The sequence below is a fragment of the Microtus oregoni genome, unplaced genomic scaffold, assembly GCF_018167655.1.
Source record: "Microtus oregoni isolate MIOR12 unplaced genomic scaffold, Mior012 000002F_ref0000024, whole genome shotgun sequence".
Classification (NCBI taxonomy): Eukaryota; Metazoa; Chordata; class Mammalia; order Rodentia; family Cricetidae; genus Microtus; species Microtus oregoni.
This window is the reverse complement of record NW_024543061.1, coordinates 59,300,004-59,443,424: the sequence shown is the minus strand read 5'-3', so window position 1 is coordinate 59,443,424 and position 143,421 is coordinate 59,300,004. Positions and strand designations below refer to the sequence as shown.

Here is a 143,421-nt window from a genome sequence, read left to right as displayed (position 1 = left end):
CACAGACAGACAGACAGACAGACAGAGAGAGCGAAACCCTGTCTCAAACAAGGTGAAAGTCCAGGACTGACCGAATGTTGTCTTCTGACTTGCACACACACATTAGTCATATGATTCTCGCACATGCAAGCATACACACACACACACACACACACACACACACACACACACACAATCTTCTAATACCCAATAAAGTATTAAACTATACAAAGTGCCCAGATGCTTTCATAATTAAAATAATATACCAAAGCCAGGCAGCGGTGATGCAACCTTTTCCCCCCCAGCTTTAGTTTTTAATTGAACTGGGACTATAAAAAGACCACTTGCATTGTATGTTTGTTGAGAATACCAGAAACAAATATTTGGGAAGATTTATGAAATTTTATCTTGTTGGAAATGTGATATACCAAGAGGCCAATTTGCTATTTTTCTTGGTACATATTTTATGGATGATTTTTCCTATTCTTTAGATGTCTCATTTGTCCAGTGGTCTTCAGATTCCTTACCTAGATGCCTTTGTTTTCCTAAAAAGACAAAAACAAAATCTACTCCAACCCTAATTTTTGGGAGGTTCCCTTATCGTAAGTTACATCTGATCAAATGAAAAGCATTTGTCAGTTTTAAAGTTAGTTTAGATTGAATTGCCATGCTGTTTGATTAAACATTACTTCTTCTAATCAAGGGGTGTCTCTTGTTCAAATCTAATCTTTAGGTGATGCACACCTTTAATGCCAGCACTCAGGAGGCAGAGACAGGTGGATCACTATGAGTTCAAGGCCAGCCTGGTCTACAGAGATAGTTCCAGGACAGCTAGAGCTTTTGCACAGAGAAACCCTGCTTGAAAAACCAAGAAAGGAAGTGAAGGAAGGAAGGGAAGGAGGGAGGGAAGGAGTGGAGGAGAAAGGGAGGAAGAAAGGAAAGAAGGAAGGAAGGATATACAATGTTACAATGTTTTTCTGCATTACACAGAAAGTGGTCTCACGGATGGAGACAGTGTGGCTATAGTTCTCCAGTATCACATCCCTGTATGGGGACTGCTGGCTGTTTTTGGGTGAAGCCTAGTCACATCTTTAAATGATGTGAGTTTGTGGAATTTTTCTTCCATCTGAAATAGTTAACCTTGGGTGTTACAAAAAAAAAAGGCATGTGGGGCGAATCTTTACTGATTACTGCTTATGTCTCATCAAGATGATTTTAAAATATTTGTTTCATTTTCTGTTTTGTGAGAGAAAGACAATAATAACAGGAACATGTTGCCATAGTGCCAAGTTAAAAATCTATGGGGAAATGAGCAAGTCTCCTAATGTACTCTGGAGGTTCATTTCATCAAAATCATGTATTCGAGGACCTGATACGAAAACATGGGATAGAAAGTGCTACCTTGCAATGATAAAGTAGAGATCATACAACTTAAGCATACAAAGGATGAGCGATGTTGGTTATTTTGAGCTTCTCAGAAGCTTAAGACCAAAGCACAAGAAAAGACAAGGATATTCTAGGACATTCAAGAAATTAGTAGCAGAACAAACAGTAGAGGACATGAGGATATGGCCTGGTGCCATGATGGAGGAAGGTCATTGGTTAAAAAATAAAGAAACTGCTTGGCCCTGATAGGTTAGAAAATAGGTGGGTGGAGTAAACAGAACAGAATGCTGGGAGGAAGAGGAAGTGAGCTCAGACGCCATGCTCCCCTCTCCCGGGCAGACATGATGAAGCAAGCCACCAGGTCAGACATGCTGAATCTTTCCCAGTAAGATTGATGCTACACAGATTATTAGAGATGGGTTGATCAGGATATGAGAATTAGCCTGTAAGGGCTAGAGTTAGTGGGCCAAGCAGTGTTTAAATGAATACAGTTGTGTGTTGTTATTTTGGGGCATAAGCTAGCCAGGCGGCCAGGAGCCGGGCTGTGGGAAGAGGCCCGCAGCTCCTACAACAGTGCCAAAACAAGAAAAAAAAAACCACAAAACACAGGAAAAAAATTATAAAGTAATTTGGGGCCAACATTCTCCAAAGCACTGAATCTTTATCTAAGAGGACAAATGTCACATCTCTACCCTCGTCCAGCAAGGATAATGCATGACACACCGGAGCTCTTCTCACTGCAGTTTATTCCAGGACTTTATTCACTTTCTCTCTCTCTCCGGGCAAACCTCTCCCAGCCCTTAAGTTTGCATGGGCTGCCAATCCCGGATTGCCAGGTGGGCACTGCCCATAGGCCCATGCATATGCAAGCAGCTGATGATCATTGTGTGATAATAGGATAAGTCAGGTCTTAGGCATAATTAGGAGCTGATTATCAGATGTGGCTTCACGCAGCTCACTACAGACAAGGTTATTTATTTGTTTATTTTTTTGCTTATTTTTTTACTCTTTTTTTATTGAGAAAAGGAAAAAAAACAAGTTTCCGCCTCCTTCCAGCCTCCTATTTCCCTCCCCCTCCTCCCACCCTTCTCCCCCTCCCCCACTCCTCTCCCCCTCCCTCTCCAGTCCAAAGAGCAGTCAGGGTTCCCTGCCCTGTGGTAAGTCCTAGGTCCTCCCCCCTCCATCCATATCTAGGAAGGTGAACATCCAAACTGGCTAGGCTCCCACAAAGCCAGCACATTAAGTATGATCAAAACCCCATGCCATTGTCCTTGGCTTCTCATCAGCCCTCATTGTTCGCCATGTTCAGAGAGTCTGGTTTTATCCCATGCTTTTTCAGTCACAGTCCAGCTGGCCTTGGTGAGTTCCCAATAGATTAGCTCCACTGTCTCAGTGGGTGGGTGCACCCCTCGAGGTCCCGACTTCTTTGTTCATGTTCTCCCTCCTTCTGCTCCTCATTGGGACCTTGGGTGCTCAGTCCAGTGCTCCAGTGTGTGTTGCGGGACGTCCTCCCGTTCCTCCACCCTATAGCTGCTGAGATACCAGCCCATTGGGGCGTGGTCTCTCTCTCTTTAAAAAAGCGGCCACTTCCCTCTCCTCTCTCTCTTCACTTCCTGCTCTGCCAGCGACTAGACTCCCTTCCTGGTTGCACAGAGGGCTGACGGTGATCTGTAAGTTTTTTCCCCTTTAAATAAATACCACCCTATTAATCATAATTCCAAACTGGTGTGGCATTGTTTATGACTTACGCCTTCAGTTGGCACCCAACGTTTGGTGTTAGGACCTCTCCTTCCCCCGCTCGGCTGCCGGCCGCGAGTTCGGCTTGGCGCGAGCCTCCCTTCCTCAGCTGCCATGGCCGGTAGGCGGCCTTGTCGCCTGTGACTTGTGCGTGGAGCCAGCAGCTTAATATAAATCATCATGCACTGGCTTTTATTGCTGCAGTTCTTTATATTTTCTCTTTAGACATCTCAGATTGACTTCCAGTCCCCACGCACCCTATCGTCTGCCTCCCCACGTGGATTTAAACTCCACAGGCCTGCGTAGTCTCCGCCCGCATGGTTTGCTCTTTTCTGAGTCATTTTTAAATCTCCCTTGCAAGCACAGCTCTTAAGTGGCGCGAACCAGAGCACGCGGTTGCTGAAAGCTGCAACCCCTCAGGGTGACTCTGTCACGTGGAGGCATAAGCGGCTTCCAGGATGCTCTTCTCTACCCCTGGATTCTGGGTTTCTGGTTCCGTCTCTGGAATTGATTTAATTACATTTACTTTGTTGAGCAACTTACATTTTCCAGTTTTTAACAAATACTAGGCAGACTCTGAAACAGGACCCTGTTTGTGTCGCGACTTGGCAACAGCGCCACCTGCTGGATAACAGGTAATATGGCAGTTTTTGTTTCCAACGCAAATTTTACTGTTCTGGTTACCAATACAATGGGTTATATCATGCAAGGTTTATATGACTATGGGGATAATTTAATTTACTGGTTACTAGGTTTCAGTATTCTTTTGCATATTCTATCATTTAGAAAGAATATGGCACTCCTAAGAACCATACAATCTTTACTAGAAACTCATGCAGGTCAGGAGATTCAGGATTCAAAAGAGACAATAATAAAGACAATAATAAAAAGACTTGAAATGATTGGAGCTGGTGAACAGAGTAATAAGGCACAAGGACAGGATACAATGCCAACACCAGCTATTAGAACTGGCTTACCCAAGGTTTTAGCAGCATACCCTATACTTAATTCTGACAAAGCATCAACTTCTAAAGGCTCAAAGGGAGTCAGAGAAGCTAGATGGACGCCAATAGCAATAAATGATCTAAAAGAAATTAAGCAAGCTATTGCTAATTTTGGCTTGCACTCTGTATATGTAAAGGAAATGATAAGGACTTGGGCTTCTAATGCTAGAGCTACCCCCCATGATTTCCATCAGTTAGTGTCTGCAGTTTTAGATAATGGACTTTCCTTGATGTTTGGAATTTATTTCAGAGAAGAATCCAAACATATGGAACAGCAAGAAAGAACAAAAGGTTCTTTTTGTTCGAGGTTTCCCAAGATCAAATTCTTGGTGCAGGAGAATATGCTGATCCACAGGTCCAAGCTCTTTATGACAATGAAGTACTGTGTCTATGTCACCAAGCAGCTTTAAATGCTTGGAATAGGATACAAGATCCTATAGTAATAAGGGGCGGCGGGGCTGTATCCCCAGCACCCCGGCAGCCTGGCTAGCTTATGCTCTGAAATAACAACACACAAACTGTATTCATTTAAACGCTGCTTGGCCCATTCTCTTCTAGGCTAATTCTCACATATTAATTTAGCCCATTTCTAATCATCTGTGTGTAGCACCCCAAGGTGCGCTTACCAGGAAGATTCTAGCCTATGTCCATCCTGGGTCGGAGCTTCATCCCAGGAGTGGGGCATGGCGTCTCTCTCAGGCGTCTGCTCCTGAGAGGAGAGCTGTCGAGACTGAGCTCACTTCCTGTTCCTCCCAGCGTTCTGTTCTGTTTACTCCTCCCACCTATCTTCTAACCAATAAAATGGGCCAAGGCAGTTCCTTTATTAGCCAATGACCTTCCTCCATCATTTCCCCTTTTTCGGTTTAAACAAAAAAAAAAGGCTTTAACTTTAACATAGCAAAATTACATATAACGAAACAGTTATCAAGTAAAAGTTACAATAATCTTTATCATAACTAAGGAAAACTATAACTATAACTAACTATTCTTAACTCCATCAAAGACTCCAGAAAGATACAATACTACCTAAGCAAACAAGAAAAAAGCAACTTTTAAAACTCTAGAAATGACAGAGACATCTCGCTGCCTGGACAGTCACCCAAAGTTCCTCTGTACCGTTGGGGCATCCATCTTTAGCCTTCAGGCCCATGGTATCCAGCAGACATTTCCATAAAGCAGGAAAATTCAAAGTCAGTTCAGTCACTATCTGTTGTGTCCTGCAGAATGTCTCACAGACTCTTTCATGAATCAGGAACCCCAAAAGATCATCTCACCTTAGGCAAGTTCAGTAGTCCTCTCTCTGTGGGTTCTCTGTGTCCAGTTTATGCAATAGTCCAGGCAAGAGCAGTTTCTTGCCCAAATGGCTATCAAACTCCATAACGAGCCTCTTCGATGCCCATCTTCCTCTTGAAGTAGATTGGTGCTGCCAGGAGCAGAGTGTCTCATTGTCATGAAAAGTCCTCAGTTATTAAAACATTAAATGTCCTATTCTGTAATCTTTGAAAGACATGAAGAATGTCTATCTAAAATATATCTCTATATATCTAGAAAATCTAACTAACATGACTACAAGCTTTACTATTATCGATGATTATCCATTAACAACCTATATTTCTTAATTACACAGTACATATTTAAATGAGCCACACAATCACAATACCTTAATCAAAATCAGAAACACACACACACACACACACACACACACATATATATATATATATAACAAAATTGACCTTAAATCTCTATCAATAAAGTAAAATCTATACTAATGTAAATTATTCATATCTATATCATATCCCCCTTTAAATGTAAAAGGACGTTTATAAACTATATTTGGGAACATGGGCGCAGTTTTTTCTCTCCAAACTGCTTCCTGCTGAATGGGGGCGTCGTTAATTAGGTCTTTCATGGTATAACCTGTGTGCTAGTTTCATCTCAGTTGGCAGTTGAGCGAAGCAATTTTCTGAAGATGTTCACTGCAACCCTTCAGGAGAGCGTGGTCCATCATACCAAATCGGAATAGAAGAAATGAACAGCGTCTCATCCTCTGTGAAAACAAAATAAGAAACTCCTTTCCAAAGTATCATGTCCTTAGATCCAAATTTCAAAGTCAAGCCATCAAAATATCTATGTTGGATTAGTTCAGCAGCATTTATAAATAAATATCTTTTAGCAGCTGTTGGTCCTTCCTCAGCATTCAAACGATTCAAAGAGAGCATAATAGCATACAGTATCAAGATTCTCTGTGTATTTTCCATCTTTGTTCGTTTTATTTTAACCTCTATTTTGCTTATTTTTACTTTTAACTTTTTGCTTTTTGAGATAGGTTCTCTGTATCTTTGACCTGAAGTAACTCTGTAGACCAGGCTATCCTTGAACTCTCAAAGATCTGCCTGTCTCTGCCTCCCAGGCATTGGGATTAAAGGCGTGTGCTACCACACCTTGAAGTCACAGAGGTCTATCTCCCTCTGCCTACCAAGTGTTGGGATTAAAGGTGTGTACCACACACAACAACTCTCTTCCTTTTTTTTTGTTACTTTAAGAACTTTAAATTTTAGTCTGCATATATTTTTAACACACTTCAAACCATTTAGAAATTTTCTTTGTCTTTGAATCTCTCTTTACTGTATATCTCTCTTTTTCTGACCACACGAGCCTTTAAATTACTGAGCAATATGGGTAGGATTAAAGGCGTGGTTTTGCCAGCTAGATCCAGTCCATTCCTTAGCTTTCCAGCCTCGTGCCTGAGGTACCGGCTATAGGCATGTTTACTGCCACAATTCTATGGCATTTCAAGGTCCCTGCCAGCAAGCGAGCTACAACAGACAACACTCAAGTCCTCTCTTGGTAGCCAGCCCTTCTGCCTCAAATAGTCAGAGTTTGCCCTGGCAGGACAGCCCAGAAAGCTGGCATTTTAAAACGGCACAGCTTTTTTCCTGCTACGGCTGAAAACCGAAAAGCATGCGTTCAGCTTTTTGTCAACACTGTTTAAGTGTTTCGTGGCAGGATCTCTTAAAAGAGCTGCAAGCTTTGCAGCTAAAGCTGAGTCAGGAAGCCTCTCTTAGATGATAGTGCTTGCTTGCCTCTAGCAAGCAGAGCAGAACCGAGAAATTGCTGCTACCAAGAAACCAGGCACAATGCTTTCATTTTGTTCTAGAATTACTTCCCAAGCTGTCTCAGGCTTTATGTGGAAGCAGTTGTCCACGTGGGCGCCATTTGTAGTAATAAGGGTGGCGAGGCTGCGTCCCCAGCACCCCAGCCACCCGCACGGCTAGCTTATGCCTGAAATAACAACATACAAACTGTATTCATTTAATCACTGCTTGGCCCATTTCTATCTAGCCTCTTCTAGGCTAATTCTCACATATTAATTTAGCCCATTTCTAATCATCTGTGTTGCGCCCCTAGGCAGTTCCTTTATTAGCCAATGACCTTCCTCCATCAAGATCCAGCAAAAAGGGCTGAATCAGATACCAGAATTAGGCAGGGACAGAGAGAACCCTTTATTGATTTTTTGCAAAGATTAATTAAGGCTCTGGACATAGGGGTAACAGACCCAGAAGCTAGACGAATACTTCTTGAATCTCTAGCTTTTGAGAATGCAAACATAGAATGCAAAAAGATAATTGGGCCTTTAAAGTCTAGATCAGCACCTATGGATGAATGGATTCAGCATACGATGAATGTTGAGACGTTTAGCTATAACGATGAATCTTGGGTAGGAGAAGCGATTTCCACAGCAATGAGGAGACATCAAACTGCCAGGTGTTTTAATTGTGGTAAATTAGGACATCTGAAAAGGGATTGCAGGCACAGAATTTCTAGGAATGATATCTCCTCTGGGAATGACAAAAATAGGAGACCTAGGCCTTCAGGTATATGTAGGAGATGCAGTAAATGCCGACATTGGTCCAACAAATGCAGGTCAACAACAGACAAACAAGGCAACCCGATACCGTCGGGAAATTCCTTGAGGGGCCTCTCGCAGGACCCCAAGCCAACAGTGGCCCAGTCATTCCCAGTCACAGTGGAGAACATGCCTCACCAAGAAAATTAAAAGCTCCAGTTTCTGCTGTAAATAGTAATACTGGTCTAAATGATGAATTACGTGTGGAGGATGAGTCAAAAAACCCAGTAGGACAGAGTAAACGTATATTTTGGCAGACATCTATTAACGATCAAAGACCAAAGCTAAGAGTCTGTATAAATGACACTTTTATTGAAGGCTTATTAGACACAGGTGCGGATGTAAGTATCATTACCCCAGAATTTTGGCATCCAAATTGGCCTCTTTAAGAGGTAGATGTTCAGTTCCTGGGAATTGGAACCCTATCTCGTGTAAAACAAAGCACAAGATGGTTTGAATGCATAGGGCCCGAAGGACAAATAGGAAGACTAAGGCCATATATAGCCAATATTGCCATAAATTTATGGGGCCGTGACCTGCTACAGCAATGGAATACCCAGATTAACATTCCTGTAGTTCCAGGAACTCATAGTTCTGGGAAGGATATGATGAGGTATTATGGAAAAAGGTCACCAGCCATTCAGGCTGTACAAGAACATACAGCAAATACCAAACCTTTAGAGGTACCAACAGCCCTACCTTTAAAATGGCTAACTGAGAAGCCAATATGGATCAAACAGTGGCCTCTAGCTGAAGATAAACTACAGGCATTGGAACAGCTGGTGCAAGAGCAACTAGATGCTCACCATATTGAAGAATCAACCAGCCCTTGGAATTCTCCTGTGTTTGTTGTAAAAAGGAAATCTGGTAAATGGAGAATGGTGACAGATCTAAGAGCTGTCAACAAAGTAATTCAACCTATGGGCCCATTACAATCTGGAATTCCTTTGCCTTCTCTGTTACCAAAAGGATGGCCTCTTATAGTTATTGATTTGAAAGATTGTTTTTTCACTATACCATTACAAGAAAAGGATAGAGAAAAATTTGCCTTCACAGTGCCTACTTATAATAATTCTCAGCCTAATAGGAGATATCAATGGACTGTCCTCCCACATGGTATGCTCAATAGTCCTACATTGTGCCAATATTTTGTAAGTAAGCCATTGGAAATAATTCGTAAACAATTCCCCAAGTCCATAATTTATCATTACATGGATGACATCTTGTTATCTGATTCAAATAAAGATACTTTAGAAAGGATGTTTGAAGAAGTAAAGAAAGTCTTGCCTAGGTGGGGATTACAAATTGCCCCTGAAAAGATTCAAAGAGGAAATTCTATTAATTACCTAGGTTACAGAATAGGGTTAGAGAAAATTAAAACGCAAAAGGCACAAATTAGGAGAGACTGGTTAAAGACTCTTAATGACTTCCAAAGATTGTTAGGAGACATTTCCAGTCTACGACCAGCTGTTGGGATAACACCTGATCTAATAGTTCATTTAAACAAAACCTTAGATGGTGATAAAGATTTGAATAGTCCAAGAAAACTGACAACTCAAGCAGAAAAGGAACTGACAATGATTGAGGAAAAATTACAGGAAGCACATGTGGATAGGGTGAACCCAAATCTTAGCTGCATCCTAGTCATATTGCCTTCCAGAATTTCTCCTACAGGGATTCTAATGCAGAGGGAAGATATTATTTTATAGTGGATATTTATACCTAATAAACCAAGTAAAAAATTAAAAACTTATGTGGAAAAAGTCTCTGAATTAATTATAAAAGGTATGCTGAGACTTCGTCAACTAGCAGGTATAGACCTAGCAGAAATTATAGTGCCTTTTACTACTGAAGAAATAAAAAAGTTATGGGAAAACAATGAACCGTGGCAAAGAGCTTGTGCTAATTTTTTGAGAGAAATTAATAGCAACTATCCCAAAAGTTGTAGACTTAACTTCATAAAAAGAACTTCTTGGATTCTTCCTAGAATTGTACGTAATGCTCCAATAACTGGAGCCTGTACGTTCTATACTGATGCAAATAAATCAGGGAAAGCAGGTTACAAGTCAGATGAATTGAGTAAGGTGGAACAAAGCCCCTATAATCTGTCCAGAAGGCAGAATTATATGCCATTCTTATGGTGCTAAGGGATTTTAAAGAACCTCTTAATATAGTTACAGATTCACAATATGCAGAAAGAGTTATCTTGCATATTGAAACCGCTGAATTTATACCAGATGACACAGAGTTGACTTCATTGTTTATCCAGGTACAAGACATAATCAGGAACAGGCTTTGTATGATGTCCATAACACACATCCGGTCCCATACAGGTCTGCCTGGTCCTCTAGCCCAAGGCAACGCTGAGATTGATCAATTATTGATTGGAAGTGTGTTGCAGGCCTCAGAATTTCATAAGAAGCATCATGTCAATAGTAAAGGCCTAAAGAAAGAATTTTCCATTACTTGGCAACAAGCTAAGGACATTATAAAGAGATGTCCTACTTGTTCTTTCTATAATCAAACACCATTGCCTGCATGGAGTAACCCAAAGGGTACTAAGAGAAATGAAATCTGGCAGATGGATGTGTTCCACTTTATGAAATTTGGTAAATTAAAATATGTACACCATACCATAGACACGTATTCAGGTTTTCAATGGGCTACTGCCCTGAGCTCAGAAAAGGCTGATTCAGTAATCACACATTTATTGGAAGTTATGGCCATCATGGGTATACCTGCACAAATAAAGACAGATAATGGTCCAGCATATGTATCTAAGAAAATGAAACGCTTTTTTTGATTATTATAATATAAAACACATTACAGGTATACCAAATAATCCTACAGGTCAGGCAGTTATAGAAAGATTAAATTGTACTATAAAGGATATGCTGAACAAACAGAAAGGGACCGAAAATACCCCCAGAAATAGATTACATAATGCTTTATTAACCTTGAATTTTCTTAACGCTAATGAGAAAGGAACGACAGCAGTAGAAATACATTGGATAATGGAAAAGTCTGCTGAACTAAATCAACCGATTTATTTCAAAGATGTGCTGACCTCTCAGTGGAAGCCAGGAGATGTGCTACGTTGGGGAAGAGGTTTTGCTCTTGTTTCCACAGGAGAAGAAAAATTGTGGATACCATCAAAATTAATAAAGTTTCGATTTGAAGAGGAGAAACCTCTTGGAAAGGAGAAATGACAACTCATCCACAATGATGATATTCATGCAGGTGGTAAGAAAAACATATAGAATGGGGGCAGGGTTCTGTTCTTATCTCCACAGGAAAACACTCATCTTTGAAAAATTCAAGGGACCCTGGATGTTTGGATACTGACAGATGGAAAAATACCTGCCCAATAGGAAATATCAAGAAAACTGAATGGGTTGTATAAGTAAAACATATTAAACCATATTTCTAAATTTATAAAGCTGGTTTTGAAGTTGGACTCTGGCTCAGTCCCTCTCCAATTCCAAGCCTGTTAGTAAGAGAAAAACCCAGAGTTTCTGGAGTTTCTGTCTCATGTCAAGAGCCATGATATGGGACAGAAAGAAATATGAGTTTAGAAAACATCTTTGCTTCTCTTCATATCTATCATTCTTTTCATTGAATATATCTATCATGCCTTTCAGTGAATATGTATATATATGTCTATATGATTAATGTTTAAGTTTTTCACAATGAACAATGAGTTTTTCCTGAAGTGACATTTGAAGTTTCCAGGAAGAAGATGGGGCCCCATAACAACAACTCCACCTGGTTGATATGACGTCATGATACTGATAGCGCTACTACAAGACCTGCTTTAGGTACCAGCTGCACAAGACAGTTCCAACTTGGTTAGCTGAAATGGTGCACATCTTATACAACATTTTGGCCAGACCTGCACAAAATACTCAGAGAGTATTTGCAATTTTAAAAGACATTGATCTTGAAATTTAACCATCATTTTACTTTCACAGGATCCCCCAGAAAGAACGTCGCCCCCATGACAGCTGGAAGTAATTCTAGAGGACGATGTCCCCTCTCCCAGTAAAGTTTGCCCTTGGGTTTAGGGACATCATTTAGGGGTTGATTATAATTAGTATATGATTGAGGGTTGGGGGAGGAATTTTATAAGCTCAGGGATCATTTTGAAAAAAAAAAGAGGGATGATGGGATAATAGACTTGTAATTGTGAGTTACTGTTTTTAGACAAATATATTGGTATAGATTCTTGTATATTGATACAAAGTTAAGTTATATTGACTATTGTATGCATGCATGTTTCTTTCTACCTCTGTTTAAAACATTTTTTATGTATTGACATATATTGTATTGATATATACATTGTATATATTTACCATATTGCAGTGTACATTTCTACCTCTGATTAAGATACTTATATAATATTTGTGTATTGATATATATTTACCTACTGCAATGTATAACTGTACATTGTTTATATTTGGAGGTCATTGTCCTCATTTGTTTCACAGTTGTTTATTGTCTTAGTCTTTAAGTTAGATAGATATTGAGAATTATATAGACTAATAGTCATCTAAGTTTGTCATTTATAATTAGACTAATCAGGTTCTTTAGATATATAGAGATTATACTCAGTATAGATAGATAATCTTCAACTTCTTCAAAGAGCTGTAGAAAATGGCCTTTAATCTAACTCAGAGTTTTGTGGTAGTGAGACACAATTGCTCCTGGCAACACCGCTCTATTCCCGAGAGAATGTTGAGCACCAAAGAGACTCCACCTGGAGCCTTTCTTTTTGGCAGAACTGGCCTTGGGGCAAAGAAATGCCCATACCTTAACCACTGACAAAGATACAGAGCGTGCATCAATGGATAAAACAGGGCTGTCATATCCTGCCAAGACAGGGTAAGATAGTTTTGAAAAGTTGCTTGCCTTTGAAAATAGTATGTCAGTTATGTTAGGCCTTAGCCAAAGTTGGTCGCTTCAACGCTGCTAACGTGACTTTGGGTGATTGCCCAGGTAGCTAGTTGTCTCTGTGATTTGTTGCATGTTTTGGAAGTTGTTTTACTGAACTTCCTAATTACCCAGGTAACATTATTTCCCTTCTCAGATCTTTGATGGGGTTGAAGACTATATAAATGTAGTTACTTTCTCTCATGACTTGGCCAAGTTATTTATTATACAAGACCTAAGCTAGTTAGAATAGGATATTTGTACTTATTGTATATAATTTCATAGTAGGTTTAGAACTCTCTTATTTAAACAAAAGGGGGAGGTGTTGCGGGAGGTCCTCCCATTCCTCCAGCCTATAGCTGCTGAGATAACAGCCCATTGGGGCGTGGTCTCTCTCTTTAAAAAGCGGCCACTTCCCTCTCCTCTCTCTCTTCACTTCCTGCTCCGCCGGCGACTAGACTCCCTGGTTGTACAGAGGGCTGACGGTGATCTGTAAGTTTTTTTCCCCTTTAAATAAATACCACCCTATTAATCATAATTCCAAACTGGTGTGACATTGTTTATGACTTACGTCTTCAAGTGTGGGTCTCTGTCTCTATCTCCATCCATCACCAGATGAATGTTCTATGGTGATATGCAAGATATTCGTCAGTATTGTCATAGGATAGGGTCATTTCAGGTTCCCTATCCTCAGCTGCCCAAGGAACTAACTGGGGACATCGCCTTGGGCTCCTGGGAGCCACTCTAGCTTCAAGTCTCTTGCCAACCCTAAGGTGGCTCCCTTAACTAAGAATTCTTAAGCAGTGAGTTTTACTTCATCACTTGTCTTTCCTAACTCTAGCCATTTAAAGTCAGAGTAGCCATTAAGGTGTCACAGACCATAACATGTTAGTTTATTTTTTAATATATTTTTTATTTTATGTGTATGAATGTTTTGTCACAGGTATGTCTGTGCACCATGTGCTTGCAGTGCTCTCAGAGGCCAGAAGAGGGCAGAAGATTCTCCGGGGCTGGAATTACACAGTTGTTAACCACTATGTGGGTGCTTTGAACTGAACTTGGGTCTTTAGCAAGAACAGGTGCTCTTAAACATTGAGCCATCTCTCCAACCCAAGGGTTGGTTTCTAAATGTGTGTGGAAGGCCTCAACAAATCACTGGGGCAGGCTCCAAGAAGTCAGTGTTTGCTTGTTAAAATGGAGAACTTTGGGTTTTACTTTTTTTTTTTTAAACTCTACATTGGGCATATGTGTAACTGTCCTGAAGCTATTCTAAGAGAGACACTTGTGTCCCCTCCCTTAGGCTATCAGAATATCTACAGAATAAGCCCTAATGAGTTAGATTTTTTCCAGGGGAAGGACAAGGCTGGGTCCTTGATGCCAACCAAGGGAAAACATCATCACACAGTATTCACGATTTATATGACCCACTGGGAGCCCCGGCCAGGAGCAGAGACGATGCAGGTTCAGCACGCAGGACCACATATGGACTAGGGCTACTTGGCTGTGCATACTTCTTCAACTTATCTAAACTAACCTTAAGTCGGTACCCTGAAAATGGACCTTAGGGTGGCTGACGCTGGTCCTCTCTGCCTCTTCCCAATGTGGCCACAGTGAATGACATTCTCTTCTTTGCTTTCTTCCTGTTACTTGTAAAGACAACACACACACACACACACACACACACACACAAACTAAAAGGGTTGAAAATAAAAAGCATATCCCACTGTCCAACAGGCAGGTTCTGACTGATGGGCTCCTGACCCAGTAGCCTGTTTTAACAGTAACAATTAGGGCCTAACTGGTAATGGCTCTGGCATCTCACCCCAAATGGTTGGTTTCAAGGGGACAGGTTGCAGACTGAAATTCACTCCTCTGTTACTTAGTTTTCCTCTTGACTTCATTCAAATACATCCCACACACCAGCCTTGCAGGCAAAGTAGGTGACTTAAGAACAACCCTATTTCCTCTTAGGGGTGCCATTTACTCCCCTAAGAAGCACACTGCATTTTTGTGTATGGTGTCTATTCTTTATTAAAACTCTTCTATCAATTCTGGCTGGTAAAACTATGAGCGAAAGTCCTGTACCTTTCACTGAGTCTTCTGCAATGCTAATTAACCCACTAGGACTTCAATGATTATGGAGAACTTGGCATGCTGCCAATCCAAAGCCAAGATATTATGGACCACTTTTAGTGACTGCACACATGTAGCCCTGACAGACAGGATTTCTCTATGCAGCCCCAGCAGGCCTGGCACTTGCTATGTAGAATTGCTCTGTAAGTTTGAGGCTAGCCTGCCTCAAATGTGCATGCATTAAAGGTGCTGGCATAAACGTCATGTGCTATCTTGCCCCTGCAACTTTTGCCCTCTTAATACCCATTGTTTGCCCTCTTCTGTGTGTAAGCTAACATCTCTGTGGCCATTGGGTACATTGTATGGAGTTTACAGACATCCAGTCCCCACCAACAAAAGGGCTATGTGTGTCATCAGATAGGATTTGAGGCTTATAGCCAAGATTTCCCACTTGATGCTAACCCACCTAATGCTTTCACTAAGGTATTTAAGTATCCTGACTTAGACTTCTTTTGTTCCAGTATAAAGGCTTTGAGATGGACTAGAGAGATGGATCCGAGGTTAAGAGCACTGGGTGCTCTTCCAGAGGACCAGAGTTCAGTTCTCAGCACCACTTTATGGCTCACAACTGATCATAATTCTCTCTCGGTCGGGGGATCAGATGTCCCCCTTCTAGCCTCATCATACATGGCACACATGGTACACAAACACATACATGCAGGCAAAACACCCATATACATAAAATAAAATAGCTCCATGAAGCTACTTCCACATTGGAACATGAAGTTTGGGGTACCCTAAATCTGTGCTCCAGGACCAGTATCACTAAATTTGGTTCCAAAGTAATCTTTTTCTTATCCCCTTTGAGGCAAGAGCAGTGTTTCTGTGTCAATTACCCCGAATCTTGCAGGCTGTTTGTTCTCACAGTACCATTGTCTCCTTTTGATTGTTTTGTTGAGACAGGGTTGCTCTGTGTAGCCCTGGCTGTCCTGGACTCGCTCTGGAGACCACACTGGCCTCGAACTAAGACATACACCTTTCTACGCTGGGAGTAAGGGCCCATTGCCACCTGGCAGCACCATCTTCTCTTAAGTTGGCCCTTTGAGGACTAGTGGGTGAGCCTGGCTTCTTAGGGCTGCTAGGGCTCAGCCTTTGCTCCTAAAAGCTCCGACACCATACAAATGTATAATACATACATTTTATGAGTAGCAATTGTAATTTTCTTATGAAAGATTTAATATTTCCATATTTCTAAAGTTAAGTACATTGCAAACTGAAGTTATCAGTTATCAACAAGTTGTTTTATATATTTAGTATGTCTGTAGTGAGATGGTAATAATGACATCTGTATCAGTTGGATAAGGCTTTAAAATTCTTAGGGAAGTAACGTGTAAGACACTTTACGTGGTGTCTGGACTTTGGTTTATATATACTACACACACACACACACACACACACACATTTAGTTTCTCACGTTTCGTGTTCTCATTTACATAGTTTTGAAAGCTACCAACTCTAGGATAAAACTGAGATCTCTGGGTGTACAGTCGCACTTGGTTTCAACTACCTACGCTACCCCCCAATACACACTGCACAGCCTCAGACTGCATCTGTCTTCCCTCCCAGGGTGTCAATTGCTAGCTCAATCATTCCATTAAAGACCAGGCCTGAGGGGAAGAGGGGCAGCATTCAGTGAGGCACTCAGCGCCAAATTTCATAATGTGATCCAATATGGAGTCGTCGCGGAGGCTGCTGGAAAGCGTAGTTCCCCCGCGAAGGGTCGTTCGGCGCATGGGCGGAGCCCTCGTCTGTCACCCGCGGAAATTTTGTCTTCTGCCTAGGGGGGTCTGGGGACCTGGGGCGGGGTGGTGGTAACAGCGCCGCGGCACCCCCGGCCTGGGGACCTCGGAGTGCGGCGGGCGCGGCGGGCGAGCACGGAGGCGGAGGAGCGGCGGGCGCGGCGGGCGCGGCGGGCAGGCGGGGCGCGGGGAGGGGCGGGCGGGGGAGCCGAGGGGAGGAGAGGGGAGGGGTGAAGAGGACAGCGGCGCCCGGGAGGCCCGCCTGAGCCGCAGCCCAAGTGACGTGGCGCCCACTCGCAGCTTCCTTGTCCGCCCGCCACGTCAGCGTCCGCCCGCTTCTCAGCCACCCCCGAACGTCTGCAGCGGAGACCGCGGGACTCCCTGACACCGCTGTCACCGAGGTGAGACTCGCCCGGGGCGCACGGAGCAGGGCAGTCGTGCCGAGTGCCGAGGAACAGCAGGGCGGGATGCTTCCCTGATTGCCCGCTCTGGGTTCTTTTATCTCGGCCTCCGGTGGCGGTCCCAGAGGAGGCTATTCCGTTTACCCAGGACCTGCGGGTGCCTTAATCCTCTATTGTTTTACTCTGTGGTTGCCGCCTGTTCCTGGCAGGCAGTCACGTCTGCAGTTGCTTTCTGCTCAGCGACTGAGAACGTAGCGATGAAGCATACTCAATCATATCTGGAGTCTTCTATTTCTAAAAATTCTTGAACCTCCTCTCGATCCCTTAGTGTGAAAGATTAATTGAGGCTCTCCCTACATCCCTCAACCCGCCTTTGTTAGACTGTTGAGCAGTTATTTGGAAGAACAGTCTTACTTTTAGAAACACCTTTCAATATTAAATTTCACTGAGAAGCTTAATGTCGTATTCGCTCTCAAAGAGAATAGAAATGAGATTGGGCGGGCTGGTGGTGGTGGTGGTGGGGTGTGTGTGTGAGTAATCTGCTCCTGTAGCTCCAGACTAGTTTGGAACTGTTGAGCCTCGCGCATCAGCTTTGGGAATGTGTGTGCCACCGCGTCTAGCAGAGACAAATTTTTTTCCTTAAAAGATGAAAATTGTAGTTCATTTATATTCTCAGTTATGAAGGCGATTTCCTAATGCGGATGATTGGCCTATTTGTATCTGATCTTATTACCTTACACTTACATATTAGGCATTTTGTAAGCACCCTGCTGGCTGGATTTGAGCACTTTGTTTCTTTAACTGTATCCACAATATGTATGCCTGTTTAGGGACTATGGTACTAAAACTGTTGTCCGTTTAATAACTTTTTTTGAAACAAGGTCTCACTATGTATTCCAAGCTGGTCTAGCTCTCAGTGTATAGCTTAAACTGGCCTTGTTCTTGCCAGCCCTCTGCCTCCACCTTTCCATGATGGGTTAAAGGTGTGCATCAGCACATCTGGCTTCAAATTGATATTTTGAGGGTTGATTTGTTTCTAAACTAGATTTGGGAGCCATGTCAAAGTTCATTGAGACTTGATTACAATTTCCCCCAGATTTAGGCTATCTGGGGGATAATCAATTACAGGGATCTAGACTAGTGTTCCTGTGTCAAGACTGACTCAAGGTTGCCGGAAAGGTTGTTCACAATTACCTAATTCCTCTCATTTTAAAGATAACAACTTTGAGCTGGGTGGTGGTGGTACACACCTTTAATCCCAGCACTTGGGGTGCAGAGGCAGGTGGATCTCTGTGAGCTCAAGGCCAGCCTGGTCTACAAAGCAAGTTCCAGGACAGCTAGGACTATTACACAGTGAAACCCTGTCTGGGGATGGGGATGGTGAGAGATAATAGCATTGAAACTGCCTTCCTATATTAGCAGCTAACCCTGCAACAGAACTAAAGACCAAATGTATCCTATGTAACTGAAAATGTATTATTTGTAAGATTCTTGAAGACGTGTTTTATTTTCTTTTTTGCTCAGAGAAAATGTAATTTAGGCAGAAGAAATGTCTCATGTTTGAAAGTTTTGAAATGACTTTCTAACCTGGGAGGGGTTGTAATATTAACAGAAAAAAATGTTGTCTCCAACATAAACACTTACAGTTCTCAGTGTGCATATGTTATAGCCCCTTTGAAATTAATCTGTTATTCGGTGTTTAAGTATTCACCAGACAGACAGTTGAAATGTTTAGATTCAGTAAAAGAAAAAAAATGTCTCAGACTCATCAAGATTGTGTTAGAATATCAATAGAGAGGTGAGTGTTACTTCATGGTCATCCTTCTGAACTGATCAAAAGGACAGCTTCTCTGTAGACAGTACTAAAACGTTGTATGTAAATTTCTCACAGGTGACCTGGAGCTGTGGCATATGGTTTCTTATGACTTCACTCTCCCAACTTTAAAGGGTAGAAACCCCTTCTAAAAACACAACCGAAAATGAACAAGTTCAAGGTGAGTAACTTAATTTGTTTAACTCTGTGTGTGCACACACATGTTCAGAGAGGTTTTTCCAAAGAGACTCTGAGGGGTTGGAGAATTGACTCAGTGGTTAAGAACAGCTGTTGCTCTTGCGGAGGACCCTGGTTTGATCCCCAGCACCCATGTGGTGTCTCAAAATCATTCGTAACTCCAGTCCTCGAGGATTCAGTGCCCTTCTGACCTCCACAGTCCTAGAGGATTCAGTGGCCTCTTCTGACCTCCACAGTCCTAGAGGATTCAGTGGCCTCTTCTGACCTCCACAGATGCACAGTCCTTCACATGATGCACAGTCATACATATATGCACGCAAAACACTCATACACATAAAATAATAAAATAAATCTTTAAAAAGTGAATCTCTGTATTAAATTAGGAAAGTATGACTGGTTTAAAATCTCCTTCAGGGTTGACTAAAACAGTAGCTATCAAAGTATGGTCTGCAGAGCCCAAGCGCCCTCAGCCTCTTTCAAGGGATCTGGTAATGTCAAAGGTCATATTATGAACGCTCAAATTGCATGTGTTCTAATAGTGGGAAGGCAATAAGAGACTGATGACTGTCCTGCATAATTGGAAAGAATGAGGGTGATGGAAGGGAGCAGTTGAGGAAAGAGTGCATCAGTCGAGAAGCAGAAGATGTGAGTTATGCTGACATATGAAAAGTAGTGTACCTTTTGGTATATATTATTATACAGTGTTTACATATTAAATGCATTGTGGTGGGAGAAAAGTTCTTTCTTATTTCCTTGCTGAAATTTCATCCCAGATACATTGTCCCTACAATACTTGTGCCACAGGAAGTCGGCATTCTGCTTTGAACGTAGAATTCTTTAGAGCAGTGGTTCCTCACCTTCCTAAGCCGTCACCCTTTAATCCAGCTCCTCGGGTTGTGCAGTCCCCCACCGTAAACTTACTTTCCTTACTACTTTATAGCTGCAATTCTGCTACTGTTATGAATCGTAATGTAAATATCTGTGTTTTCCAATGGTCTTAGGTGACCCCCATGATAGGATTGTTTGCCCCCGCCCCGAAGGGTCATGACCCACAGGTTGAGAACCACTGCTTTAAAGACATAAGGTGACTGACTGATCTATATTTAACTTTCAACATAGCATGAAAATTTAGACCTTGCAAAAATAGGACAGTGACACAGATTTATTAATTATCATTGGATTTTTGCAAAGAGCCAAGTAAAAGATTTCTACTTTCCTTAAGAATATCTTCAGTGGAACAGTAAAAACTTACTTTTGATATTAAAAGATAATGAGAACACACTTTCCTGATTCCTTTTCATACTTTACATTCACATTCATCCTTAATGCTACTGTAAAAATTGCTGATTTTGTTAACCCTTGACCATTAAGTGCACATCTTTGTAACATTGTGTGATGGAATGGGAGGTTCACATAACGCCTCTCTGCTAATCCTGAACTGTAGCGATTGGTGCCCTAGGGCAAGCACTTATTTGATTTTTATGCAAATATCTTGACAGTTTTTCATGGAATATCTTTTATATTTGAAAGAATTGGCAGAAAACTATAGTTATTGAGAATTAACAGAGTCTCACTGGCTCTGGCTTGACGGGAACTCACAGAGATCCTCCTGTTTCTGCCCTGGAAGTGCTAGGATTGAGGTGTGTACCACCACAAGACCAGTAACAAACTTTTTCTTAATCTTATGAAAGTCTGTCACTTCCAGGAAAACAACTGCTAGTATTTTTGTTTCTTTTTTGCTAATTTTAAAATTTGATTAATGTGTAAATTAGAATATTGGAAAATGTATGATCTCCATAATGAACTGAACGTGACAACTTCCTAAAGAATTTTCTGACTAGGTCACTTTTGTTGTTAACAAATATGATTTTAAAAATAAATGTAAAATTTATCAGTATTTGACTAACATTTCTGATTTACGTTCAGTGGTGGAGTCAAGCAATTTGAAAGCAAAGTAAAAAAACAGATCTTGTGTTTATTAGAGAATGCTGTTCTCAAATGTAATAATTGAGGAGACGCCTGAATTTAATAAGAGGGAGCTAATTGGAAATCAAGAATATCATTATAAAACCACAGCACTCAAGTCAGAAGGAATGAGAGACAGCTTATTCTGGAGCAAAATATGATTGGCTGTGGCTCAGGAACGTAGACTCCAGTTATCCCAAATACCATGTCCCAGGTTGATGACAAAAATGAAGTTTTTGTAATGACAGAAGAAAGTTATAAAATAAGGTGCCTTAAAATAATAAGCGAAAGCCTCAGGGTGTCAGGTTACAGTGAAGCCCCCAATACTATCTCATGACATCCTTGCACTGATGGAAGCTGGGGGTCTGTTTGTATGTTCCAAAAGGAGTTTTAACAAGGAGGGATGTCGGGTCAAACACAAAGGATGGAAATGAATGGCTGTTAAGAAGGCTGAAGATAGTCCAAGGTAATTTGGCTTTGGATTAGTATTGTCCTAGGGCTTCATATACGAGAGGACGCAGTCACTCAGCCAGTAGAATCTTTAGCACAGGTGCAGCCCCTTTTCTGGGCACTTTAGTTGATAGTTCTCCTTTGGTTAAGTAAGCATCACATTCTGTGCGTCCAGAGGACAAATGTTTGATGTCCCGTGATGGCAGAGAGACTGATTCCTAAGATCTGGTACAGGCAAGACTCAGTAGGCAGGGATGCCATCTTCAGGAGAGAGATCCAATTGGTAAAGTCATTACGGAAGCAACCACTGAATCAAATCTACTGGCCACCATGAGCTGGATCTGACCCCTCCCCCGTCTCTTACATAACATATGCTTTGACATAAAACAGGAATGTTATAGCTAAACTTAAAATGACCAAGAACACAGTGTGGCCTTGTTACATTACACACCCTTTAGCTGCACTCCCAGGGATCAGGCCACGCCCTCTTCTCGCTCCCTCTCTGGGACAGACTTGACACATGAATTCACAAAAGCCGTGACTGCACTTTGTGTAAGTTCAAACCAGAAAAAAAAAATCCCAGTACAAAGACAGGAAAATGGACTCAAAGTCCCACCCCTAACCAAGACCTATTTGCAGCTGAAGCCTGCTGGGAGAGGGAAATCCCTTTTCTCCAGTGGAGTATTGCTGAGTTGCTGTCATAGTTGGCCGGCACAAAGCTGAATCCATGGCAGGGTTTTTGTATGATTTTTTTCTTTTGTTTTGATTTTTTTTGTCAGGCTTGTTTTGTTTTTGTTTTGTTTTAATTTTCATTTGAGGAGAGAGAGAAAGAGAGAATATCAAGTTGGGTGGATGGGGAGGTAGGAAGGATCTAGAAGAAGTTAGAAGAGAGGAAACAATATAATCAAAATGTGTGAAATATTTTAATTTAAAAATTCAACACAAATGATAAACATTTTTAAATTATATTGAGAAACACTGCAAGCATTGTTTTAAGGTGTCATTCGAGTGTATAATGTGATCCTGGCTACAGAATGCCTCCATCTTTCTGTTTCCATCTCCACCATCCCATTCCCCTCCCTTACATTAGGCCCCTCTGTCCCTTCTGCAGTTTTATTTTTATTCTTGTGTCATGCATACATGTGTGACTTTGTGCATCTCTGTAATTTAGGGACCTTCAAGTGAGTGAAAACATGCTATAGCTGTCCCTCTGAGAATGGGACTCAGTTAATACGTTTATCTGCTGTTGCATCTATTTATCTGCCAAACGCGGTGGCTTCTTTATTCCTTAGGGCAGAAACTCCTTTGTGTGTATTTGCCACATTTTCTCTAGTCATTTTCCTCTTGTTGAACACAGGTTAGTTTTCTAATGTAGCCATTATGAATAGTGCCCTCAGAAAGGGAAAGGAGATTGCAGTGGGAATTGTTTTGTAATGTCTACTTCTCATTAATAAAATATAAAAATTTAAAATCTCAACTAGCTATACTATAGGTTTCATTAAATGCCCATTAAATCAAGAAACACGGGCCCTTTAAGATGTTCACATTATGAATGTTGTTGACATTTGATGCTGATTGTTACCGTGTAATTTGGTTAAGAAGAGTAAACCTGAATCTCTGGATATCCTTACAAGGGTAAATGGAGTTAAAGTTACTTTGAGATAGAAGTCTGGTGTCAGAGAGCTTGTCAACGCCTTTAATTTGTATCTTAACATTTCAAAAATATTTTTCAAAACTCTTTGATAATTTGATGCAATATTTTTTGATCAGGTTCACTCCTAGTCCTCAACTCCTCCCAGATCCACTTCCACCTACTGCCCACCCAACTTTGTGTCCACATTTAAAAAGAATACCATTAAGTCCAATATACGTTGATATATGTCGCCTTCCACTGGAGCCAGACTACCTATAAGGAGCCACATCTTTTAAAAAATGTTCTTCGGTGGTGGCGCACGCCTTTAATCCCAGTGCTCAGGAGGCAGAGGCAGATGGATCTCTGTGAGTCTGAAGCCAGCCTGGTCTACAGAGCTAGTTCCAGGACAGCCAGGGATACACAAAGAAACACCCTCTTGGCCCATCCCCAAAACAAAACAAAACTGTTCTTCCTCCCCCAGCAGCTATCAGTTGACTGTTACTCCTCAGCTAGGGGTGGGGCTTCACACCCATCCCCTCCCCAGGCTGGCATTTCATCTGGTGTGAGTTTGCACAGGTCTTGCACACGCTGTCACAACCACTGTGGATTCATTTGTGTCCCGACGTGTCTGGAGAACACCATTTAATTGTAGTTTTTATCCACTGCCTCTGGCACTGCAGTTTCTCCACTGGTCCCGGAGACTTGGGAGAAAGGGGCGCAATGACCTGTCCAGTTAGGTCGGAGCATGCTGTAGTCTCTTATTGTGGGTCTGTGTTAATCACCAGAAGAAGCTTCTCTGCTGGTGGACTGAGAGATTCCTTAATCTATGGGTGTAGTGATAAAAACCTAGTGGGTAGTTTATTACTATGTCCATTAGCAGAGTAATAGTTCTTCCCTAGTGCCTATGACCTAGCCGGCAACTGCTTTCGATTCTGTTAATGGTACCAGGTATGAGTTCTGCCTTGTGAAGCAGGCCTTAAAACTAGTTGGTTCTCCCATAGCATTTGTGATGCTATTGTACCAGTCAGCATATCTGCTAGGACAATCATTACTGGGGCTCAGTAAGATGACTGGTGATTTTTCATTGTACATAGAAACTTCCAGGACTATGACAGCTAGCCAGCAGGGATGCAGCTTCCGGGTTGGTAGCAACTTGATTCATCCATATCTTAGGACTCAAGTATATGCTACCTTCAGTAATAGAGTCCTACCATCAAGTTCTGTGGGTAACCAAGAGTTGTGGCAATAGCCTGTAATATTTGGGTTGTCTGTGAGACCCCACTGACCAAAAGCTCAATAATCCTGGTTCTAGGATTTTTATTTGATAGCCTATTGTATCTGGAAAAGGTATTGTACTTATTACAGAATGACTCCATTTAAACTCCTTGCATAGGGGCTGGAGAGATGGCTCAGAGGTTAAGAGCATTGCCTGCTCTTCCAAAGGTCCTGAGTTCAATTCCCAGTAACCACATGGTGGCTCACAACCATCTGTAATGGGGTCTGGTGCCCTCTTCTGGCCTGCAGGCATACACACAGACAGAATATTGTATACATAAAAAAATAAACTTAGAATCATCATTTAAAAAAAATAAACTCCTTGCATATATGATTTATATGCTTATTATTTAGGAAGCTTCTGTAGAGTTTTACATATTGCTTTTCAAAGGCATTTAGTGTAGGCTATCCCTCTCCATATGCGCCCCCTATGCTACCCTCCTCTTCCCCACCCAACTTAAGTCTTCCTGTTCCATTATTCCTCTTTCTCCCCTCATGCCACCTGTGTTCTGTTCCCCTTCTCTCGAACTACCACATGGCATCTTACTAATTTCCTGCGTTCTGTAGGAATTTGAGCACACATCTCAGGAGTCCAAGCTCACCTTCACATCATGAGAAAAAATGTGTGACATTGGTCTTTTTTGCTGTAGGATGTCTACTGAGAAAAAGGATAAGTCTATATTGGAGCCAACTCAAGAGAGAGTTTATATGTGCAGCAGGCAGCAGAGCTGAAGGGTAGGGCTACCGAAGCCTTTGGGAACCCGTGCGAGTCCATCGTGCATCCTAGATCCTGGACGTGGAGCTGAAGCATTCGGTGTTTTTCCTGCTAGGTTCCTGTCTTGTTCCATCTGCTTTCCTTGATACATTTCCTCCTTACATTTTGGATTTGTTTATTTACTTTATTGTATATGGGTGTTTTATCTACATGTATGTCTGCACAACAGAAGAGGGCATAGGATCCCATGGGACTCAAGTTATGGATTGTTGTGAGCTGTAATGTGGGTGCTGGGAATTGAACTCAGGACCTCTGGGAGAGCAGCCAGTGCCCTTAACCATCTCTCCAGCTCCTAGATTTACATTTTTTTGTTCTGCTCCATCTCTAGTTAATTTTTTTTTTTTTTTTTGGTTTTTCGAGACAGGGTTTCTCTGTGGTTTTGGAGCCTGTCCTGGAACTAGCTCTTGTAGACCAGGCTGGTCTCGAACTCACAGAGATCCGCCTGCCTCTGCCTCCCAAGTGCTGGGATTAAAGGCGTGCGCCACCACCGCCCGGCTTCTAGTTAATTTTTGTATAAAGTTTTAAATTATGGGTTGAGGTTATTTCTTACAGCAGCAATTGTCAGTTCCCCCACCCCACACACCCTCTTCCTAGTCTGTGATAACCTTTCTCCTATTACCATGTCTTCTTTCCCCCACTTAATGTAAGACTGAAACTTTGAAACAGCTAGAGGAAAACAAGAAACACTTCCAAATACTGGCAGGACTCCAGTAGCTCAGGAAAGAGTTTCAAAACTTGAGAAATGCATCACACTGAGCTAAAAATTTCTGCACAGCAAAGGGCAACGATTACCAGACTGAAGTCATGGCCTGCATAATGGGAGAAAATCTTCGTTGGCTGTTCATGTAACAAGGATTAATATATAGAATATATAAGGACCCAAAAACTTGAACACAAGTAAAATAAATAATTTAATAAATATACAAAATTTGCTTGCAAATGGAGAACTACAAATGGCTAGTATATATGTGAAAAAATGTTCAACATGTTTGGTCATTTGGGAAATGTAAATTCAATTTTTAGCAAGTTAATTCATGTTTTTTGAAAAAGGCTTTCAATATAACATAAACTGAGTTTGCCTCAAACTTATAGGTATTGGTCACCCTCACTTCCTGTATGCTGGAAAAACCACATACATTTTAGAATTAATTTGACAATTATAAAATGCCTTGTAAAAATTGAATTGGAATTGCGTTAAATATACTGATTGGTCTAAGATTGACACAGTAGTCTTCCGAGCTTTTTCTTCATTGTTATATGATTTTCTTTATATAGGCCACGCACATATTTAGTTGGATTAACACTTAAGTATCCAATGGTAGTATTCATAGAAATACATACTTAAACAATATTGACCTTAGTTAACTCAGTTATTAATCATAGAAACTATTTGGATGATTCTGTGATGTTGTCCACAGAAAAGAAAATTATCTACAAAGAGAAATAGTTGTATTTATCCTTCTGTAATCTTTATATTTTCTGTTACTTTCAGCACTGCTATGATTTCTGTCTCGGATGCTGCTGGACTAGGAATGCTGAGAGCAGACTTACTTGTTTGTCCCCCTGAAGGGGAAAGGTTTTAGTTATTCCTGAGTATCTCAGTAAGTGCAGGTCGTATAGAAACATCTTTGATCAAATTAAGGAAGTCCCCTCTGCTTCAGTTTGCTGTCACAATAACAAATACCCTGTTAGCTTAGAGGGAAAAATGGGTTGTTTTGGCTCGTGGCTTCAGAGGTGCTAGTCTGTGGTCAGTTGGCTCAGTTGTGTTTATTTGTGCCTGTGACAAACCACCACATCATGGTAGGAGTCATGGGGTAGCGGGGAGAAACTTCTTATAACTATGACTAAGGGACCAGGGCTCTACAGTGCTCTTCAGTGACACACACCCAGGGACCTGACGATGTCTGTCTAGGCTCTCTAAGGATTCTGTCAGCTTCCCAACAAGCCTCGAAACCTACGGACTTTCAAAGGACACTTATAAAGCAAACCTTGACACCACCACCTCCTAGTTTTTACAGTTTCTATTTTTCATGATGAACGTGTTTGTTTGTTTTGGAGACAGGGTTTCTCTGTGTAGTCCTAGCTGTCTTGGAACTCACTCTGTAGGCCAGGCTGGCCTGGAACTCACAGAGATCCACCTGCCTCTGCCTCCTGAGGGCAGGGATCTTCTGAGACGATGGTCCCGCTTCTCTTTTTGAGTTAGTAGTCACAGGTAATGCCTTACACGGACACTAGAGCGCTGAGTCAGAGTTGTGCTAAGATGCTGTCAGCTTTAAAGATTCTGTATTCAGGCTGCTCAGGTCTGATGCTGATCTTCTCTAGTGAATTCTATGTTGCTTGTTTTTAAATTTTTGAAACGTATATACAGTATTAGGTTTCATTTTTGTCATTTTCAAGCAAAAATTGTTAGGTTGATCCCACCACTCATTGTTCTCCCCATTCCCGATGACATCCTGCCTTGCACCCCTCCGTCCTACCTCATAGCTTCCTTTCTGCTCTCAGGGTGTGTGTCCTAAGTCTCCCTCTCTGAACACCTTCTCTCTCCCACTGAGGCTCTTTCCCAGTTTCCCAGCCTACACCCACAATCACACTCAATGTAAATGGATAAACACTGTAAGCTAATGTCTTAGCTTGTTTTCTGTTGCTGTGCTAAAAACACTGACACAAACAAATTCAAGGAGGAAAGGGTTTATTTGGTGTACATTTCCAAGACATAGTCTAGCACTGAGGGAAGTCAGCTCAGGAACTCAAGCAGGAACTTAGAGGCCGAAACTGAAGCAGAGGCCATAGGAGAACCCAACTTACTGGCTTGCTCTTCCTTCCTTGCTTGCTCAGTTTGCCTTCTTATACACCTAGGACCACCTTCCCAGGGATTTTTAGGAATACATAACTTACTTTTCTAACAGAAGAATAGACTTTTGAACCAATGCTTGAGCTATATTCTCATACTACATCATAATAAAATCAACTTTTATTGTGATTTGACCATGAATAAAATACATTCCTAGAAGCCAGGAAGATAGTTTAGTTAGTAAAGCGCTTGCCAGGTAGCTCTGAGGACTTGAATTTGATGCCTTGTACCCATGTAGAAAGCTGGGTGTGTTGATAATGTTTCTGTTGCTGTGATACAACACCATGACCAAAAGCAACCCGTGGAATAAAGAGTTTACTTGGGCTTATGGCTACAGAGGAACAAGAGTCCGTGATGGTTGGGAAGCGTGTAAGCAAACAGCATACATAGGCTGGAGCAGGATGCTGAGGGTTCCAGCCTCAAACACAAGCATGAAACAGAGCATGAACTGGAAGTAGGTGAAGCTATGTTTCCTTCAGGAGGACCACACCACTGTCACACCACCGAAACCTCCCCGAGCAGCGCCACCAGCTAGGAGCCACCTTCAGTGGCCCAAGTGAGAAGCCCTGTCTCACAGAAAACAAAAACCCAAAGTAAAACGAAAACAAGATGGACACACATGCACATGATCCTTGAAGCCTAACCCCAGTGATACACCTCCTCCAGCTAGGCCACACCTCCTAGACCTCCCAGATCAGGACCACCAACTGGGGACCAAGTGTTCAAAAGCCAGAGCCTATGGGGACATTCTCCTTCAAACTACTGCAGGGAGGATCATAGAGCAAGAGACACAGTCTCCGTCTCTGGCCCCCATGCTTGCACATACATGTGCACACGTACCCCTGCACACAAAAGCTGTATCATACTTCTTGGTTTCACTGTGTCTGCGATGCTGTGCGCACCGCCCACATCACTGTCGTGTTTCATGTGTCCCATTTGTTTAGTTTTCTCTGTAGCTGACTGATCTACTCCTATAACTACTGCACACTCTGTCTCACCAGTGGTTCCATTGTCTGCATGTGTATCTGCAAAGTGGGCGAGCATCACCAAAATGTCTAAGGTGCTCCACACGATGTAAAATGGAGGAATATCTGCTCACATTTTCCTCTTATGTAAATAAGCTTAAGTTTGAAAAGTGATGTAAGCCCTTTGATTCACCAAGTTGGACTTTGATAGAATTGTAGTTTGGTCTGTCATTGGTGTCCTGTCTATGGTGAGGGGATATCTGTGTTTCCCCCGGGAAAGTTCATGAACAGATGTAAATACATGTGACATGAGGTCTGTTACATTATGTGCAAAACATGCTTTGTTGGCTGTGTCCTCTTCCCTGACTTCTTAAGTGAATCGACTTGGTTCTACAGCCAGCTCTCACTCTGTGTGACTTCCATTTTCCTATAGTTGTTGTTCCTCATGCTTCATCTCATTGCCGCTTATGAACTCTTCCTTTCTGGTTTGTATTGGATGGTTTGACCACCTTATAAAATCTAACAGCTATTACACAGCAGATAGCTGTCACCATCTGAACACCTTGTGTCCTGAACATACGTCTGCTGTAGATCTGCTGCAATACGGACATTAGGGATCTATTATCTTTGCCTCTTGTCAAAAGAGATATTCCTTGACAAAATGTGTAATTGCTATCCAGGGTGACTATGAAGAGGCCACTCAGCGCTAGTTTAATACTCTAGTCTTTTCTTTATTTCTCTTGTCCTGGGGGTTGAACTCAGGGCCTCGCAAACGCTAAGCCAGTGCTCTGCTGTTGTCCTACCTCCCGACCTTGTGCCTTCCTCCCCAGTCACTTCAGACTGAACTGGAATTGTTGTTTCAGGGACCCGTGACGTTAAGGGACGTTACTGTGGAATTCACCAAGGCAGAATGGAAGTTACTGACCCCTGCTCAGAAGTCGCTTTACAAGAACGTGATGCTGGAGAACTATCGTCACCTGGTCTCTGTGGGTGAGAAAATTTCCTCATCTATAACTACAGTTGTTTCCATTTCCTCTCCCGTTGGCTGGACCACCTAAGTCTCTGTAAGTCAAGTGATACTTTGTTTCACGATTCATAGTTAATCTGTTTGGGAATATCCGAGAAAATATGTGTGTTTCTGCCACTTCATTTAGAGAAGAAATTTGTGGCCAGGCAGTGGTGGCATGCGCCTTTAATAGGCAGAGGCAGGCGGATCTCTGTGAGTTCGAGACCAGCCTGGTCTACAAGAGCTAGTTCCAGGACAGGAACCAAAAGCTACGGAGAAACCCTGTCTCGAAAATCCCCAACCCCGAAAGAGAGAGAGAGAGAGAGAGAGACAGAGAGAGACAGAGAGAGACAGAGAGACAGAGAGAAAGAGAGGGGGGAAGGAAAAGAAAGGAAGAAAGAATAACTGTGGGAAGCACAAGCAAGACCCTCACTGCTTGTCTGAAACTGTACCTCACTTCCAAGGAAACTATGTCATCTCCTTTCTCTTTAATAGGTTACCGTGTGATTAGGCCGAGTGTGATCTCCAAGTTGAGGAAAGGAAAAGAGCCGTGGGTATTAGAAAGAGAACTTCCAAATCGGAACCGTGCTGGTGCGTTTGAAAAAATTCATGTTGCATGTGACCCTTTGAAATATTTGTCAAGATTTCCTTTAGAAACAGTTTCTCAGGAATCTCCCTAAGTTCTCTATAGTTCTAGAAATGATTGAAGATACTGTCTACATATGTTTGAATCCCACAACATGCCAATGTTTCTTCACTCCATGGAAAGACCTGCAGCATGGTTTCATGGCCAGCTGCTGCCTGCCACTCAGGATCCTGCAGCCAGTTGTGTGGAAAGCAAAAGCCTAGAAAATAGCGATATTCCTCAGCACACGAGGAGATTGGTGTTCTGAGAAATTCACTTTATGTTTGGTCTCCAGATTGCTCTGGACACATGAAGAAATCTAATACAGCTCTGCAGTCTGCTGAGTACAGTGATGCCGCTCCACTTATATTTTCCTTTGTGGTTTCTGTTATCCCTGGTCGACCGCAATCTGGAGAGATTAAATGGGAAATTCCAGAAATCCACAATTCATAAAATTTAAGCCCCATGCCATTCTGAGCAGCATGGTGGGTAGTCTTGCTCTTAGTCACTAGCATAGATCTAGATGACCCCCCCCCCAGACCCTCTAGAATAACAAACAAGGAAAACTGTCACCAATGGTTTAGAGGGAAATTTCATTTGAGAGTGCTTTCATCTTGACATACTTGCCTGAGGACTAAGAATCAACCTTTGACCATAACAGTGTGCTAAAATCTTGATTCCTTTGTAGACAAACGAGGGAATGCCACTGACCCCAGAGCCAAACACCAGGAACATCAGGCTGGAAATGCAAGGCAAGTGCAAGAATTAATGTGTAGGGTAGAAGCTTTGTGAGGAAGAATAGTCTTGTTTGGAATGCTGGGAATGGGAGGGAGATTGTTGATTAATTAAATGTTATTAAACAGGCACTGGAGTGAATCCGAAAGATTATGACCCAAACAGGCATGCCTCCCTGAGGGGTGTGGTTTTGGATCAAGAGAGCCAAACTTCGTAGTTATCTTTTCCTTTTTCTGAACTATGCACTAAGGGTGGCTTACAGTAAGGTGTGGCCATTAGGAAACCCCGAGACTTCAGGAGAAGCCTCGTTCTGTACAGTGTTAAGTCGTGGTGTAGATCAGTGTTCACAGTGGAGAAGGCCGAGGAACCTGATGCACAGGATTAGTGAAGTCTTCATCAAAGTTATTCAGAGACGCACAGCACCGAGAAAGCTTTGAAAGTCCTATTAACGAACTGGGAACTTTCCCTCTAGGAAAGGAGAACTCAACCGACGGCGGAAAACCGCCACCCAGCAGGAAAGCTACGACTGCGGCGAATGCGGAAAGTCCTTCTGCCAGAAGTCTTCCCTCGCCGTGCACCAGGAGACACACACCAAGAAGTCCTCTAAGTGTGAGAAATGTGGGCAGTCTTTCTATACAAACGAAGAGCTCACGGTCCATCAGAAAGTTCACACCCGAGAGAAAACCTACGCGTGTAAAGAATGTAACAAAATCTTCTACCACCTATCATCCCTCACTCGACACCTGAGAATCCATGCAGGGGAGAAACCCTATGAATGTAGCCAGTGTGAGAAATCATTCTACCAGAAGCCACACCTCATGGAACATCAGAAAACACACACCGGGGAGAAACCCTTTGAGTGTAAGGAGTGTGGGAAGTTCTTCTATGTGAAGGCATACCTCCTGGTGCACCAAAAGACACACACAGGGGAGAAACCTTTTGAGTGTAAGGAGTGTGGGAAGTTCTTTTCCCAAAAGTCACACCTCACAGTCCATCAGAGGACCCACACAGGGGAGAAACCCTATAAATGTAAGGAGTGTGGGAAACTCTTCTCTAGGAATTCCCACCTCAAAACACACCAGAGAACGCACACAGGCGAGAAGCCCTACAAGTGTAAGGAATGTGGCAACTGCTTCTACCAGAAGTCAGCCCTCACGGTGCACCAGCGAACCCACACTGGGGAGAAGCCCTTTGAATGCAGTAAGTGTGGGAAAACCTTTTACTATAAGTCAGACCTCACCAAACACGAGAGGAAACACAGCGGGGAGAAGCCCTATGAGTGTACGGAGTGTGGCAAATCCTTCTCTGTAAACTCAGTCCTCAGACTGCACGAGAGGACTCACACGGGAGAGAAGCCCTATGAGTGTGACATATGTGGGAAGTCCTTTTCTCAGAAGTCACATTTTGTCATACACCAGAGGAAGCACACGGGGGAGAAGCCCTATGAGTGCCAGGAGTGTGGGGAAAACTTTATCCAGAGGTCACAACTCACCACACATCAGAAGACACATGCCAAGAAAGGGAAAACTTCCAAGTAGCCTGAGTTCCGGGTTCCTGCCATAGTTCATCCTTCTGATGTAATCCACACAGAAGGAGAACCGTCTAAGTAATGAGGAATGTTTATCTTTTCCATATAGAATTATCAGCACGTGTATAGAAGGAAATTCTGTGGTGTTATTAGGAAGACCTTTACAATACGGCCAATTTTTACAGACATCAGGTGACAGAAACTGTAAGACATGAGAGATAAAATGGGGCAGAAACCAAGTAAGTGAGTGTCCGGAAGTTCTGTCCTAGCATCAGGCACTACACATCCCAAGTACACAGTGAGGACCTCCCATGGGTGTCCGAGCCCTCAAGAGTCTCTCACACAGTTGCACTTAAAAGATCAAGGGGGATTAGTGTACAGATTGCAGCAGATATGGAAGCCTTAGCAGGAACACATCCATCACTGAGTGTTCGTTATACTAATACTTTGATCACAGCTAGGGAGGCATTTTCAGTATTTGAAATATTTCTAAGAAAAACGAAAAGAATTTATCCTGAAGGCAGCAGTCACACTGTGAATCATGTTGCCAGTTCCAAGACTGATTTTCCTTCCTAAAGAAACAAACAACAAAACCAGAAACCAATACCACACATATCAAACTAGAGAGCTAAAATAATCAGGAAACACCACTAAACAGAGACGTGTTTTTGATATGTAGAATGTAGGTGTGTATGTGGGTATCTACAAAACACATTTGTACGTGTGTAACCTGCCCGTGGGACTCATTGGTTATCATGCCTAAGCTCAGTGGCTAGAATGTGTGGGAACACTTGCACGTCAGCAGTGATCTCCACTGATAGTGTTGTTACTGTAACCTCGGTTGGTGTATGCTTTAAACACATCGTGTATCTTTTCATCTACTTCCCGGCACTTACAAATGGGTTCAGACATTGTTACTAAGTGGACCCTAAGAAGACACTAAAACAAACGCCTTTGTGATTTTTCCAGCTATATGGTGATCGGCTGAACTTGGGTTGGAGATGCAGCCGAAGCAGTCTGAGCTTATCTTACTGTAGATCTTGTGGAGCTGTGGTATCTGTGTTTGTATTTTGTATGAAAAATACCTCATTGTTTTTTCTTCTCTTTCTGGGTAGCGGAGGCAACATGGCCAGTGGCTAAAACTGAGATTCTAGGCTCCTACTACCTTGACCCAGACCCCAGCATGGCCATGCGATGCAACTTCACTGTGCCTCAGCTTCACTTCCTGTGAGAGCAACGGCAGTGGCACCCTAAAATTGCCTAGAGGTCGAAATAGGTTGGCATTTTAAAGCACTCAGAAAGTGTCTGTAAAACGTAAAAACTCGATATTCAGTAATATTGTCATTAATTTGTATATCCCGAACCATACATTGGAAGGTCGGCCACCCACCACCTATCTCCCACCTTGTTGCTGATAGTGCCTTGACTTGATTTGGCTGTGTGTCTACCCACGGTGGCTCAGGAGCAGATCCTGAGTAGGCAAGACCAGGGCTTGGTGAACTATGGTCCATCTGCCAGATCCACAGCCCAGCCTTATAGCCTCTAAGCTGAGATTACGTTTTTATTACACAATTATTGCAAGAATGAAATGTTTTGTGACACATGAAGGTGGCATGAAACAAAATACCAGTGTCTCTAGATGAAGCACTTTGAAAACACTAATCCAATCCCATTTGCTTACCCTCTGCCTGTGGCTGCCCTCACACTGCTGGCGGAGCTGAGTGATGGAGGCAGACCACATGGCTGATAGAGCCCAAGACATTGATGACTCAGCACTTTACCACACAGGTTCCTGTTACTCCGGGCTGCACACCCTGCAGCGGGTCCTGAGCCCACTCTTATAAGTGTTCTGTTTATTAAACATGATGCAGCAGTATATGGGTGGGTGACTTCTGTGTAGTGTATTTATTTCGTGCATTGTATTTATATGTGGAAAAAGCCTAGGCTTAGAAGTATTTTTCCCAAAGAAATGTGATTTTTTTTTTTACTTACTGAATTGTTACATTAAAACAATTTTCTGATGAAATGTAACAAATATATGAAATAAACATTGTGTCAATTAAATTGAACTAAATTTTCAATTGTTCTTTTCCCTTGACATTCATTTATTTTCTTCCAAGGCAATGGCTAGTTTTTCTAATATCATTTGTCATTTTCTAACTAGCTCATAAAACATGGTATCTATGTAATTTACTAGTATTTGTGTGTGTGTGTGTGTGTGTGTGTGTGTGTGTGTGTGAGAGAGAGAGAGAGAGAGAGAGAGAGAGAGAGATTCTTAGCCTAGTCAACTCAGCCTGCCACTGGCTGGATGAAGCCAGCCAAATGACAGACTCTAGCCAGTGCCAGGGCTTTTGTAAGAAATAGCTCAGTTTATGCACAAAGAAATAAGAAATGAATTTAAACTCTTAAGTTTTGAGTATGTAGAAGTGAAACATGAAGAAAACTGTAAATCACGTTATTGCTGGATGGCTAGTCTCTCGCTCTACAGGGGTGGTTCGGGGTATCTGTGGCCCCCAGGAGTTTGCCAGCATTTAAGCCATGGGTAGTCTCTTGCTTTACAAGGGTGGTCTGGGGTATCTTTGGCACTCAGGAGTTTGCCAGCATCTATGCCATGGCTGGTCTGGGGCTTTCCAGGGATGGTCTGGGATATCTGGCACTCACGAGTTTATTAGCATTTATGCCGTCGATTCTGATTTATAAGAAGAGCTTGCCCAAGTGTACCCTATGAATGAAAAGCAATATTGTTCAAGTTAGATTAACACCCCTGCATTTATCTAGATCCTGAAATTGTAGAGCAAAAATACCGTCCGCCAATGTCCAGAATTTTAAAGTAAATATCGGGAAGAGAAAATATTGGGAGTAGTCACTGGTAGGTTGCCATGTCCCAGGGGATGTCCCCATGCCCATCTGCACATGGGCAACACTAATTAGACTCAGCAGATCATTGTCTAAAGTAATTAAGAAGTTGGGAGGGAGATGTGCTGGAAGGAGGCAGAGAGAGTTGGAGGAAGGGAGTGGGGTTATATGATAAAGGTATGTTGTATACACGTATCAAATTTTCGAACAATAAAAATAAACCCGATGGTAGATTTTATCTAAAAGATTCAACATGTAGCAAGATCTTGTGGGAGGAGATGTGTCACTGAGGGTGGGCTTTGAGGTGTCAAAAGGCTGGCGCCATTCCCATTGTGTCTCCCTGCCTCCTACTTGTGGATCGGCTGTTCCTGTCACCACGCCTTTGCTCCTCATGGACTCTAACACCCTGGAATTGTATACCCAATTAAACCTTTTTCTTCTATAAAGAAAATGAAATGGCTCTGGTCATGGGGTTTTGTCACACTATTAGAAAACTAAGACAACCTGCCTCCTAAAAGCTTTCAAACGAGAGGTTGGAGAGATGGCTCAGTGTTCAAGAGCGCTTGCTGTTCTTCCAGAGAACCCGGATTCAGTTCCCTGAACCCACGTGGTGGATCACAACCATCTGTAACTCCAGTTCCAGAAGATCTAATGCCCTCTTGGGACCTCCACAGGCACCAGGAAGACACATTTTGCACATACATGCAGGCAAAACACATAAAATAAATCTAATTAAAAAATACAAACAAGTAGGGTATGATGTCTACATCATGACTCCCAGGACAGCCAGATCTACACAGTGAGATGTGGTTATAGCAAACAAACAAAAACAATCAATTTGAGCTCAATGGAATAGTGAAGTTCCCTGCCTCATCTGAATTTCTATTAAGATCTGTCCCCAATTTGCCCTCAACAACCAAAACTCATGGCCTGAATTTGGTACATTCAACCCTGCCATCTTGTGGGACCTCAACAACTTCCTCCAACGCAAAGGCAAGAGGTTAGAGGTTCTCTAGCTCCAGGCCTTGTTTGTCTGCACGCCTGTTCTTTCCCTTTCCTCCGTGTCGGCATACGCGGTCCCACTAGCTTGAACTCTTAAGCCTAATCTCCTGGACTGTTTCTCAGATCCTGATCTGGCAGACGAGCTCCCCGCTCTCAGACTTCACCTGCGGCTTCCTTTCTCTCTCTGTATCACACCCCCTCTTCCTTTAGCCCACTGAATCACTCGTCATTGGCCTCCAAACACCCCCTCTGAACCAGATCTCTTAACCCTGCCTTTCCTCCCTCACACTCCTGACCATTGAGTCTTCTCACCACTGCCTTCCTCCTCTCCCTCATCCTCTACCTCATCCCTCCTCCTCAGTCCCAAAGGCCACCCCAGAACCTCATCTCTCACCCCGGCCCTTGCCTGTACTCTCCTTTCGTGCACAGTGCCTTATACCACTAACAAGCGTGTCCATGACCTCCATCTTGTATGTGCACTGTTGGAACCATTCCAAAGCTCACTCTTTCCTTCACTACTAACCTCTTGGTTCCTAATGACCACACAAACTTTGCTTATATAACCTTGGCAAGCTTAGCTTTGCCTCCCAATCAACTGATCAGAATTACATACTCTGCTTATACCTTTCCAAAAGTCACATTTGATCAGACGTGAATACCCCTACCTTAATATAGCTCTCTGATCCAAAGTAAATTGTTAGGTTCCAGGCCTTACTCTCATCATAGGTATAAGAGTTAGGGGAGGGTCTTACAAATTCTATTTTTACTACCCAGAAACTACCTATAGAACTCACAACTAACTACACCAACTCACAGACTTTTGATAATACAGGAATATAAAATTAGCATGCAATAATTATAGTCTAGAGCTATTGGATCCTAGATTTACTGACCACAGCTCAAGTGGGAGGTATAACAAAGGAAAGACATGTTGTCTTATACCAACAAGTCTTCACAAATACAACAAAATCTCTAAAACATCAAACATGCCAGTGATTTTTTGAGAACAAGGAACAAAAAGAAGACTTGGTTCATGGGATTTGAAGCAAATGGCTGGCCATCTTGCCTGTTTACTTTCCTCTCAGGGACCACTCACACCCATCCATCCGTTTCTTCCACTTGGTTCCTGCATTTTTAACCTACGTGTCAAGTTTATTTCTTCTAGTGCTCAACAGTTCTAACTCCAGGTGATGCTTTGCAATTCTTTCAACCATCAAAAGCTCCAATTCTTTTAATACTTTTTGGACCAGGCAATACAGATCTTCTATAAACTCTACCCATAATGATGATTCTACATTTATGGTTTTCTATGAAGCACTTGCCATACCAAAAAAAAAAAAAAGATATTGGTAAGATCTGGTCAGCCACCACGCTAATCACACAGAAGGTACCAGAGAACAGACCTCTCACCAATTCTACAGGAGTAGGCTTGTTGCTGCCAGGGGCCAATGCATGTAGAAGGGTAGGACTGAGAGAGTAGACAGGGAATGGGTCCTTAACTGGGAATTTCCACAGTGGTTCAGGAAGTGTCCTTTAAAAGAAAAGAGGGGTCCCTCTCTGGATACACTGTGAATATTGAAATGATGTAAGTATGTTGTGTTAGTAGAAATTAACCTTATCCCAGCCAGACAGTTTGAACCAACACCAGCTACTTAGTCATGTTGAACTGAACTGCTTTCTTGCCTCCCATGGATTGCTACCTTGCTGGCTATGGTGGTTGCAACCTTCCTCCAATGAGGTTTGATTGACACAGGATGGGCAGGGTTTCCAGGGAATCTTGAATGAACCTTTGCTCACTGCACATCAATAAACATTTTTTTTGTTATTGTTGCTAAATATCTCATGATTCCCCAGTACTGTGTTATAACCCACACACAGATTTCTATCTTGGGTTAGTAAACACAGATTTCTTTATTTTTCTAAGATTTATGTATTTATTATGTATACAGTGTTCTGCTTGCCTGCATGCCTGCAGGCCAGAAAAGGACACCCGATCTCATTACAGATGGCTGTGAGCCACCACGTGGTTGCTGGGAATTGAACTCAGGACCTCTGGAAGAGCAGCCCATGCTCTTAATCTCTGAGCCATCTCTCCAGCCCGTAAATACATATTTCTTACCTCTGTCTGCTGAGACATTTAGGTAAACTTCTGCCTCAGAGCACTGAGCACAGTTAGAGAGATAAGATCTCAAAATCTCTAAGAATAGGTCTTTGAAAAATGCTTGGTTCTAGGCCTATGTGTAGTGTAAATTCAGGCTGAGTCTGTACCATCTTGTGGTATTGTAAAGTCAGGAAATGTTTCTTAAAAGTAATAGGGATATATTATATATCTAAGAGCTCCCAGTGTCCAGCATTCGAATACTGAGGGTCAGAATTAACATACTATTGTTGGATCATATTATGAAATAAAAAGTGTAAGAGGTAAAGACTCTGCCCTAAAACACCAAACAACAACATGAATGGATCCAAAATGAAGTATGGTATATTGTAAAAGTCAAATTCAGAAGCTAGCTGATTGCATTTATTTGGAATTCTGGGAAAGGTAGAGTGATAGTGCATAGAACAAACCAGCCTAAAGGGAGGAAGGGTAAGGAGGAAGGTAGAATAATAACTGAGAACTGAACAAATACACAAGTCCATACTAATGTAAGTGACATTGGGCACACAACGATGAGCCATGAAATATTTCTTCTCAAGCATCTCAAGGCTATGGAAGACAAGGCCAAGAAACCAATATAAACTGGCAGAGACTAAGAAGACTTGATGACCTACTTCAGGGACTTCTGCTACTCTGGATTTGTTCCTGGAGCAAGAAAAGGAAATCAGTGGAAAGAGGGGAAATTTGAGTAAACCCTATAGTTTAGTTTGTAACATTATTCCCATGTTATTTCTTATATTAAATATTTCTCAGAAGCATCATCTGCTAACATGAGTTCAATATGGGTGGAATCTACAATTGATGGAGGAAGGTCATTGGTTAAAAAATAAAGAAACTGCTTGGCTGGCCCTCATAGGTTAAAACATAGGTAGGCGGAGTAAACAGAACAGAATGCTGGGAGAAAGAAGCTGAGTCAGTGAGTCGCCATGATTCTCCCACTCCAGGCAGACTCAGGTTAAGATCATTCCTGGTAAGCCAGCTCGTGGGCTACACAGATTATTAGAAATGGGCTAGTCCAGGTGCGAGAGTTAGCCGAGAAAAGGTTGGAACTAATGGGCCAAGTGGTATTTAAAAGAATACAGTTTCCGTGTAATTATTTCGGGTAAAGTTAGCCGGGTGGCAGGAAGCAGCCTGCTGCTCCTACTACAACATACAATTATCTGTTACTTATTTCTTTTTTTTATTAATTATTTATTAAAGATTTCTGCCTCCTCCCCGCCACCGCCTCCCATTTCCCTCCCCCTCCCCCGGTCAAGTCCCCCTCCCTTGTCAGCCCAAAGAGCAATCAGGGTTCCCTGCCCTGTGGGAAGTCCAAGGACCACCCACCTCTATCCAGGTATAGTAAGGTGAGCATTCAAACTGCCTAGGCTCCCACAAAGCCAGTACGTGCAGTAGGATCAAAAACCTACAGAGCTAGTTCCAGGACAGGCTCCAAAGCCACAGAGAAACCCTGTCTCGAAAAAAAAAAAAACCAACCAAAAAAAAAAAAAAAAAAAAAAAACAACATTGCCATTGTTCTTGAGTTCTCAGTAGTCCTCATTGTCTGTTATGTTCAGCAAGTCCGCTTTTATCCCAGGCTTTTTCAGACCCGGGCCAGCTGGCCTTGGTGAGTTCCTGATAGAACATCCCCATTGTCTCAGTGTGTGGGTGCAACCCTCGCGGTCCTGAGTTCCTTGCTCGTGCTCTCTCTCCATCTGCTCCTGATTTGGACATTGAGATTTCAGTCCGGTGCTCCTATCCTGAGTAAGGTAAGCCAGACCCAAAAAGAGGAAAATGGGATGTTCTAACTCATATTTGGTTTCTAGCCATAAATAAAGAACATTGAGCCTATAATTCGTGATCCTAGAGAAGCTAAATAAGAAGGTGAACACAAAGAAAAACATATAGGCATCCTCCTAAATATTAAGCTTCATCAGGCGGTGAAAGGAGACTGAGACAGAGACCCACATTGGAGTACTTATTTCTTAAGATTTGAATTTCCTGTAGCCCAGGAGGGCTTTGACCTGGCTCTGTAGCAGAAAATGACATAACTCTTGATCTTGCTGGGGATTGGAAGCCTATCCTTTTTGTGTTATTTGGTACAAACTGGTTGCTTGTCTCTCTCCTTGTTCCAGAAATACTCACGTGGATACTAGATGTTCTTTCAGTTTAGATTATTTTCCAGGATTAGTTAAATTTGTTTCACGTGCATAAGTTAATTTTTTGATTTAATTAAAATTTTACCTGATTCCCCCATTCCCTCTCCTGTAGCATGACTAATAAAAACCCAGAGACAGGCATTGGGGTTCAAGCTGAAGATCAAAAGTACAAAGCAGCCAAGCCACTAGAGAGCTCTTACCCTCTATCCAGGCTCAGACAAAGGGGAGATCCTGTCCTCATTGTGACTGCAGACGGCAATGCCCTCCACTAAACCTCAGACTGCAAAGAGCTCCTGTCTCCTCCTGCCTGATATACCTCTCCCTGCCCAGCCATATCACTCCTGTCTCCACCTCCCTAGTGCTGGAATTGAAGGTGTGTGACTCCTAAGTGCTGGGAACACCTTTGTGTGAGTTCTATTTCTCTTTTTAGACAGATTCAATCTTGCGTAGTCCAGGGTGGCCTTGAGTTTTGGGATTAAAGGTGTGTGCCTCCACACCAGGAGTGCCACCTGATCTCTAGTGACTTAGCTCTGTGCTCTGATCTTCAGACAAGCTTTATTTCTAAAAACACAAATAAAATATCACTATACTCTCCTCCCTGCTTCCTACCTCTTCCATATCTAGCTCCCCTTCCTGCACAGCCTTTTCTTCTTTAACCATTGTTTTTACCTATAAACAAACATATAAACACAACACTGAGACCCTTCAGTGTTACCTACAAGTATATACTTCTGGGCTGATCACTGGTATTGGATAAACAGAGGGCTCGCTTCCAGGGAAGATGAATTTTCCCTCTCGGCAGTTGTTAATTGCTTGTAGCTCTTCCAGAGATGATAGGAGAGTAACTCTGCCTGACACTGTAAACCCAGCCAACAGCATGTGACTGGTGAGGGCATGGACCTTGTAGAACAACTACTGCCACTTCCCTAAATTAGTCTAATTCCTAACTGCCACTTCCCTAAACTAGTATAATTCCTAACTGTACCCCAAAAACTTATCGTTATACCCACAAGTAAGTGTAGACCTCGCCCCTTATCAAAGAGCCTTCTTCTACAGTAGCAGGAGATCGTTACTGAAGGTCACAACTTACCAAATCACAGAGAGCAACTGAGGGTGGAGTTTCTTGCAACAACTGATACAACACGACCCTTGCACCTAAGGCTCAGGCAACACTGCAGAAGACTTGGCAGAGATTTTTGTAGGGCCAGAGGACCACGAAGTCTGATGTGAGACTGTGCCTTCTAGGTATAACAGAGAAGCTACGCTGTTGACAGAGGTTTCTGTCCAGCCCGGATTTATGAGTTAATCCATGAAATCTCTACACGACCATTCCAACATAAATTTAAACACATCTTTCCTTCTTTTTGAATGTAAAAATATTCTGATTTGATTCTCAATGCCCTGTGTACTGACAGAATGTTGGCTCTAGGTAGGAGGAATAAAGATAGAGAAGCTGGCATGGTGTCCCAGAAAGCCCTGTCCTGAGAAATGAGTCTGGCAAGGTTTGTGTTAATACTGTAAATGCCTTTAATTCTGAAAACTCTGGTTCCTAGATGCCGTCAATAGCATCATTTTACAACAGAGACAAAAGCTGACTCAGTTCTCCAGGCAACACTCCTTCCAACACTGGACATACAGACCCCATTCTTAGCACAGAAGGGCGCACCGCCCCTTCCCCTGCGCATGCGCAGGCTGCATTTCGGCTCCTGGTCGGTCCCGGCCTTGCGTCCCTCCTGGGAACATTTCTTGGCCTTCGGCTCCGTGCACTGCGGGAGCGGCTGGTGAGCCCTACACGGCGGCAAGGGTGGAGGGTTCTGGGAGCTCGGGGGCCATGGGACCGCTGTCGGCAGCAAACAGGGACCCGCGGGGGGCCGGTCTGGGGTGCATTCGGACGCCGGGGTTCGGGCTGCGGGGGTCCAAATGGTCTGCACCTCTGCAGAGCAAACCTAGGGCCGCTAGCGGGTGCTGCGCGTGCGCGTTTTGTGCAGCAGGCGGGGGCGGTGCGGGGTTGTAGGGAGGGAACGTGAGGAGTTAGCGTGGCGTGAGCGTGGTGCTGCGACGCGTTCGTCCTCTGGCTCCTGGGGCCAGATGCTGAGATGTGGGGGCGGATGGACCACTCTGGTCTCGAGTGAATGAATTACTGGGACAGGATAACCCACTCGGGACTCCGTTACCTTTTCTGCACAATGTGATTATTACGAATACTTCTTTCTTTTTTTTTTTTCTTTTTCTTTTTAAAGCTGCAACTACTTCTTGTGCAGGAAATACCCTGTGAGGGTCACAGGGAGGCCACCCTTGCCGCGGGCCTTTGGACTGGTCCCTAGGGCGCAGTGTTTGGAGTGGAAGAGGAAAGAGCCGGCCTAGCTAGCCTTCTGCCCCTCAAACACTTGAATCCCCGTTTTGAATTTGATATTCGCTCATTTGTTGTGTATAATGACACAATATCCTGAAACCATGGAAGACTGTGTGCCCGCCGAAAGTCTGAGACAAGTTTAAGGAGAGAGAGGTGAGCTGGAGTTAAGAGAGATGGGTGCACCCAGACTGCACAGGGAATGCCACTTGGGGGTGAAAGGCTCACCAGCCACAGGTCCGGAATTGCTGTCGCCCTCCTTGCTGAACATCCCATGCACCCCTCCTACCTTGTTAACTATGGAGGGGCTGTTTCTAGACACCGACAGACTCATCCAAAGGTGGCAGGAAGGGAGATGTTGAGGGCCATACTTATCTGGCCATAAATGTCCACCGGATGGTGTAGAGTCCTGGAATTACTCAGTTTTAGAGTTGGTTTTTTTTTTTTTTTTACGTTAAGCCCGAAAATCTAAGAATATCTTGTTTTTAGTGATGCAGATGGTTGTACATTAGTCACTTGTCATTCAAAGCCTCTTATCAACAGAATTGGCAAGAAGCAACTTGGGACACATTTTGAAATTTTTATCTTGCTTTAAAAATCCCAAGGCCAGCTGGACTGTGACTGAAAAAGCATGGGATAAAACCGGACTCTGTGAACATGGCGAACAATGAGGGCTGATGAGAAGCCAAGGACAATGGCACGGGGTTTTGATCCTACTTCATGTTCTGGCTTTTGGGAGCCTAGCCAGTTTGGATGTTCACCTTCCTAGACATGGACGGAGGGGGGAGGACCTTGGACTTTCCACAGGGCAGAGAACCCTGACTGCTCTTTGGACTGGAGAGGGAGGGGAAAAGGAGTGGGGGGGAGAGGGAGAAGGGTCGGAGGAGGGGGAGGGAAATGGGAGGCTGGGAGGAGGCGGAAACTTTTTTTTTCTTTTTCTCAATAAAAAATTAAAAAAAAATAAAAATCCCATCCCTTTTCTCAAATTTTCTTGTATTATCTGACTTCCAGGGATTAATGGTGTCAGATAAACAATATGTCCTGATTTTACCCCTTCCTCCCCTTGATTATCAGTCTGTACAAAGCCATGGCATTTCCTCCTTTAGATTATTATTTGGTGAATTAAAAAGATCTTCTCATCTGTTTAATTTTTCTTTAAGATGGGTGATAATAAGAAACAGGTGTTTGTAGTCATTCAGTGAAAAATATCTAAACTTGACACATGTTAGGGCCACACTTGACGTAAAAACACCTTGCATGGCCCTGCATCCACATGTGAGTTCAGGAACTGCAGGGCAGGCCACATCTCTCCTGACTTCCTTCTTCCTTTTCCCTCAGCTCTTCCCTCCTCCACTCAGAGCAGAAAATGAACAAATCCCAGGTGAGTTTTTGACTTACTTATTCCCATTTTGTTTTAAGAATTTGTGTGTGTGTGTGTGTGTGTGTATTTTAATGAGAATATAAAAATAGGCAGAATTGTACAGCCACAGAAAAATTTGAATTAGGAGAATTGACAGAATTAGATGGAAGATATTTAAGCTTACGGGAGTATTTGGGTTGTAGAAACGGCTCTGTGTTTTCTGGTCGTCACACTGAGGTGATTACGATACGTTTCCTATAACCATGTCTTGTAAAGTGCCAGAGCAGAGCCTGTGTGTGTCAGGTCAGTCCCAACACTGAGGCTGGAGCAGACTGTTCTGGTGCCCCTGTTTGTTCAGGAACAAACACTAAAGTAGGTGGAGGTGTCTCCATCCCATGTAGTCTCAAAGCAGCTCTCCTAAATGTCTAGCCAGCTCATTTGTGCTCCTAGGCAAATGTGCATGCAGGCAGCTTATGTTCATACATTTCTCCTTTACATTCGCCCTGAAAAATAAGGCCTTATCCCCTCACCACTGTAGGCAGAGGCCACTTATTCATTCCTGGCTGCCCAGAACCAAAATAATCACACAGAAACAGTATTAATTAAATCACTGCTTGGCCTATTATCTCTAGCTTCTTATTGGCTAGCTCTTATGTCTTAAATTAACCCATTTCTATTAATTTATGTACTGCCACATGGCTGTGGCTTACCAGCAAGGTTCCATCATCCAGCAGGGCTACATGGCTTCTCCCTACTCTGCCTCCTTTCTCCCAGCATTCAGTTTAGTTTTCACCATCTAGCTCTACTCTGCCCTATCACAGGTCAAGGCAGCTTCTTCATTCATTAACCAGTGAAAGCAACACATGTACAGAAGGACTTTCCACACCGTATTACCATTCACCTGAGTCAGTTCTACAAAAGCCCACTAAATTGTCTTCAGGGCCAGTCAGTGAACAGTCTTGCCTTTGCCATTCTTGACTGTCAGCATCATTTGGTACTTTTGACAATGGACTGTTTTTAAAGGTTTTTTTTTATTTAAAAATGTTTTAATACAATATATTTCTATTTATTTCTTTCCCTCCTTCAACTCCTTCCAGATTCTCCCCACTCAACTTCATGTTCTTTCTCCCTGTCCCCCCCAAAAATATTTAAGAAAACAACAAAAAGCAAAACTCAAATACACACACACACACACACGCACACGCATGCACACACACACATATTAGAGAGAGAGAGAGAGAGAGAGAGAGAGAGAGAGAGAGAGAGACTCTCATTTTGAAAGTGCTTTCTGTTGTTGGAACATCGTGCTCTAAACTTGTGTTTCTGACCCTTATGAAGTCATCTTTTTTTTTTCCCCAGACATTGCTTTCATCCTTGATCCTCTGCTCTTTGTTTATGGGTTTCAGGTGTCTTGTTTTTTTTTTCTTAGTGTTTTTGAGTTAGTAATATACTAACATTTAGACCAGTGTGCTAATAAAATGTAAAATTCTGAAGGGATGAGGACTGATACAAAAGATATGAAGGTATATACTCCTCCCCACTCCACTCTTCCTCCTCCCTGTAGACAGGTGATTTTTCTTCTTGAGACATTTTCACTGAGCATGAAACATGTTCTATAGGTAGTTAGGCTATGTCAGTTGGCAAATTTTGGGGCAATTCCAGACACAAATGTCTGGTCATCCTACCATAGTTAATCATTTTGTAATAGCCACTTAAGTGTTTTATAGTGTTAATTCAATTAAAAAAAATGCACGACTGTCCTTATATATCCCTTTCTTTTTTATTTACAAAGCTGATCTTAGGACTTCTCAAACGCAGGCTAACCTGTGAATCTCTGACATCATCTTAACATGTGTTCTGAGATAGTGGATGGAGATGGAGCCCTGAATTTCTCTCTTCCTTTTCTTCCCCATTCCTTCCTCTCTCCCTCCTCTCTTCTTTCCTTTGTAGATTAACTCCGGGGCCTTAAGTACACTCAACGAGTACTCTGCTACTGAGCTTTTAAGGCTAATCTACAGTGCATCTTTGGTATAGGACTCTAGAGATTCACTGAGCTGTATACTTAATGAAATATTTGTTCTTTCCTGCATTTCCTTGCCTTCTACCAGTTTTGTGTTTCAGCTGTAACTCTTTGCCTTGTTTCTTAAACTTTAAAGTAAAACCATATAGACACTGGCTCTCTCAGTGGTTACTACCTGATATAACTTGGTTTGGTTTGCTATAGGCGCCAATCTGTAGTAATATGAGCGGCGGGGCTGCATCCCCAGCACCCTGGCAGCCTGGCTAGCTTATGCTCCGAAATAACAACACACAAACTGTATTCATTTAAACACTGCTTGGCCCTTTAGCTCTAGCCCTTACAGGCTAATTCTCACATCCCGATCAACCCATCTCTAATAATCTGTGAGCACCAGTCTTAATGGGAAAGGTTCAGCATGTCTAACCTGGCGGCTTGCTTCATTGCGTGCATCTGCCTGGGAGAGCGGAGCATGGCCTCTCTCTGAGGCATCTGCTCCTGAGAGGAGAGCTGTGGAGTCTGAGCTCACTTTCTCTTCCTCCCAGCGTTCTGTTCTGTTTACTCCTCCCACCGATCTTCTAACCAATAAAATGGGCCAAGGCAGTTCCTTTATTAGCCAATGACCTTCCTCCATCAGCTATCTAGTCTCTGGTTCTTTGTCATGCAAGCATTGTAGGGCATGGGTTCTATCTCATGGAGTGGACCTTAAGTCAAATCAGACATTGATTGGTTACTCCCACAAGCTTTGTGCCACCATTGCCCTAACATATTGTGCAGGCAGGAGAGATTGTAAATCAAAGGGTTTATGGCTGGGTTGCTGTTTACATTTCTCTTTTGGTAGCTTGCAGAGTACCAAAGACACTAGGATGTAAGGGTGAAGGTTCTATGTAGGCACCAGCTCGACCTCTCAATGTTCCATGGGTTGTGCAGGTGTTGTCATCAGCAGTGGGACTTTGCTGTCAGGTTTTGGAGTGCAGCATATTGTCTTGGCAATAACCTGGCTTTTGGGGAATTTCCATAGGATAATAGTAACCTAGTGCTAGTACTGGAAACTTCGTTTGGTGACAAGAAATGGCCAGTTGGGACTGCATCTCCCCTATTATTTGGAGACTTCATTAAGATCACCTTCATGTTGGAAGAAGGAGGCTTGTTGGTTGCCGGCCGCCTGGCTAGCTTAGACCCAAAATAATCACACAGAAACTGTATTAATTAAATCACTGCTTAGCCTATTAGCTCTAGCTTCTGATTGGCTAACTCTTACATATTAATTTAACTCATCTCCATTAATCTGTGTATCGCCACATGGCTATGGCTTACCTGATAAAGTTCCGGCATCTGTCTCCAGCGGGGCTACATGGCTTCTCTCTCTCTGTCTCTGCCTTCTTCCTCCCAGCATTTCCTGCCTACCTCTATTCCCTACACAGGCCCAAGACAGTTTCTTTATTAACCAATGGTATTCACAGTATACAGAGGGGAATACAGTATAAGGCTCCCCCTTTCCTAAGCCCATGCCAGCTTGGGCTTGTTATCAGTTGCATTCTTGATTATTACGATTCTGAGGGGCGTAAGGCGGAATCCTGTTTTCCCTGGTAGTGAAGTATTTTGGTGTTTAAGACAAATGTTTCCTAGCCATTTATATTCTTTTGTGAACTCTGTTCAGCCCACACACATCTTTTAATTGGGTAATTTCTTTTTTTTTTCTTTTTCTTTTTTTTAATTAATTAATTTATTTATTTATTAAAGATTTCTGTCTCTTCCCCGCCACCGCCTCCCATTTCCCTCCCCCTCCCCCAATTAAGTCCCCCCCACTCAGCCCGAAAAGCAATCAGGGTTCCCTGTCCTGTGGGAAGTCCAAGGAACCCCCACCTCCATCCAGGTCTAGTAAGTTGAACATCCAAACTGCCTAGGCTCCCACAAAGCCAGTACGTGCAGTAGGATCAAAAACCCATTGCCATTGTTCTTGAGTTCTCAGTAGTCCACATTGTCCGCTATGTTCAGAGAGTCCGGTTTTATCCCAGGCTTTTCCAGACCCAGGCCAGCTGGTCTTGGTGAGTTCCCCGTAGAACATCCCCATTGTCTCAGTGTGTGGGTGCACCCCTTGCGATCCTGAGTTCCTTGCTCGTGCTCTCTCTCCTTCTGCTCCTGATTTGGACCTTGAGATTTCAGTCCTGTGCTCCAATGTGGGTCTCTGTCTCTGTCTCCTTTCATCGCTTGCTGAAGGTTAATATTCAGGAGGATGCCTATATGTTTTTCTTTGGGTTCTCCTTATTTAGCTTCTCTAGGATCACTAATTATAGGCTCAATGTCCTTGGTTTATGGCTAGAAACCAAATATGAGTGAGTACATCCCATGTTCCTCTTTTTGGGTCTGGCTTACCTCACTCAGGATAGTGTTTTCTATTTCCATCCATTTGTATGCAAAATTCAAGAAGTCCTTGTTTCTTACTGCTGAGTAGTAGTATTCCATACTTTCTTCATCCATTCTTCCATTGAAGGGCATCTAGGTTGTTTCCAGGTTCTGGCTATCACAAACAATGCTGCTATGAACATCGTAGAGCATATACTTTTGTTGTATGATAAGGCCTCTCTTGGGTATATTCCCAAGAGTGGTATTGTGGGGTCCAGGGGTAAGTTGATCCCGAATTTCCTGAGAAACCGCCATACTGCTTTCCCAAGTGGTTGCACAAGTTTGCATTCCCACCAGCAATGGATGAGTGTACCCCTTTCTCCACAACCTCTCCAACAAAGGCTATCATTGGTGTTTTTTATTTTAGCCATTCTGACAGGTGTAAGATGGTATCTTAAAGTTGTCTTGATTTGCATTTCCCTGATCGCTAAGGAAGTTGAGCATGACCTTAAGTGTCTTTTGGCCATTTGAACTTCTTCTGTTGAGAATTCTCTGTTCAGCTCAATGCCCCATTTTATAATTGGGTTGGTTAGCCTTTTACGGTCTAGTTTCTTGAGATCTTTATATATTTTGGAGATCAGACCTTTGTCAGTTGCGGGGTTGGTGAAGATCTTCTCCCAGTTAGTGGGTTGCCTTTTTGTCTTAGTGACAGTGTCCTTTGCTTTACAGAAGCTTCTCAGTCTCAGGAGGTCCCATTTATTCAATGAGGTCCTTAATGTCTGTGCTGCTTGGGTTGTACGTAAGAAGTGGTCTCCTGTGCCCATGTGTTGTAGAGTACTTCCCACTTTCTCTTCTATCAGGTTCAGTGTGAATTGGGTAATTTCTTTTCTTGATGTTTAGAATTAGATGGTAATTCTCTGTCAGATGTATAAGAAAAGATTTTCTCCCATCAGATGCAGGGTATGGACCTGGCCTGAACCAGGGTTAGGCCTGTTGGTGATCAGAGAATTCCACAACTTCCAGAGGCTTCAGGAGAGGGTGCAGACCTGGGGTAGAGAGCAGATCTGACTCTGGGTTACACTGCAAGGGTGTCAGGAAGTTCCCCATCTCCCAGCAGCTCCAATAGAAGCTGTGGACGCAGGGTGGGGACAGGGCCTTAATTGACTTGGTGCATAGCAGATTCCATATGTGATGGAGGAAGGTCATTGGTTAAATAAAAAGAAACTGCTTGGCCCTCATTGGTTAGAAGATAGGTGGGAGGAGTAAACAGAACAGAACGCTGGGAGGAAGAGGAAGTGAGCTCAGACTCCACAGCTCTCCTCTCTGGAGCAGACGCCTCAGAGAGACCATGCTCCCAGCTCCCAGGCAGACGCACACGATGAAGCTCTGACCCAGGATGGACATAGGCTAGAATCTTCCCGGTAAGCGCACCTTGGGGTGCTACACACAAATGATTAGAAATGGGCTAAATTAATATGTGAGAATTAGCCTAGAAGAGGCTAGATAGAAATGGGTCAAGCAGTGATTAAATGAATACAATTTCCGTGTAATTATTTCGGGGCATAAGCTAGAGCTAGCCATGTGGGCGGCCGGGTGCCGGGAACACAGCCCCGCCGCCCTAATTACTACACATATGGCTCAGTGGCTTCAGAGGAAACTTTGGCCATAGGATGGGGAACTGGATTTAACTCAATTCACAGGCTTGTTTGAAGTTCCCCCACCTCCCAGTGGCTTTAGGTAAAACTTCAGACCCAGGGAGGCACTAAATTTGACTCTGGGTGAAGCCCACGAACACGGAGAGTCGGAGAGTCGTGTAACTCCCAGCTGAAGCCACAGATGCATGCAGGAGGCCCTAGCTGACACAGGGCAATACTTGACCCTTGGAAGAATATTTGGGATAAAACTTCCAGTCCTAAATACCAACACAAGGAAAATAACATCTCAATTCTACTAGGACTTATTCCTCTACTGAATATTGGAGACAACCACTGCTGAAAGAAAGAGGGTGATTTAAGTTTAAAAAATAAAGACAAAACAAACAAATTCAACCAACAATCAAACTCCAGATGCACAAGTCCCAGCACAGAAACCAGAACAACATGAAATACCAAGACAGCATGTCTCCTTAACAAAGATATAATCCTAAAATGGCACTGTCTCAGTTTGGGTTTCTATAACTGTGATGAAAACCGCAACTAAAAACAACTTCGGAAGAAAGGGTTTGTTTCCCTTATACTCCTACACCATACTCCGTCCTCATGAAAGGAAGTCAGGGCAGGTACTCAAGGCAGGAACCCAGAGGTGGGAATTGAAGCAGAGGCCGTGGAGGAGTGCTGCTTACTGGCTTACTCCTTATGACTTGTGTAGTAGGGAGCTGTGGGTTGCATTCCGCCACCCAGCTCCTGCCACCGGCTAGCTTTTCCCGAAATAACAACAAACTGTATTCACTTAAACACTGCTTGGCCCATTAACTCTAGCCCTTACAGGCTAATTCTCATATCCTGATCAACCCATCTCTAATAATCTGTGTAGCATCAGTCTTACTGGGAAAGATTCAGCATGTCTGACCTGGCAGCTTGCTTCATGGCGTCTGCCCTGGAGAGGGGAACATTGCCTCTGAGCTCACTTCCGCTTCCTCCCAGCATTCTGTTCTGCCTACTCCACCCACCTAAGGGATGGCCTATCAAAATGGGCCAAGGCAGTTTGTTTATTACCAATGACCTTCCTCCATCAGACTTGCTCAGCCTGCTTTCTTCTAGCACCTAGGACCACCAGCCCAAGGGTGACACTGCCCACAGTATGCAGTACCAGCTTGCCAACAGCCAGATTTTATGGAGGTATCAACAAGTTTTCTCCTCTCAAGTGAACCCAGCTTGTGTTAAATTGACATAAAAACTAACAAGCACGGAGGAAGCATTGGAATATCATGAAAATGACTTGGAAGAATGTTCAGACAATTAAGAACATTAAGTGTGTTCAAACTGTGATTATAAGCCCAAACAATTCAAAGAAGGCCTGGTGTACTCCAAAAAGATGGATGAAAAGAAAGTGAGTCTCAATTAGGAAAATAGAATTACTGAAGAAAGCCCAAACTAAAACAATGCTGGAATTGACAAACTCAATAAACCAAATAAAAGCACAAGTGGCGAGCCTTACCAGCAGAGTGAAACAGAGAATCAAAGATGGACAACAGAGTAAAGGAACTGGATCATCCAGTCATAGACTGTGATAAATTTAAAAATTAATATCAACAGAAGGTGGGAAAGTATTGGGATACCATGAAAAGATTAACATTCAGATTATGAGCATAAAAAGATAACACCATAGTTAGGAAATAGAGAATATTTTCAATGTAATTATAGAAAAACTCCCCAAAATAGAGAATAAGATGACCATCTAGACACAAGAGACCCACAGACTTCCCAAATACTTATGGCCAGAAAAGAAACTCCCTATAACATACTAAAACCATTAAATAAAGAAAGGATATTAAGATCTACAAGAGAAGAAAGTTAAATTTCATATAAAGCAGACCCATGAAAATAATACCTGATTATTTGGAAGAGAGATTTAAAGTAAGAAGGGCCTGGAAAGATGTATTCAGAGTTCTGAAAGGCCATACCTGTCGGCCAGCAAAACTATTCAAATTGAAGAAGAAATAACTTCCCATGATAGAAACAGATTAAAAGAATTTATGTCTGCTAATCTAACTCTACAGAGGCTACTGGAAGGAATACTTTAGTCTGAAGACGAGGGTAAACACACCAAAGAGTTCACCTGGAACAGTTTCAGAAGAGTTAATCACAAAGAAGAAATGAGGCCTAAAAATACCCCAACAAGATGGCAGACATTCATACAGTTGTCCAATAATAACTCTTAATGGCCTCAGTCATCCAATAAAGAGACACAGACTTGCAGTTTGGATTACAAAACAGTATTCATCTTTTTGTTGCCTCCAACAATAACCTCACACAACAACAGACCCTTCCTTAGGATAAAGGATGGCAAAGCTGTTCCCAGTAAACAGAACCAGAAGCAGGCAGCACAGGTGTTGTGATATCCAACAACATAGACTTCACACCAAAGCTAGTTAGGAGGGTTAATGAGGCTCCATACTCATGAGAGGAACAATCCACTAAGAAGACTTTATAATTCCTAACACATATATACCAAACCCAAGGGGGCCCAGTTTCATAAGAGAAATACTATTAGATCTAACACCACAGATTAACCCCAATACAGTAATAGTGGGTGACTTTAATACCAATTACCAATGGATGGGTAAGCTGGACAAAAACTAAACAAACATTAGAGTTAAATAACGTATCAAATGGATCTATCAGGCTTCTGTAGAACACACCACCGAAACACTAAATACACTTTCTTTTCAGCAGCACATGTAATTCTTTCCAAAGTCAACCACAATTTAAAACACAAAGCAGGTTTTACCAAATACAAGAAAATTGAAAGAGACATCTGTATTCTGTCCGACCACATGGAATGGGCTAGATGGCAACAGCTTTAGAAAGGACTGACTAGTTTTAAGTCAACTTGACACAAGCTAGAATCATCTGACAGAAGGGAACCTCAATTGAGAAAATGCTTCCACAAGATCTGGCTGTAGGCAATAATTTTAATTAGTTGATGGGGTGGGTCTATGCCATTGTGGATGGTGCCCTCCCTGGACTGGTGTCCTAGGTTCTATAGGAAAGCAGGATGAGCAAGCCTTGGAGAGCAATGAAGTAAGCAGCATCCTCCATGGCCTCTGTATCAGGTCCTGCTTCTAGGTTTCAGCCCTGTTTGCCTGGTGTGACTTCCTTCAGTGATAGACTGTGTTATGGAAGTGTAAGCCAGCTTGCTTTTTGTCATGTTGTTTCATTATAGCAATAATAACCCTAACTATGGCAGAAAGTAAGGGAAATATACAGACCCACAGACTAAACACACACTATTTTACGATAATAGAGTCAAGGAAAATATTAAGAAGGAAAATTCAAAAGATCTTAAAATTAAATAAAAATGGAAACAACATAGTAAAATCTATGGAACACACTGGAGGTGATCCTAAGTTCATAGCACTTCGTGGCTACATCGTTAAATCTGAGAGATCTTAATAACTTAATGATGAACCTACAAACACTGGAAAAAAATAAGATTAAACAACCTCCCTAAACACTAGAAGGGAAGAGGTAATCATAACCAGCGTTGAAATTAATAAAGTAGAAACAAAAGTACAAAGAGTTGAATCTTTGAAAAAGAATTGATGATTGACAAGTCATTAAACAAATTAAACTCCCCATCCAAAGAAGAGACTCATTAATAAAATTACAGATGAAAAAAAGATGTTAAGACAGATACTTTTGAAATCACTATGGTGATTTCTCAGAAAATTAGGAAACAACCTACTTCAAGACCCAGCAATACCACTTTTGGGTATATCCAAAGGACTCTCATTCATACCACAAGGACATGTGCTCAACTATGTTCATAGCAACATTGTTTGCAATAGCCAGAACCTAGAAACAACCTAGATGCCCCTCAACCGAAGAATGGATAAAGAAAATGTGGCACATTTATACAATGGAGTACTTAGCGGTAAAAAAAATAATAATAATAAAATAATGACATCTTGAAATTTGGAGGCAAAGGATGGATCTAATAAAAAAAAATTAAGTGAGGTAACCCAGACCCCAAAAGACAAATATAATATGTATTGACTCAGAAGTGGCTTTTAGATATAAAGAAAAGAAAAACCAGCCTACAATCCACAATCCCAGAGAACCAGACAACAAAGAGGATCCTAAAGAGACATACATGGAAATAGGAAAGAGAAAAAGACAAGATCTCCTGAGTAAATTGGGAGCATGGGGGTCATGGGAGAGGGAAGAAGGGAAGGGGAGGAAGGGAGGGAGCAGAGAAAAATGTATAGCACAATAAAAAGAATAAAAAAGAAAAAAGACAGATACTGAGGAAATTGAGAGATTTATTAAGAATATACTTTAAAAGTTTATACTCCAGTAAACTAAAAGAAGTGGATAAATTTCTAAATGTGTGTAATCCACTAAAGTTAAATCAGATTGAGATAAATAATAATAGATCCTAACAACCAATGAGTATTAATTTAAAATCTCCAAGTGAAAACAGGTCCAGATAGGTTCAGAGCAGAGTTCTGACAGATTTTTGAAGAAGAATTAACACTAATATGTGTGAAATTATTCCATAAATAAAAAGGATGGAACCCTTCCAATTATAATAGTAATTATTATATTTTAATATTATGTATTATAATATGCATTATTTATATTAACTATATTATATACAACACAATATAATTGTTAATATTATATATTATAATAATAATCATTATCATTAGTATTATTGAGGTAAGTTCTCACTATGTCAATCTTGCTGTCTTGAAATTCACTCTGTAGACCAGGCTGACCTCAAACTCACAAAGACCCACCTGCCTCTGATTCCAAGTTTTAGGATTAAAGGTTACTCTAGCATGTCTTGCCCAAATTCTTTTTGTGAAGCCAGTATTGCTGTAATACCAAAATAGGGCAAATACCCAACAAAGAGGATTATAGGGTTAATGTGATTAACACAGACACAAAAGGAGAATTGCCATCTGTAGCATCTGTGGTTTTAAGTTATAATATAGAGCTGTAGTAGTAAAAGTCATGTAATGGTGTCTTTAAAATAGACACGTTGATCAATGGAACGAAATTGAGGACCCAGATAAAATTCCATAGACTTATAGCCATGTGAATTCTGATAAAGAGACCCAAAATACATATCAGAGTAGATAGCATCCTCAACAAGTAGTGGTCTAACTGAATAGCTGCCTGTCAGAGAATGAGGCAGCATCCTTCCCTTTGACTTCTAATAAGAATCCAAAATAAAAATGAATACAAGGCCTCAACTTAAGACTTGATACCCAGAACCTATTCGAGGAAAAGGTTTCATCTAACAGGTATAGGTGAGGGCATTCTGAACAGTGTTCTGATAGTGTAGTCAACCAAAAGCTGATAAATGGGACCCCATGAAACTCTATAGCAGAGGACATTGTCATTCAAGTAAAGTTGTTCCCTGCAGGCTCCAGTCCTAGTCCTCCTCCAGGGATTGTTCGCAGTGCAGTCACCATTCAAGGGTGATTACACTGTGAAAGTAGAGTTACCCATCATCTTTGCAATCGTACCAGCTTTAGAGAATATAGGGCACTCATAATAGTGCTTTGTGTGCTAATGTGTGAGTGGGAAGAGAACCAGAGAAAGCAGAAAACTGTTGGGAGGATGATAGCCTTTGGTCTGCTGTCATAACCTTTTCCAACAACACACACACACTATACCACTTCATCTATCCATTGGATTCTTCCATCTTTTCATTATTTTTTTCTGAATTTCATGCTTTATTGAACACAGTAGCCACAATTTATTTTGAAGTTCACATTTAATCATTTCAATAACCGTCAATATAGGTCTGCTTATGTTACTTCTTTTACTTCTCGTTGACTATTGGTTCACACACCGTGAAACTGTTTACTAGGTTTAATAAAACTACTGTGCTCGTCAAAAAAAAAAAAAATCCAAGAGACTTCAGAAAATGGTCTCCTCAAGCAGAGAGGTTCGCTCTATCCTGTGGGGTTAGACTCCAGGGCAAGCATTTTAATCAGTCATGGACTTTCTTTAGTGGGAGCCTGTCCCTTGTGTAACAATATCATTATTTATTTAACAATTTCAAGTTTTGTTTTCTAAGAAAAAGTGAAGTCTACTCCAAGGTTTGCAATGTCCACCTGATAAATGTACATGTGTGTGTTCTTACCAGGTCACACAGGTCACACAGGTCACACAGGCCACACAGGTCACACAGGTCACACCAGCCACACAGGTCACACAGGTCACACCAGCCACACAGGTCACACAGGCCACACCAGCCACACAGGTCGCACAGGCCACACAGGTCGCACAGGTCACACAGGTCACACCAGCCACACAGGTCACACAGGTCACACCAGCCACACAGGTCACACAGGCCACACAGGTCACACAGGTCGCACAGGCCACACAGGTCGCACAGGTCGCACAGGTCACACAGGTCACACAGGTCACACAGGTCACACAGGTCGCATGGGCCGCACAGGTCACACAGGTCGCATGGGCCGCACAGGTCGCACAGGTCACACAGGTCACACCAGCCACACAGGTCACACAGGTCCCACCAGCCACACAGGTCACACAGGTTGCACAGACCATACAGGTCACACATGTCGCACAGGCACTCTGAAAATAGGAACCGTGTTTCTGCTCACCTCAGCATACTTGTGTTGCTGCTGAAACACTCCTAGACCTTTAGCAGAATCTCAATTTGTACAGGATATTTCCCTTTATTCTACATAGTGTAGCGGGAAAAAAAGGGAGGGGGTGTTCTGTTCATTATTTTTCAGTAAACTCTAAAGAAACTCGTGCTAAATCTTCTCTATATTGCCCAGTCCCGATGACTTCATACAGGGAAGAATATTGTCTTGCAGGAGCAAGTGTCGTTCAGGGATGTGTGTGTGGATTTCACCAAGGAGGAGTGGTATCTGCTGGACCCTGCTCAGAAAGTGCTTTACAGAGATGTGACCCTGGAGAACTATAGCAACTTTGTCTCAGTAGGTAAGGGTTTAGGGCTTTTTCTCAGTGGCTACAGTCATAAACATCTCCAAGGTTGGGAGGGAATGTTTGTAATTTCCAGTTTGAGCCTTAGAAGTCTTAAGGCTTATGGGTCTAAGATGACTGACCTCTTTTTGCTGTGACAACGGTGTCGTCTCATCTCTCCGCTGAATGCTGAGAACCTTCCTGAACCATAACTGAGCTGTGCCTTTCTTTTCCTTCATTTTTTCTTTTTCAGTTCACAAAGCTAAACTATTGTGCACCAGCCTGTATTATTTTGTCTTAACAGGGTATTGTGTTACTAAACCAGATGTGATCTTCAAAATAGAGCAAGGAGAAGAGCCATGGATACCAGAAAATGGATTCCCATGCTACCCAGGTACAGTCGTGAGCTATTGGCAAGGGAAAGTGACCTTGTATCATTGGGTAAGGCAGGTTACTGACTTCGGGTTTCTGTTGCTGTGAAGAAACACCATGACCATGGCAACTCTTATAAAGGAAAAAACTGGTACTGGCTTCCAGGTCAGAAGTTTAGTCCATTATCATCATGGTTGGAAGCATGGTGGCATACAGGCAGACATGGTGCTGGAGAGGTGGCTGAGAGTTCTGCTTCTGAATCTGCAGGCAGCAGGAAGACACAGTGAGTCATTGAGCCTGGCTTGAGCTTCTGAAACCTCAAAACCCACTCCCTAGTGTTGTACTTCCTTCAACAAGGCCACACCTCCTAATCCCTCTCAAGTAGTGCCACTCCCTGGTGACCAAACATTCAACTTCATGAACCTATGGGGACCACTTCTATTCACCACCACAATTCCTGTGAAATTCCAGACTTCTGGAAATGACCAAGAACAGCTTCCCACTGTTGCCTTAACGACTACTCCCATCTGTCTTGTTCATAAATACTTTTCTTTTGCTTAGACATTTTGGAGTGATTTATTTCTACCTATAAATCCGAAGTCAGTTGGCTTCATCTTAGATATTTTTCTTAGTTAATTTCTCTTTGTCTTTACAAATTATGCAACTTCTGTTTTCTTTGGACACCATTTGTCAGCTAGCATATACCCATGTTCTTCCATATATTCCACTTAACAGATGCATAATGGAGAACATTCACTGTGCTACAGTCATGTTCTGGGTCACCAAGAGAGCAATATACCATGGTTTATAGAATATATGCTACAGTGAAGAACAGAATCATGTAGATAGAATTATTTATTGTCATATATACTTCAATGCATACATATATGTGTATATACACAGTGTCGGTTGGTGGTAAGAATGATGAAGAGAGCTCACACAGGGAGGGGAAGACAGCATAATGGTGTATGCTATTTGGCAGAGAGGCCAGAGAAAACTTGAATGAGGCCTGTGTTATATAGAATACTTTAAGGGAGTAAGAATAAACTGTATGAATGGAAATTATTCTAGACAGAGAGAACTTGAAGTGCCAGGCCTCTGTTTGAACAGTAGCAGAGAGATCATTGTTTTAAATGGTATTTTATATGTGGTTTGGATGAAATCTGAAGCTGAGATAGATAGATTTCCTTTTAAAAGACCAGACAGTAGATATTTTCCGCGCATTCCTGGTCGTTATTGCTGCTGCTGCTCTTTTGTCTTTTTCTGTTTGGTCCTCATGTCCCTCTCCCCTCCACCCCCATCCCTATTGCTTCTTCTACTGTTTCCCCTTTAAAAACATAAAAGATACTTTCAGTTGTAAGGAAGTGCCTCAAGCCATAGTTTTCCAGTCCCTTTTCTAGGGCATGGTTTTGTCAGAACAGTCATGGGATGATACTTGTTCATAAAGTTATTAAATCCATCCATTAGAGGAGAAGTAGAAGAAAACCTAAGCTATACAAAATCCAGTTCCATTTCTGAAGAATCAAGTGTAGCCCAACCTTACCATCTTACTAGTTCCTCTGCATGGCATCCATGGGTTCTCTGTACGGCGTCTGCTCAGCTCGTACCCTCTGCATGGCATCCATGGGTTCCCTGTACGGCGTCTGCTCAGCTCGTACCCTCTGCATGGCATCCATGGGTTCCCTGTACTGTATCTGTTCAGCTCTTGCTGACTTCATCTCTACTCTCACTATTTTTCTTTTAAAACCACCTACACCTGTTTATAAGGCTGATTGTCATTGCACACATGCAAAAGAAGTTGTGTCTTATGTACTCTTCATTCTTACCCTGGTGTAATTCCTGCTGTGGTTTATTTGTTCTCTTTGCTCTGCTCTCCTTCCTTCCTTCCTTCCTTCCTTCCTTCTCTTTTCTTTTCCCCTTCTTTCTTTTTGGTTTTACAAGATAGGGTTTCTCTGTGTAGCCCTGACTGTCCTGGAATTCACTCTGTAGACCAGACTGGCCTCGAACTCACAGAGATCCGCCTGCCTCTGTCTCCCCAGTGTTGGGATTAAAGGCGTGTGCCACCATGCCCGACTGTCGTTGTTTCATCTCCCCTCCTTTTTCATTCCCCCCTTTCACATGAAACATCCAGGTTTTTTTTTCACTAGCCTAATAGTAGCCCATAAAAATAAACTAAAGTCTATTACATGATTCTATTCTACCTGTCTTATATTTCTTTTGTTCTCTAGAATTTTTACTAAGCCTCATAATTGCTGTCTTAGTTAGGTTTTATTTAGCTGTGGTAAAACACCATGACTAAAAGCAACTTAGGGAGAAAAGGATTTATTTGCTTATTATATCCTGAATCACAGTCCACTGAGGGAAGCCAAGACAGAAACTCAAAACAGGTGGGACCCTGGAGGCAGGGGCTGGTGCAGATGCCATGGATGAGCGCTGCGTCCTGGCTTGCTCAGCCAGCTTTCTTATAGCACCCAGGACCACCAAGCCCAGCGGTGGCCCCACCCACAGTGGTCTGGGCCCTCCCTCATCAGTAATTAGAAAACGCTCTACAGGCTTGCCTACAGTGGGGCTTTATGGAAGCAATTTCTCAATTGGGTTTCCCTCCCCGCAGATGACCATTGCTCTGTCAATGACATAAAACTAGCCCGCACACCTTTCTGTACTTGAAGTATATTTATAGTTTCTCCTTTGTCTAACTTTTCATTTCCTTTTAATATTTTTTCAAGTAAGTAACACTGTATCTGTGAGGTGTTTAGACCTTGTGTGCTTACTATATCCATTAAGTTAGAGCATTTTTACTATTATTAGCACATATTTTATTTCTACAACCCACTAGTGGCTATAAGCCCAGAACTCAGATCTGATCATCCAGGTTGCATAGGGTTCCTTTCCCACTAAGATTTTAGTCTTCCAAAAGGAAGGATCTCTTAGCTGTCCTCTTGCTCTGATGGTCGTGTTGGTTAACTATGGTCCCGGCTTCAGTGGATCATTCTCTTAGTGCAGTTAGGAAGTGTTCTGCAGCGTGTTTCTGCGTGTGCTTAGTGTGCAGTTCCACAGTTTCCTGAGTCCTCCCATCAGGGAGAACTGAAGATAATCCATGTGTCATGACTTTCCAGAATCGCTACATGATGGTCTCCTCAGAGGATGCAAAGAAAACAGACTAGTAATGGCTAAGAGCCAGACTCTGGTCCTGGGAAGAGGTGCAGCATTAGGCGAAGGATTTATTTCAGTTACAGTGGATCATATGAACACCAGCTTGGGATGGTCAGAACAAGTGGAGTCTGAAGTGGTGTGGATGTTGTAGGAAATTGGTTTTCATTCTCTTTACTGTTTTTTTTTTTTTATCATTTTTCTGTAAAGTAGCATTTTATTGAAAGGTGTGTAGGTTCTCAAGAGAACCAAGGCTGAGATGTGCCTCGTTGAGGGCGGAGCATTGCTGATGATGAACAGTTACATGTTGGATATGCAGCGAGCCCTACAGAGAAGTTTTTTTTCCCTATTCTTCCATGTACAGAGTTTTAATGGATATATTGAATGTTGATTTAAACACTTAATGTGAGTCAATTGATATAAAGTTTTATTTGCTTGTTTATTTTATTTTGAACTGTTTTTTGCTAGGATCATAACTTTAATTGTTGATCTTTAGGGCAGTAGATTGCTATAGATTTTTTTAAATTAAGCATATAATTAGCATTCTTGCATTGAGTACCAATAGTTAAGGATAGCCAAAATATTTTATGATAAAGTGCCCTGAAGTCTCAGTAACAGATACAGAAATATGATATTTGGGGGTCTCACATGTAAATAAAACACAGGTGATGTTAGATGTTAAAGCAGAAAACCTATGTGTAAATGAAAAACCTAGAAATAAAGGCAGGCTTAAACACCCCGTATAGAAAAATCCATACCTGAGGGTTTCAGAATAAGCCGGATGTGGAAAGATGGCATGTGAGGCAGAATATAAGGTGAGCTTGGTATAAACCGTTTTTAGACACCTTCATTTGTTACATTTCTCAGATATTCTGTGTATTTAAAACTACTCAACTGCTCCTTCGTGAATTTTCTGTTCTTTGGATGACAACTCAGGTAGCTTCCCCTGCTAGATCTGCAGCATGTCTGGAATTTGTCTCTCCTTTTCTAGCGTGCTTTCTCAGCATTTCAGAAAACTCTTCCTGTAAATAAGGGTAAAGGAAAGAACCTCTAGATCCTGGACTTTAGACTATCCTTTGGGCCTGAAGAAGTGGGCGTTTCCAGAACACCCTAATTTGTTTATCACATATAGAGTAGAAGAACATGGCTTCTGATGGGGCCCTCCGGTGCTGTGTGTGGGGCGTCAGGCTCACTGCCTTGTTTCCACCCAGGGCAGATCATCCTTTAACCCCGTGTACTGATCTGTGCTGCCGCTTTGCTAGTTTTCGCTGTTTGTTGGGCTCACCTTATCCTTTTGAATATGATGACTGCTAAAGCAGTCATGCTAGTTTCCCGTGAGTTGCATTTCGCTCCAGTCCTTTTGTGTCTGGTTTTGAAGTTTATATTTATGTTTTAAATGTTACACCCACTTCCCCATTCCTGCTTCCACAAACCAGGATGCTAAAGAAAATGTGCTGGATTCAGTTTGTACCCGAACACTGAATCTAAAACAAAAGAATAGAGTAGAGGATTTCTGTAAAAGTCCACACATTCTCAGAAATGTGTTGAGGTACTTCAGCTTTCCAAATCCCTTCTCTGCTTGTGTCTTTTTTCTGTGTGTTTCCTCAACCCTAGTAATTTTTTTTAAAGTATTATACAAGGTTTGGTGATTTTTTTTTCCTCCTTCATAGAAAGGAAATGGAAAGTGGATGGCCTATTGGAGAGCAGCCAGGAAGATCAAGGTGATCATTTGTGGCCGCTCATTCTCACCAACAAGCTCATGCATGTAGACAGTGGCGGTAACCCAAGAAAAAGCTCCACTCTAGAAATGGACCCTGTTTCTTCAACAAGTTTTCTGCTCAAAATATGTGACTCATGTGAAATGAATTTAAAGAATATTTCAGGTGTCATTATTAGTAAAAAGAACTATTCCAGAAAGAAACTTGATGAGTTTAATATAGGTGAGAAACCACTCCTTAAAATTGGGCATGAGAAAATTCCCGTAGGAGCAAAATCATATAAATACAATGAGAAAAGGGGTGGCCTCAGCCTTTGCCAGGGTCTCACACGGCCAGTTTCTGGTCAGCCTTTTGAGTGTCATGAAAACGGACAAGGCTTCCATGAGGAAGTGGCCCTGGGCCCGAGTCAGCACTCTCAGCCAGGGCTCTGTAAACACACTGAGTGCGGAAGAACGTTCGTTGACAGTTTGAGGCTCAGTGCGTTGCAGAAAACAAACTTGCGCATGGAGCCGCACGGATGCAGCATTTGTAGAAAGTCCCTTCATGTGGATTTGCAGTTTGGACATGAGGGAGCTCTTCCCAGGAGCAGTCCTTGTGAGCGGAACACCTATGACAAAATCTTCTGCGATGGCCCAGCTTTCATTGTTCACCAGGAAGCTTACTCAAGACAGAGTGCCCAGGAGTATAAAGTGAGTAACAACGCATGGGCAAAGTCAGCTCTCTTTAAACACCAGCTAGTCCAGATGGGGGCGAAACCCTATCAGTACCATGAAAACGGGAAACTTTTCAGCAAGAAAACGCATCCCACCCAGTCTCGAAGAGCTCACTTGGGAGAAAAAACCTTTGAATGTGGTGAGTGTGGTAAAATGTTCTGGGAGAAATCAAACCTCACCCAGCACCAGAGAACGCACACTGGAGAGAAACCGTATGAATGTACCGAGTGTGGGAAAGCCTTTTGCCAAAAACCACACCTTACCAACCACCAGCGAACGCACACGGGAGAGAAACCCTACGAATGCAAGCAATGTGGGAAGACATTCTGTGTCAAATCAAACCTCACCGAACATCAAAGAACACATACAGGGGAGAAGCCCTATGAATGTAATGCATGTAGGAAATCCTTCTGCCACAGGTCCGCCCTCACCGTCCATCAGAGAACACATACAGGAGAGAAACCGTTTATATGCAGTGAATGCGGGAAGTCCTTTTGTGTGAAGTCAAACCTGATTGTACATCAAAGAACTCACACCGGGGAGAAGCCCTACAAGTGTAATGAGTGTGGGAAGATGTTCTGTGAAAAGTCAGCTCTCACTAAACACCAGAGAACTCACACAGGGGAGAAGCCCTACGAGTGTAACGTGTGTGGGAAGACCTTCGGTCAGAGGTCGGTGCTCACCAAGCATCAGAGAATTCACTCCAGGGTGAAGGCTCTGGCAGCCTCCTAGATGACCACCTTCCTTATGCCTGTCAAGTCGGTTGTACGGTTTGAAAAGTGAGCTTAGAGTCTGCCAAAGAATACCAGAGTCCTAGAAAATGCCATTATGTTGAAATACATGAAAGCTTTCAAGAAAATACAAACTTTCATTAGAAGATTGTTTTAAAGGGGAAATCATTTATATAAACATATGGTTAAAAAATCTATAAAGTTTAAATTATATGTCTTCCAAATGTGTTTCAAAATTGTATTTTAAATATAATGGATAATATTAATTTTAATTGTATTCATAGGAGAGTATGAAACTTAAAAGTGAGTGAAAATAGCATCAAACATGTATGTAAAGAACATCTTATGTTTATAGACCTTGTGTGAGTATGCTAATGTAATATTTATGTACTTTAGGAAGTGCTTGATCTGTGTATTAGAACCCAGTAAGGATGTGAGGAAAAACTGAACCCTTAGTGTAACAGCTATTATGGTATACTTTCAATACTAAGTACCACCAGTGTCTTTTTAGGTTGATAAGATTATGTATGTTTATGGACATATGTGTGAATGTGGATCTACATATATGCATATGTAAATATATTTATATGCATGTACACAAATGGTGATGTCATAAAGGCAACTCACACCAACTTCAAAGTACTGATAATTGGTAAAATTTCAAGAATTGTGTGAATCAATCGTTTAAAGTTACACGAAGTTGCAGTTAAATTATATGGAGAGCAAAGGAAATAAACAGCCCTCGTCATCCCTAATGATTTGCTGTCTTTCCCTGTTACCTTTGCTGCGTGCCATTGGCCTCCATGCGGAGAGTGCTGCAGAGTGAGGCTACTGCTGCTGTTTCTCCAGACTCCACCACATCCATCCCTGCTCTCATGTTGGTAGCTTGGCCTTCGAAACCAACAAAGCATGTGTCAGGGTGTGGATTTCCTCCGAGAAGCTGTGTGCATGTAAGCTATATGGCAGACTTAGAGTATAAATCACCCATCCTTCTTTCTAGTTCCTAAAATAAATAAATAAAAATGGCTGTAGCCATCATTACCAAACTGCCTCTATTGTAAAGAAGCCAAAAGATGGTTTATTGAGCCTATTAATTACCTCAGAATTGTCTAGTTCTAAATACTTCTATTCTCTTGTTAGGTTGGCCAGTATGTTTCGAATGACATTGTTTCACGCACACACAAAACATTGTCACATACTTTTCACTATTTTTGACCACGAGTAGGTGTGATTATTATTACCAAACTACCCATTTGGTGAAAAAAAAATCAAGCAGTATATTTCTGAGGGTTTTTCTTAGCTACCTTTGTGTCAACCATATAAATGCTGTTAATAAAAATGGTATTTACATGACTTAACATGAGTTGTAAATGTTTATACTGCACTCTAAAAATGAAATATGGTAGTGTATAATAAAATGCTAATTTTTTTACCCTTGGTATTTCATTGTGTATCTGTTGAGGCATGGCTACATGTAACCATACTTCTGTGTAATTCAGTAATATATACTGCATTTAGAACTATAGACTCCTTCATAGTGGCTCCACCTCCTTTGTGCTATTTCCAAAACCTCCTAGAAACCCACTGATCAGTAGTTTTAAGAGATGGTCTGGTCACTTCTTTGCTGAGTTGAGTTTTATATCTTTTTCCTCCGCCTAAAGATGTTTTGGGAAATAAATTGAGATTAGTCAAAGCTAGTCATGGCAGCTCCATTCTGACAAGTTTTTGAAGTTAGGAAATGCTGTGTAATACTGTAATAGATCTCAGTGATGAAATTGTTATAACATGAGATGACATCAAAAGACACGAAAAGATATTATACCTGCTGGATGCGTTTACTTAGACCTGTATATGATATTGGCACATTGTCTGTGGTCTGGAAGGGCAGTGACCCAACGATGGCAATGCACACAGTGCAAAAAGCTGACCCAGGTGTGGTGTCACTGAGCTGTTTAGTCCTCTACACCACTTCTTTCTGGGACTTTGTATTAATTTCAACAATACCTGTTACTTGTTTATTATTAGGACTGTCTGACACATTGAGTTGAAGCCATTCCAGTTAATAACAGAGACCACTTTTTCAAGTGCTAACATTTTATAGAATGGTTTGTGGAGAAAAGTCCTTTTTAACAGTTTTCTACATGGATGGATGGATGCTTTGTAAAGCCACAGTTCTTTCTGGTGGAAAATAGAATGCCTCAAATAAAAAGGCATTACTGGTAGACTAACTCTAGCAATGTTGTCCAGGAGCAAGGGATGTTGAAACACACAGAAACTAGTGCATACAGGTTGCCATTTTCCTTCTGACAAGGATGTAAACTGGATTAGCATATCCCAGTTCAAGCTAATGTCTTTGAGGAGATACTGTCACTACCACAATTATAGCCCAAATTGCTAGTACCTTATTTTGAAGAACCCAACTAGATGCAACTGCAGGTGAGCCCAGAGAAGGTGGAGAGATAGTCCAGGTTCCAAAAATACAGAATAAGCAGTGTAGTGGTTTTCATTTCTGTAAACTCCTAACCTCTTAGTATTGGAAATAAAGCTATTGTACTAATTGAAACAATTATTTTCTCTGTGTTGTGCTTCTATGTGAGAAAAAATTTGATATGAATAAATCCCTTTTGAAAATGAGTCCTATAGAAGGTATGCCTACCTTTTGAAGTGTTTGCAGCAGAGTGTATGTTAAGGTACATGATTTACAAACATCTTTGTGATGTTCCTTGTTATATGCTATGTGAAGTTAAGTCCCATTGCATTTTTTTCCTATAAATTACTGACATGTCTCTGCACAAATCTGAGTTTATTTTTTATCCTGTGTATATATTTCTACTTCTGTTTAATGTATTTTTGTGTCTTGATACAAATTTAAGGTTATTTTCCTACTGTAAGGTATTGTATTTAGGCAGCCCATTTAAAAATGTAAAGTTCTAGTCCTTGAAAACTATATTATAAAGTATTTGGGATAATTAAAAAATGCAACTTAGGATTGGATCTATAACAATCCAACTTGTAAGTCATGTAGGTATGTTTTCAATGTCAAACAAAGATATATTTTAGATAGATGATCTTCAAACACTTCAGAGGCCTACAGAATATGTCATTTAAGATGCTTTCATAACATAAAGCTTTTCATGATAGTGAGACACATCTGCTCCTGGCAGCACCAGTTTACTTCAAAAGAGGAGATGGGCATCAAAGAACCACCATATGATATTTGCTTTCCTTTGTGGCAGGGTTATCCACTGGCAAAAAAAGCTGCCCTTGCCTCGACTACTGACAAAATGCTGTCCAACTTGAACAAGCAGGACACAAAAGAAGGCAGTTGCTGAACTTTGCCAAAACACGATAGGACAGTCCTTCAAAATTCCTGCTTCACAAAAAAAGTCTGTCATATATTCTAGGCCTGTATGTTGTAGCATATTATTTTAAGGTGCGTTACTTTTGTTTATGCAGTGGAACATTTGTTTAATGATGTAAAGATTTGTTGCTTTTGTTTATGCTGCATTTGCTTAACTCTGCGAAGCTGTGATTCTCTGCCTAAAAACCTATGATCCTTGGGAAGAGCTTTCTAACCCTACGATGGCCCATTGGTAGATTTCTGGTCTCCACATGTACTCCAAATTAAATACATGTAGCAGAAGATTTGAAGCTATGACCCACATGTGAGAGAACATGGTGTTTCATTTCCTGTGCCTGGAACACCCCAACTGAACCACGAGCTATGGACCAAGTGTTCCAATACATGAACCCATGGTAATTTCTCATTCAGGCTAGCACATTTGGCTCCTAGATCTTGTAGGCATTTGGCTGTCTCAAGATGTTACAAAATGAATCTTAACTTCAAAAGACCCCATAGTCTTTAGCATCCACACTACTCAAAATCCAGTTTCTTTGGAATTTGGCTGTCTCAAGATGTTACAAAATGAATCTTAACTTCAAAAGACCCCATAGTCTTTAGCATCCAAACTACTCAAAATCCAGTTTCTTTGGAGACTTAAGGCAGTCTCTTATGTGTGACCACCCTGTAGGTAAAAAAGAATAACAAACCAAGTTACAGACTTTCGACTTATAATGAAACAGAATGTACATTCCTTTCCAGAAGTGAGGAATGGTGGCGTGGTGAGGAAATACTGGAACAATTAGGGCGGACCCAAAATCCTTGAGCTCTGCATGTCCAGTATCTGGGACTTTAGTCTTAAAGGATTTGTATGACTCTACCTCTCTCACTTGTTGCTTTCAACATAATATCTCTGTCTTGGGCTGGCTGCATTTCCTGTGTGCAGTTCTTCTTGGTAGATGTCTCGGTGCTCTGGCATGTCCAATATTTTTGAGTCTCCACCATGACCCAGCCTTACCTCCTTCATGCAGTGATTTCTCGGTGCCCCTTGCAGGGACTCTGAACCCTGCCCCACACTTTGCCTTGACTGAATGGCTCTCTAGAGGAAGAATCAACAACCCCATCAGTGCTGGACTCTTCATGTCTCCAAAGCCAGACAGAGTACATGAGGAGGAAACCGCCAAGTTTGGCTGCCAACTTAGGATGAACCTCCCTTCGCTGCTTTAATCATATAATCAGCAGTTATTCCTATAGAAGATACGCGAAGGAATACTATGGACCAAAGAGAAGGATAAGTGCTGTGACCACCTTTGTAAGCCCTGTAAAAAAAAAAAACAGCATAAAAGGAGGAGGACTTGTGAAGAAAAAAGGAGGCAGTAGGTGGGGGATGGGGACAACAGTAGATCGTGGGTGGTACACATAATCAGCACATTATATACAAATATGAAATCGCCAAAAGTCATACAAACATAAACTACTTCCCCCCAAAACACATCATTCACTATGAACAAGTTGGTTTTATTTCGGAGATGCTGAGATGGTTCAGTATACACGAATGGATAAATGTCATATCTGATATAAATGGTCCCAAAAACAGAAATAACATGATCATCAGAATTGATACCAAAAAGCCTTTGACAAAATCCAAAGTCCATTCATGATAGACATCTTGGAAAGAATATGGATAAGTCATGATTTTTAGTGCACAATGACTTTTTTTATTTTTTTTATTTTTCGAGACAGGGTTTCTCTGTAGCTTTTGTTTCCTGTCCTGGAACTAGCTCTTGTAGACCAGGCTGGCCTCGAACTCAAAGAGATCCGCCTGCCTCTGCTTCCCGAGTGCTGGGATTAAAGGCGTGTGCCACCACCGCCCGGCTGCACAATGACTTTTAAAAGGATTTGCAAAACGCAAAAGCAGATAAAGTGTCCGGAGGGCTTATTTTTGTTGTTGTTTGATTTGGTATTTTGTTTGTTTGTTTGGTTTTTGGAGAAAGTATTTCTTTGTGTAGCCCTCCCTGTCCTGAACTCGCTCCGTAGATCTGGCTGGAACTCAGAGAGAGTTTTTCCCGCTGAAATGGGAGCATTTTGCAGGGAGGGGCCTGGAAGGCCGGAATGGTGGTCAAAGGATGAGAGGAGAGGGGCGCGCAAACCTTACACACTGTAAATTGCTAAACCTTTGATTTTGTTTCATCATTTCCATACAAACCTCCAAAATTGTTTTGTGTTGATATGCTATGAAGAGGAACAAAACAGGGTAGCTTGAGACAACCTGAATCCGTGTTTTTAACCAGTATCACTACAGTTGAACAATAAGTTCGTGTTGCCTTTGAGGTGAGAGTTGTTTTGCATGGACATATATTTGATGGGAACTCCACTTTCCCAAGCCACAGTCACTCATATTTGGTGCGATAACCTGTTTCTTACTCTTCTTGAGATAGGGGTGCGTTTTGGGTCTGGCATAGTTATAGCAAAGAACTGGAACTGTGTGTGTGTGTGTGTGTGTATGTGTGTTTTTGGGGGGGGGAGGTGTTCGTGGATTTTTCTTCAGGTGGGACTGGATAGAGTCCTGGGAATACAAGCTGAGCTCAAAGAAAATCGTAAGCGGCTATGTTTGTTGCAACAACAGCCCTCTCCAGGAGCATAGAGAAGCACTCTTTGGCCCTGCCCTCGGCCCGTCGGACCTGGCACAAGAGGGCACTAGAGAGCTGAAGAATCTGAGCACTGTCCGTGCTGGCCTTTCTAACAGTGAGCGGTAGGCTACTGGACTAGCCCTGGGCAGTGGGGATCTGAGCTTTCAAACTGGGGCTGGTGGTGACTCAAGGGCCCCCTGGCTTTCCTCTGCTACCCAAGCGGGCGAGGCTCCAGGGCCGCCCGCAGTCCTGGCGTGGAGTCAGCGTGCGCAGCTCCTCTCTGCTGGAGTCCTGCAGCTGGGTCCCTCCAGCTGAGTGAGGAGGATTTACCCGAGGGACTCGGCGAAACCGGCAGCTGCGCCTGCGCACACTCTCAGCCAATCGAGAGCTTACTTCCGGCTTTCTCCCGAATAGCGTCCGTTTGCCGGTCTCTCTTTCTCTTCTGTTTCTCGGTTTCCCCCGGCGGGTGCACGCGAAGGACTACTTCCACTTCCGGTATCGTGCTTGCCGGCCGGGTCAGTTGCGGCCGAGAGATTGGGCGATTCCGCGAGCACCGCAGGCGCCGTCAGTCAGTCCTCTTCCCAGTGAGGTCGGTCCTCAAGCCTCCGACAGGCTGCTCCCAATCCACGCGTCTGGGCTAGAAGGCAAGTTTCCCAACCGCCGGGGAGTACGGGGGTGCCCCACCCCGAGGAGATGGGGCGGGAGGGGGCTGAAGGGGTCCCTCCAACAGGTGACCTAGGTCTTAGCCGGCTCTGACGGTCGCACTTTTCCGAGCAAAAAGAAGAGAGTACAGGTAGGTAAAAAATGTACTTCCTGCGGTCGCTGCGAGATCGGTCGGACCAGCACTGTTGTAAACTTTTATGTTCGTTTTCTCTTAACTTAGAAAACCACTTCGTTATGAACTTCATTGTGAACTGAACGTGAAAGGCTGGCCTGAGTTGTCCGGTACAGTCGGCACTTGCCTCATATGGCTGTTCCGATTTAAAATTAGTTAAAATTGAAGATTAGTTTTCAATTTCTCAAGATACGCCTGAAACTCTCTGTCACCACGTGTAGTTGATTGCTACTGTGTAGAGAACCGCATAGCATATATTTCTGTCATCACAAAAACGAACACTGCCGATGGTTTTAAGATACGTAAACCAATAAAAGGGATAATATTGGTGCTGGCAACTCTTCTACCTTATGGCATAAGAAAGAAATGAATTTGAAGAAGGTGGCTAAGCAATTTCTACCTCTGTTCGGAGAACAAATATATCATTACTTCATAAACAAATGAAATTTACTGTCCCCCTCCATGTTGCCCTGATGATAGTATTTTCCCCCCATCATATAGGTTAAGACTTATAGTTGATAAGTGGCCGCCATGGAGGCCAAGGAACACAAGAAACACAGAAAGAAGCACAGTGGGCCTAAAGCTGAGAAGAAAAAGAAACGGTACCTGCAGGACCTACAGCTTGGCGATGAAGAGGATGCCCGGAAGAGAAACCCTAAAGCGTTTTCCGTTCAGTCCGCTGTGCGGATGGCTCGGTCCTTTCACAGGTGTGTTTACCTGGGGTTGGTGGTTCTTCCCGTTTCATGAAGTGCTAGGAGCCTCTCTCAGACGGTATTTGGCTTTGCGAGTCTGTCTCAGATCTGAAGGACATAGGCATACCATAGTACTTTCCTAATGTTTTAGAACTCCAACCATAGAAGCATTTTGCCTCCAACATCTGCCCTTTGCTTTTTTTTTTTAAATCCAAGAGAAAAGAATTTATTTTAGTTCACAGAAAAATTTTGTAAACTTTAACTATCTCCATGACAGTATGTGTGGTGCCTCCCCCCCCCCATCCTTCATTTAATGTAAAGTACGAAAATAGCTGTATTTCGGGAGACATTCTGTATATCCAGCAGTTTCCTTTAAATGTTACTGAATTAAATTCTTTTGTTTGTTTTGTTTTTTCCTGACTTTCTTGGAACTCACTTTGTAGACCAGTCTGGCCTCAAACTCACAGAGATCCTCCTGCCTCTGCCACTGCCTCTGAGTGCTGGGATTAAAGATTAAAGGCGTGCACCACTGCTGCCCAGCCTGAATTCAGTTCTTTCAAGAGCAGAGGTTAGGAGTTATTCTCATCGCTTTTCAGTGGATGAGAAAACAGGTCCAGGGCAAAAATTAAATAGCCAGTTGCCTGATGGAACTTTTGCTTTATCTCCTGTACCTCTATTTGTATAATACACTGTCTCCATCTGTGCCTTTTATTCTCTTACAGTCAAATCAGTCTTCTTTATGATGTGTTTGATTATTAACTTTATTTTTTAGTCATCTGTTTTATCTTTACTGAAGAATAGTTTCGCACTGGGGGGCTTAGAAATTAAACATTTAAATTCAAGTTAATTGTTTCTGTATATTATCTATTCTTTATAAAATCTAACTAAGCATGTTAAGGTCTTTTATGGAAGTACCTTTTTTTTTTTTTTATAGGACTCAGGATTTAAAGACAAAAAAACATCACATTCCAGTGGTTGATCGAACTCCACTAGAACCCCCACCGATAGTGGTAGTGGTGATGGGGCCCCCAAAAGTTGGGAAGAGTACTTTGATACGGTGCCTCATTCGGAATTTCACCAGACAGAAGTTGACTGAGATCAGAGGCCCTGTGACAATTGTGTCAGGTAGGGTGTGCTGCTTTGGAGCTGGGGGGGACAAGTATTGTTGCCTGAGGGATAACATATCTGAGTTCCATTGTTTGCTCAAGCGGAAAGTATATACCAGTGCTATTACATCATATTACCACATATTTGCCTGTAAATTCTTAGACATGACAATGTTGATGTGTTCCACCTTAGTCTGACTGGTTGACTTTGCCAAGTGTGCTTAGACTGGTCCCGTTGTTGTGAGCACATTCATTTCACAATAAGTTAGCTCCCATCTACCATACACATCTGCTTTTCTTCTCAGAGCTACTCTTAGGAGAATTCTGTGCTTTTTGTTTGTTTCTGTTTTTGAAGCAGAGTCTCTGTGTGTAGCTCTGGCTCCCTTGGAACTTGCTATGTAGACCATGCTGACCTTGAACTCACAGAGATGCCCCTGTTGCCTAAAGCGAGTACTGGGATTAGGATTTGTGTGCTTAAGTGAAGGAGAATGAAGTCAGTTCCCAAAGTGCCTTTGTGGCAGTAGTGGTAGAATAGAGCATTTCTTTAGCTCTGGAAGAGAATATCCTTAATCATTGCATTTTAACTGGGAAAGTTCCACAAACATTTTGGTTTATTAAGCTTGGGGATATTTCTATTCATAGTAGTAGTACAGGAACATATGACTATCCTCTGAACACCCTGTTGTGTTAGGTTTGATGGGTTTTTTTTTTTTTTGATTAAAAAAACACAACAAAAAGTGTGTTTAACTGACAACAGAGAAAACTGGTAAAGAAAGGCAGGTAAACTTGGTCAAGTAAGAACTGGAACCGAGGAGCTCCACAGTCATCTGGTATCCGTTCAGTGTTGTATCTATGGTTAGAAATATACATGATAGGAACTCCAGGGATTTCCGGATTCTTCACTTGACGTCCTGATCAACTGTAGCCACAGTGTAACACTTGTGCTGAGTGACTCTCTGTACCAAGTAGTCATCAGCATAGGTTCCTTTGTGTGTGCATGGAAGTCAGTCAAATCGTGGGTCCTTGGCGATTCTCAGTGCCACTCGGTACTTCTGGCCCGTTTTCTCAATTTCAGCCATCACACAATCAGTTATACAAGGGATACACTTGGCGTACAGACAGTCCATCATGGACTGTACTAAGTCTAGTTTGGCTTTGATGGAAAAGTAGATGAAGTTGGTATCAACAAGGATGTGGTATGGTGGACCCAGCTGTGTATTATACTGGAAGAATAAGCAGGAGAGATGTTGGGGGACTTCTCTTTCCTTCAGCGCACTGGGATCTTTCTTCTCTTTCTTTTTAGGCTTTAATCTACCCTTTTCTTTAAGTCTCTCATCTCTGAGACTAAGCATTCGCTTCATAGTCAGCATATTCTCTTGTTTTCTTTTGTTTCCCCATGTTCATGCCAGGTTGATGATATTTTTAGCCATATTGAGAGCATAGAAAAATTTGATGGAGATAAAAGGTGGCCTGTGGTTCAGCAGGATCATGGTAGTTATAAACCCCATCTAGGACTGTACCTTTTTAAGTACCTTTTTTTAAAATCTGGGTGCAGTTGTATATTTTTAGAAGTAAAGAGAGATCAACACAAGCAAAACAGGATGGAATTGGTACTAGTTTGATATTTTTGGCCATAAAAATGAACTGTCACGTTCCTATAGAGGTGTATGGTGTTTTACTGGGTTCATTAAAAGCATGGTCATTATAGGGCTAATGACAGCACATTTTCAAGATTTTTAAAAGGTAAAATTTTCTTTGTACTTGCAGGTAAAAAGCGCAGACTTACCATTATTGAATGTGGGTGTGACATCAATGTAATGATTGATCTAGCCAAAGTGGCAGATCTGGTAAGTTGATCAGGTGGCCTGGGATCCTGATGGAGAGTGTGGCAGTGAGATGGGTTGTCTGTCTCATTTGCAGGGAAATACTTGTGATTGTTAAGGAAAGATGAGCAGAGTGATTGAAATTATGATATTGTTACTGTCATAAAGATGAAATCTGTGTAATGTATTGTAAAACCATAGGGTTGAAAAAATAATGGACAAGATTAATATATGAATACACAGAGACACACATGGCAAGATTATTTTAATGCACACACACATAGACACACTTGCTCTCACAATGACTGCCTTTTCTGGAACTCTCCCTAGGCACTGTACTAATAGCTTTCTGTAAATTTAGCTCACATAACCATCAGTGTGCTCATTCAGGTATTATGTGTACTTTACATATGATGAAATTGAGGCTTCCATCAGCTAAGTAATTTGTCTTGGAATGAGCCCTTTCTCCCTCTCTCTCTTGCCTTTTTTTTTTGAGACAAGATTTCTCTGTATAGACTCAGAGATCCCCCTGCCTCTGCCTCCAGAGTGCTAGGATTAAAGGTGTGCTCTGCCATCCTTGGCTGATGTCTTTATATTCATTTAGTTAGTGATTTATTTGACCCACTGTGTTTAATTATGACTGCTTGTGTGACTTTGGTTATTTATTGGAACGGCAGCAGTTCATCACCGCTGCCCCCCCCCCCAGTATCCATTGCTGCATGTAGTCTGAGAGGGGCGGAACTCCATGTAGGAGTCCAGGTAATCACAGACAGTGAGTTCTTGAGTGCATTCTTCCCCATTGTCTGACTGTTACCTTCTTTTCACCCTGTCCTTTGCAGTATTGTGAGCCGTGCTGAGGGGAATACAGTGATACCAGTGTCCTGTTTAGGGCCAGGCACTCTACAGTCATTATTCTTAGCACTTTGACCAGCAGTGAATCTATGTTAACTGCCACCCATTGCGAAAAGAATCCCCGGAAAAGGTCTCGAGTTCAACTAATCTGACTTGTATTGGTTTTGATTTCTGATACAGGATCTCATTATGAGCCCTGTGTGCTGGCCTAGAACTCACTGTGTAAACCAGTCTAGCCTCAGACTCAGAAATCTGCCTGTCCCTGTCTTCCAGATTAAAGGTGTACATCACTGTAACTGGCTAAACATAACCATTGAGAAGTCAGTCGGACACTGTCCTTTTAGAAAACACCAGTAGTAGACTCCTTTAGAGCCTATGACCTCCCCAGCCACTGGCTCTTGACCAGGTTTACAATGCTAGGCATGAGTTCCGTGGAATAGGCCTCAAATTCAGTCAAAAAGCAGTTGATTACCACCATAATCGTCATTTGAGTGGTGAACATAACTTGCCTGGCAGGTCTTCTTTGTCGTAGCTAATGGAAAGTGGTGGTGGGCATTTCTTTTTTTTTCTTTTATTCTCTTTTTTTGCTGTCTCAGCATGACAGGATAACAGATACCCTGAATTTTGTGACTTATGTGTCTGTGTATTTAATTTAACTAGATGTCAAAGAGCTACAGATTTTTGTCCTTTGGACCAGAAAGACTCCAAAAATATGTTATCAGTCCTGATCAAATTTTTTTTTAAGATTCATTTATTTATTATATGTATATAAGGGGTTTGATTGCATGTGAGTCTGTACTGTGTATATGCCTGGTGCCTGTGGAGGTCAGAACAGGGTATCTGGTCCTTTGGAACTTAAGTTATAGATGGTTGTGAGAGTGGTGGGAATTGAACCTGGGGCCTCTGCAAGAACAAGTGCTCTGACTGTTAAACCATCTCTCTCTCTAGTCCTACCAAACTATATTGATATTAAAGATAGATATTTTTAATTTTGGATTTATTAATAAAGTGTTACCCTTAATACAACTTAGTATAAGCTTGCTAAGCCTTATGTTTTTAAAATGACTGAAATACTAATATTTTGTAGTTTGAGAACATTATAATGGAGATACCTTTTGTGGCATTTTGTTGACTATTTAAACAACCAAGTGTGTGGCTTGATTTGACCCATGGGCCATAACTTGCTGACTCTTGGTCTGGTTGGAGTATTTTCATGACTTGTGTGAGAAATTGTGTTCTGTTTTTAGGTGCTAATGCTTATAGACGCCAGCTTTGGGTTTGAAATGGAGACATTTGAGTTTCTAAACATCTGTCAAGTACATGGCTTCCCTAAAATTATGGGAGTTCTCACCCATCTAGACTCCTTCAAGCATAACAAGCAACTCAAGAAGACAAAGAAGCGGTTAAAGCATAGGTTCTGGACAGAAGTCTACCCGGTAGGAAGAAGAGATGTAGAGTCATGTCACCTGTAATCCTTTAAAGTAGCCAGAATGAAGAGCTCTTCCTTAAATCCCCGGGGTTTTCCTGGATGCATGTATATCTAGTCCTTGGCCTGTTTCATCCACGTGGTCTTTCTCTGGGTCTCTTGGTCTATCTCACTTGCTTCTGTACACATGCATGAGACAATGAACACTCTACTGGTCATGGCTTGATGCAGTTCTTCAGACGTTTCTGCTCGTCCAGGGCTGCTGTTCTTCTCGTACCTGCTGTGGCTCATTGTTCACAGAGTCCTTTCTCTGCCCAGGAACTTCAGTGCCTTCTTCTCCAGGTGCTGGTGTTTTAACTGAGAGAAGTTTGCTTTGGTGAGACCCTCACATGACCAGTCCCGACAAAGGCAACCAGGCGTTTAATTGACATTCATTTTACATTTTTTTTTCTTTTTGATGTTTAGGGTGCCAAGCTGTTCTACCTTTCTGGAATGGTACATGGAGAGTATCAGAACCAAGAAATTCACAACCTGGGCCGATTTATTACAGTTATGAAGTTTAGGCCTCTCACATGGCAAACATCTCATCCGTACATCCTGGCAGACAGGTAAACTATGAGTTTCTTTTCCTCCTGGTGATGTATTTCTTTTTAGCTTCTTTAAGGTTTGAGAGAGATCAGTGATAGAGCCTATCATATGCAGTCACTGGAGATGCTGTGCTTTCTAGGGTGAACAATTATAGCTAAGGGCTGGGGAGAGAGCTCAGTGCATAGAGGACTTGCACAAAACCTCTGTCTGATTCCCAGTATTTTTTTTTTCTTTTTCTTCTTGTCTTTTTTGTTTGTTTGTTTTTTGAGACAGGGTTTCTCTCTTAAGAGCTGGCTGTTCTGGGAATTTGCTCTGTAGACCAGGCTGGCCATGAACTCAGAGATCTACTTAGATCTGTCTTGGAGTGCTGGGACTAAAGGCGTGTGCCACCACTGCCTGACTTGCTCTTCCTTCCTTCCTTCCTTCCTAAACAAACCAGGCAGTGGTGGCACATGCCTTTAATCCCAGCACTCAGGAGGCAGAGGCAAGTGGATCTCTTGAATTCTGAGTTTGAGGCCAGCTTGGTCTACAGAGCGAGTTCAGGACAACCAGAGATACATACAGAGAGACCCTGTCTCAAAAAGACAAAAACAACAAAAATAACATCAACAAAACCAAACAAATTGAATAACTGAAGAATGGAGAAATTTTGAGGAATCAGTGATGATGTCCATGTGCTGTTTTGTTTTCTCGGCCTATAATACACCCCCTTTTTATTTTTTTATTTTTTTTTTTTGGTTCTTCAAAACTGAGTTTCTCTGTGTAGTAACAGTCCTAGCTATCCTTGAACTCACAAAGATCTGCCTGCCCTGCCTCCCACGTGCTGGAATTAAAGGCGTGGCCACCACCACCCAGCTATAATACCCTTCCTTAGAGGAATCCAAGATAAACCAGAAAACCTCAGCCAGCAGGGTAACCTTAGTTCTTACATAAAGGGTTACTCTATACATGTTCTTTGCTCTTCCCTGTCCCAATAAGGGTCTCATTTCCCTTCAAGTGTCTTGTGGAGTATGTTATCATGTGAGCCAGTTGGAGGCAGTCATGGTTTTACTCCTTGTCCTCTGGAACACGGTGAACCATTCTTCCTTGTTTCTGTATTTGGAGTTTTCTAAATGATGTGCTTAAGGAGCAAGTCTTGTTCTTGTGGTGCTTGAGATTGAGTTCCAAGCCTCATGTACTGGGCAGCATTGAACCATTGAGCTGTACTCCCGGCCCATGAACACAGTGGTCAGCATGTGGCGAGAAGTAGAAGTTCTTACGCTCCTTCCTGTCATGAGATTGTGTTTTATTCTAGGATGGAAGATTTGACAAACCCTGAGGACATCCGCACAAACATCAAGTGTGACCGAAAGGTGTCTCTTTATGGTTATTTACGAGGAGCCTACCTGAAAAATAACAGCCAGGTTCACATGCCAGGTATTCTCTTTTGTATTTGTTGAACTTTTGGGATGGTTTCGTTCCTCTGGAACATTGAAAAATTATCAAACAAGGCAGAAGCATGATCTGGAGGTTTTGGAAATAACCCCGTTGTGAATCGTCTCCAGAGTGTTGAGTGGATGCAGATATTGCTGGTTAGCAGGGGCTGCTGCCTATGGTGCGTTTCCGTGTGCAGTGCCAGCAGTTAACACTTGCTTATGAGTGCTTGGCTTCCTGGGTTCTGTCTTCCAGGCGTAGGAGATTTTGCTGTCAGCGATGTCAGTTTTCTCCCAGACCCCTGTGCTCTTCCGGAACAGCAAAAGAAGCGCTGTTTGAATGAGAAGGAGAAGCTGGTCTATGCGCCGCTCTCTGGAGTTGGGGGTGTGCTGTATGACAAGGATGCTGTCTATGTCGACCTCGGTGGGAGCCATGGCTTTCAGGCAATGGTAAGAAGGAGCCTCTTCTGAATTATTGTTTACAAATCTTTGTCAAATACTGTGTTCATCTTTTAGTTATTAAAGCTTTTTTTTCTTTTAATCCAAGCTATGATAAAAAGAATTGATTATATAAAGATGTTTTTCATTGTAACAAACAGAAAATAAAAAATACTTTCATACTCTTCAGATTTAAAGTTCCTGTGGTTACCACCACTGCCATGCTCTTTTTCTTTCTAGAAAACTATAGTGTTTTCTAGGTCTAGAATACTCTTATTTTGGTCTGTCTTTCTTTCTTTCTTTCTTTCTTTCTTTCTTTCTTTCTTTCTTTCTTTCTTTCTTTCTTTCTTTCTTTCTTGAGACAGAGAGACTCTACATAGCCCTGGCTGACGTGTGGACGTGTGTAATTGGTGGTATTTTTATTCTTTCTAATTTACAACTTCTAAAATCAAGATTAATTAGGTCACATTTCCCTTCCGTTTTCTCCAGTCCCTTCTACGACCCACCCCTCAAGTTGATGGCCTATTTTTCTTTGATAATTATTGTTACTTAAAAATATATTCATGTGTGTAAATATAAATATATAACTATGACTGAGTCCATTTGATGGTGTTTGTGTGTATTTAACTAGAGATGATCACTTTGTGTTGGATAATTAATCAGGGACTTGTCCCTGGGGAAGACTGATTCTCTCTCCTTCAGCAGTCCTAGTGATCTATGGGTGGGATCTTGTGACGTTCCCCATCACATTAGCATGATTATCAGTGATGTCATTGCTCAGGTCTTGTTTAGGCACCCACACAGTTGAGGTAGCGGGTGTAGCTCCCTCGCCCTTTCTAGGAAACATAATCTTAACCACAGAACTCTGTTTCTCCGCCTCTTACAGTCTTTCTGTCCCCTCTCTGATGTTCTCTGAACCTTAGGTCAGGTGTTGTGTTGTAGATGCAGCCATTGAGACTGGGCTCCCGCCATCAGTTGATCTCTGCATCGTGACCAGTATGGTTCCTATAATAGTCTCATTTGCTGTAAAGAGAAGCTCCTTCTTATCTGTGGATATATGAATACATTTAGAATGTAGTTGGAAATTGTGCTGGGCTAAAAGAGATAGTAAGTCCTCTAAGATCCATGACTTCACTAGCCCCTAGTTCGTTAGTTTTCTAATACCAAGCATGGTTTCCTTGCTGTTGAGCAGGCCATTATCATCCAGATATGAGTGCCAGTATTACATCCTTAGGGACAGATTGTCATTGTGTGGTTCGTAGGCATCACAGCCGGGTAGGACTACTCATTGTTTCCCTTCCTTCGTGGCTTGCTTAATATTTTCTGGTACTGTGATGGTTGGACCTCAGGAAGGAGCGTTTAGGTTGGATCCAGCTTCAGTCCTCTAGGTTCTGTGTCCTGAGTCTGCATTGTCTTCAGCAATAGGAACTTACCTTCAACCTCTGAGAGGCAACCAAGGGCAACGATAGCCTGGATTGTTTTGAGAGTCACTTGGACTCCCCTGACCAGCAACTCACATGGAGGTTTTTTGTTTTTCATGTTGAGTACTGGGGTTTTTGTTAGTCTATGGTTCTTGTGAAGAACATTGTCAGTCTAAGTGCCTCTTACTCTGTGTGTGTGTGTATTATATATAATTTTATGTAAATATAAAATATATATTTCTTGAGGTTTTATTAAACATACTGTGTTGTTTGTCCTCCCTCTTTTTCCTGTTGAACTTTCTCTTCCCTTGGTTAGAGCTGGGTATGTGTGTAAGTGTAAGACATTTGAGGTACTTTTGTTCTTTTGAAAAATTTCTTTGACAGTTTTATATATGTGTATATGATATTTTGGTCATTGTCACCCTCACACTCCTGCTAGACATCTTTTCAGTATGTTCTCTGACAGTTCCAGTGTGTGTGTGTGTGTGTGTGTGTGTGTGCGTGTGTGTGATGGACCATGGCAATTCTCACACTAGTTTCGGCATGTGTGTGCGATGGACTGTGGCAGTTCTCACACTTGCTTCCTCCCTTGCTGAAGCTCTTCTCAGCGTGTCATTTTTTATAGTGACCCACTGAAATTAATCAGGTTGTTTACATGAAAATAGGTTTGGAATTATTTACTGGTTGTGGACTACAGAGGTTAGGAGCACTACCTGCTCTTCCAGAGGACCTGGGACCTTTGCAGCACCTGCATGGTGGCCCACAACTGACTTAATCCAGTTCCAGGGAAAGCATTGCCTTCTTCTGACTGCTGCAGTCATAAAGGCATGCACAGATGAGAGTGTGCAGACAAAACACCCTTGCACACTACATGTTAAACAGCAGTAGCAAAGATTCCCCATTCAGCAGCCATTAACAGTCAGTTGCTCCTCAGGGAGGGATGGTGCCTCATGAACCCCTCCCAGCCCAAGTGCGAACTTTGGCAGCTCTGCCTTGTGCAGTTCAGCACGGCTGCTGTCGGTTCATGAGTACAGTGGCCATGCTGTGTGTGCAGAGGAGTGTTACGCAGCACTATTCCTGTCCCCCAGCTTACATTCTTCCGCCCCATATTCCAAGGTCTTCCCTGAGCCTTGGGAGTCATGTGGACTTGAGGTTTTTGTTAGTTCTTGTCTGTAGTGCTGAGACCTGGAGCTTTCCTAGCTAGGGCCGTGGTTCCCAGACTGATGGACTGCATGAACTGAGAGGTGTTTGCACTGTTGGGGGTCAAGTCTAAGCTTTGTTGCAAGAATTTTCTTCTCTTTCTTGAGACAGAAAGGTTTTTAGAACTATAAGAATTTTTAAAAAGATTTATTTGTAGCACAAATAATAAAAACCCAGAGATAGGTATTAGGATTCAACCTGAAGATCAAAAATCAAAGCAGCCAACAACTAGAGAGACCTTAACTCTACCAAGGCTCAGACAAACAAGGGGCAGTCCAGCAATACTCTCCACCAACCTCAGACTCCACATTCCACTGAGTTCCTGTTTCCCCTTTATATTCAGTTCTCTGCCTAGCCATATCACTCCTGTCTTCTCCTCCCTAGTACTGGAATTAAAGGTGTGGGATCTGAAGTGCTGGGATCACTTTTGTGTGAGCTTTATTTTTCTTAGACAGATTCATTCTTGTGTATCCCAGAGGGAACTCACAGAGATCTCTGTGCCTCTGTTTCTCGTGTCCTGGCATTAAAGGTCTGTATGGCTGACTAGTATGGCTGCTTTGCCCTCTGATCCTCAGGCAAGCTTTATTTGTTAAAACACTAATAATATACCATTGTATTTATTATTTGTGTGTATGTGTGTCTGTGTACATACATGCATGCATGTGTTCAGGTGGCCACAGAGTATTGGTGCTGGCATTACAGGCAGCTGTGGGCCTCCTGGTGTGTGCGCTGTGCTGGGAACTGAACTCTCAGGTCTTTTGCATGAGCAGTGTGCTGTCGGAACTGCAAAGCTGTCTCTAGCCCAAGTTTAGGGTAATTTTGAGGAATGATGAAACCAGCATGTTTCCAGAGTGCTGTGCTTTCCTCACTTGCACCTTTTCCCTGGCTGTGGCAGGAGGAAGCAGGCCCTACGCATGAACTGGTCCAGAGTCTCATCTCCACCCATGCCAGTATCGATGCCAAGATGGCTTCAAGCAGAGTGACACTTTTTTCTGATTCCAAACCTCTGGGGTCAGAAGATATAGATAATGAAGGGTAAGTCTACCATTTTTCTAAGTTTTCTGTTTAATTTTTTTTTTAAACATTTGTGTGTGCATCTCTGTTTACTGTGTCGGTGCCAGGAATCAAACTCAGAAAGTCAGGCTTGGCAGCAAGTGCCTTTCTTTATCCAATGACCCATGTTATTGGATCTTTCCTAATTTTTAATTTTAAAAAGTTAAAGTAAAAATTATATTACCATTCCACCATCAATCTTTATTTTGATGGAATTTGACCCCAGGTTTTTTGGTTTACTTTGGTTTTGCTTCTTGTTAGTTTTTCATTTATGTAGCATTACATATTTTCTCATGTAAAATATAAGACTTGTTTTCAACAGAAATATTCAGAATATTACTCAAATATTACACAAACTTTACTATTGATTGCATTTATTTTTCTAGAAGACCACTTAGCTATCTTTTAGTGACAAATTCCCGAGCACTGTGTAGCTGCTTATTTAGGCCCCATTTGAAGGCATATGCCTTCTCTCTGCAGGGCTTTCATACACTGTTGTCACCATGGTAGATAGCCACTAACGTGGCTCATTTTTCAGCCTGGATTTGGAGCTTATGTGCCATTGTACTTAGTGGGTGCTTGCTGAACATTGATTTTTGTTCTACTCATGGCTTATAATCATTCTGAAAATGGTAGACTATGTATAGTATTATTTATTATACTGTGCATTATTGCTTAGCATGGTAACTTGAAAATTAAAGAGTTAATTTAACAGTCATTATTCCCAGGGCTTGAGAGATTGCTTAGTGATTAACATCACATCCTGCTTCTGCAGAGGACTTGGGTTTAGTGCCCAGCACCCACATCTGTTGCCTCACAAATGCCTCTGACCTCCTCTAACTGGCTTGGCCACCTATGTGTTCATGGTACACATAAACGCTGTAGGCACACACATACATACACTTAATTAATACCTTTATAATTTAAGCATTTTCTTTATATCGTCATTGTTTTGTTATTTGTGTTTCTGACTTAGGAACTGTCTTATGGTATACTGTAGTCTTTTATAATTGATGGTGTCACAGTTTTAAATGTAGCACATTGAATAGCTTTGTTTAATTTTAATTTTATCTCATAACTTTACCATGTCAATAATACTGTACCAATTAATGGAACCCACGTCTTCTCTGAGATCAGTGAATGCTCTGAACTGCTGAGGCGTCTCCTCAGCCTGTGTCATTGTGCTCTTCAAACTCAGTGCCCAGAGCTGTGTTCAGAACTCTGGCCAGTAGGCATTCTTTAACCAAGCGCTTCCCCTTCCTGATGCTTTCTGTATCACTGCTGACTCTGGACTTTGTTCCCATCCCATTACTGTCATTTTCCTCTGATGCCTGCATGGTCCCAGATGTGACCCTCAGTGTTGAGTTTCCTGTGTCTTCTAGGCTTATCCCCATTAACTGTGAGCATAGGCATAGTACTCTCTGATACAACAGGGTGACCCAGGGTTGCACTGTCCTTTGGACCTGGAGTCAGTTTTGAAGATGTACTAAATACTCATTTCCCTTTAAAATAGTCTTCCTGAAATAGGCGTGGTTCTGTTTGTTCTGTTAGTGCTTTGCAAGCGTGCCCTTAGGCAGCTAGGTAAGTTTTCTTGTTAGTGGTTTGTCACCATTTTGGGACAGTGACGGTGCTGTTCCTTCAGTAATGCAGGAGTGCACACAGGCTCCCGCACAGTCTGGGTCAGAGCTCTACCAACAAACTCTTCCCCAGTCCATTTTTCTCTAAACATCTCTTTGGGGACAGGGTTTCACTAAGTTACTAAGTTGCCCACGTAGTCTTACCTTACTATGATAGCTCAGGCAGACTAGAACCTTGAACCCTCCTGCCTCAGCCTCTCATTCCTCTCCACAGTCGGTTGACATTTCTAGAATAACTAACCGTTTTACAGTTTGAATTAGCTTTTATTTATTTGAAATACAGGCTGTGGATGCCAAAAGAGGAAAAGCAACTGGACGTAAAGACTGGTCGCGTACGTCGGAAAGCCATTTTTGAGGACACGGAAGATGAGTCTGGAGATGAAGAGAGTGAGGATGATGAAGAAATGTGTGAAGGTGACCGAATGGAAAATGGCTCTAGCGACAACGACGACGAAGCTGAAGGGGAAGAGGATGGGGCTGAAACCACCGACTGTAAATACTTGTCTGCTCGGGGAAGCAAAAGGCCAAAACTCGAGGAGCAGGAAGAAGACAGCGATGCGGACTTGCCAGCGTTTGCTGATAGCGATGACGATCTCGAGAGGAGCTCTGGGGAAGAGGAGGCAGCAGAGGAAGCGGACGAAAGCAGTGAAGATGGAGACTCTTCTGCAGGAGAAAGAGACGATGGGGATTCCAAATCTGTTGGAGGAGACAGTGGGGCAAGACTGTCAGCATCTCATCAGTGGAGGGACCGTCTGGATGGAGAGAAGCCTTCCCTAGTGACAAAAGCAGCCCTCACCACTTCTGACTCTGGCCACTGTACAGCTGAAGAGGCTTGTCCATCTGAAGACGAGTCTGAAGCCTCCGAGCTGAGTTCAGAGGAGGAAGACTCAGAATGCAGAGGCATTGTCAGGGGAAAGCCTGCAAGTCGTCATGGGGGCAGTGGGCAGAAACTCGAGTCAGAGAACCTGGTTGATGAGGCCAGTGACATTGAAAACTTACTCGGAGAGGAAGAGGATCACAAGGAAGAGAACAGCAGCTCTGTAGAAACGTCAGGTAAATGCTCCACAGAGCGCCCGCATCCTCACCATTGTTACCTGTAGAATGCTCACATTTTCAGTCTGCTCTTTGGGTTGTTAACCACCTGAATATGTCATGAATGAGTGACCCCTGGTCAGTAAGCAGGTGTAACTGGGTGTTGGTTTTTCAGGTGCCCTCAAGTGGAAGGAAGACCTTTCCAGGAAGGCAGCAGAAGCCTTTCTGAGGCAGCAACAAGCAGCTCCAAATCTTCGAAAGCTGGTTTATGGGACAGGTAAGAACTCTGCCCAGAGCTCATAATGTTTTAAGTCTTCGATTATTTTCTGAAAAGGAAATGAGGTCATTGATGCAAAGATTGGGATTATACTTTTGACATCTGTTATTTCTGGCTATCAGCTTCTGTATATTTACCAGCCATTTTAAAAACAGATTTTAAATTGTGTGTGTGAGTGTGTGTGTGTGTGTGTGTGTGTGTGTGTGTGCGCGCGCACATTTATGGTATGGGAGAGTACCGGTGCCAAGGATATGAGTGAAGGTTAGAGGACAATGTATGGAGTTGGTTCTCTCTTTCTACCCTTTTATGGGTTTCCAGGATCTAGCTCAGGTCACCAGACTTGCATGCCGAGCATCCTCCCCTACTGAGCCTTTTGCTGGCTTTGGCAGATGTTTATAATCATGTCACAAGGACCATACATAAATTGGTCTTATGCTGTTCAATTGGCATGAAAGTTTTAATGAGAATATTGTCCATTATCTCATCTTATAAAGTCCTTCGTGGGATTTATTTTGTTAAATTTAATGTTAGGAACATATTTCTGCCTATGAAAGCTGAAACACCCCCTCGCCCCTCTGTAAGAATGAGAATTCTGTATTTTCTTTGCCTGTATTCACTAATTTTTGTAGTTTATTAAACTTGTTTATCAGTTCTCTTTGGGAAAAAGTACAGAAATAAGTTGATCCTGTGATAAGAAAATTGGAGAGGAATCTGAACTGATTTTCATGTAGATTTTGTCTGCAGACATTTAGTGACAGTAAGTTCTAAGGGAGCTCTGCATAAAAGATCTTCTGTAAGATGTCTTCTTTTAAATGTCTTCCCTTCCCCAACCTCCAGTATTTCACTCCCCAGTTTTCTTGCTGCTGCTTTGCAAGAGGATAAGTCTTCCAGACACTTTAAGGGGAAGTTCTTTGGCCTTTTGACTTTTTGTGGGTGAGTGGGCCAGGACACAACATGTCTGTAATGAGCAGGGACTATAGTTCCTTGAATTCTAAGATATTAACTAGTTCCGGGCAATGAGTCGTAGGATTGAAGTTTTTATTTTCACCTTTCCTTTATGGTGATCTCTTTAGTGACAGAGGATAATGAAGACGACGATGGAGACACCGTAGAGGAGCTTGGAGGGCTATTCCGTGTCAGCCAGCCAGACCGAGGGTGTAAGCACAAGGCTGACTCTCTGGACTGCTCTCGGTTCCTTGTGGAGGCGCCTCACGATTGGGATTTAGAGGAGGTAATGTTGAGCAGCTGCTTGCTGTGAAAAGACAAAGGCTGAGTCAGTGTTGCACATCTGTCCCTGGCTTCTTGTTCTCTAACAGGTTGTTTCCCCACATCCGTGTTTCTGTCACACAAGCAGGAGCAGGTTCTGAATTTAGTTGACTCCGTACTTGTGTTGTGAACAGGAAAGGAAATGTTCCGCTACTGGTGTGAAAGCATTGCTGCCTTTTGGGGTTTCCCCTCTCCTCTTGTTTTAACTTTCATCCTTTATCCATTTCTTTCAAGTTTCAAACTTAAACAGAGTACAGATTTTTAAAGTGTTCCCTTAAAATATTCTGAACTTGTTTGTTATCTGTTGTCATGTTCCGATGCTTATCTCTAATTTCATTAGTTTGGGTCTCCTTTTTCTTTCCTTTGGTTAGTTGGGTCAAGACTCTGTTGTCCTTGCTTTTCTTGGTGAGCCAGTCTTAGAGTCATTGATTCTTTGTGTTGTTTTCTTTGTTCCCATTTCATTAATTGCTGCTTTGATTTTTATTATTTCTTGCCTGTCATCTGCTGGGTTTGGGTTTGGTTTGTTTTTTTCTTGAGTTGCATCATTAAACCATTTTCTGACCTTATGGATGCTCAAGGTTCTAAACTTCTCTCCTAGAACTGCTTTTTATGTGCTCCAGAGGTTTTGTTGTGTTGTTTTCATAGTCGTTTAGTTCCATGAATATCTTTGTTTCTTTTTTGACCTATCTATTATTCAGTAATGAGATGTTTAATCTCCATGCTTTTAGAGTTTATGCATTTTCTGGAGGATTTTTTGCTATCAACTTTTATTGTGTAATATTGGGTAGAATACATGGAGTTGTATTTGTTAAGATTTGTTTTGTGATCAAGTATGTGGCCTGTTTTAGAAAAGCTTCCATGTGCTGCTGAGTAAAATATGTTTGGCATTTGGGTGGAACATTCTGTCGATACCTGTTAGAGCTGTTTGATTCTGAGGTTTCTCTGTTATTTTTTTATCTATTAGAGAAAGTGGGGTATTGAAATCACCTACAGTAATTGGGTTTGTGTTAATCTGTGTCATTAGTTTGTTTTCTTTTTTTATTTAAGACTTAAAAAATTGTGTGTATGGATATTTTGTCTGCCAATATGTCTCTGTGTGGGCCTGGTGCCCGTGAAGGTGAGCAAACATCAGATCCCAGGGAACCCTTAGGAGGCGCAGTATGGGTGTTGGGAATCGAACCCAGGTCCTCTGGAAGTCCGGTCAGTGCTTGTTCCTGTGGCTGCTGAGCCACATTGGGCGCAGCAGAGTTTGATGCATGGGAATTTTCCTGATTAATTGATCCCTTGATTAGAATGAAGTGTTCTTCTTCGTCTATTCTGATTAGTTTTAGTTTGTCGGATATTTTGTCAGGTACTAGGATGGCCATGCCTGCCTACTTCTTGATCTCTTTTTCTTAGAACCACCTTTCACTTCAAGGTGGTGTCATTAAAGCTGAGTTTTCTAAAATGATTGATAAATGGATTTTGTTTTGTTTTTAACTTTTTATTTTATGTGTCGTAATGTTTTGCCTCATGTATGTCTGGGTGAGGGTGTCAGATAGAGGTAGAGACAGCTGTGAGCTGTCATGTGGGTGCCGAGACTTGAACCTGGGTCCTCTAAAGGAGTAGCCAGTGCTCTTCACTGCTGAACCAACTGTTTAGACCCCTGGCTTTTGTTTCTTTTTTTTTTCTTATTAAATATTTATTTATTTATTATGTATGCAATATTCTTTCTGTGTGTATGCTTGAAGGCCAGAAGAGGGCACCAGATCTCATTACAGATGGTTGTGAGCCACCATGTGGTTGCTGGGAATTGAACTCAGGACCTCTGGAAGAGCAGGCAATGCTCTTAACCGCTGAGCCATCTCTCCAGCCCCCTGGGTTTTGTTTCTTAATCCATTCAGCTAACCTATGTCTTTTAGTTGAAGAGTTCAGGAAATTGAATAGAGTTACTATTTAAAAGATGTGTGTGTGTGTGTGTGTGTGTGTATTGAAGTCAGTTTGTTGCTTTTTTTTCTTGCTAATTTGTGTTCTTCGTTGTACTTTGTATTTCATTAATTTTAGCTTTGTTTCCTTCCTAAGTCTCTTGGCTGTGTTTGTTCTTCTCTTCAGTTTGGAGTCTTGCTTCCAGTATTCTGTCGAGCATTTTTTTGTTGTTAGAAATTAATTTTTTAAGGTATGGATCATGGAAAATTTGTTTCTTTCTTACCGACAGCAGATAATTTGCCGAGTACATGACCTTGGTTGGTAGCCGTGGCTTTAGAGCTTAGAGTGCACGCTCCAGAAATGAGAGGTTATCTCTGAGAAGTCCTTCCTGGGGTTAAAACAGGGGTTTTCTGAAGGGCTTTCCTTTATATGTGACTTGTGTTTTTTCCCTGGCAGCTTCCAGGATTTTTTATTTGTTCTGTATCTTTAGTGTCTTTGCTATGATATGCTGTGGGGTGTTTCTTTTCTGTCTTTGTATGGTGTTCTGTGTACTTCCTATGTCTATATAGGTGTGTCCTTCCTTAATTTGGGGGAAGTTTGCTTCTGTGGTCTTGTTGAAGACCTGGGATTCTTCTGCCTCACTTATGCCTATAATTAGAAGATTGGTCTTTTGATAGTGTCCCACATTTCCTGAATGTTCCTTTCCTGTGCTTCAATATTATTTCATTTTCTTTGCTTCTTTCATCCGGATTCTCTTCTTTATCTTGGAGTCCTGATGTTCTGTCTTCTGCTTGATTCATTCACTTGCCAGACTTTCCCTGCAGTTTTCTAATCAGGATATTGAGGTTTTTTAATTCCATCTTCATTTCAACCTGTGTTCACTTCAGTGTTTCTCTTTATTGAATTCGGCTTTCAGATTGTGAATTATCTTCATCATTTTATTCATCCATGTATTTGTATTTTCTTGGACATCACTCGGGTGTTTCTCGTTCCCCTCGTGGAGTGTAATGAAGTATTTGATGATGCCTTTAAATTTCTTGACTTTTTGATAAAGTTTATGCTTGTGCTTTTAAATTGTGTCCTGGGGTTCACTTAGGTAGTTCTCAATAGAGAACACTTCAGTAAGACTACTGGGTTTGATGGGAAATATGCTGTCATGGCCATTCATGTTATTTTTGCTGGCTGTGGGGATTTGACCTGGGCATGTGGACTTCTTTGTTTGGTTGTATGTCTGAAAGTGAAAATCTGGCCTTCCCTGGGTTGGGCCAGTGCAGATGTATGGCCTGAGTCAGGTCACACAAAACTAGTGCATGAGCTGTGTGTTAGACCACATAAAGATGGCTCCCTGTGGTCTAGGGCTAGGCTAGTGGGTGCAGCGATGGCAGTGGGCAGATGGAAAGATTGGAGAGGAAAGGAGTGTCTCACCAGTCAAGGATGGCTCTTGAAGAAAGCAGGTTCAAAGGCCATGGATCTGGAGCTAGGCTTGTGGGTGTGGATATGGTAACTGGTTTTTGTTGTTGTTTTGCTTTTTTTTTTTTTTTGAAGGGGTAATGAATGCAGGCAGGTGAAGGAAGTGACTTACTCAGCAGAGGTGTCTCAGTAACAAAGAGGGTGTGTGGACGTTGGTCTAGAACTGGCCTTTGTATTTGCAAGTAATGACAGGAGAGTGTTGTAGTGGTGTCTTAACTAGGATTTCTATTGCTGGGGTAAAACATGTGATCAAAAACAGCTTGGGAGGAAGGGTTTATTTCTCCAAGTTCATAGTTCATCATATCCAGACAGTCAGGGCAAGAGCTCAAGGCAGGAACGTGGAAGTAGGAACTGATGAAGAGACTGAAGAGGAGTATTGCCTGGTGACTTGCTCCCCATGCTTGCTCAGCATTCTTTCTTATAGCACCCAGGACCACCAGCCCAGGGGTGGCACTGCCCACAGTGAGCTGGACCCTCCCATATCGATTATCAATCCAAAAAATGTAATACTGGCTTATGGGCATTTTCTCGATTGATGCTCCCTCTTCCCAAATGACTTGTGTCAAGCAGACATAGAGCTAACTAGTCTGCACAGATGGCAAAGGGAAGAACAGACTTACTAGGTGATGTGGTTCAGGTCTAGACCTAGGCTTGTTCTTTTTGCACATGGCTGCTTGTTGGCAGAAGAGTGGGGAAGGGGAAGAAGTCATTTTCCCAGGAAAAGTGGCTAGGGAACCTGATATAATATTTATTTTTTGATAATTTTCTGTATGTATACAATATATTTTGATCATATCCACCCTGCACTGTCTCTCCTCAATTTCATGTTCTTTATCTATTTATATCTTTAACTACATTCCTTCTAGAGAATTAGTCCTTGGTTGAATCTGAGGGAACAAAATTAGAAAAATCATGTAATTACTTATCTTGTTAATCTCAGTGTTATATACAAAACTGTATCAGGACAATATGTTAGTTACTGGCGATAAGATTAGAGAAAGTAAGTTTTTCCCTCATAGTATCCTGTAGTAAAAGGGAGCGGCGGGCTGTGTTCCTGGCTCCTGGCCGCTTAACTCCCGAAATAATCACACGGAGATCTGTATTAATTAAATTGCTCCCTGGCCCATTATTTCTAGCCTCATATTTTCTAACTCTCACATACTGATCTAACCCATTTCTAATAATCTGTATTGCCACTTGACTGTGGCTTACCAGCATGAGTCTAACCAGTGTCCATCTCGGCGAGGAGAGCCATGGCGTCTACCACACTGCCTTCTTCCTCCCAGAATTCTGTTCTGTCTACTCCACCCACCTAAGGGCTGGCCTATCAAAAGGCCAAGGCAGCTTCTTTATTTAACCAATGAAAGTAACGCATAGACAGAAGACCCTCCTACACCAGTATCCATTGTTTTAAAAAGCAGTTGTGCAATTTTTCATTCCCACCAGCGTTATTTGTGGGTTCTAGTTTATTTACATCTTTAAGAGTTATTTTTGTCCTTTTTTTTTTTGTTTTAGTCACATTAGAAGGTCATTAGAAGGTGTGAAATGTGTCACGTCATGGTATTGATTTGCATTTCTTAGATAGTTAATTCTGTCAAGCATCATTTCAGGTGATTGCTGTTTATTTATCTTTATACCTGTTCATACTGTTCACCTGTTTTGAAGATTTGCACGTTTAGTTATGAGCTGTTTATGTTTTCTGAGAATATGCCCCTTATCAGTTTGTATATTCTGGGTACATGTCCCTTCTATACATAAGTTGCATATATTTTTCTGTTACTCTGTAAGAATTATCTCACATACTTATGTGAAATGAATGTATCCACAAAAGTATGTATTTCCTTTCTTATTAATTTTTGAGACAGTCTCTGTGTATTCTAAGCTGACTAAGAGCTCACTGTATGGTTTAGACTGAGCTTGAATATTCTGCCTCAACAACCCTGGTGCTGGGATGCTAGGTATGTACTAGGATTACAGGGCCAGTTTGAAGTGTCCTGAGAAATACTTAGAGGCAATTGTTGTCTGCTCTTCATTTCTCAAAAATAGTTTTGTGTAAGTCAACTAAGTGCTGGTTTTTCTGTGTAAGGTTATGAACAGTATCAGAGATTGCTTTGTGACGGGGAAGTGGGAAGATGAGAAAGATGCCGCCAAGATCTTAGCAGCAGATGGTAAGTAAGGGCTGCATATTTCCTTTGTATGTCTGAGCGTGCACACACCTCTGAAGCAGCAACAGCCACCGTAGGTGTTGTTTCTCAGGTGGTGTTCCTTCCTCAGGCACTGCCGGCCCATTTGTTTGTTTGCCTTTAGTCCTGATCTCTCATTTCCCTGAGCTCATTAAGTATGTTAGGCTGACTGCCCAGCAAGACCCAGGGATCCGCCTCTCTAACTGGGTTTGCGAGACACTTGGTTTTGTTTACATGAATTCTGGGGAGAGAACTTAGGTCTTTGAACTTGCAAGTACAAGGACTTTACCAGCAGCCATTCTTACCTTCATGTTTTCTTTAATGCTATCGTCAGGTTGAAGTTTAGTCCGTTGTGAGTGCTGTGGGGAACTGACATAAGACCCCCACATTTGCTCTATGGGGACTTTAAAGGAAAGTGAGAAACCTCCTACAGGTTTTGTTATAAATAAATGTATTTATGTGGGTGGAGGTTGTCCTCAACATGTTTGTTTTAGTGAATGTAATAGTCATGGAAAATTTGAAGTAAAAGGTACATACCAATAGCAGAAAGTTTTAGAAAGGACATATAATACTAAAAGTCTGCTGCACATAAAAGATCCGTTAACATTTTGAGATCTCTCCTCCTACTCATAATGGAAAAGGCCTGGAATACATCCTCAGTAATAGAGTTCTCATCTAACATACAGAGGCTTTGAGTTCATTCCCGGTATCCCACCACAGAGAGAGAGAGAGAGAGAGAGAGAGAGAGAGAGAGAGAGAGAGAGAGCGCACGCATGATTTTCAGATAACTCTTGGATCACCTTTTGTAGTCCACAGTTACCATTTTTATCCTGAAGGTCATTTTGTTCGAGTGTCCATAAGCAGGGTACCTTAGCATCTGTTTTATTGCTTTCATTCAGCTTTGAGTATTATATATAAATTTTGGGCCGGAGTTTAGATTTTATTTAGAAATTTTTATAAATGTATTCTTAGTTTTCGTTGTATAAATATTTTGCCTGCGTGTATGTACACCATGTGTGTGCTGGGTGCCCCTGAAGGCCAGAAGGGGTTGTCAGGTGTGCTGGACCCAGTGTTACAGAAAGCTTTTGTGAAAGAAAGCAGTGTCTGCTGATGTTCCTTTTGTGCCCCCTGGTGTCATCATAAAACTCTTACATGGCTAGCATGTGTGTGGAGACAGAAGACAGCCTGCAGGAGCTGGGGGTCCTAGGGACTGGTCTCAGGTCTTCAGGCTTGGCAGTGGGCCCCTCTGCTTACTGGGCTGTGCCACTAGCCCTGTTATATTTTATTGATTTTTTTTTTTAGTGTGTAAATTTCTAACACAGTTCTAGTTATATACTTAAATTGTTTTTATTATAAATAAGGGCTTTCTATCTGTTATGTGAATATATCTTTTTTTTTTTTTTTTTTTTTTGGTTTTTCGAGACTGGGTTTCTCCGTAGCTTTTGGTTCCTGTCCTGGAACTAGCTCTTGTAGACCAGGCTGGCCTCGAACTCACAGAGATCCGCCTGCCTCTGCCTCCCGAGTGCTGGGATTAAAGGCGTGCGCCACCACCGCCCGGCTGTGAATATATCTTAATAACAGTAAATGTCAACCTCCCAGAGGCATTCTTAACTTGTGTATTTTAAAGAGGAAAGCCTGTAACAGAACCCAGAGCTCTACAATGAGCAAATAGATGAATTAATGAACTCTTCCTATGAGCTCCACATTGTTTTGAGCTCCAGTTTTGTTCCAGGTTCTGTACTTACATTGTCTTAGCTTTCCCCAGACACGGTGCCCTCTGTTGTGTTGTCTTCTCTGAGACACTTCACATGGGCTGCTCTCAGGCTGTCTCTTCACCCATTCTTTGAAATGTTTTGGAGCTCACCTTCATGGCTGCACTTATACAGTGTCCATTACTTTGACGTGAGAGATAAGTGAGGTTTAAGTCTCAGATCTGTTTACTTTTCCTACATGTAAGGCCATGTAAGTTAGGACTCATGTATAGTGATGGAAACACCAGAAATGAGGTTTGGATTGCAGAGCACAGGGTTGGCCAGGCTGGGTGGTGCTAGTGTCACAGACAGACATGGAAATGTTCTTTTTCAGAGGAGCTCTATGGGGACTTCGAAGACCTAGAAACAGGGGACGTGCACAAGGGAAAACCAGGTCCGGATACTCAGGTATGGCTTTGATGTAGCTCTGCCAGCTTGATCCGGTCAGTGTGTCTTATGGGGTCTGCTTTGGGCAATGTAGATCTTGACTTCCCTGTCATGGATAGAGAGCTTCCTAGAGAGTGGCAGCAGATGAGCAACAGTTCATTTGTACAGCGTATGGATGCTGCCACTGTCCAGCCCTCCTCCTTGCTGTCGTCATCTGTCAACTTCATGCTTTTTATTTGTCTTTCTTTTGCCAACATTCAATGATAAAGGCACAATTAAAAAAAAAAAGTTCCTTGTTCTTGCAGATAGTAGTTTGAACAGTGTCTTGGAGCATCTAGCTGGGAGACACTTCTCTCATGCAATTTGCCACACCAGATCAGCGCCAAAGTCTGTTTGGTCATGATAGTCATATCAAAGAATTTGTAAGCTCAAACACTATAAAAATCTGCTTTGTTTGTTTAAAGAAAGTTCTCCCTAAGCTTCTCAATACTTTTTAATCTGGAAATTTAAGAGTGAAGATACAGAAGAAGACATTAAGGAAGAAAATGACCCAGATGAGGAGGAAAGTGCCAAGAAAAAGCACCTGAATAAGAAGAGGAAGTTGAAGGAGCTGTTTGATGCGGAGTACGATGGGGGAGAAAGCACATATTTCGATGATCTTAAGGGTGAAATGCAGAGACAAGCCCAGGTAAGAAAGCAGGCAGTCCTTGACTGCCTGCCAAGGCAGCGCCACCTACTGGCCTGCCCCTCGTTTTCCTTTGACTTTGAGCCCAGGTTGGAATTGTGTGATGGGATTCTTCAGACCTTGATTGCCTTCTCTTCTCATCAGCACTACCTTGTACCAAGCCCCACATACTTGGCAAGCAGTGATGACTGAGACATGGTCCCTGCTTCCAAGGAACTCATGCCATTGAGGCAGGATAGAAAAGTTAAGGGAACGTGAGAAGAGAGGTACTTATTCTGGGATCTAGTTTATATTTTGTATGAGAGTCAAGAAACACCAACACAGTTGAAAAATCAGAACCGCCTACAAAGATAACACTTCAAGAATGTTAAAAATCCTCAAACTACAATTTTTTTTCAGGCCAAATTGTTTGTGGCCTTGGATTTAAACATTTTAGCACTCCTCTCTGAACTCATTTCTAAATCTAAACAGTGCATCACATAAAAACCACCTAAAATTTCATTTACAAAGGAAAATTGTTTTTCTGTGTATGTGTGTGTGAATGCATGCCTCTGAGCATCTGTGTAGCTGAAAGAGCATATCTGCCATGCTCTGTTGCTGTCTACTGTCGTCCTTTGAGACAGATTTCCTGCTGAACCCTGCTGGAGCACTGCTGGTAGACCCCCAAGTCCCCCATTTCCACCTACCACAGAGCTGAGGTTGTAGGCATGCATAGCCATGCCTACTTTTTATGTGTGTTCTGGGGGTCCAAACTAGGTCCTCATGCCTGCACATAGCAAGCATTCTTACTCACTGAGCCATCTCCCCAGCCCACTAAAGAAGGCACTTTAAGATGAGTAAATAAACCAGCTTATATATATTTCACTTAAATAAACTTTAGTTTTTAAGCTTAATACCTTGTAAATTACATACTTTAAAAAAAATATATAGCTTACAAAGATGCAGAAAGTTACCTCTCATTATAAGGACAGCTAAGGAAGAGTCACTCTGAAGAAGTCCACACCTTGACTTGTAGCTGCACACTGCCCGTCCCTCTTCTTACCTGGCAAGCTGTAACTTAGCCTCTCTCCAATTGCCCTGAAGTTCCTAAGGGTCTGGTTTACCTGAGTGGAGATTCCTAAAGGCTGCTGGTAGTGGTGCTGACTGCATCTCTTGGCACTGACATATTGATGTACGGAACAAGCCTAGGTTCAAATTCTGATCACTTAATGCTTTGAACAAGTAGCTGAATGGTTTGTTTGACTTATGTGCACAAAGTTCTTTCTGGGGGAGTTTTGACACATCTTGGTTGTTCAGATGGGTATTACATGTCAAGGCGGATGCAGATGGGAGAGGAGTGCATGCAGAAGGAGAAGTGGGGGTGCTCCTGCTTATGGCCGTGGTGGGCAGTGATTTCACCAGAAGCAGACACAAAGGACACAAAACTGTGCACAGTTGATGGAGTGTTTGAGTCACACTTTGTTGGTGGAAGCACTGAGAATTCCTTTGAACTTGAAAATGTGGTTGGCAAGCTTTGCTTGTCTAGACCTTCATCTGGTCAGAGAAAGTGTCTCTGCCTCTCACTTCAGCACATCCTAAGATTGGAAGGGTAGAGACTCCAGTGTGAAGAAGTGTCTCCTGGTAGTCATAAATTAGTGGTTTCCAGTCTGTATTGACTTTTTACAGGAGTGACTAAACAATACAGAGATAATCTTTGTAGTCTCTAGTTCAAGCCATTTGCAATTTAAATTTTTTTTGTTTTTCAAGTTTACTAAGAATATAGTGTTCTGCCTGCATGTGTGCCTGCAGGCCAGAAGAGGGCGCCAGATCTCATTACAGATGGTTGTGAGCCACGATGTGGTTTCTGGGAACTGGACTCAGTACCTCTGGAAGAGCAGCCAGTGTTCTTACCCACTGAGCCATCTCTCTAGCCCCAGAATTTAAAACCTTGTGGGCAGTTATACAGAACTTCATGTTTTCCTGAGTGGTGTGGGGCTTAGGGAAGGCTTTAGGCAGAAAAAGACAGTCATGATCTCTCCCTTGTGAAGGGATGCAGGGAGTAAGGTAGTTCAGTTTGGGTGGAGATGGCAGTGTAGGTGAGGTCTAGATGTAATTTTTTCCAAAGGATGGATCGGTAGGTTTTCTGGTGGACTGTATGTAGGAGTAGAGAGTGAGTGGAAGCTCACCTGGAAATTCCTGAACAGGTCAGTTTTCACGGTAAGGTAGGAAGCCTCTAGGTAGTGTAGCTTTGATAACTGGTTAGGTTAGTGATGATGCTCACACAAACAGTGTTAAGTTCAATCAGGGCCTTGACACGCAGGACTCAAGCTCCTTCAAGCCATAAGGTAGCTAGGGAAATTAGCACAGAGAGGGAGAACAATTGAGTGGAGAGATGGGGCATAGGCTGAAGAGTGGCCAAGAGACGGAGATTTCAAAGAGCAGGTGTGCCAGAAGCCAACATTTATATACAGAATATACTTCAGTTCTTATTGCTAGGGGCGGAACAACCACTGGATAAGGCATGGCAGAGGTGTGTGGTGACTGGCAAATGCTTTCAAACAATGGTAGGTGAAGGCGGCTACAAGACAAGCAGCTGCTGGTCTGGAGACTGACTCAGAAAACATGGAATTTTGTTCAAAGTGAAGCAGAGAAATGGAGCAATAGTTGGTGAAGAAAGAGGACTCAAAGGATTTTGAAAAAATGAGAAAAAAAAAGTTCTTTTGGGAACCGAAAGTTTGCCCTTGAATAGAGATGTGATTTAATAATCTGTAGACTGTTGCCTCCTGTGCATGCTGGGTCACAGACACCTGCCAATACAAGTGCAGTGTGCAACCTTAATAAACCATGCACTCAGAAGACTGAGGCTTGCCTTGATTACACAGATCTTGTTAAAAAAAAATTATTTTGCCACATTGTTACTTGTCCTTAACCCACAGTGCAGAGTCATAATAAAAGCCTGTGTGGGTACAAACACCAGAACACAGCTGTCTGGAAGCAGAAACAGCTAGAATGAGGATAAGGGAGAATGGATTGGCTGTCCTAAGACTGATGATGAACAAAGTTATATAAAATGATTGCCAGAGAGCCGGGAGAGTTAGAGTATAGCCCAACACCATTTGCTGAGCACCATTCAGAGATCCTTTTGGAGTTAGTGGCTGTGACTTGGAGCAACAGAAAATACAGTTGGAAAATATCTTAAAGTTGTAAATATCTTAGAGTTGAAGAGGGTATGGCTTTTTATTACAATAAAAACCTAAATTGTTGTGTCCATGATTCCTTTGTATTTTTAAAAATTTAATCTTAATGTTGACTAAGAATACTGGTGGTGTGGGTTCATTGTGCTTCTGTTCTGGTCCCTTTTCTCATCTGTAGCTTAACCATGCTGAATTTGAAGACCAAGAAGATGAAACCAGAGTTCAATATGAGGGTTTTCGACCTGGAATGTATGTTCGAATTGAGATTGAAAACATCCCCTGTGAATTCGTGCAGAACTTCGACCCACACTACCCAATTATTCTGGGTGGTTTGGGCAATAGTGAGGGCACTGTGGGATATGTGCAGGTAGGTGCTTTTTGCTGCAGGCTTGGAGACAGGTTATTTGGATGTACACTGTTTTATTGAATGTTTATGTCTCTAGATGCGCCTCAAGAAACATCGCTGGTATAAGAAAATCCTCAAGTCTCGAGATCCAATTATTTTTTCTGTAGGATGGAGGAGGTTTCAGACAATCCCACTGTACTATATTGAAGACCACAATGGCAGACAGAGGCTTCTAAAATACACCCCACAGCACATGCATTGTGGAGCAACTTTCTGGGGTAAATTGTGATTATAATAATATAGGATCAGTTTTTGCCATTTAGGGTTATATATTGCTGTATGTTCTCTGCTTGTCACGAAAGCCCAACTTCAAAGATTTGTTTATTTGAGAAAAGAGGTTGGAGTAAAATGTGTGGACTATTATATTTTCTTTTCTGTTTTCTTTAAGGTCCTATCACCCCACAAGGAACTGGATTTTTGGCAATACAGTCTGTCAGTGGTGCAATGGTAAGTATCAGAGATGCATTCTTTATCAGTCAGTCAAATGAACTAGAGACTGTGAACTGAATTCATGAAGCTAAGTTGAAAATCAACCACTTTTGATATGTTTCTCCTTGCCCTGCGTCTTCCTCAGCCTTTGTCCTCCCTCCCTCTTTCTCCTTCCTTTCTTATTTCTCTACCTTCCTCCTTCCCTCCCTCCCTCCCCGCTTTTCTTTCTAAGAAGGTCTTGATATGTAGCCCAGACTGGCCTAGAACTCGCAAACCTCAGCCATCTGAATGTCGGAATTCCTGGTGTGAATCGCCCTGCCTGACTTTCCTAGGTAGAGTGTGGGAGTCATGAGAGAGGGAGAATCATAATGGCACTGACGTCACTGTATAATTTAGTGCCTTGTTTGAGCTTACTTAAAAAGTCTATAATTGTGTTCACTGGATACTAATTATTACAGCACGTTTTATGAATCCATTGTAACCCTTTAAGCATGGTGCTGTCCCTTAGTAGTGATATGGACAAACTGTGTTCACAGTTGTCTTTGACTGGGCAGAAAACAAGCTTCATTTATTGGCTCTACATAACATCTGAGAAAAAAAGAGTAATAAATAGGCAGTCTACCTAGAGGTCCAAAATCTCATTTTTAAATGTTGCAACTGAATTTGCCTTTTCCTTTTCTGAGTTGATTGTTGTTGTGAAACCGTTACTTTGAAATCACTCTCAGGAGCATATTCAAGGTAGCAGCAGTGACTTAGCATCCTTAAAATCCTGGTTTACAGCCAGGGAGGTGGAGGCAGCATTCTAGGACATCCTGTGCCACAGAGTTGGTGAGCCCAGGCGCATTAGACTGTTTCTGCAGCAAACAAAACTATAAATAAGTACCTACTAAGAAAAGAAATGAAATTCTGTCTTTGTAGCTGTTTATGTGAATGAAAATTTGGTATTATTACATCAGATAAATGTAATTTTTCTTTTTATATTATTATTTTCAAATTTTTGTTCTTTTTAGCCTGACTTTCGGATTGCTGCGACTGGAGTTGTCCTTGACCTGGATAAATCCATAAAAATTGTGAAGAAATTAAAGCTAACTGGTTTTCCTTTTAAAATATTCAAGAATACTTCATTTATTAAGGTCTGTATATCCTTTAACAAGTTATATATTGTTAAAGAAAGAGTAGAATGTTCTTTTATTACCTAGAATATTTAGAGCTAGCAGTATTTCCAATGTGGTTTTTCTTCTCAGGTTTTGAGATAATTTTATGTTTGTAATGGGCTATCTTTGGGCTAGAAACTGAAGTCTTGCTACAAGTTCGTCTGTGGGTCCTACACATCATCCACAAGCATGAAGGTCCTGTTAGACAGCGTCTAGATGTGCGTTTGTTTTGACTGGGAGTCATGAAGTGGGGTTAGATAGCTGATTTTCCTGTACTTTAAAGTGCAAGTTTAGAGTTTTTAGGAAACTGTTTGAAATCTTGACTTGATTTGTACTGCACTTAAAGTCAGGAATACTTAGTAACTATAGCTGTGAAACTATCCCAGAACCAACACAGACTCATTTATTACTTTAAAGCTGAGGGGAAAGAAAATATTACATTTGTCTGATTGTTGAGTAGAAAGTGCAAAGCAGTTTGCAGCAAACGGCAAGATTTCAGCAGACTGTGCACTTAGCTTCACAGGGTCAGAGAGGGCAGGTGGGAAGTTTCATTGGGAATAAGATCGTGAGGGCAGGCGGTGAGCTCAGTGCTTGTACAGAGGTAGAGTGCCTGTGAAGCCTGCACAGAAGAGGATGCTGAGGCTGGCTAGGCCACTTCACACCCATAAATACCTCTTTGCTCTTGTAGAGTTTATTTTCGTGAAAATAAAGTTGAGTAGCATACTTTTTGATGTTAGTAATTTCACGTTTAGTGAATTGATTTTTGTTTTTTAACCAGTGATATAAATGGTAATGTATATATGTGTTTTTATTTTGTTGCATTTAGGGAATGTTTAACTCTGCCTTGGAAGTAGCCAAATTTGAAGGTGCGGTCATTCGAACTGTCAGTGGAATAAGGGGACAAATCAAGAAAGCGCTCCGGGCTCCAGAAGGGGCATTCAGGGCCAGCTTTGAGGACAAGTTGCTAATGAGTGGTAAGACCTCTTTGTCCCCTGTGCTGAGGACACTGTTGTTTGTTACTGGTTTGTTAATGACTCTCGCTGGTATTGATTAGAAGGAGTTTTGATCTCCAGGCCTGTCAGCTCCAGCCCTGTCCAATTGGAGTATCCACACTGTGTTTGTACTTGCTGGGCTCACACCCACAGCCTTGTGGTAGTTAGCAGGAGTTTAATTGGCTAAGTTCTTTTTCCAATACTGTTTAATCAGGTAGAGATGTTGGGGCGACTTGGGGTGTGCACATGTATGTGTATCACTCAAGATGGATACAGACCTTTGGAAACTTCTTCTAGATATTGTTTTCATGCGGACTTGGTATCCTGTCTCCATCCCGGCCTTCTATAACCCTGTAACATCTTTGCTGAAACCCGTGGGTGAGAAAGACACCTGGTCAGGGATGCGGACAACATATCAGCTGAGGCTTGCCCATGGCATCAAACTGAAGCCAAACAAGGACTCACTCTATAAGGTAAGGAAGGGCCTGTGTGTCTGTGTTCTAGCAGCATCACTCAGGGGCTTTATTTGTACTATTTTAGTTCTTATGGCACCAGAGATCAAACCAAATACCAACCCTGTAATGTCCTATTTATATGACTTGTATTTTCAATTATAAAGTCAGGTGCTGAATCTGATTTAAACAATTATATATTTGTTTGCTGTTTTGGGGGAAGAACACAGAAAAATGGTGCCAGTGGTTTTCTCAGAATTGGAAATGAAATTAAAATATTTTGTAAAATTGTAATGTTCTATTTAAGAATTAATGACATTGTGAGGTGCGTGTGGATTTGCGTGGGTGAAGCAGATGAACATTTTACCATTTCATCCCCGTGCTCAGATACTTTACAAAAATCCCAAACATGAAACACTTGTATGAACCATGGTTCTTGTGTGTATCAGATCTCTTCTGCTCTGGGCATTGTCACACTGGTCCTGCATTTCTGTCATTTTGTATCTTCTCACCCCTGTCTCCCTGTTCTCATCACTCATTTTGTTTCCTTAGGAGAAATGCTTGCTCAGGTGTTTTTCCAATTGTTTTAGATAGGTTGTTTTGGAGGAGCTTCTAGGGGCTGGGGGGCGGGGCCTTCACCCATTGACACTATTATCATTGTTAGATTGAACTGGTTCCTGGCCCTGCTTATTTGTTTTTGTGTGATTTGCTTGTGAGAGCCCTTTTTAAGCCCTGTCCTAACCCCTTTCAGGTAGGCAGCTCACAAATATTCTTTTCCTGTTTAGCGTTTGCTTTTACATTTTGTAGATTGTTCTGTGGTGGGTGCAGAAGCTTTTTACTTTGATGTCATTTCCCTTTGGGGTTTTGTTTCTTTCTGGTGTGACACCCAGAAAAAATATAGGCATTTTTCTCCTGGAAAACATTTAGGGTTTGGGTCTAACATTGAGCCATTTTGAGCTGATTTAGCTGTAGGATTAAAAACTTACTTTTATACTTTCAATGAGATACAGTCAAAACTGTTTTTTGACAAGGTTATCTTGTGTCCTTGCTTGCCTTTGCATAGTTGACCACATGGATCTGGAGTCATTTCTGGGCTCTCCCTCCATACTAATAGTCTGTTTCTATTTTGGTTACTAGAGCCTAGTAATACAAGTTTCTAAAGACTGTTTAATTTATTCTTTGGCAATGCATGTGCATTTATATTACATAAGTTATATAAATATAATTATATGTGTGAGTATATGCTGTAGTTAGAATTTCCTTTGGTCTGCTCCCAGCTCCCAGTAAAGACACGAAGACTTAGTAATGAAAGCTCAGCCTTAGCTTAGGCTTGTCCCACTAGCTCTTTTAAATTAATTTTCCTGTTTCTAGTCATCAGCGTTTTGCCGCAGTGATTTTTACCTTTCACTCTGTGTGTCCTTTCCTGTTTTCTCCGTGTCTGACTGGATGGACCCTGGTGTCTCGTTTTCTTTCTTCCCTGAGCCTAAATTCCTCCTACTTACTCTCCCTGCCCAGAAGTCCACTGTACCTTCCCTCCCACTGTAGTCCATTCAGCTTTTTATTACACCAGTCAGGTGCCTTAGGCAGGCAAGATAAGACAGCAGCACATCTTTGCATAGTTAAATATTCCACAGCAATATGCGTATATGTATATGTGTATGTCGTGATCATATCCACCCACAGATACCCCCGACCTCTTCCTCCTAGCCCCCACCCCCTTCATGTCCTCTTCTTTATTTTTAAAGAACAGCCTACTGAATTCATGTGGGTCTAGGCTGTCCTCTGCCATTGACTGTACCCCCAAAACAACTACTTTCTCTCTCTAGTAGCCACCAAATGTCAGTAGCTCCTCAGCTACAGGTGGGGCCTCTTATCCCATCCTGTCCTGTTTACCCCTTTTTGGAGAAGGCTTATCCAAGTTCTTTAAATGTGAAAGTTTGAGTCTGTAACCAGGGTTCTGAAAGACACTGTGGGTGATATCTTAGAGAAATAGAAGCCCAGCAGAGATGTTCCCTGCACACTGCCTCTCACCTTTGGCGTGGCTCCTGCAGAACTCTGTTTACAGTAATCTCTGGAGTGGTTAAATATCCAGGTCAGAATATTTCATTTGAGCATAGAATTCAGTGTCTAGATTGTGCCTTGTGTGCTGTCTACTGTCCTTCTGTCAGAATTAAGTTCAACTTTGACTGATGAGGAAGAGAAGTTGACAGTCGCAATGAGATCTAGACTCTCCTTGTTATGCTAGAGAACCACCCCAGATTCCCAAAGAGAAAACCCAAGTTCTCTGCTGAGATACTTTGAATCTCTTATGTTCTGTTGAAGACCCGTAGCTCTGCTCTGTTCAAGTAGGCCTGTTGGCTTTCAGGAGACCTGTGGCTGTGATGTGTGTACTCTGTTTGCCTAGCTGTGTAGACGCCTGTTGAAGCTGTCCACATTGGATGGGTGATTGAATCCTGGTTTCTGGTAGTCAGCAGATGGTAATGTGGCTAGTTTGTAGAAAAGATCTTAGATACAGTTTTAAGTACGTATAAGTTACACTTTTTTTATATATAAGTTAGTCTCAGTTTTATTTTTTCCTTTTCAGCCAATCCTGAGACAAAAGAAACATTTTAATTCACTGCACATTCCGAAAGCCTTGCAGAAGGCTCTGCCATTTAAGAACAAGCCCAAGATCCAAGCAAAGGCAGGCAAAGTGCCAAGGGACAAGCAGAGACCGGCTGTCATACGTGAACCTCACGAGAGGAAGGTACTGTCAGAGAGGGACTTATTTCTCATTGTGCTTAGATATGAAAGTAGTGCTTTGGGCAGTACGCTTGTCATTTCCACTGTGTTCTGAGTCTTCACTGGGAAAGCATAAGGGCCAGACTGATGCAAGGCCCCTGACCTGGAAATTGGGGGGGAAACCCAGAGGCTGTTTGACATCCTTGGTTAGTCATATTCCGCCTATATTTGAATAGGGACACCTGTCTGGTGAACCACTCAGCAGCTAGCTGCATATGATTCCATACAGTGGTAAATGTGGATTGTTTTATCATATTGGTTGTATCAAATGCATACAAACCTACATCCCCATGCAAGTCATGATGAATTTTCACTCCGTTTCCATTTGAGATTGAATCTCATTTGATACCAGCAGTCGGTATGGAGGTCCTGATCATGTAGGTGACAGGCAGGCTTCGGCTGGCTTGTGCTCACCATCTTTTGTCTTGTTAGGTCCTGGCTCTGCTGGGTGCTCTGAGCACAGTACACAACCATAAAATGAAAAACGCCAAAGAACAGAGAAGCTTGCAGAACAAGGAGCACGTGAAGATGAAGCAGAAGGAGGAAGAGGAAAAGCTGAGGCGGCTGAAGGACCTGAGGAAGAAGTTCTTCTCGATCCAGGGTCAGAAGGAGAAACGGAGTCAGAAGTCCAGTCTGAAAGGAGCTAGAGCTAAGGAGAGCTGAAGTGTCTCCATAACGGAGGGGCTGTCCTCTAGAGCGGCAGCCTTGGTGACTTCAGTGCTTAGGACACATCAGGGTGTGAGCCCGGGAGACTGAGATGTGTCCTCCTGACTCTGCCTTCAACAGGAACTGTAGTAGAACCTGCCGGTGGGTGTGTGCTTGTTCCCAGTGTCCGGTGAGACGGCACCACATCAGGGGAACCGAGGGCTCGTGAATTAGCTCACTGCTTCTCCCTGTCTCGGTTTATTTTGTGATATAAAAGTATTAAACTATTTTCCCATTAACTCTGGCCAAGTGATTTATTTGAAGGCAGTATATGACAGTTTGCTAGAAATAACTGAGAAATAACTGCTTACTCTGCTGTCTGCATGGGGGTCCCGGGGGGAAAATAGTAACTCAAGCTTTTGGATTCTGTGTGAAAAGTGCATTGTTCTAAGCAATCTTTTCTTAATTTTTGAAAAACTTTTATTACTGTTCCTAGTGGATAGTAATAAAAATTTCATGTTTTATTTCATTGGTTAGTATAGTAGCTAGGTAAAGTAAGTACTTTTGGTTTTGGTTTTGATGTTTTTGAGCTAGGGTCTCTCTGTGTAGCTCTGGCTATCCTGGAACTTACTTTGTAAACCAAGCTGGCCTTTAACTCACAGAGATCCACTGCCTGCATCTGCATCCTGAGAGCTGGAATTAAAGGTACGCTCCGAGCATCATGCTTTTAAAATGCTTTAAGCCAGGGGATTGTGCACCTGGCTTAGATGATCCTCATGCGTTACACGTGACTATATTTGTTTTATTTTTTTAAGATAAATTTATTTTACACCCCTGCTGAAGTTTCCCCTCCCTCCTCCTAGTCCCTCACTCCATTCCCCCTCTGTTCCCACCCCTTAATCCTCTTCTCCTCCATTTCTCTTCAGGAAAGACCAGGTCTTCCATGGGTATCAACAAAGTATGACATATCAAGTTGCATGTATTAAGGCTGAGCAAGGCAACCCAGTATGGGAAGTAGGGTCCCAAAGCCTGTAAGAGTTGGAGACAGCTAACTGTTCGCACTGTTAGGAGTCCCACAAGAGGACCAAGCTACACAACTGTAACATATATGCAGAGGGCCTAGGTCAGCCCCACGCAGGCTCCCTGGTTGTCGCTTCAGTCTCTGTGAGCCCCTAGGAGCCCAGGTTAGTTGGTTCTATGAGTTTTCTTGTGGTGTCCTTGACCCTCTGGCTCCTACAATCCTTTGTCCTCTTCTACAGGATTCCCCAAACTCCCTCCTAATGTTTGACTGTGGATCTCTGCATCTGTTCCCGTCAGTTGCTGGATGATACCTTTCTGATGACAATTGGGTTAGGCACATGAGATACCCAGTTCAGACTGTGTATCGGCTATTGCTTAGTGTCTTAGCTAGGGTCATCCTTGTAGATTCCTGAGAGATCCCTTGTGCAAGGTTTTTACCTGACCCCAAGATGCCACCCCCTTTCCAGTAGTCTCTTTCAGTATTCTTTCACACACACACACACCACCCCCCACCCAACCTGCTCGCTCATGTTCCCACCCCCCACCAGCCCTCAGCCCTCTCATGAAATCTCTTCTGTTTCCCATTCCCAGGGAGTTCTGGGTTTCCTCCCATGAGCCCTCGTTACCTAGTCTCTCTGGGTCTGTGGATTGTAGCATAGTCGTCCTTTATTTTACAGCTAGTGTCCACTTATGAGTGAGTACATACCATGTTTTCTAGTTCCATCCATTTGCCTTCAGATTTCCTGGTGTCTTTGTTTTTAACAGCTTAGTAAAACTCCGTTGTGTGAATGTACCACATTTTCCTTATCCGTTCCTTGGTTGAGGGACGTCTAGGTGTTTCCAGGTTCTGGCTATTACAAATAAAGCTGCTATGAACATAGATGAGCAAGTGTCCTCATGGTATGATGGGCATTCTTAGGGTATATGCCCAAGAGTGCACGTTGGTACTCCCACCAGCAATGGAGGAGTGTTCCCCTTGCTTCCCATCCCCTCCAGCCTGAGCTGTCACTTGTGTTTTTTATCTTAGCCATTCTGGTAGCTGTAAAATGGAATCTCAGAGTTGATTTGATTTTCATTTTAATTTCATTTTACTGATGCTAAGGGATGTTGAACATCTTAAATATTTCTTGGTTATTTGAGATTCTTCTATTGAGAATTCTGTGTTTAGATCTGTACCCCATTTTTTAATTGGATTATTTGGTTTGTTGGTATCTAGTTTCTTAAGTTCTTTATGTATTTTGGAAATCAATCCTCTGACAAATGTGGGGTTGGTGAAGATCTTTCCCCATTCTATAGGCTGCCGTTTTGTCCTATTGACGGTGTCTTTTGCCTTACAGAAACTTCAGTTTCAGGAAGTCCCATCTATTGTTGATCTTAGTGCCTGTGCTGTTGGTATTCTGTTCAGGAAGTTGTCTCCTGTGCCAATGCTTTCAAGATTATTTCCCATTTTCACTTCTATCAGGTTCAATGTATCTAGATTTATGTTGAGGTCTTTGATCCACTTGAACTTGAGTTTTGTGCAGGGTGCCAGAGATGGATCGATTTGCAATCTTCTACATGCTGACATCCTGTTATTCCAGCACCATTTGTTGAAGATGTTTTCTTTCTTTCATTGTATAACTTTGATTTTGTCGAAAATCAGATGTCCATAGGCTTGTGGGTTTACATCTGGGTCTTTGATTCGATTCCATTTATCCACCTGTTTTTATGCCATATTGTTTTTATTACTATAGCTCTGTAGTAGAGTTTGAAATCGGGGATGGTATTACCTCTGAAAGTTCTTTTGTTATACAGGATTGTTGTAGCTATCTTGGTTTTTTGTTTTTCCTATGAAATTGAGTATTGTTCTTTGAAGGTCTGTAAAGAATTGTGTTGGAATATTAGTGGGGATTGCATTGAATCTACAGATTGCTTTTGGTAAGATTGCCATATTTACCATGTTAATCTTACCAATCCATGAACATGAGAGATCTTTTCATCTCCTGATATCTTTTTCAATTTTTTTCTTTTTTTTTTTCTGTTCTTGTCATACAGGTCTTTTACTTACTTGGTTAGAGTTACCCCAGATATTTTATATTATTTGAGGCTATTGTAAAGGGTGCTGATTCTCTGATTTCTTTCTCGGCTCACTTATTGTTGGTATATAGAAGGATTACTGATTTTTTTTTTTTTGAGTTTATCTTGTATCCAGCCACTTGACTAAAGTTGTAGTTTCATGGTAGAGTTTTTGGGATTGTTTATGTATAGTATTATACCGTCTTTGAATAATGACACTTTGACTTCTTTTCCGATTTGTATCCCCTTGATCTCCTTTAGTTGTCTATTGCTCTAGCTAGAACCTCAAGTACTGTATTAACTAGATATGGAGAGAGTGGTTAACCTTGTCTTGCCGATTTTAGTGGAATCGCTTTGAGTTTCACTCCTTTTAATTTGATATTGGCAATCGGCTTGCTGTATATTGCTTTTATTATGTTTAGGTATGTCCCTTGTACCCCTGATCACTCCATGACTTTTATCATGAAGGAGCATTGGATTCTGTCAAAGGCTTTTTCAGCATTTAACGAGATGTTCATATGTTTTTTTCTTTCAGTTTGTTTATATGGTTGATTACATCAACAGATTTTCTTATGTTGAACTATCCCTGCATCTCTGGGATGAAGCTGACTTGAACATGGTGGATGATCTTTTTAATGTGTCCTTGGATGGTTTGCCAGTATTTTATTGGGTATTTTTTGCATCAGTGTTTTTAAGTGAAATTGGTCTGTAATTCTCTTTGTTGTGTCTTTGTGTGGTTTGGATATCAGGATGACTGTGGCCTCAGAATTTGGCAACATTCCTTCTGTTTCTACTGTATGGAATAATTTGAGGAGTGTTGGTATTATTAGGTCTTTGAAACTCTGGTAGAATTCTGCACTGAAACCCATCTCGCCGTGGGCTTTTTTTTTTTTTTCTTGGTTGGGAGACTTAATGAAATGCTTCTATTTCCTTAGGGGTTATCAATCTATTTAAACTGTTTATCTGCTCTTGATTTAACTTTGGTAGGTGGTATCTATTAAGAAATTTGTCCATATCTTTTAGATTTCTCAGTTTTTGGAGTACAGGTTTTCCAAGGATGACCTGATGATTCTCTATTTCCTCGGAGTGAGTTGTTATTGTTACCCTTTTCATTCTTGTTTTGTTGATTTTGGATAGTCTCCCTCTGCCTTTTAGTTAGTTTGGAAAAGGGTTTATTTTGTTGATTTTTCTTAAAGAACCAACTCTTTGGTTCATTGATTCTTGTATTGCTCTCTTTGTTTCTATTTTACTGATTTCAGCCCCAGTTTTATTGTTTCCTGTTGTCTGCTCCTCTTAGGGTGAGTCTGCTCCTTTGTGTTATAGATTTTCAGGTGTGCTGTTAAGTTACTGGTGTGAGATCTCTCCATATTCTTTATGAAGGCACTTAGTGCTCTGCACTTTCCTCTGAGCACCACTTTCATTGTGTCCCATAAGTTTGGGTATGGGGTGCATTCATTTTCATTGAATTCTAGGAAGTCTTTAACTTCTTTTGCGGGTACGGGGGTTTGAGATAGGGTTTCTCTATAGCTTTGGAGCCTGTCCTAGAAATTCACCTGCCTCTGCCTCCCAAGTGCTGGATTAAAGGTGTGTACACCGCCGCCCGCTGAAAGTCTAAAAATTTGAATAGGTAAGTGCCCTCCGCCCCTTGTTTCCAAGAAGGGATGGGCTGTGAGACTCTCTAAATGGGACTCTTGAACCACAAGGGCTGATATGTACCCAGGTACTTTCGAGTGCCTTTGGATAAGAAAGTCTTCTATTCTACAGCAGTTTGGGTGTCAGTATCCAGGATGCTAATAGGTTGGGACCTATAAAGACCATAAAAACTGTAAAATTAATATTCCTGTGGTGTCCACAGGAAGCTAGAAAGTGAGCTAACTTTGTCCCCAGAATCCAGTCTAAGCCCTTATCTACCATCTTCCAGGAGCATTTTGACAGCTGCCCCTCCCTCCCTCCCTTGTCTCTCTTGGTTCTGTGCCACGCTTGCCTTGTGACTTCTTTAGATTCACCCCTACTTAGGAGTTCCATGCCCTGGCACTGGCTCCTGTGTCTGTCCCCTGGGGCGCCCATGCCAGCTCATAACAGTATTTACATCTGTTTGCTGAGACATCAGAGGACTGGCAGGCTGGCCTGGAGTGGTGGGTACCTCCTGAGGCTCTGCTGCCGTGACCAGGCTATGGGAAGCTCGTGGCTGTTCTCTTGGATTGCTGTTCCAGACCTGGAACTGGCCTGGGGCCCTCCACATAGGGCATGCAGACCAGCGGATATTAGGCCTGCCACAGGGGAGCCTCGGGATTCCTCTCTATATAAGCTGAACCAGGCATGCACCAGGGCTCTGACTGAAGTTTGCCTTTGTGAGTAGAAGCCGCTTTGATTCCCCGTGTGAGCCATTGACCTCCATGGGGGGTGGTGTTGAGGGAGGGAAGGAGTAAAGTGTATACAGCTGCATCTGAGCACCTGCAAGTGTGAGCTTCTGAATGCACTCAGGAGGCTGCATTGTATGTGTACAGCTGTAAACACACGTGGTTAGTGCGCTAGGGGGACTCTCTTTCCCTCTAGAGCCTAGGGGATTAAAGGATGAGTCCCCTTCCCTGTATCTGCATGTGAGATTGTCAGCAGCTGCTGCTGCAGTCCCAGAGAGACTGCATGCTGCCCTGTGGCACCGTCTAAGGAACCCCCAGTAGGGCTTCTTCATTGGGAGTTACCGCAGCGGCCACGAGGTGGCGCCATAGGCAAGCACTGCAAGAGGAAGGCCAGCCTGGAGGGGGGGGGTGATGTGGGGGGGCTTCAGCCTCAGATTCCCCCTCAGACCAAGGCTGATGGTTGCGGCCAGTCTGGGGAGGCTAACCCGTGCATACAATGAGCACTGGCCACAAGAATAATTGCTAGTCAGAGCACTTACATTATTTAGTTCTTACATTCCCAGGGCTGACTGCATAACATGAGTTTGCTCATCTTTTCGGGAACTTTGCACGCTGGCTTGTTTGTTGCTGTTTAAGAAAGAAAAAAGTGTCGTTTAAAACATGCAGTGTCTAGCTAAAAGTACAAAAGTGTTTAATTTTGCCAGTCAGTAGCTATGTGTCTTTGGACATCTTTGAGTCTGCTATATATATTCTTTTATATAAAATCAAATTTTAGCATTAATGTGGGGAGTATGCATGTGTATAATGTACACCTATGCTGTGGGAATGCATGCGCGTGTTTGCATCTCTCTGCACATGAGTGTATTTGTGTGTGAGCGTCCTGGTTCATTTTATGTCAACCTGATACAAGCTAGAGTCATTTGGGAAGAGGGATCCTCAGTTGAGGAAATTCCCCCATCAGATCTGCCTGAGGACAAGACCATAGTGCATTTTCCTGCTTAGCAGATGATGTGGATTGGCCCAGCGCACTGAGGGCAGTGCCCTGTGTGGTCCAGTGTGGCTTAAGAAAGCAGGTCAAGAAAGTCATGAGGGGCAAGCCAGTGAGCTGTGTTGCTCCCCGGCTTCTGCTCCAGCTCCTGCGTCCAGGTTCCTGCCCTGCTCGAGGTCCTGCCTGACTTCTGTGCTGGACTGTGTTGTGGACCAATGAGCAGAATAACCCTTTCATCCCCAAGTTGCTTTTGGTCATGGTGTCTTATCACAGCTATAGGTGTATGTAGGTTAATGCTGGGAAGGAGGGAGGGAGGGAGGGAGGGAGGAAGACTGAGAGGGAGGGAGACTGAGAGGGAGGGAGAATGGGTTGAAGAGAGGAAGTCACTGAAGTTGGTAGAAAACATACATTTGTCAGTAGAGACATTTCCTAGATGCAGGCTAGGGTCATGTTTGGGGGTGTGAGGCTGGGGAGAGAGGTCTTTATCCCATGCTTTGGGGGAGGGAGAGAGAGGCACAGCTGAGCTAGAGAACATGGCAAAGAGGCTCAGAGAAGGCAGCTGTGGATCTGGGTGGAGGTCCTTCCTTTGGGAAGAGGTCAAAGTAGGACTGAGCCCTGGAAGCACGGCAGGATCACCAGTCAGACATGTGTCCGTGTTCTGGACCAACGCACCTCTGAGACAGGAAACACTCGTGTTCAACACCAGTGCTGGGATTAGCTGCGGTACTCCACTGAAGAGACCCAAAGTCACTCTGCTATGATTTATAAACCCCAGGAAGATTAAAATTTTAAGTGAGATAAATAAATACATAAATAAATAATGAAGATTGTAGCTCAGTGGTACAGCACTTGCTTGGCATATGTCAGGCCCTGGCTTCAATTCTCAGCCCATTTTTAAGGTAGTTAACTGGAGCCAATCACAGGAAGCAGGGGTAGGGCAGTGGACACAGAAGGGTGAACTGCTGCTGGCCTAAGGTCTAGGGACCAGGCAGAAGATGCAGGGCTTGGAGAGAACCTCCCGATCTCTGTTCCAGGGAGGCTGAGGTGAGTTCCTGAATCAGGAGAGGGGAATGCTTGGGTGAAGTAGCAACTGGAACCCTGTCCTGGATGCAAAGGGCCACCCAACAGAATGGTCTGGGGAAGGGAAACAGGCCCAAACCTTCAAGGCAACAAGGAGCTGCCAGCTGGTGAAGGATTCCAGGAGTCCTGGGAAGCAGGAAAACCCAATGGAGTGTGGCACAAACTAGCAAAGCCAGAGGGGTCCCGGCTCAGGCCCCGCTGATGGAATCTGTTGGGGGCCCACAGCAGGCTGACCTCAGGAGCATCAGAAGGCAGCTGGTCTGCTGTGTCTGCATCCATCTTTGTGTTTGTACTGTCTCTAATAACTTTTCTTCTACAGTGGATGCCTAGGAATATACACAGGCTCCCGGGAAACTTTCAGAAAAGAGGGTGTTCTTAGAGAAGGAACATAGAAGCATGGGCACAGGATATACCTTGGGTTTATCTCTTGGGCTTTTGTGGATTGGGTTTGTAGAAGTTGTTTCTCAAGTATTCTGGGGCTGCAAAGGAAAACGCAGATTGGAGATTCCCTTCTTCGTAAGAGAGTTCGGGCACCTCCTGTCATCTGCGACTTTTTTTTTTTGTACTAGGCAAGGTATGATTGACATGTCCTTTGTTTTGAACCTCAGCGTGTTCCTCTTGTTGCACAGCTAAAGAAACTGAGCCAAAGAGAAGCGAAGTGGATGCCTCACAGTGCTCACGGCCTTCTTTCTGGTGGGTGAGGTGCAGGTGGCCCCAGTCTAAGACAAGGGTCTAGCCTAGTGGTTCTCAACCTTCCCAATGCTGCACCCCTTTAATCTAGTTCCTCATGTTGTGGTGATCCCCAACCATAAGACTATTTCATTGCTATTTCATAACTAACTTTGCTACTGTTATGAATCATAATGTAAATGTCAGATATTTGGCCTGTGTGGGGATTGCCACTCACAGATTGGGAACTGCTGTGCTCGCGGTGCTCTTCCTGAACAGGGTGAGCATAGGGCTGTGCAGGAGCTGCTGCAGGCCGGTCTCAGACCCTGCCCTCTGCAGCCCCATGCCTTCTCAAAGCACCCTCCACCCCCGAGCTGTACAGGATGGCCTATGACATGGTCATCACTGGGGACCCGGCTTACCAAGGATCTCCATGTCGCCTCTGGAAAGGGGAGGTCCCGAGTTATCAAACCTGTCCAGCTTCCTGGCCTGTGTGCCCCTTCAGCCTGGTAGAGGCAGTAAGACTTCTGCCTTCCCACCTTAGGTCCCAGGACAGATTGTCCCATTTCCTCTGGCCCTGGTGGCCCCTGGTTCTGCCATGTGTGAGCAGCAGCTTTTCCAGAAGCCGCCTTCTCCAGGGGGATTGGATTAGGTCCTGGTGGTGTGACCTTGTTAATGCAATCAGGAAGTTTTCTCAAGACTTCAGCTGCCTCGCTGGCAGCCTGGCCGGCTCCCAGGGCGTGCACGCTTCTCTGCACTTACAGCTTTTCTCTGGACAGGAAGAGCCCAGCGCCTCCAGGGACCAGCTGGATACAAGAAGGAAAGAGCCCAGGCTGCCTCCCCCAGCCCTACTGGTCCGTCTACCTCTCCGCTTTGGCTCTGGTTTTATTTGGAATGATTGAGTTTCATCAGGTTAGAAAAAAACAAAACAAACACTGACCAACAAGAGTCAGTACTTAGGAGACTTCTCCAGAAAGTGGTCATTTCTTATTGAGGTTAGGTCCTTAATGGAACATTTTAAGGGAAGAAACTTGGGAAATGTCCAGAAATTCTCTCCATTAGGGTAATGAGCCGTAACCAGACTCTGGGTTGTGTAAATTCCCAGATTTCTCCCCAGGATTGTCCAGGTTCTTCAACAGGCAGCCAAAGCAGGTGGAAGCTAGTGGAGGAGGCAGGGGCATTCCAGGGGATGAATGAGGGGACACCTGCTTCTCAAGTTTCTCGACCCGTGACCCAGTTGGCTCCGGCTGACCTTCATTCGCAGCAACAGGCAGAGGGACAGATGGACAGTCCAGCAGGGCAGGGAGCAGTGCAGGCAGCTGCCAGGGTGTGCGTCTTAAGTTTCCCCAGAATGAGTGATGGAAGTTGGTCCTCTGAGCATCTCCTGCAGGCAGGGCGTGGGAGAAAAAAAGCAGAGAGGCACTGGTAGATCACAGGGTCCATACAAGACTGCAGAGGGACCTTCGAGACACGATGCTTCTCCATCTACATCCTAATGGCTGAGTGTGGTCACCAGGCCATCTGCTTATAGTGTCCCACTCTCTAGTGGGGCTGGACAGGAGAGCCTGAATCTCTTTACTCCCTAGACTACTTGATGTTTCCCTGTAGGTTCCTATGGATGCAGCAAAGACAAAGGGACACCCATTGATGTCCTCTAGTCTTTGCAGGCTTTCTTGGGGGTTGTGTTCACTGGCCTCAGCAGAATCCCATCCCCTGGCCCCAGACTCTGAGTACACAGATTATCTGTGGCTTACAACGTGGTTGACTTGGCAGGGGAAATGGTGAAGGTCGTGTGTGTGTGTGACCATAGATTGTGCGTGTGCAGGATAATAAAATGCAGTGCCCACATCATCACTAGTTTACCGTTCTTACCAGTCCCTCTAAGTCTTACCCGTTGGGCTTTCCTGAGGCATGCTTTGGAGACTCCGGGATGTTTACTCTCTCCAGGGTTAAGATCCAACCTAGGCGATTAGAAAGCACAGCTACCCTGTGCTTTTTGTATCTAGACCTTTGACCTATGGTGGGTTCCCTAGAATGAGCTTGTCCTTTATGTTCCGTCAACCCCGGGTAACTGGAGTGTAGTTTAGCTTCAAGACACAGTAGCCATTCTGGGTCACCAGCCCCACATGACATGTCCCAGGAGACACAGAAATCAGGTCCTGCTTATGGTGCTGGGCTGAGAGGAAGAGGAGCACTGGCGAAGGACAGTGGGCATCCTGAAGGTCTGTGTTCCAGCCATGCCTCTGGCCGATGGCTCACAAGGGAGTTTTCAAGGCTGGTGCCCCTCCTCTTTGTTACCTGCCTGTCTCCTTTGTGTCTCAGCCCAGAACTGGGTCCTTTGAGCAGATAGTGGACATCACCTCCCCCTCTTAGCCAGGGAAGGGGAGCTGCTAACGGCTTTCATTTCCTGTCACACCCCTTCCTCCTGTCTGTGCCCCTTTTTGGATGAACACTAACACTGGGCTGGGGAACCAGCAGCTGGGACTGTGGCGTTTATACATGTCTGGCAAAACTCAAGATTGAGTTAACTAGTAAGTAATATAACGTGTCAGTGAACCAGGACCTGACATGGTGCTCTTGTGAGGTCAGAACAAAGTCACGTAAAGAATGTGTGTTCAGTGTCTTTCTAAGATCCGAAAGTGATGATGTATCCTGGCTTGACTAGTAGTAACAGCAGCTTTTGTCAACATGACTATGGCTTCTGGTCATGGATTTCCTTTTTGCTTTGGCCTTAGGAAGCTCAGGATCATTTTAGGGTAGTACCAGATTTGTTCCATTTGACTGTTTCTCTGGTATAGCCCGTGTTCTCTCTCGGTTTTTCATGGAAGGAGCCTTTTGTTGGATTTTTGTACATCATGATTGACAGTTGCAGGACGCACTTCTGGAGAGGTTGGACATCAAGAACAAGTAAGCATTGGCTATTAAGATGGCTCAGTGGGCAATGGTGCTGACCACGAGCCCGGTCATCTGACTCCTGGCATTCACACAGGAGTTGAAAACAGCCAACTTCTGCAGGTTGTCCTTTGACTTCCATGTGTACTCAGCGCGTGCACGTGCACACACACACACATCAATGTAAATAAAGTAAATTTCAGCATATTGAATAAGCAATGACAGGGTGTGGTGGTGCCAGTCAAGGCTGTGGGTCAGTGGGTCATGGTAATTCTGAAGGAAGAGGGGGTGACCATGAAGCCACGCCAAGAAGAACACACTCACAATGCTGGCTTGGCTTGAGAGGCCACTCTTGGTGCTGCCAAGCCTCCATGGGAGTGGTCTTGGGGGCAGATCTCAGGCATTTGTGGCCGGCACCTGGATGCTGTGCTTTCATTCTCATTCAGACCGCTTTTTCTAGATGTGAAGAACTTGGGGCTTCAGCATCCTGCAGTGCCAAGGTCAGCAGCCTGTGACCATTATGGCGTAGGAGTAGGATGAATATGCCCAGCAGGAGGCGTCATGCAGCTGCAGAATCCACAAAGGGGTGGGCTTGCATGCATGGCCAGGAGACTCTTCAGCACCCAATGAAGACCCCCTTGGGTTCCCTAAAACTTTGTACCTACTATGTCCTTTACCCTCTTTGTTGTCCCCATAGGTTTGTTTGTCCCTGCCACAGTCCCTCTGATGCTGTACCTGTCCTGTCACCTCTACCGGTCTTCCCCTCCAGCTGCCCTAGTCAGTCAATGGGTTTCTACAGCACCACAGTATCTGCTGACTGTTCCAGATGTCCTGGGCAGGAGTCTGGCAGGTGTGGGTCTGCTGTGTGCCTGGTCTGCAGAGCTACAGTAGGTGGTTGTGACTGTTTAGCAGATGGTTGGATCGCACCCAGATTTCTGCAGAGCCTTCTGGGATTTCCCCTTAGATGGCAGATTAGGAGTGTTTTGGTTAGGGAGAGATTAGAGGTGCCATGCTCCTAGCCCCGTCACTGCAGAGCCTCACAGAGCTTAGGAAGGTGACCAGCTCTCTCTCCTTGTCTGCATTCTCATCTGTGCTTGATCACCATCTGGAACGTACCTGCATTTGTCTAATTTCACAGTGCACCACTCAGCCTGGATACCGCCACCAGCAGCCTGTCCTTCCTTCCCTGGTAGCTAAGTGAGGGGCTTGTGCAGAGTAAGAGGTGGGTGCAGAGTGGGGGGTGCAGAGTGGGGGGTCCAGAGTGAGGGGTGCAGAGTGGGGGGTGCAGAGTGGGGAGTGCAGAGTGAGGGGTGGGTGCAGAGTGAGGGGTGGGTGCAGAGTGGGGGGTGGGTGCAGAGTGAGGGGTGGGTGCAGAGTGGGGGGTGCAGAGTGAGGGGTGGGTGCAGAGTGAGGGGTGGGTGCAGAGTGGGGGGTGCAGAGTGAGGGGTGGGTGCAGAGTGGGGGGTGGGTGCAGAGTGGGGGGTGCAGAGTGAGGGGTGGGTGCAGAGTGGGGGGTGGGTGCAGAGTAAGAGGTGGGTGCAGAGTGAGGGGGGTGCAGAGTGAGGGGTGGGTGCAGAGTGAGGGGGGTGCAGAGTGGGGGGTGCAGAGTGAGGGGTGCAGAGTGAGGGGTGAGTGCAGAGTGAGGGGGGGTGCAGAGTAAGGGGTGCAGAGTGAGAGGGGTGCAGAGTGGGGGGTGGGTGCAGAGTGAGAGGTGTGCAGAGTGGGGGGTGGGTGCAGAGTGGGGGGTGCAGAGTGAGGGGGGTGCAGAGTGGGGGGTGGGTGCAGAGTGAGGGGGGTGCAGAGTGGGGGGTGCAGAGTGGGGGGGTGCAGACTGAGGGGGGTGCAGAGTGAGGGGGTGCAGAGTGAGAGGTGTGCAGAGTGGGGTGGTGCAGAGTGAGGGGGGTGCAGAGTGAGGGGGGTGCAGAGTGAGGGGGTACAGAGTGAGGGGGGTCAGAGTGAGAGGGGTGCAGACTGAGGGGGGTGCAGAGTGGGGTGGTGCAGACTGAGGGGGGTGCAGACTGATGGGGGTGCAGAGTGAGGGGGGTGCAGAGTCAGGGGGTGCAGAGTGAGGGGGGTGCAGAGTGAGGGGGGTGCAGAGTCAGGGGGTGCAGAGTGAGGGGGGTGCAGAGTGAGGGGGGTGCAGAGTCAGGGGGTGCAGAGTCAGGGGGGTGCAGAGTGCGGGGGTGCAGAGTGGGGGGGTGCAGAGTGGGGGGTGCAGAGTGAGGGGTGGGTGCAGAGTGGGGTGGTGCAGACTGAGGGGGGTGCAGACTGATGGGGGTGCAGAGTGAGGGGGGTGCAGAGTCAGGGGGTGCAGAGTGAGGGGGGTGCAGAGTGAGGGGGGTGCAGAGTCAGGGGGTGCAGAGTGAGGGGGGTGCAGAGTGAGGGGGGGGTGCAGAGTGAGGGGTGGGTGCAGAGTGCGGGGGTGCAGAGTGGGGGGTGCAGAGTGAGGGGGTGCAGAGTGGGGGGGTGCAGAGTGGGGGTGCAGAGTGAGGGGTGGGTGCAGAGTGGGGTGGTGCAGACTGAGGGGGGTGCAGACTGATGGGGGTGCAGAGTGAGGGGGGTGCAGAGTCAGGGGGTGCAGAGTGAGGGGGGTGCAGAGTGAGGGGGGTGCAGAGTCAGGGGGTGCAGAGTGAGGGGGGTGCAGAGTGAGGGGGGTGCAGAGTCAGGGGGTGCAGAGTGAGGGGGGTGCAGAGTCAGGGGGTGCAGAGTGCGGGGGTGCAGAGTGCGGGGGTGCAGAGTGGGGGGTGCAGAGTGAGGGGTGGGTGCAGAGTGCGGGGGTGCAGAGTGGGGGGTGCAGAGTGGGGGGTGCAGAGTGAGTGGGGGGTGCAGAGTGGGGGGGTGCAGAGTGAGGGGTGGGTGCAGAGTGGGGGGTGCAGAGTGAGTGGGGGGTGCAGAGTGAGGGGGGGTGCAGAGTGAGTGGGGGGTGCAGAGTGAGGGGTGGGTGCAGAGTGCGGGGGTGCAGAGTGGGGGGTGCAGAGTGAGGGGGGTGCAGAGTCAGGGGGTGCAGAGTGAGGGGGGTGCAGAGTCAGGGGGGTGCAGAGTGCGGGGGTGCAGAGTGGGGGGTGCAGAGTGAGGGGGGTGCAGAGTGAGGGGTGCAGAGTGAGTGGGGGTTGCAGAGTGGGGGGGTGCAGAGTGAGGGGTGGGTGCAGAGTGGGGGGGTGCAGAGTGAGTGGGGGGTGCAGAGTGAGTGGGGGGTGCAGAGTGAGGGGTGGGTGCAGAGTGCGGGGGTGCAGAGTGGGGGGTGCAGAGTGGGGGGTGCAGAGTGGGGGGTGCAGAGTGGGGGGTGCAGAGTGGGGGGTGCAGAGTGGGGGGTGCAGAGTGGGGGGTGCAGAGTGAGTGGTGGGTGCAGAGTGGGGGGTGCAGAGTGAGGGGGTGCAGAGTGAGGGGTGGGTGCAGAGTGCTTTGCCATAAAGCACTTTCACTTCATCATCTTGAAAAAATCCTCAGCAGAAGCAATTGGAAAAATTTACTGGCTTGTCAGAGAGCCATTGCTCATCAGACAAGAGAGAGGAAAGCAAAGGTCGTCAATTCACGGGCAGTGTCTCAGGAAGAGATTAAATCATTTAGAGACACGTCCTTAAGAAATCATTGAGGCCTGATGCTGCTGTCTTCCTTAGCCTTCCCATAACATCCAGTAGCTAATGTGAAGAGAGGAGGACCAGATGGCCACTTGCCTAGGACTCTTCCTTCTGTGTAGCAGTGTGTGTGGGTGACACCCACCTGCCTTCCAAGTACTGGTGTGATAGTTACGTAAACTAACCATCGTTGACTAGCTGCAAGGGTGTTCAGTTTTGCTTGTGTTCTGTTGTGAATGGCTACAAATCCCCCCAGATAGAGAAGGGTAAACATACACGCTTCCCTGCAGGATTCCAGCAGACACCAGGGCGTGCTGTTTGTCTCAGGACTGAGTACGCCTAGCATGGCGCTGTCCTTGTGTGCTGAGAGGAGTTCCCATGGAGAGGGCCAGTGGCTGGGAGCTTTGAGGCTACTGACCCTGGGTTGAAGTCTCAGTTTCTCTCTCCCTAGTCGTGAGTTTTCCCATCCTTGGCCTGTCCACTCAGGGCCCTGTGAGTTGGGAATCTGTGGGGCTGTACCACCCTCCATGGGTGAGAGCCTTTATGGATCTGATGTGGGAGTGGCCAATCTCAGCAGCTAGCCTGCAGGACTGACCACAGTCTTTGGTACTTGTGTCCTGCAAAGGGTCCTTATTCTGACCTTAGCCTCCATTCCAAGCGGTCATCTGCATAGCTAAGGGCAGGGCAGAGGACAGGTTCCCTTGGATGGACACCTTGGACTGTTCGTGTAGATAGATGAGAGCTCTCCCTCACACTTCCTGGGGTCCTCGCTGCCTTCCTTAGTGAAGTCACCAAGTGCTCTGTGTCCCCTAGAGAAGCAGCTGGCTTGTCATCTTCTGTGTGGGCATCATGGAGGATACCTGGTCCCACATCGTACTCAGGGATTTAGAGCTAATCCTTCAGGGCTTCTCTCCTGTCCTCACCATCTTGGGTCTGTGGGTAGGTGGTGTTTTATAAGTTCCCCTCTGAGCCTGTTTTCCTGCATCTCCTGCCCCAAGAGAGAAATAGTGTGTGGCTGGAAACATGGCAAGACCATCTCTCATGCTTACTGGGAATGTGAATATCCTCCTGGAAGATAAGTTCCGGTTGGAGAGGAGGTGCAGCCACCATGTCCATAGTCCCTCTGCAGGAGCCAAGCCTACTGGAGTCAGCAGTGAACAGGTAGGGACATTAATGCAGAGAGTTCATGTGGCAAATTTTAGCAAGGCTCAAGAGGCTCTTGAAGTGAAACTTGGATTGGGTGGGTCATCTCTGAGAGCAAAATGGACTATCCCTGCTGGGAAGTCAACAGTATACACAGACCAGGGATATGGGGATGTGGTTTGTTATGACTGCCTTCATTTTCGCATTGAAAATCCCATGATTAATCCTGGCTTTGTGCGTAGTTGATTCCCTGTATGGAAGACAGGGGTGTAGCATAAGAAGAGAGTCCAGGAGCACAGGCAGTGCTCAGATTTTGACAAACATGCTCACACCCCTGATGGAACAACACGGTAGGATCTGGGTACTTCGGGGAAGAACGTGTTTCCAGAAGATTCTCAAAAGCAGGGGGAGGGAAGGAAGGTCCTTGGAGGCTGAGGGCTCCAGACCCTATCCAAGAACATGGGTGCTATGCAGGCTGGACCTGAAGGCAAGTTGGGCTTTAGGGGGTCTGTAGTGAAACCCCCTTTATCCCAGGGAGCTGAACAGCTGAGATGAGATTTTGGTGAGTGGAGGATGTCCAGTCTGTATTTAGATAAGACTGAAATACAGGGGGGCCCGGGCCGCAGGCACCAGGATCTGTGGGTCCCAGTGAGTTGTTAAACAAATGTTCTGAGTCTGTGGGGATTGTTCAGACCAGAAGGGCCAGGGCTGCAACAGAGAGGCAATAACGTGAGAACGAAAGACTGGCTGGGTGGGGACTTGGACCAGGGGCACAGTCACTGTGGGGACTGAGGGTGATGGCAGCCTGTAATCCAAGCACTTAAGCGGCAGAAATAGAAGATCCCCAGAGCAAGCTGGTTAGATAGACTAGCCATAATTGATGAGCTCTGCACTCAGCTAGGGACCAAGCCTCAGTAAGTAAAGTGGAGAGCCATCGAGGAAGACACCAGACATCACTTCAGATCTCCACACACGCACATATGTACCTACAGTCCTGTGAGCACGCAGCCACTCGCACACACAGCTCTCTCTCTCTCTCTCTCTCTCTCTCTCACACACACACACACACACACACACACACACACACACACAGAGAGAGAGAGAGAGAGAGAGAGAGAGAGAGAGGTAAACAAGGGTTCTGAGAGCAGGTAAGTTTGGAAAAAATGGAAGAATAAAGTTCAAAGAATCCTAGCACAGGGGCAAGGATAGACAAAGGGAGGTGTGCACAGGGGTTGGCTGCTGCAATAGGAAGACAAAAAGATAGACTAGGGAGAAACTTGGGACAAAGTGAAATTTCTTTTCCTTCTCCTCCTCCTGACCTTTCTTCTTCTCCTCTTCCCCACTTTTTTTTTCTCCAGGGAGGAGAAATGTAAGCAATTATACTCCAGAGAAGGAAGTGGGGAAGAAAAGGAATGGAAGGGGTCAGATGGGAGGGTCTTGCAGCTCCTGGGGGAGTGGGACTTTGGTGGACCAACAGATACCATGTTACCTTGCTCCTGATGCCAGTAACTCTGTAATCGTGTGTGTGCACGTGTGAGCTCTGCAAACGCTTGTGAGTTCATGGGTGTATCCATTCGTGTGTGTGGGTGTGTGGAAATATCTCTGTGTGTGCATTCAAGTATGGCTGCGTGTATAAATGTGAGTATTGTGTGAGCCCGTGGATGGGCGGGGCTTCAGCGGACAGCGTGCATAGGGGCAAGCAGTCAGTGAGAGAGAAAGGGCAAGAACAAGCTACTAGAGAGTGGATGTTGAGCAGAGGTTGGGAACTTTATGGGGATCAGAAGAAGAGTGAGAGCTCATGAGAGGCACAGGGCAGAGTGGAAGCTGGGGAAGGAGGGAACGTTCCATTTTGGGTAGCTGGAAGCTTCTGGTCCTAGAGGAAATAGTGGACTGTTAGGGTGGCTAGCAACCTCCCCTGACCCAGTGCGTGAAACACTGAGCTGAAGGGAAGCCCAGAAACAATGGGAAATCAGAAAGATGCCTGGAGAGAAAGCAGAGGAGTTCCAGGTTACTGGGACCATAAGGGGCATAGAAGGAAGATTTGGAGGAGCCTTCCAGTTGTCCTCCACCTTGCCAGCATTGAGCCCACCCGAAGGACACTGACCTCTGAGCACAGAGAGGCTGGTTCTTCACCAGACAGATGTCTTTGGAGCAGGAAACTCAGACACAACACAAAGTCCAAACACATGTACATGAGTCATTAGCAGCTGCCTTCAGTCTGGCTACCAGCCTCTCCTACGCCCTACAGGTGGGAGCTGGGCAGCAGGCGCTGGCATCAGTTTAGTGACATGATTTTCTTGGGTCAGCTTTGGCACGGGGCTGCTGGCAGTGAGCGTGGAGCAACCCCACGTGTGACTGTTTCCCATCCAATCCATCTCTCACGAAGTAGAAGCACAAGCTGTAACACTGGGGAATGGGGCTTGCACAACCAAAGTGGCTGGTGTCCCCAAGGGAGTAAACAGAAGTCACAGTGCCAAATAAGCCAGAGCCCTATGACAGAGATTCTCAGAGAGAACCATCTATGCCACAGGAGACAGCTGTATCAGGAACTTAAATGACCAGAATCCTCAGAGGACTTTGTCCCACAGAGAGGATGTGGGAGGAGATGTGGGTTGTGGAAAGTAATTGTTTAATTTATCTATTGTTTTATATGTATTGTTTTCTGGTCCTCTCTATTATGTGTTCTGTGGATGAATGTGTCATTTCTTAGCAAGAAGAATTTCTTCTTCGAGTCTATTGAGATCTAGTCTTGACTTGGGGTTCTTCTCCTTTTTCTGTGACTTAAACTCATAGATTTGCCTATTCATGGTGTCCCAGAGTGTAAGAGGAGGGGCTGATTGGTTGCCCCAGCCGCCCAGGACCGAAATAATCACACAGAAACTGTATTAATTAAATCACTGCTTGGCCCATTAGCTCTAGCTCCTTATTGGCTAATTCTTACATCTTAATTTAACCCATTTCTATTAATCTGTGTATCACCATAAAGTTGTGGCCTGCCAGCGAAGTTTCAGCATGTCTGTCTCTGGTGGCAGATCCATGGCATCTCTCTGACTCCGCCCATCTTCTCCTCCTACCTAAGTTCTGCCCTATCAACAGGACAAGGCACTTTCTTTATTAACCAATGAAGGCAACACAGAAACAGAAGGACCTCCTACACCACCAACCAGAGCACTGCACATTCCTTTCACTGCTCTCTTTACTTGAGCAGGCCATTTCCTCTATTTTGTCCTCAAGTCCTGATCTTCAGCCCTCTACTCGACCTACTCCGCTTCTCTACTTGGAAGTTTTTCCCACTGAGTGTTTCTGATTGTATTATTGAGCTTTTCCTTCCTGTCTTCATCTCACTTTGAGTTTTCTTCGTAATTTCTCTTTATTAAATCGCCTTTTAAAATCCTGGTTGTCTTCATTATTTCCTTCAGCCATCTGTCATGCAGTATTTAACTATGTAAAGATGTGTTGCATCTGTTTCACCTTGCCTGCCTAAGGTACCTGATTGGTCTAATAAAAAGCTGAATGGTCAATAGTTAGGCAGGAGAGGGATAGGTGGGGCTGACAGGCAGAGAATAAATAGGAGTAATCTAGAGAAAGAGAAGAAGGAGAAGAGAATGAGGAAGAGAGAGAGAGAGATGTCCAGGACCAGCCAACCAGGCAGCTACCAGCCAGCTAGATGGAGAAAGACAGAAAGAAAGAAAAGGTAAACAGCCCTGAGACAAAATATAGATGAAGAGAAACAGATTTGTTTCAGTTGAAATTAACCAGAAATGGGCATAAGCGAAGGCCAAGTTTCATAAATAATAATAAGTCCCTGTGTTATGAGTAGGGAGCTGGTGGTGGCCTAAAAGGAAAAGCCGGGTCCAGCCATTCTGCATTTTCTTGGACTCCAATCAGGAGTTTATTCCCATCCTCTGTTAAGTTTGCTCAGGGGTTTGTGTCCTCTTTTAGTTCTTCGACTTATTTGACCATGTTTGTATTGTTCTTTTATTTGATTTTGTTTGAGGATTGGGTCTCACAATGGAGCTCTGATTGACCTGGGAACTCTCTCTGCCTCCGGAGTGATGGATTAAAGATGTGTACAACCACACCCAGTCTGAAACTGTTCTTTTAAATTCTGTGTCCTGAGATTCATTTTGTAATTTCCATGAAGAACATTCTTACAGGACTGGGGGTATTAGAGGTGTGAGGGCATGTTGACTTGGTCTTTCATCATTAGTGTTTTTGCAATGGACCTGGGTGTGTGGAGTTAGCCCATTGGTTGTGTATCTGATAGGACTTTCTTATCCATCTTTTCTGAGAGGGAGTTTGTTTCTTCTTAAAGAGGCCGGGTGATTCCAATTCACTAGTGTCACTGTGGGCTCAGTGGCAGTGTGTGATTGCTCAGGTGAGGTCCTGGGACACAGGTGGTCCAGGGTCAGTGTTTGGGCAAGGTTTGGGGGTGGGGCAGGGGATAGGATAAATGAAAAGAAAAATGAAATTTATGCCCTGGCCACGTTGAAGCATGCACAGGGAGCCCATATATGACGGTTCTGTTGAACTTGTCCATATTGGGTTTCATGGTCTAAGTTGATAAGGACAACTGACTGGGTCTCTTCCTCAAGAGGGCACCAGATCTCATTACAGATGGTTGTGAGCCACCATGTAGTTGCTGGGAATTGAACTCAGGACCTTTGGAAGAGCAGTCAGTGCTCTTAACTGCTGAGCCTTCTCTCCAACCTGACAGGATAAATGGGACTTACCAAAAAGTCTCATTGATGGTTGCTAGTACAAGGTTCAGAGAGGAGAACTAAGGTGCTCAAGCTAGCAAGTGTGGCTCTTTTCTGGGTCTTTGTGTACAAAGGTGGCACATTGGTGGGACAATAGAGGGTTCACTAAGAACATTTTAGAGTGTAGATTTTTGTTGGGCCTGAGTTGGGGAAGGGTCAGTACATAGTGAGGGACTGAGTGGCCTCATCAGGAAAGCCCTTGAGAGTGGCTTCTGGCAAAGTTTGAGTGGGTCTCACTCATTTTTTTTTGAGTGAAAATATTTATCGTTATATATTTCTATCTTAGAATCACTTTCATTCTATCTCACAGGTTCTTGCATGTTGTATTTTCATTATTCAATTCTAGGAAATTAAAATGCGTCTTCTACTTTCTTTGATGGACCATTCATTGTTCAACACTGTGTTGTGCTGTCTTTTCGAGTTTGTATATTTTCTCCGTTTGCTATTAATGTCTAGTGTTAGCCATTATGATCAACTATAAGAAATCATGTATTTATATATGCTTATATTATTTCTTATATATGCTAAGATTTGCTTGGCAGTTTTTTAAATTTTGTATTTAAAAGTTTCTTTTTCATATTGCATACCAACCACAGTTTCCCTTCCCTCTCCTCCTCCCGCTCCCTTCCCCTTTTTCCCACCCACCCCATCCACTCCTCAGAAAGGGTAAGGCCTCCCATGGGGAGTCAACAAAGACTGACACATCAAGCTGCAGCAGGACCAAGTCCCCGCCCCTGTATACCAGATTGAGCAAAGCATCCCTGTATAGGGAATGGACTTCAGAAAGTCAGTTCATGGACTGGGGATAAATCCTGGTCCCACTGCTTGGCAGTTTTGAAATGAGGTCTATTTTAGAGAATGTTCCATGGCTCATGAGAAGAATGTGTATTCTACAGTCTTGATTAAAAAATTCTGTAAATGACTGCTAAGCCCATTTGATCTGTAATATCGTAAAAATTTTGTGTTTTTTATTTACTTTTTGTCTGGATGATTTGTCTATTAGAAAGAGTGGCGTGTTGAAGTCATACAATATTAGTGAGTTGAGGTCAGTCTGTGCCTTCATGTCCAGTAGTGTCTGTTTTATGAAGCTGGATGCTCTGATGTTCAGTGCATATGATTATAGTTGATATATCATTATGATAGATTGCTCCTTTAATGAATATAAAGTGAGCTCTTTTTGTTTAATTTTGGTTTGATGTCTAATTTGTACTATTTCAACACAGCTGCTTAGGATGTCTTTTTTTACATCATTTCCCCATAAGCCATGTTTCTCTTTGCTAGTAAGGTGTGTTTCTTATAGGCAACCAAGGGTTCAATTTGTTTTTAGTCTAACTAAATACCCTGTGTCTTTTGATTGGCAAATCAAGGCTGTAAGCATTCAAAATTTTTAAATATTTTTAATATATAATTATTTTAATGTGTGTGTGTGTGTGTGTGTGTGTGTGTGTGTGTGTACCATGGTGTTAGTGCACATGTACCTTGGTGTGCATGTGAAGGTCAGGAGATAACTTGTGAGTGTCGGTTCATTTCTTCCTTTGCGTGTGTTAGAAGTCAAACTCAGGCCATCAAGCCTGGTGGTAAATGCCCAATCCCTGCCAGGCCATCTCACTGGGCCTAGAGTTATTACTGAAAGATATGCACTAATTCCTCTCATTTTGTTCTTTCTATAATGTTTGATATCTTGATAATCTCCATTTACTTAGCTGCCATTCTAGAGTAGTTTAGTCATCCCTGCGACTTCATAGATGTGTCTATCTTTCTTCTCAGTGTGCGGACTTCTTTGAAGTATCTTCTGTTTTGCTCACTCATTGGTTATGGATTCCTTTAATCAATAATATGAAAAAGTTTTCTTTCTCCTTTTCTTTGGTTATGACTGCTGTGATGAACATCATGACCAAAAGCAAGTTGGGGAGGAAAGGCTTTATTTAGCCCTCTAGCCTTTTTCTCAGTTGAGGTTCCCTCCTTTCAGATGACCCCAGCTTATGCCAAGTTGGCGTAAAGTAGCCACCACAATTGACCCCTTGTCAGCTCGACACACAAACACATCACTGTGAAGCCATAATCTTTCTTTTTCTGCATCCCCAAGATTACATATGAAAAACAATATTATGACATAAACATTCCAAATTTTAAAAATACCACACAGTCTCTAAAAATTTAAACACTTAAAAAAAAAGTCAGTCTCTTTTAAAATCCAAAGTCTGCAAAATTCCAACATCTCTTTAAAAGTTTGAAGTCTCTTGGCCATGGGCTCCTTTAAAAGTAAAAATACTCTGCTGGGCGGTGGTGGCACACTCCTTTAATCCCAGCACTCGGGAGGCAGAGGCAGGTGGATCTCTGTGTGTTCGAGGCCAGCCTGGTCTACAAGAGCTAGTTCCAGGACAAGCTCCAAAGCTACAGAGAAACCCTGTCTCAAAACAAAACAAAACAAAACAAAACCCAAAACAAAACAAAACAAACAAACAAAAAACCCAAAAAATACTCTCACTTCAAGAGGGGAGGACCAGGGCAGAGTCTCAAACTGAATAACGCAAGACCACACCCCAACAGTGGAAATCACTCCACGTCCAGTGTCTGGGACCCATTCCTAACCTTCTGGGCTCCTCTGAGGGGCGCCAGTCCCTTCTCTGGCTCTGCCCTCCGCAACACACACAGCTTGCTTTCTAAACTCCAGTCATCTGCATGCCACAGCTGCTGCTGTGTTTGGTGATCCTCCCAAAGTACTGGCATCACCAAAATGCCAGTATAACGGGGCTGCATTTTTACCAGTAGCCTTTCCTGGACTCTCTCTATGGTACAAAGCCTCAACTTTTCCCCATGACCCCTCCAATCTTGGAGCTTCCACTGTTACTCCAATGGCCTCTCCTGGCCCCTCACAGTGCCAGGCCTCAGCTGTTCTCCATGACCCCTTCATGCCTTCAAAACTAGTGTAGCCTGAGAGATTTTTATATAGGACCAAGGTTTATTTGGTACAGCACAAGGTACACCTCTGGCCACAGTTTGCATGTGCTGACTTGGAGGAAATACTTCCCAGAATAGTTCAACTTAATGATGATGGCATTTTCTTTTTTGTTTTGTTTTTCAAGACAGGGTTTCTCTCTAGCTTTGGAGCCTGTCCTAGAACTAGCTCTTGTAGATCAGGCTGCCCTCAAATTCACAGAGATCCACTTGCTTCTGCCTCCCCGGTGATGGGATTAAAGGTGTGCACTATCACCACCTGACTCATGGCATCTTCTTAATCAGTGCTAATTCATCAATCCCTGCTGACCAGCATCCATTGTCCCATCCAAACAAAGGTTTTACTTTAGCAGTTTGGTCTCGTGGAAATCACTGTCAGATGAACAGATAGCGCAGATTCTTCACACATATGATCAATAGAGTCTTTGCTTCCCTTTGAAATTTACGAGCCAGGCCTTATCCTCAGCACTCGCATCTTCTAAATTCCTAAAGAACAGCCCACTGAGCTCTCAACACCAAATGACTTTTGTAGCCACAGCTCCAAAGTCCTTCAATAATTCTCCCCCAGAGCTGTATGGTTACGTCTGTCACAGCAATACCCCAATCTTGGTACTAATTTCTGTCTTGGTTTGGGTTATTATTCTGTGATGAAACATCATGACAAAAAATAAGCTGGGGAGGAAAGGGTTGATCCACCTTATGCTTCCACATCCAGAATCCATCACAGGAGGAAGTCAGGACAGGAACTCAAACAAGGCAGGAACCTGGAGACAGGAGCCAATGGGGTGCCATGAATGGGGTGCTGCCTACTGGATTGCTCATCGTGGCTTGCTCAGCCTGCTTTCTTATAGAACCCACAGGTGGTTACATCCACAGTGGGCTGGACTCCCCCATCAGTCACTAATTAAGAAAGTGTCCTACAGCCTGATCTTACGTCATTTTCTCAATTGAGGTTCCTCCTTTCACGTGACTCTAGCTTGTATGAAGCTGACATAAACCTAGTTGGTGCACTCCTCTGATTTTAAAGAATAGTTGTTCTGGGTACAGTGATTTGAGTTGGCAGTGGGGTTTCAGAGCTTGAAATGGATCTCTCTATGTCTTCCTAGAACTTGGCGCTTCTCTCTTGAAACTTTCAATATTCTTTCTGTAGTGGTCTGAGTGAGAATGGCCTCCATAGACTCATCTGTTTGAATGCTTGGTCCCCAGTTGGTGGAACCATTTGGGAAGGATTAGGAGGCGTGGCCTTGTTCGAGGTGGTGTGTCACTAGGAGCAAACTTTGAGGTTTCAAAAGCCCAGGCCAGTCCCTGTTATCTTTCTGCCTCATTCAACAGATAGGATCAGGAAAGAAACGTCTCATACCATATTATGGCGAAAGTGTTAGGTATGTAGAGCAAAGAAAATGTCTTAGTTATTTTTCTAATGCTCTGAGAAGATATCATGACAAAGGAAACTTATAGGAGAAAAAGTTTATTTTGGGCTTACAGTATCAGAGGGATAGAGTCCATGACCATGGCAGGGAGCATGGCAGCAGGCAGACAGGCATGGTGCTGGAGATGTGGCTTCTAATCTGATTCTGTGTTTGCTGTTCTCAAGGCCTCCTACATCTGGACACCCATCTCTTTCCTAAACTTAGGAAATGATCTGAATCGAATCTACTTTCTGTGTTTTAGCTTATACCTTTTCTATGCCCATGCTTCATAAACTTGACCTTTTAATGATGTCTTGCAGGTCTTTCAAGCTCTGTCCATACTCTCATTAATAGTTACCTGACTCTTTTAATTCATCCCCCTGTCTTCAGGTCCTGATATTCTGTATTCTACTTGATCAATTTTAATGGTAAAACTTTCCATTATTTTTTTGATGAAGTAAACTTTTGCTTCCAAAGTTTCAATTTTTCAGTTTTCTTTTTAATTTACTTTTTATATCATATACTGACTTCTTTTATTTAATTTAATGACTTGCACTCTCTTTCTATCCATTTAGAAGTTTATTCATATCTTCTCTGATTCGGTTGCACATCTGCCTCTAATTTCTTCAAGTTGTTTGTCTGGTATTTTATCCAGTTCATTATTACTGGAATCAATTAATATTGAAGTGGTGATCCTCAGAGTAGTCATTGAAAGACTTCAGGTCCATGGTTCCAGGAAGACAGTGAGACCGATTGTCCTTTGGGGAAGAGATTGGAAGAATCACTAATTCTGTGGATAGAGAGACAGGTAGGCAGAAGAATGGCAAGGGCTCTGAGGGGAGCTCAGGCCCCGGGTGGCAAAGCAGGGGCAGCCCCCCCTTAATGGTTTCACTGTAAAGAAAGGTTCCGTGCCCTGAGACTGACAAGTGATCCACAGGATGTGCTGAACTTGGGCTGTCTCTCGTTTCTGAGTGGTAGCAGGGGATGGATGGGGTCTGTTAGATCAGGGCCGGAATGCAGAGTCAGCTGTGAAGGTGGGGAAGAGACATCATCACACAGGGATGTGTTCTGAGCAATGTCCTGTCTTGATTTTAACAGTCATGCTTTCTTGACTTCTCAAGGTGTGTGTGTGTGTGTGTGTGTGTGTGTGTGTGTGCGCGCGCGCGCACACGTGTCTGGAACGAACACTTTGGAACAATTGGCACCAGCAGCTCCTGCTTTCTGAGTGTTATGGATGGACCTGTTTGTGTGTGTTGCAAGTTTTGAGATCCCATTACAACATGTGGGTGGGGAAGAGCTTTTAGAACATCAGACTGTGGCTGTACAGTATTTTCTCTTTCCAGAGAATTTGGTTTCAGAGTTCAGTACTTGCTGCAGGGTAATAGACAGTGTCGGGGAACAGCAGCAGTGTGTTTTCTCCATCACATGCTTTATGCTGCTGGATGGACTCTATTTGCAATTCCACTTCTTACGATCGCTAATATGATGCTGTAGAACAGGTTCCATGCTGTTGACTCCAGCCCACTGGTGCATATGTCCCAGTGGTTTTGCTGGGGTCTGCTGACTGGGTGGGTACCCTGGCCCAGTCACTGGCCCTCTCCCTGTCTAACACTTCTCTGCTGAGTGCCTACTTTTATTTGCTATTTTTCTTCTCTTTGTTTTGGTTTTATTTTATTCTTAATTTATAGTTTCTTAAACAAATGATTTGTAAGTTTTCCTCATGTCTAATACAGCTATTTATTATTATTAGTTTCCTTTTCAACATTGTCTTAGATCTGTCATAATTCATTTTCTCTTGCTATAATGGGATGCCACAGTCATTATAAGAAATTGAGACTTACTTAGCTCCTAGATCCGGAGGCTGAGGTCCAAAAGCATCAGGCTAGCAGCTGCTGAGCATCTATCAGGTGCAATGCCTTGCTGAATCCTAACATGATGAAGGGCACCACAATAGAAACGGAGAAAGCTCATTTTAATGACCAAGATATTACCTTGATAACTTATTTGTCTAAGTTAGGATTACTGTTGCTGTGATGAAACACCATGGCCAAAAACAATTTGGGGAGGAAAGGGTTTATTTGGCTTATACTCCTGTCATTGTTCTTCATTAAAGGTAGTCAGGAAAGGAACTCCAAGCAGGGCAGGAAACTGGAGCCAATGAAGAGGCCATAGAAGGGTGCTTCTTTCTGTCTTGTTCCTCATGACTTGCTTATCCTGCTTTCTTATAGAACCCAGGACCACCAGAACAGGGTAAGCCCCACCTACAATGGGCTGGACCATCACCTATCAGTCACTAATTAAGAAAATGCTCTACAGGACTGCCTACAGCAGAATCTCATGGAAGCGTTTTCTTAATGGAGGTTCCCTTATCTCAGATGACTTTGTGTCAAGCTGACATCAAACTAGCCGGCACACTATTCATCCATTCACAAGGGAAGGGCCTTTAATGACCAATCACCTTCAAAAGCGTCATTCTCCAGATACCACTAATGCATGGCTCTGAGGATGCAAGGATCTGAGGGTTACACCAACCCTTAGCAAGCTGTATCTGAGGATGCAAGGATGTTTAACTGATTAATCAGTCAATGACTGTGGAAATTTAGAATGTCACAACCTCAGAGCCAAATTTTCTTGGGTCACCTTTGGACCCATTAATAGCCATGTGTTGCTCTTCTCTGTATGTGACCTAGCAACTTTGTGACCCTTAGGTAAATCATGCATACAGTACAAGCAGGCTCTTAGTTTCTAACCAACCAAAAGGCTAAGAATGCTGTCAGATAGCATCCAAGGCCTGTGGTAGAGTTTTCCTCAATTTCCTATAACCCGCCCACCTGATGTACCCACCAATGTATTTGTAAGTGCGTTGTGTTGACTTTGTTCTGTTGTTATAAAAAGTTCATAAAATTACTACCTCATTGGAACATGGCATTTGGGGGAAACCTAATTTGGTGTTCCTCAGCCATGGCCACTCATATTCATATTTTTCTTTCTTGATGGTGAGAGCTGTTTCTTTCGTCAGCAATCTGACTAAATACGCGTGTGCGCACACTCACCAGGTGAGACTGTACCTGGGAGAACCTGATCCTTTGCCTGTGCTGTTCTTCTGCTTGGAAGACGCCTCCTTGCTTCTTGCCAGGAAACCTCCCAGCTGTGACTCACACCCCTGCAATTCATAAGCCTTTAGCCCTCCCGCGCTTTAGCTGCAAAAAACAACAGGTGCCCATGTGTAGTGACTTGTATCTTAACAAATAAAGCTTGCCTGAAAATCAGAGAGTAAAACGGCCCCACTGGTCAGCCTTACAGACCAGGCAGTGTTAACACACACCTTTAATCCCAGTGGCCACACTAGTTTGCCATAGAAACCGGGTGGTGCTTGCCTTTAATCCCAGCCCTAGAGAGGAACGTAAAACGGGAGGGGACAGCTCTCAGACACAATCTCGTCCTGAGATTCCTGGAGACAGTCGCTGTTTTCGGACCGAGGTCGAGGTAAGAACCAGTGGCTGGCTGCTTTCTTTCTAACCTTTAGGTTGAATCCTAATTTCTGTCTCTGAGTTTTTATTAATTGTGCTTCACCCGTGTTTTCTGCTCTCATGCCTGGTGCAGGAGGTCCTTCTGTCTATGTGCTGCTTTCATTGGTTAATAAAGGAACTGCTTTGGGCCTATAGCAGAGCTGTAGGGGAACAGAGCTAGGCGGGGAAAACTGGACTGAATGCTGGGAGAAGAAGGCAGAGAGAAAGAAGCCATGAATCCTCTGCCTGAGACAGACAGTGGTTAGAATCTTGCCGGCAAGCCAGAGCCACATGGCAATACCCAGATTAATGGAGATGGGTTAAATTAAGATGTAAGAGTTAGCCAATAAGAAGTTAGAGCTAATGGACCAAGCAGTGATTTAATTAGTACAAGTTCTGTGTGATTATTTTGGTTCTGGGTGGCTGGGACAAACAAGCAGCTCCATGCAACACATGCCCATGGTACCATCCACATTCATGAAACTTAGCACACTAGTCTGTGATTACTACTCTCCTTATATATCATTTAATGTGTCAAAATGCAAAATGTACATGAAAGAATCTCTACAACTGTATTGTTCAAATACTAGTGTTGTGGATATGTCTATACGCACATCTAGTTCAGACTATAGCATTCCCAGTGGCTTGAAGTATACCTTCTTGAGCCACATACCTCTAAACCCAGCACTTGGGAGGCAGAGGCAGGTGGATCTCTGAGTTCAAGGCCAGCCTGATCTACAGAGTTCCAGGATAATTGGCACTATACAGTGCTTCAAAAAAAAAAAAATCAAAAAGAAAAGAAACACACCCTCCACCTTCCTGCTTGATAGTCTTAGGCCATCACTTTCTTGTTCTTACCAGACAACACTGTCCTGACTTTCATCATGGCGTCTATGGCTTTCTTTGCTAGTATATAGAGTGGACTTTTTATTGTTCTAATTTTTCTCAGTCTCTTGAATGTTAGGATTACAGATGTGTGACATCACAACCTTTTTTAGAAGTATTCTTAAAACTTTTTTGAGATTTATTTATTGTCTTAGTTAGTGTTCTATTGCTGTGAGGAGACACCATGACCAAGGCAACTCTGTCTCATAAAAAAAGCATTTAATCAGGGGCCTTGCTTACTGTTTCAGAGGGTTAGTTCATGGTCATTATGGCAGGAAGCAGACAGGTATGGGGCTAGAGCATTAGGTGAGAGAGGGAGAGGGGAAGACAGAGAGATAGGGAAAGGGAGGGAAGGAGGGAGAGAGAGAGAGAGAGAGAGAGAGAGAGAGAGAGAGAGAGAGAGATTCTAATCCTTCCCAAACAGTTTGATTCTGGTGACCAAGCATCCAAATCTATGAGCCTATGGGACCTTTCTCATTCAAACGACCACACTTATTTTTGTTTTATGTGTGTGGGTGTCTTGCCTGCATGTATGTCTGCACACCATGTGCATGCAGTGCCAATGATGGTCAGAAGAGGATGTTGGCTGCCATGTAGGTTCTGGATTTCAAACCTGGGTCCTCTAGAAGCGTAGTCAGTGTTCTTAACTTCAGAGCCATCCCTCCAACCCCTTACACATATTCTGTTGTTTTTCACTATGTTAAAAATTTGAAATGTGTCCATATTGGTAAACATAGCTATAATTTGTTGCTTTCTACTGCTATGAAGTTGTACTCAATCTCACACATGCAATATTTTTCTGTCGCCATTGGGCATTTGAGCTTTCATTATTTCCCCTGTTGGCTAATGCACTTATACGCCCCATGTAGTCCTGCCATGCACTTACCTGCAGTCTCTGCCATTTCTCCAGGCAGAAACTTTGGCAGCTTCAGCTCTGGAAGAGCCAAGGTGTAAGAGTGATGGCTAGTGAAACTTTCTGCCTGTTTAACTTTAAGTCCTTTGAAACTCTGAATTCACTGCTCAGGATAGCTTTGGCATTCTTCCTGTGGCTCTAACATACTCCTTAGGTGCTAAAAGTATTCCAGAATGTGGCTAGTTCAGCCTGGCTCTCTCAGTGGTAGCCAAAAGCAAATAGTGCTGGCTTCTCACTCATCTGCAGCTCCTTGTTTTTGTTTGTTTGTTTTGCTTTGTTTTTCTGTGTGGGTGCTATCATTTCCTTGCATCTGGTCCACCGCTGTTCTGACTTACAAATCCTCCTTACTTCTTTTCAAGAAACATAAAATATCCTAACAAGAATGTAATGTTTTCAAATGTTTCCAAAATTGAGGAGAATTCACTTTGCAGAACAGGACTAGTTAAAGCTTTAGACTAATTAATATTACTAAATAAGAAACACTATATTCTTTTTTCTTTTTTTTATTCACCTCCCCACCTCACCCCACCCTGAAACACTACATAATTGCACATGTTTACTGTGTGTCAATTAGTCTTAGAAGAATCACAGATGTCAGTCTTCAAAACAGCTCTACAGGGGCTAGAGAGATGGCTCAGCGGTTAAGAGCATTGCCTGCTCTTCCAAAGGTTCTGAGTTCAATTCCCAGCAACCACATGGTGGCTCATAACCATCTATAATGAGGTCTGGTGCCCTCTTCTGGCCTGCAGGCATACATGTAGACAGAATATTATATACATAATAAATAAATATTTTTTTTAAAAAAACCAAAACAGCTCTACAGCATAGCTGCTATCAGTGTACCTATTTAGATGAGGTGACTAAAACCTAAATCAAGTAACAAACTCAACAAAGATCATAAGTCTGTTAAGACACGACGATTCAATTCTGCTACAGACTGCACTCTCTTATATATTATTATTATTATTATTATTATTATTATTATTATTATTATGTGTGTGTGTGCGCATGTACGCACACATGCGCATGTGCCATGGTGCAACTACAGAGGTTAAAGCGTAGGGCTTTTTGTTTATTTGGGTTTTTTTGTTGTTTTTGAGATAGGGTTTCTCCGTAGCTTTGGAATCTGTCCTGGAACTAGCTCTTGCAGCTCAGCCTGACCTCAGACTCACAGACATCTGCCTTCCTCTGCCTCCCGAGTGCTGATGTTAAAGGTGTGTGCCACCGCTGTCCAGCCCACAGGGTTTTTTTAATTAACATTTTCCCTTTATTTATATACCAACCACCCTCTTCTCCTCCCATTCCCTCCCTGCCCTGAGTCCCATCTACCCCTTTCCCCATCCATCCATTCCTCTTCCATCTCCACTCAGAGAGGGGCAAGCCTCCCATGGGCTTGAACATAGCATAGCACATCAAGTTGAGGCAGGACCAAGTTCCTTCCCCTGTAAAAAAGATTAGGCTAAGCAATCCAGCATGGGAAACAGGTTCCCCAAAGTCAGTTAAGCAGCAGGGGCAGGTACTGATCTCGCAGTTAGTAGCCTTAAAAACAGACCAAACTATACAACTGTCATACACATGCACAGAGCCTAGATGGGTCCCATGCAGGTTACCTAACTATTGGTCCAGAGTTCATGTGCTCCCAGGAGCTCAAGTCAGCTGTCTCTGTGTGTTCCTCTGTCATGACCTTGATCCTCCCTCCATTCAGCTGGTACAATCCCTCCTCTCTTTCTTCAGGAGGACTCCTAGAGCTCAGCCCAGTGATTGGCCATTGATTGTTGCATCTGCTTCCATCAGTTACTGGATGAAGGCTCTGTGATGACAATAGGGTCATCATCTGCTTATGGTAGAAGGCCATTTCCGGTTCCCTCTCCACTATTGCTAGGGGTTCTTAGCTGAGGTCATCCTTGTGGATTCCTGGGAGTTTCTCTGGCAGTAAATTTCTCCCTAGCCCTTCATCCTGCCCCCGCAAACCCCTCTTGCACCTGCCCCACCCTCTCCCTCAAGTTCCCATCCTTCATCTCCTCACCCCACCCCCAGTTTACCCAGGAGATCTCTTCTTTAACCCATGGTGATCCGATAAGATATAGGGGGTTTTTCTTTTTTCCTTTTTTTTTATTTTTTTGTAACTGTTGAGATTTTGTCACCAAGTGTGTGGTCAGTTTTAGAGAAGGTTCCATGAGGTGCCGAGAAGATATATTCTTTTGTGTTTAGGTGAAATGTTCTATGTTATGCCCAGATCATGGAGTGTCCTCCCCCCCAAACAAACTAAGACCGAGTCCTGTATGTAAAAGCAAAGAGCCTTTATTCTAACACAAGTTTGTAAACTCGGACTCTCTGTGTATCCGACGTATTGGAGTGGTGGAAGAGCCCCAAGCTCAGCTGGGGTTGGGTTTTTGTAGTAGCAACGATGGAGGTGAGGGATTTCTAAGGCTCAGGACTCTTGCTTGGCTGACATTTGTCTAGGAGTGTCCTGGTGAAAAGCCATAGGTGTGTGCTGGCTGGTTGGAACATTAGGAATTTCCGTTGGATGGTCTGTTCCTGGGTGGTGCCTGAGCAGTCTCAGTTTGTGGTCTTTCTTGGCACCAGGGTAAACTACTGAGACTCAGGCCTCTATTGAGCTTGTCATGGCTGGGTCCTACATTCTATAAGTCCATTTGAGTCATAACGTTTGTTAGTTCCCTTATTTCTCTGTAAGTTTCTGTCCATTGATGAGAAAGGGGTGTTGAAATCTCCCACTATTAGTGTGTGGGGTTTAATGTGTGATTTAAGCTTTAGAAATGTTTCTTTTACAAGTGTGGGTGACCTTGTGTTTGGGGCATAAATGTTCAGAATTGAGAGTTCATCTTAATGGGGTTTTCCTTTGATGAATATAAAATTTCCTTCTCCATCTCTTTTGATTAATTTTAGTTTGAAGTTTATTTTGTTAGATATTAGTATAGCTATACCAGCTTGTTTCTTAGGTATATCTGATTGGGAATCTTTTCCCAGTCCTTCACCCCAAGGTAATTCCTATCTTTGACATTGAGGTATGTTTCTTGTATGCAGCAGAAGGATGGATCCTGTTTTTGTATCCATTTTATTAGCCTGTGAGCTTTTATAGGTGAATTGAGTGCATTGATATTAAGGGATATTAATGACCAGTGATGGTTAATTCTTGTTATTTTTTTGGTGTTGTTGTTGGTGGTGGTAGTGCATGTTTGTTTCCCTTCTTTGGGTTTTGCTCGTGTGGGATTAGCTAGTGTCTGTATTTTCATGCTTGCAGCTAACTTCCTTGGAGTTTACCTTCAAATACTTTCTGTAGGACTGGATTTGTGGATAAGTATTGTTTAGATCTGTTTTTTTTTTCATGGAATATCTTGTTTTCTCTATCTGTGGTGACTGAAAGTTTTGCTGGGTATAGTAGTCTGGACTGGCATCCGTGGTCTCTTGGAGTATGTAAAACATCTGCCCAGGATTTTCTGTCTTTCAGAGTTTCCATTAAGAAGTTGGGTGTAATTCTGATATGTCTGCCTTTATATGTTGCTTGGCCTTTCTCCTTTGCAGCTCTTAATATTTTACCTTTATTCTATATGTTTAGTGTTTTGATTATTATATGGCAAGGATATTTTCTCTTCTGATCCAATTTATTTGGTGTTCTTTAAGCTTCCTGTACTTTCATAGGCATGTCCTTCTTTAGGTTGGGAAAGTTTTCTTCTATGATTTTGTTGAATATATTTTCTGTGCCTTTGAGCTGGAATTCTCCTTCTATCCCTATTATTCTTAGGTTTGGTCTTTTAATGGTGTCCCAGATTTCCTGGATGGTTTGTATTAAGAATATTTTTGATTTAATGTTTTCTTTGACTGATGAATCTATTTCCTCTATTCTGTTGGTGATGGGCATCTGCAGTTCCTGTTCACTTACCCAGATTTTCCATTTCCAGAATTACCTCAGTTTGTGTTTTCTTTGTTGCCTCTATTTCATTTTGAAGTCTTGAACTGTTTTCTTTACCTGTTGATTATTTTTACTTGACTTTCTTCTCTTTCTTTAAGGGGTTTACTGATTTCTTCCAATTTTTTGTTTTTTCTCAATTTCTTTAAGGGAATTTTTCATTTCATCTTTAAGGGCTCCTAACATCTTCATAAAGTTATTTTTAAGGTCATTTTTTGTCTGCTTCATCTATGTTGGGATGTTCAGGTCTTGCTGTTGTAGAACCACTGGGTTCTGGTGGTGTCATATGGCCCTTTATGTTGTTGAATGTATTTTTTTTTTTTTTTGATTTTTGAGACAGGGTTTCTCCGTAGCTTTTGGTTTCTGTCCTGGAACTAGCTCTTGTAGACCAGGCTGGCCTCGAGCTCACAGAGATCCGCCTGCCTCTGCCTCCCGAGTGCTGGGATTAAAGGTGTGTGCCACCACCGCCCGGCTGTTGAATGTATTCTTACACTGATGTTTAACCATCCCTTCTTCCAAGTGTTGGAGGTAGTTCTTGTGCCTATAGGAGCTGCTGATGTTGCCTGAGAGGGCTGTCCATGGGGAGGATGCTGACATATACGGGGGTAGGCAGTGGAGGGTTCTTTTGGGAACCGAGTCTAGTGATGCCACCTGCTTGCAGGTCTCTCAACTGCTGGCAAGCTCCAGTTTTTTATTTGTTTGTTTTTATTATATGAGATTTGTTAATTAAGTAAGTACAATCATTTGTATTACTCTGTATTAATTATTTTATTTTTGATGTCATGATCATAGAGCACAGTTTTGTGGAGCTGATTCTCTCCTTCAACTTTTACTTGGATTCCAGGGTTTAAACTCAGGTCAGCAGCAGAAGCAAATGCTTTTATCTACTTGTAGGGGAAGCCCAGCCAATCACCTTGCTTGTAGGGCAGGGTCCCCTGAGGATATTATTTACTTGTAAATATTGCGGGTGTGCTCCCCACCTTCCCTTCTGTTTTTCCTGTTCTCCCCGGGAACCTCGGCTTTGTAATTTCTTCCCTTATTAAAGCTGAATATTTTATTATAATTTCTGTCTGCTGTTCATTTACACCGTAACATCTTGGTGTTCAACATCAGGCTTTTTTGCCTCCGCTGCTGAGTGCAGCCCTGTGGCACCGCGGATTCGGCTTTTTGAGAGAATGTTTCAATTCAGCTTTCAGCGGGTCTCCCAGAGCACAGTGGTTCACTGCCCAGGTAGTGACCCAGCTACACATTCAGGCGCCAGCACCAGCGGGACTCTCCACGTGCATGAGCAAACGGAGCCTCTTACACAGGCTGCTGGCCTTGCAGCCACCCGGCTGCCTGGGTAAACAGAGCGCAGGACACACATGACTCAGGCCGAGCCTGCTACAGCCCTGGCTCCGCAGATTGGCGACTTGGCCCAGCCCGCCAGACTTGCTCAGGCCTAGCAACAGTGGTGCGTCCCTGAATTCAGGGCACCCCCTGAGCACCTAGCAGCAAAAACAGCGTACACAACGCCACTCCGCGCACGTGACTGCTCTGAGTCCCCCTCCCCACAGGTGGCTGAGTTCGGCTCTGCCCTGTTTCCTAGCCCTTCCCCCTGCTGTTTACAATTAACTTTTGGTTTTGAGTATTAGTTTCTCTGACTTCCCAGCCACGTGGACTCAGGTGCACTTCACTATCTACTGGCAGGAAACGGTCATTACAGGAAAAAAATTTTTTATAAATAAAAATAAATACAGATTTGATTAAAACTGTCTGAAAACGTCACCATTCAAGACTTTAACAGCCTTTTTGATTGTACCATGTGGGAGATTTTACAAGAGGTGTCTGTCACCCCACATCTATGGATCTTTCTGGGATTCGTAGTTTTCCTTGGTACTATATGGTTTGATAATAGAAATATGATAAAGTCTTTACAAGACTGTTGTAATAGGAGCGGCAGGGCTGCGTCCTGGCACCCGGCCGCCCACATGGCTAGCTCTAGCTTATGCCCCGAAATAATTACACAGAAACTGTATTCTTTTAAACACCGCTTGGCCCATTATATCTAGCCTTTTCTCGGCTAACTCTCGCACCTGGACTAGCCCATTTCTAATAATCTGTTTAGCCCATGAGCTGGCTTACCAGGAATGATCTTAACCTACGTCTGCCTGGAGTGGGAGAATCATGGCGACTCCTGACTCAGCTTCTTTCTCCCAGAATTCTGTTCTGTTTACTCTGCCTACCTATGTTTTAACCTATGAGGGCCAGCCAAGCAGTTTCTTTATTGCTTAACCAATGAAATCAACAGATTGATACATGACACTCCCACATCACTTCCCCTTTTTCTGTTTAAACAAAAAAGGAAAGCTTTTACTTTAACATAGCAAAATTACATATAACAAAACAGTTATCAAGCAAGAATTACAGTTACAATATTTATATCTATTTTATCTTTTATCATAACTAAGGAAAACTATAACTATCTATTCATTCTTCAACTCCATCAAAGACTCCAGAAGGATATAATACTACCTAAGTAAACAAGAAATAAGAAAACTCTAGAAATGACAGAGACATCTCACTGCCTCGACAGTCACCCAAAGTTCTTTTGTACCGTTGGGGCATCCATCTTCAGCCTTCAGGCCCATATCCAGCAGACATTTTCATCAAGCAGGAAATTCCAAAGACAGTTCAGTCACTTTCTGCTGTATCCTGCAGAATGTCTCGCAGACTCTTTCATGAGTCAGGAACCCCGAAAGACCATCTCATATTTAGGCAAGTTCAGCAGTCCTCTCTCTGTGGGTTCTTTGTGTCCAGTTTATGCATCAGTCCAGGCAAGAGCAGTTTCTTGCCCAAATGGCTATCAAACTCCATAACGAGCCTCTTCGATGCCCATCTTCCTCTTGAAGTACATTGGTGCTGCCAGGAGCAGAGTGTCTCATTGTCATGAAAAGTCCTAAGTTATTAAAATATTTTAAATGCCATATTCTGTAGCCTTTGAGAGATATGAAGAATGCCTATCTGAAATATATCTCTATATATCTAGAAAATCTAAGTAACATGACTACAAACTTGACTATTATTTATGATTATCCATCAACAACCTATATTTCCTAATTATACATTACATTTTAAAAATGAACTACACAATCACAATACCTTAATCAAGATCAGAAATACATATACATATAACAAAATTGACCTTAAAATCCATACCAATGCAAATTATTCATATCTATATCATTTCCCCCCTTTAAATGTAAAAGAACATTT

General features: G+C 43.2%; 3 protein-coding genes and 1 pseudogene across 5 annotated transcripts; 3 read left to right on the top strand and 1 right to left on the bottom strand.

The window, feature by feature from the left end:
* The first annotated feature begins 17,069 nt into the window (after positions 1–17,069).
* Znf25 (zinc finger protein 25) lies at positions 17,070–35,092 on the top strand. Its single transcript, XM_041678417.1, has 6 exons — positions 17,070–17,215; positions 19,107–19,209; positions 30,004–30,130; positions 30,642–30,737; positions 31,460–31,523; positions 31,979–35,092. Exons 2-6 carry the CDS (start codon positions 19,195–19,197, stop codon positions 33,042–33,044), a joined length of 1,368 nt encoding a protein of 455 aa, XP_041534351.1. The 5' UTR covers positions 17,070–17,215; positions 19,107–19,194; the 3' UTR covers positions 33,045–35,092.
* A 7,794-nt stretch (positions 35,093–42,886) lies between these two features.
* Znf248 (zinc finger protein 248) lies at positions 42,887–67,215 on the top strand. Of its 3 annotated transcripts, none has more exons than XM_041644791.1 (6): positions 42,887–42,969; positions 43,429–43,694; positions 44,877–44,919; positions 57,789–57,915; positions 58,202–58,291; positions 63,090–67,215. In XM_041644791.1, exons 3-6 carry the CDS (start codon positions 44,905–44,907, stop codon positions 64,580–64,582), a joined length of 1,725 nt encoding a protein of 574 aa, XP_041500725.1. In that variant the 5' UTR covers positions 42,887–42,969; positions 43,429–43,694; positions 44,877–44,904; the 3' UTR covers positions 64,583–67,215. The 3 variants fall into 3 exon arrangements, with proteins under 3 accessions (XP_041500725.1, XP_041500733.1, XP_041500737.1); XM_041644799.1 differs by having other exon boundaries at positions 42,946–42,969; positions 43,450–43,694; XM_041644803.1 differs by lacking the exons at positions 42,887–42,969; positions 43,429–43,694; positions 44,877–44,919 and having other exon boundaries at positions 57,789–57,911.
* A 3,780-nt stretch (positions 67,216–70,995) lies between these two features.
* On the top strand, positions 70,996–106,321 carry Bms1 (BMS1 ribosome biogenesis factor). Its single transcript, XM_041643080.1, has 23 exons — positions 70,996–71,195; positions 71,888–72,093; positions 73,013–73,203; positions 74,952–75,031; positions 77,107–77,295; positions 77,751–77,893; positions 79,168–79,289; positions 79,542–79,735; positions 83,240–83,379; positions 85,318–86,087; positions 86,242–86,343; positions 87,417–87,574; positions 93,071–93,152; positions 95,253–95,326; positions 95,817–95,993; positions 99,342–99,530; positions 99,607–99,787; positions 99,958–100,016; positions 101,009–101,131; positions 101,979–102,126; positions 102,442–102,617; positions 105,181–105,342; positions 105,810–106,321. The coding sequence occupies exons 2-23, from the start codon at positions 71,918–71,920 to the stop codon at positions 106,038–106,040; spliced, it is 3,867 nt and encodes a 1,288-aa protein (XP_041499014.1). The 5' UTR covers positions 70,996–71,195; positions 71,888–71,917; the 3' UTR covers positions 106,041–106,321.
* Positions 73,902–74,582, bottom strand: LOC121432441 (annotated as a pseudogene).
* Positions 106,322–143,421: the final 37,100 nt, after the last annotated feature.

What these genes read in the sequence shown, in the direction of transcription:
- Znf25 (XM_041678417.1), top strand. An exon ending in TCGTCACCTGGTCTCTGTGG is followed by an intron (nt 30,131 to 30,641) that starts GTGAGAAAATTT and finishes TCTCTTTAATAG; the next exon opens with GTTACCGTGTGATTAGGCCG. An exon ending in TCCAAATCGGAACCGTGCTG is followed by an intron (nt 30,738 to 31,459) that starts GTGCGTTTGAAA and finishes ATTCCTTTGTAG; the next exon opens with ACAAACGAGGGAATGCCACT.
- Bms1 (XM_041643080.1), top strand. Translation starts at nt 71,918, where the DNA reads ATGGAGGCCAAGGAACACAAGAAACACAGAAAGAAGCACAGTGGGCCT. An exon ending in CCGTACATCCTGGCAGACAG is followed by an intron (nt 77,894 to 79,167) that starts GTAAACTATGAG and finishes GTTTTATTCTAG; the next exon opens with GATGGAAGATTTGACAAACC. An exon ending in TTGTGGAGCAACTTTCTGGG is followed by an intron (nt 99,788 to 99,957) that starts GTAAATTGTGAT and finishes GTTTTCTTTAAG; the next exon opens with GTCCTATCACCCCACAAGGA.
- Znf248 (XM_041644791.1), top strand. An exon ending in TAGCAACTTTGTCTCAGTAG is followed by an intron (nt 57,916 to 58,201) that starts GTAAGGGTTTAG and finishes TTGTCTTAACAG; the next exon opens with GGTATTGTGTTACTAAACCA. An exon ending in TGGATTCCCATGCTACCCAG is followed by an intron (nt 58,292 to 63,089) that starts GTACAGTCGTGA and finishes CCTCCTTCATAG; the next exon opens with AAAGGAAATGGAAAGTGGAT.